At 39.3% G+C, this 124,404-nt stretch overlaps 1 protein-coding gene across 1 annotated transcript; it reads left to right on the forward strand.

Moving 5' to 3' along the window:
• The first annotated feature begins 31,017 nt into the window (after nucleotides 1-31,017).
• Nucleotides 31,018-120,351, forward strand: LOC110203729 (uncharacterized). Its single transcript, XM_078153633.1, has 6 exons — nucleotides 31,018-31,594; nucleotides 77,215-77,650; nucleotides 89,971-90,167; nucleotides 99,803-99,952; nucleotides 107,022-107,210; nucleotides 119,017-120,351. The coding sequence occupies exons 1-2, from the start codon at nucleotides 31,018-31,020 to the stop codon at nucleotides 77,253-77,255; spliced, it is 618 nt and encodes a 205-aa protein (XP_078009759.1). The 3' UTR covers nucleotides 77,256-77,650; nucleotides 89,971-90,167; nucleotides 99,803-99,952; nucleotides 107,022-107,210; nucleotides 119,017-120,351.
• Nucleotides 120,352-124,404: the final 4,053 nt, after the last annotated feature.

Raw genomic sequence — 124,404 nt, forward strand, 5'->3', positions numbered from 1 at the left:
TTTAACATGTGTTTTTAAAACTTTGGGTTACAAATTTTCTCCCTCCCTCCCCACGCACCCTCAATGAAAAGGCAGGCATCTCCACAGAGGTTATAGATGCGTAGTCACGTAACATAGTAGTCATGTTGTGAAACACTAGGTATATTTCCCTTCATCCTATCCTACCCTCCATTTACTCTATTCTCTCTTTTGACCCTGTCCCTCCTCAGAAGTGTTTGCTTCTGATTATCCCCTCCCCTCTATCAACCCCCTGCTCTCTTGTCCCCTTCCCCCCTTATTTTCCGGTAGGGTAAGACAGATTTCCATACCTTCCCCCATTTCCCCTCCCCTGTAAAAGCCTTTTCTTGTCTGTTTCATGTGAGATAATTTACCCCATTCTACTTCTCCCAGTATAATCCTCTCTCACCCCTTAATTTTATTTTCTAGACATCACCCCTTCATCTTCAACTAATCCTGTGCCATCCATCCATCCATCCATCCATCCATCTATCCATATAATTTTTTCCCCTCCCACTAACCTAATACTGACAAAGGACTCATGAGTTACAAATATCATCTTTCCCTGCAGGGATTTAAACAGTTCAACCTTGATAAGTCTCTTAAGATTTCTCTTTCCTGTTTAGATCTTCCATGTTTCACTTCAGTCTTGTATTTGAAACTCAGATTTTATATTCAACTCTGGTCTTTTCCTCAGGAATGCTTGAAAGTCCCCTATTTCATTGAATAACCATTTTTTACCCGGAAGGATGATACTCAGTTTTGCTGGGCAGCTGACTTTTGGTTGTAATCCTATCTCCTTTGCCCTCTGGAATATTATACTCCATGCCCTCTGGTCCCTTAATGTAAAAGCTGCTAAATCTTGTGTTATCCTGATTGGATTTCCACAATACCTGAATTGCTTCTTTCTGGCTGCTTGCAATATTTTCTCCTTGACCTGGGAATTCTGGAATTTGGCTATAATGTTCCTAGGAGTTTTCCTTTGTGAATTTCTTTCAGGAGGTGATCGATAGATTCTTTCAGTTTCTAATTTTGCCTTCTGGTTCTAAAATATCAGAGCAGTTTTCCTTGATAATTTCTTGAAAGATGATCTCTAGGCTCTTTTTTTGGTCATGGCTTTCAGATAATCCAATAATTTTTAAGTTCTCTCTCCTGGATCTATTTTCCAGGTCAGTTGTTTTTCCAATGAGATATTTCACATTCCCTTCTATTTTTTCATTCTTTTAGATCAGTTTTATGGTGCTGTGATTTATCAAATAGTCACTAGCTTCCAACTGCTCCATTCTAATTTTTAAGGAAATATTTTCTTCCATAAGTTTTTGGGCTTCCTTTTCCATTTGGCCAATTTTGCTTTTTAGGACCTTCTTCTCCTCATCAGCTTTTTGGACCTCTTTTGCCATTTGGGTTAGGCTATTTTTTAAGGTGTTATTTTCTTAAGCATTTTTGAGGGTTCTGTTTTTTCTTAAAAAAAAAAAGCTATTATCTTGCCTCAGATGATTCCTACCCAATTTCTTCCCCTTTATTTTTAAAGGTCAGCTGAAGCATAATAGATCTTATATTTTGACTGTATGAATCTTCATGTTTCAAGAATTGGTTGGATTTGGTCTATCTTGCTATCCTGTTTTATGGGTGCATTCATCCCATTCCCAATCATAATCAATGATGTATTTCCCTTTATTGTTTTCTTATGCTCCTTTATTTGTTCCCTTTTGCCCCTTTCTTCAGAAAAAAGTGGAAGGCCACAAAAGAGTATGCTCAGCACCAGTGCTCTGTATTTCATGTAACCTGCTTGTACACTACCGCCCCTCTTCTGTTTCCTCCACTAAGACTTTCACAGTCCCTCGTCCCCAACTTCTCTTGACTATCCACCCTTTTTGACAACCCTCCTCCCCAACCCCTACTCTGTTCTCTTCTGCTTGAGGTAAGTTAAATGTATTTCCACACTGAAGTGTGTATATGTGTGTATGTGTGTGTGTTTAACCCCCTTCTGACTGGTTTAAACGAGGTTCAAGTGACATCTGCTCCCTCCATCCTTTATTGTTTTGTCAATTTTTTCCTGCTTGTACATCCTGTTGTTTTAGCTCATAAGTTCTCCCATTCTTCTTGCCCATTTCTTCCCTAGTGTATTTCTTTTCCCTCTCTTTTCTTTTAAAGTCATGAAGGCAAACAAAAACAACTCTGAGGCTGCATGACATTAGGACTCTGAGAGGATGTGTGTATCATCTCCCTCTATAACAATGTAAACATTTTGTTCTTGAATAAAAATACCTGACCATTTTCTACTTATATATACCCCCCCTTTTAAAAATGTTTATCTCTACGCCTGTGTTTGTATCATTTATACTCAGCTCTGGCATTTTCATCAAGAATTCTTAGAAGTGCATAATCAAATTAAAGATGTTTTTCCTCCTTGTAGCATTTATTCTTAGTTTTGGATGAGTAAGTTAATCGTGGTTATAAGCCTATGCCTTTTGCCTTCTGAAATACTGTGTTTCATACTCTCTGCTCTTTGATGGTAGCAGCTACAAAATCTTGTATAAGCCTGACTGTGGTTCCTTGGTACTTGGATCTGATCAGTTTTCTGAGATCTGAGCAGTTTTCCTTCACAATTTCTTGAAATATGATATCCACAAACTTTTTTTGGATCATAAAGACCTTTGACTTTCAGAGACCAATTATTCTTAAATTAGTCAATCTTCAACATTCTTACTTTTGTGATTTTAAGCATTCCCATGATTTTACTAATTTATTAATAACCTAGTTTTTTCACTTTCACACTGGCAATCACACTCACTGGTGGCTACGTGCAGTAGAGAAAAACAATGAGAGGTTTCACGTGCAAGTTTATATGTACAAAAAGGAGGGAAGTATTTGTTGCTCCAGAAAGTATTAAAGTAACCTTTCAAGTGCCTGACGAGGGAACTGAAAGAATATAAAAGTGGTTAAGCTTGTTGGGTAAATGAGATGGTAGTCACCCACCCTTGCCAATAAGCATCTCAGTCCAGCCAGTAGAAGAGTTGTGGGGCCAATGAGTTCAGACTAGGAGTCCCCAGGCATGTGCTTTTCACTGGGCAAGAGTTCAACCATGATGCTGAAATTTACCTCAGGGTTCTTCCAATAGCGCACAGCCCCTAGTCCCTTCCAGCATTACCTTTCCTCCCTTGTGCATTTCATAGGTTATTTTTCATGGTTACTGTGTAAGTGCACGTTATCAGAATCAATGTTTTGTTATAAAGAGCTGTACTCAGGAAAGTATATTTTCAGCAATCTCTAGCAATTGGTGGCTGTGGGAACCTAACCCCCTATTTCCCATAAATTCGCTTTTGACTTTTGTGTCATTTTCTAGGAATGTTAACCCCATAAAAGCTGAGGATTAACTATCTCTTATTAGCTTGCTTTCTGGACTCTTAGTATATCTTTGGAAACTGTAGCTCTTCAAGTAGATACGACGTCTTAAGTATAATTTTAATTCTATTATTAGCATTGGTTTGGCATTTCTAGTGTTAAAACTACGAGAATGGAGAAAATAATCTTAGGACAGATAAAGATGACTTATATATGGCAGACTGTATCAACAAATGTCCTGGTGAGTTTTTTCTTTGGCTAACTTTTTACGTGGACAGAGTGACCTATATAAACTAAGACAGAAGCAGGATTCAATTTCACCCAAGCTTGCAAGTGAAAGAAAAGAAGATTTAAGTTTCCTGACTACTGGTTTCCTTGGTTCTGATCACTAGTCAATACTCAGTCTCCTAAACCATGCAACTACTCTTAAATTAACTTTTCTTTACAAATGTCACAAAAAGATATCAGTACTAACTCACTGGTTATGAAGACACTAATCAAATGTTCCATATTGACAAGAACAATTACACATTCTTTTTATAGAAGTAAAAGGGTTAATTTGAAAAAAGTCACTAATAAGTAAACAAAAAACCCCCATAAATAAATTACACAAAAGTCAAAATGAAGTTTTAATAAATTTCCAAAATAACCTGGGCTAGATCTATGAGTTTGATGAGCCTTTTCATCGTCTAGTGACTAAAGTATGATCTATAGCACCTGTATTATAATTCTTACAGGGCACAAGATCCTTTTGACATCTAGAGGAACTCTGAGAGTCAAGTACTGACAAGCATAATAAAAGAGGAGAAAGAGATCCTCAAAGGCAACTCAGATTCACTGTGCTTTTAATTTTCATTAGCCATCCTCCAACGTTAATGGAATGGTTGCAAGTTTTAGACAAACTAAGTGTAATTATGCCATTTCAGAGAGTGCTCCATACTAGACCACTAAACATTCTAAAACTATAACATTTCTGATTTCCATCTCCCTCATGCACAGCATAAATCCTTTACCTGATCAAGAATGCCTAAATGGTTTTGAAATATATGCTTCTGTCTCCGGAAAAAATGCTAGTCCAAGGACAAAGCACTGGTCAAGGAAAGGTTTGTAAAGCAACTTTCCCTGTTAGATTATGAAATCTTGCAGAGCAGTTACCTACCTTGTCTGAACCAGCAACTAGTAGAGATGATAAGAGAAATGTAGGTGTAAAAACAAGTAATAATAAAAATTCATTTCTAAGAAAACAGTACACAAATATTAGCTGTTATTATCAGCAAAGTGCCTAGCACATACAGGGTCTCAATAATTTGTTGGAAAGAGGATTTTTTTAAGCCTTTGTCAAAATCTTTTCTAGGACCAAAAGGGGCTTTGAAGAGGAATTTGACCCAGGAAGGCTGAAAGTAATGGGCACTTTTATTGTGCATAGTTAATGGAAGGCCATGGGGCTTAACTCAAGGAAGTAGGAGGCAAGGACAACAAGGGATGGGTCTAGGCCAACCCAGTAACTCTTTGGTTTTTACTGAGGCTAAGACTGACCCCTCCAGAGTGAGACTAGAGAGGTATCACAGGCTGCCGGCAAGAAGAAGGTGTTCATGATGCTCTCTGGATCAGCGCTTCAAAGCAGCACTCTTAAGACTCGGGGGTCTTGGCTTACCCAGATGAGCTGAAGGTGTGGAGGGAAGAGGGTCACAGTAGCTCTAATATTAGGGCTGTGAACGCGTTTTACAGGGAGTAAAAGAGTCCTAATTCTTAGGCAGACCCGTTTCTTCATCTCAGAGGTCGCAGTCTAAGAGGCACCAATCAAGTAGGAAAGGAAACCACAAACTTCGACCGCTAAAAGATTCTAGATGTGGGAGCCTTCCAGAAAAGAAACAGGGCAGGAACAAAGGACAGAGCTATGGAATGAAGGGCCTGCTCAACAGAGAAATACTAAGCCGGAAAAGCCAGAAGTTTCAAAAAAAAAAAAAGAATTCTCTGTAAGATATTATTGTTTTCCATTTCTCCCTCTCTTACATAAATGAATCATATTCAAACATTCCATTAATGAGCTATTTGCTGTGCTGTAAAGTTATATGAGACTCCCCTACCTATCTTGTCCATATTGAAAAGGGAGGCTAAAGTGTCGTTGTAGAGTGGGCAATGTGGAACCTCTGAAAGTTTTCAAGCAAGTTCAATAGCAAAGTTAGTTAGACATTTGCATGGATGTAAAATTGGAGAGAGTACAGACTGGAGGCAGGGACAGTTTATAATTGCCTGGGCAATAAAAGGTTAGGATCCAAATTAGGGTTGTTGAGGTGCTAGTGGAGAAGAGGACTAGATGCTGAGATAGAAAGGGCAAACTCCTGATTGAGCATGTGGAGGAAGGGAGGGTATAAAGTCAGAGACAATTTGAAGGGTATATGCTAGGATACTCAACTCAATTCAACTCAGAAAGCCTTAACTAAGTGCTTCCTAGGTGCCAAGCACCAATAGGCATCAGGGATGCAAAGATAAAAATGGAACTATTTCCATTTTTCCTTTCCCTCAAGGAGTCTGCATCTTATTGGAGGAAAGAACATGTACATGGAAAGCGAGATGCAAAATTATATATAATATAAAGGCAATGCCAGTAACAGACATGCATGATAAGTTAGGGAGAGGGGCAGGTTTAAAGGGGGAAATGGTAAATTTAGTTTTTGGCACATTGAAGCATCCTTAGAAATATCTCTGGCCATTTAAGTACCAGTTAAAAATGTAATTTTAAAGGGAACCTCTTGCTAATCAGTCAGTCAGTCAATCAATCAACCAGCTCTTTTTGCCAGGCATTGTGCTAAAGTGCTTTCCCCCAATAGAATGGAAGCTCCTTAAGGTAAAGGATTATTTTTCTTGTGTCTTTGTAATCCCAGTGCCCAGCATAACCTTTCCACGTGCTCTCTCACCCACAAAACAAAACAAAACAAAAAACCCATGATGACTTTTTATGTTCAAAATTGATACAGATATATAATACACATATACACATACATGTATATGTATATGTCTGTGTATGTGTATATGTCTATATGTACATATACTCTATGTATTTTTTTGCTTAGAACCTAAAAATTGCTATATATTTACCATGTAAATAGAAAGGTTTTGTATTTTATAAGCAAAATATTCTGCTTGACTGTGCTTGGTCCTGTTAGCATCTCGTACTCTGCCAGAGAACACAGTATCCTCTTAGACACAAAGAGTTGACTGATCCATATGTGAATACCTCATTTAATCCCTGAAATGTGGCTACTCCCTTCAGAAGTGCAGATCACAACTCGTCCTGAATGAATAAATGAACGGGAAAAAGAAATCATCTGTTAAACTTTACTATGTGCCAGGCACTATGCTAAGCACCGATCATTCAAATACAAAAATGAGGTGGTTCCAGCCCTTCCGCACTTTATAATCTAATGAAAGGAAACAGAATATATAGAGGGTTGGTGGCTAGGGAAGTAGGGGGAGGGCAGAAGGGCCCACTGAATACTGCAGGTCAGAAATGATCAGGTTAAAAGAACATGGTGAGTTCTAAAGTGTGCTAGATGTAGTGAGGTTTCATCAAATTAGGCCAGCCCAGGCCCAGGGTGGGCATTCCAAATCTCTCCAGGCCAACTTCTCTAAAGATCTGGTGGGGGGGGCAGTGGCTGTGTAATTCTTGTGCAGTCCTTTCATATATCATCTTTAGAAGATCTGTCCAAGATACTAGAATCAGTAAAGGACCTGCCTGACCAACCACTCTCTCTGGCTCTTGCTATGGAAACATTTCACTTTCTTTGCAACTCCCAATCACATATTTCCTAGATTTTTGTTTTTTTAAAAGCAAAAAAGAAAAAGGTGAGAAAACTATATTTCAATTTGCACTCAGAGTTCATCAGTTCTCTCTCTGGAGGTGGATAGCATTTTTTCATCATGAGTCCTTTGGAATTGACATGGATTATTGTATTGAGCAGAGTAGCCATATCTTTCACAGCTGATCACCATTACAACACTACTGTTACTGTGTACAATAATCTCCCAGTTCTCACTTCACTTTGCGTCAGTTCGTACAGGTTTGCCATGTTTTTCTGAAACCACCCCCTTCATCATTTCCCACAGCACAATAGTACTCGATCACAATCATATGCCACAACTTGTTCAGCCATTCCCCAATTAATGGACATCTTCTCATTTTCCAATTCTTTGCCATCACAAAAAGAACTCCTATAAATATTTTTGTACATGTAGGTCCTTTTCCCGTTTCTGTGATGTCTTTGGGGTACAGACCTAGTAGTGGCATTGCTGAGCCAAAGGGTATGCATAGTTTTATAGCCCTATGGGCATAATTCCAAATTGCTCTCTAGAATGGTTGGACCAGTTCACAACTTCACCAACATTGCCTTAGTGTACCTATTTTCTCACATCCCCTCCATTTGTCATTTTTCTTTTCTGCCATGTTAGCCAATCTGATGGATGTGAGATAGTACCTCAGAGTTGTTCTAACTTGTATTTCTCTAATCAATAGTGATTTAGAGCATTTTTTCATAAAACCATAGATAGCTTTGATTTCTTCTTCTGAAAACCGCCTCTTCATATCCTTTGAGCATTTATTTATCAATTGGGGAATGGCTCTTACTTTTATAAATGAAACTTACGGTAAGATTTTTTATATTATTTCATTATCTATGGTGCCTTTTAGCAAAATGTGGTTTCCCTGATTATCCCTTTTAATTAGGTCTATTTTTGATTTGTCTGAGATCATGATTACTACCCTTACCCTTTTTTTTTCTTAGTTCAGCTGAAGCTTAGATTCTGCTCCAGTTCCTTTTTTAAAAACTCTGTGTGCATCTTTCTGTTTCAAATGTGTCTCTTATAAGCAACATATTGTTGGATTCCAGTTTCTAATCCATTCTGCTATCTGCTTCCATTTTATGAGTGAGCTCATCCCATTCACATTCACAGTTATGATTACTAATTGTGTATTTCCCTGCATCCCATTTTCTTCTATTTCTTCTTCTCGCTACGTTTTTATACTGTCCCTCTTCAAAAGTTTATTTTGCTTCTAACCACTGCCTCCCTTAATCTTTCCTCCCTTTTATCATTCCATCTCTCTCTCTCATCCCCTTCCCCTCCTGTTTCCCTATCGGATAAGTTACATTTCTGTACACAACTACAATAACATAAATGGAAAGAACACCACCAAAACAAAGAAAACAACCTTGTAAAACCATAAAGCAGATTGTCCTGAAAGAAAAAAAAATATAAGAAGGTGCTTCCCCCTGCTCTTTTGGCAAGATGGAGTCCATGGATGTGGAACATTGTATATAACAATAAAGTTTTTTCAATGTATTGATCAGTTTTGCTGATTTTTATCTCTCTTTCCTTTAAAAAATGTATTTATTTTAAGGGATGGCTGGGAGGACAAAAAAGGAGATATACAGATAGCAATAAAATATTTTTAAAGAGTCATTTCTATGGTTCACTACAATAAACAGTTATGGAGAGGATAAAAAAACTAAGTCATCACCAGTCATTAATAGCTTAGCATGAATTAGTTTATCAAGTTAGCTAGCAGAGATTGTAACTATAAAGGAATAGGTTATAAGTTCTTTTGGATGAACCAAGAAAGAAAATAGTTTAGAGCATAAGGTGATGTCAGGAAGGTTAGACCCAGGGAAGTGTGACAGGAAAGCCCTGACTCAGCAAGTAGATAACTATGTGGCCACTGGGCACCAAGGGTGAAGTACAGAAAAATCAGAAGTGTACAGAACACAATGGAGAGGCACCGATAACATTTGCACAAGGGGCAGCCTAAGCAGGAAATGAAGGCTGGCTCTTATTCTGTTTTCACCTTATTTATTTTAGGGAACAGGCCATTTTTGCCCTGATTTTTGCTGTTCGTTGGGTAATGTTTGCCTATTCATTCAAGAATGCTTCATTTCCTTTCAATCAGTGTTTTTTTGCCTGCTTAGCATTTTTTTCCACCTCCTGCTTCATGTCTTACCAATCACAATTAATGGTTATCGACTAAGTGTGACAGCTTCCATGTCGGTATGGACTTAATGTCTAAGTCTATGTGGATTTATGTCAGCTTAGATCCGAGCCATAGTTTACCATAAATCTTTATGGTTTGATGTAAAGAACAATCATTCCTGCAAGAACTTGAACTTAAAATTTTAAACTTTTTAATATTTTAACATATCATAGTGTACTTCCAGAAGTTGGCTCACCAATTCCCCCACCCCACATCAATTGACACCAGATAAAGCCCCTCAAATATGCTCTGAGGACCAGATCCCCATGGGCTAGTTCCCTCTACTTTCTTCAAGGTAAATGGACACTAACTTGTCTGCATCATTGATAATCAGTGTTAGAAGGTAGCAAAATTGACTAGAAATCACCCATAAGTCACTTCTTAGTCACTAAGGAAATGTGAGATATAGAAATATTAATATTCCATGTGCAAATGCAATTTTGATTTAACTTTTTGACTACTTTTGACTTTTTAACTAATTTGACTAATTTTTACTAATTTAACTAATTTGAATTTCTTTATAATGTGACAGGTATTTTTAGCCAAATTTTTGTTATTGAGGAATGAGGGTACCACAGTTGGAAGTGGCCTTCAAGATTATCAAGCCCAGTTTCCTATATAATGAATAAATCTGCTGTATACCACCTCTGAGAGATTATAGAATCATAGATTTAGAGTTGTAAAACAATTTAGGGGATCACCAAGTCAGGCTCCCTCATGTTATATAGAAATTGAGACACAGAAATGTTAAGTCATTTGCCTAGGATAACACAGCTAATAAGTATCTCAGGTGGGATTTGAACTCGGGTTTTCCAACTCCAAATCGAGTGCTCTGTCCATTGTGCTGCTATCCAGAGGGTCACCCAAATTCTGACTGAATACTTACAATATGACGTAGGCAGTTTCTTTCACTGTTGAATAGCTTTTACTGCTAGAGAGTTCTTTTTATATTGAGAAAAAATATCCCTCGCTATGACTTTAACCACATCATTCCTATAGTTCTATATCCTGTGGCCCATAAAATAAAGCTGCTTCCCTTTGATAAGATTCTTCAATACTTCAATGAATCTATAGGAATTTCTTCCAAATATGTAGATTGTACCCTATTCATACCTACCCATCCTGAGCTATTTTCGTCCTTGTCTTCTCCTAAATTCATCACAGGAGGCCCCAGCATACTAGGGGGATTTCCTTGAGATCTCTTGGCACCAATGAAACATGCTAACTACCTTTCATATTTATTTTAAAATCATCATGTTCCCTCTAAGTTTCCTCTTCTATGTGTTAACCATCCCCAGCTCCAACTTTTTAACATAGAACTTTGCTTCCAAACCTCTGACCATTCTATTCATTTTCATCTGGACATACTTTATATTGTTAGAGTTCTTAAAATGTAGATCTAAAAAGCTCATACCAGATGTGGTAAAAAAGAAGTTTTGCTTCCCTTAATCTGAAAAAGCTACTTCTCTAAATGTAGCTGAAGATTGTGTTTCATAGATTTCATGTCATGAGATTGTCTTCTGTGCACTAGCAATTTCCATCCTAACATTATTTTGTGATATAAGCTTTTGTATTCTTTATTTCATTTTTCCCTAAGTGAAAGAGTGCCACACAGCCTTCTATTTACAATATATCTTGGGCAGGCTGTCCCTTCATTAACTCCATTTGCTTTCTAATGATGAAATAGTAAGTTGTTTGTAGATTATTCAAATGTGCAAAATATGTTTGCAAGTGCAAAATGAAATCAACACATATTTAAGAGTGTTAACAGGAGCATAAAAAATGAACCACAAAAGTGTACCATAGTAGGTTACTTTCTTCGATATTTGGGGCAATTAAGCAGCCTTCTCCCAGATTGGACTTCCTCCACATGCAATGCAAATCACAACCCATCCACTCCAAATTCTTTAAGATTCTTGTCCATATTTTTCTATAAAAGATCTATCTGATATGAGATAACATAACAAAAGGGCTAGAGGAACCTTAAACTGTTATATAAATGCTAGTAGTTACAATGACAATGACGATGGTGGTTGTAGTAGTGGTAGTGGTGATGATGATGATGATAGAGACCTTCTATTTCTTTGGTACTTTCCATGTGTTCTTCCTCACTTTTGTTGAATGGACAACCAACTCATCTCATATTCCATCATATGTGTCTTCTATACCACTTTATACATATAAATCATCTTAATTAATATGTGAAGACAACTTACACACCTCTCTTCCCATTCCATCTTTCCATTGCCCTTTGGTCAACCTATAAATTTATCACTTCTGAGATCATTATGTTCTATGACTTGGACACACACAGCGTTACCAATGAAATACTGTTTTTTATAAAGTGAGCTGCTTGGGATCATTGAATACAATAGGCAACTTCACAGATGTGATGCCAGCAGATTTCCTGTTCATTTGCAATTGTGGTCCCAGTTCACCGTTAGCTGTAGTATCTGTCAAAAGTAAAGCTGCAGAGAGAGAAAGGTGAAGATAGGTAGATAGAGATACAGCGATACATAGATAGATAGATAGATAGATAGATAGATAGATAGATAGATAGATAAGGATGTAAATGTAAATATAGTTGTAGATGTGGGTGTAACAATAACAACCACAATAATAATAGCTTGCATTTATAAAACACATTAAGTTTCACAATGTGTTTAAATTGTGTTATCTCATTCGACCCATACAACAATCCTAGGAGATAAATATTATTATTATTCCCATTTAGAGATGAAGAAACGGAGACTGAGTGATTTGCCCGGGGTCACAGAACTACAGTCATTATTATTATTACTATTATTATTATTACTATTTTGCTTTTTGGTAAGGCATTTGGGGATAAGTGACTTGCCCAGGGTCACACAGCTAGTGTCAAGTACCTGAGGCCGGATTTGAACTCAGGTCCTCCTGACTCCAAGGCTGGAGCTCTATCCACTGCACCACCTAGCTGCCTCAGCTATAGTTATTCCTTCCACATGACAACTTTCCCTATCTTGGTTTCGATATATTGCTGGTCGGCATAAGAAATTAAATAGGAATTTTTTGGGAGTTTTATGGAAGTCACAGATGACACATGAAGGTCAGCAGACAACAAAAAAAAGTGTAGAAACTCAGAAATGGACAAAATATATGTATAATATCAACCGAAATTTTATAATAAGTAAACACCCCCATAAAAGAAAAATAAAAAATTTAGTTTTCTTCTTTGGTACAAAAGGAGGGCCAAAAAATTTTACGCGGATTTTCCAGATTGTGGGGTGCTGTGCCCCTAACTCCCACAACATGTAAGAGATAACTGTAGTAAATATCTGAGGTGGGATTTGAACTTAGGTCTTATGATAGCTAATCTGTAACTCTACACACTGCATCACATCTATCTGCCTATCTATCTACCCATTTATCTAGTGATATCTCTCTCTCTCTCTCTCTTTCTCTTCCCTCTCCCATAGGTATTTGTGTACATAGAAATAGAGAAACTTAGATCTATGTCCATGTCTATATGAAGGGTGGGGAACTGTGGCCTCGAGGCTACATGTAGCCCTCTAGGTCCTCAAGTGCAGCCCTTTGACTGAAATCAAAGTGCCACACTTGAGGACCTAGAGGGCCCAGCCTCAAGGCCACAGTTCCCCACCCCTGGTCTATATCTATATCTATATCATCTATCTCTCATCATAGATGTGTACATAGAGTGAGATAGAGATAGATGATATAGATATGGATGATGTATAGTTATTGATATAAACGTATAGATGATACAGGTAAGATATTAATAGAGGTATAGATATGGATGTGGATATGGATAGATACTGAAGGAAGTATGTCATAGTGAATAGGGAGCGGGCCTTGCCAGTCCTGTATACTGTCTGTGTGACCCTGAGCAAGCCACTGAACTTCCCAGATCTCTTGACAACTCTCGAAGAAGCTAAGCTATAGATAAGGTGCTGATCTTCACTGAAAAAGAGTTTCCTCATTTAGTAGTTTCCTATGCTAATTTCTAGTTAATTCCCTATATAATGTATAGTTTCCTATGTTAATGTCTAGTTCCTATCTCTTAGATATAGCTATATTAGGGAATGTTCAATAAAGTTATAATTATATATTTATATATATATCATATATTTATATATATATATCATATATTTATATATAAAGGTATTATATATCACATATTATATGTAGTTATAATCATGTATTATGTATAAAGTTATAAGCATATATTATATATCATATACTTATATAATGGTATTATTATATGTCATATTATATATGAAATTATAATTATTTATAATATAATAAATAAATTAGGGAATATTCAATAAAGTAATAATAAGGATAAGAATAACAACAGCCATCAGCGTTTGTATGATGCTGTAAGATTTGCAAAGCACTATTTAGATGCTATCTTATTTGTTCGGGTATTTCAGAGAATTAGAGCAATAGGAGTTAGAGAAGAGAGACATTCTGGAGGCTTAGAGATCACATGCAGAGAAGGACTTCCAAAATTACTCTTTTAAGGAACATGAACTAGTCTTAAAAAACTTTTGGAAACTATGCCAAAGGTTTAAGAGGGTTAGTTAATCTAACACTCCGGAGAGTGTTAAATCAGGCAGATTTCTTGTTTAAGGGACATCTATGTTAGAGCTAGCAGATCTCCCGAATGTGAGGTATCTATTATACTTTCAAGGCTTTGTAAAGATTAAATAATAGCAATCTATGTTCATATTTATAATTATGTCTCCATCTATATTTTTCCATATCTCTATCTTTATGTTCATTTAGGCCTATGCCTATATCTTAATCTTTAGTTATGTCTGTGTACTAATGACTCAACCCAATTTAGCAGTGTGAAATGTACTTTTCATCTGCTTTGTTTTCCCCTGTGGATGGCTATGCCACCATCTTTTTCAAGCAAATATAGATCTCATTGAATGGACCTTATAGTCTTTCAGGGTTTGATGCAATCAACATAAGGTCATCCAGAAGCCCAGAAATCTAAATCTACAGAGAATCCATCTACTTGGCCTCTTGCTAGACATTCTCGATGACACCATTGAGAACCTTAGGCAAGATGGACTAAAGCCTTTATTGTTCAACAAGGTTATTATGTTTGAATCTGTTACAGAATCTTTTACAATGTCAACACATTTAAAAGATACTTCAAGGAGAGCCTAAAAGCCTATGTTTTGTTTGACCAAGTCAGTTTTTTTTAAATGAACAAACAATAGGTATGTCACATTAAAAAAAAAAGAATATATATGTATGTAGGTATGTATATATGTATGTGTATATGTATATATGGATGTATAAATATAGATATAATAGTGCTGGTAACCTGAGAATGTCTATAGTTTGAACTGAAAGTGAGATCTGATTAATTACAAATTACTTTTTTAAGGGACACCACATAGTCTAAAAAAGCTTTTAGAAACCAGTGTCTTACCTAGGCAAATTTCATGGAAATACTATGTCAGAGTTAGAAAGAGTATCTACTTTTTAATTGTAAATTAAGACTGTGAAAATGAAAGAAGAGCAGCAGTAATGACCGCAAGGACTTTGTTTCACAGGAGCTAGATTCTTTAATGATCTGTGATTGTTTTAAAAACTAAGTTTCCAGTCATTGAGCATCCTCTTTTTTCACATTCCTATAATCTAAATCATGATAGCTTTCACCACTTACTGCTGGAAAAAAAAAGTTTTTCTATTTTAGTGTTCAGATTTCTAGGTGTGAATTTTGAAGATAAGTTAGGAAGCTTAATTAGACAGAAAGTAAATGATAGCACATTGCATTATAATTTTAGTTAATCTCCCTTTACATACTCCAGTTGTTGGTTTTGAACTAATTTTAACTTACTAAACTTGGAATTGCCACATAACCAAGACGTAGTGCAAGAACCAACCAACATATTAGTGGCCTTCAACAAAGGTCCTTTAGGGTCCTCAGAAATAATTTTTCTGAAAGAATCGAAATTTCCTTTTGGAAGCATTCTCACAAGAGCAAATTTAATATTTTTAGTTATTAGTGTCATAATGATACAACCTCGTCATTTTTAGTTGGGAATTCATTGCCGAGTTTTTACATCTTTACAAGGAATCTCATAGACCTGGGTGTCTAACAAGCAGCTTATCCTGTATGTTAATTTTCAAGATGCTTCTCAAAAAACAAAAAGGCTGCCTACTTCTGATAAACCAGGACTTTAATAACATGTTCTCTGAATTAATTCTATAAATGTGGTACTAAAAGTTCAGCCTTGTGATCTGGGTTGTTTAATTAGCTAGTAGCTGCACTGCTTGGATACCATTCTTGTCCACAATGCGGCCTCTTTTTTGGGGGTGGGGGTAGGGATGGGGGCAGATTCTTTATTTGGGACCTACATATAAGTTCAATGGTCACTTTAAATTCTTAAGAAAATGCCCTCCTAGGTGTTTTTAAGAATGTGCACATATCTTACTGGTTGGCCATTTCTCCAATGCAAATGATAGATTTGCTGTCTTGTCCGGGAAATGGACTGAAATGGTTATAACATGAACAGCCAGGTGTTTTCAATGATCTTCAGGACTGTGCATGTTGTGCTTGTGTAGACAGATCATGTAGCCATCCTATTGGGTCACTGTGATGGACAAAATAACCAGATCAACTGTGCCATTGTGCAGTTACTTAGATTATCTGGACTTGGCTACAGTCCCAGCTTCTTCACTGTTTCAGAACAGAATAGATCCCTTAAGTATTTCAAGTGCCCACTTCATCAGTGAACATAATTAAGAGTTATCTGTATATAACAAGTTCCTTCTGAACTGTGTTAATTTTAAACTTCTTTTCTATATTGTCATAGTAAATTAAATTTCAAATACACCAGATAATGCAATGACTTCTACATAGTCATGATGGAACACAAGGAAAAATTTTTGGAAATATGACAACTTCTAAACAGACATAGTTAATCTAATTAAAGTCAATTTAATAAAAATTTATTAAGCATTTAACATGTGTAAGGCTAGGCATTAGAGATACAAGAATTAAAAAAAAAAGGCTGTTCTTGGCTTTAGTTTGGGATCTCTAAGGATTGGGCATCTAGAGATGGAAAGAACCTCAGTGGCTATCTATTTCAATCCCTTTCTCTCACAGATGAGGAAACTGAGGCCCAAGGAAATGAAGTGATTTGACCAAGGTCATCTGGGTAATAAGTATCAGAGAGGGAGGGATTTAAACTCAAATCTCTGATTCCAGAGCCATTCCACACCCTGGGGATATGTATAATCCAGAGAACTGCTTTGTTAAACTTTATTAGAGAGCCAGGTCAAGTCTCAATATCTCCAGGAAGACTTTCTGAAGTAACTATATCCCATGGTGATATTTCACTTTGTTTAAATTTCCCCCATGCTAACTTATTACAGTCTACATTACACTTACACGTTTGCTTGGGATGCATCTTTAGTCTTTTTCTGTCTTAAGGTCTTAATTTCTCAACTCTATCTGCAAACTTTTTGAGAGCCTAGATCCGTGTCTTCTGCTTCCTTTATATTCCCAGAGCAACACTGTGAAATTAGTAAGATTAAACTTCTGACAGTCTTCCTACTGCATATCCCACACGCTAAGTTTGTCTCTCCAGACTTTAAATTATGCTGTCCTGAGATGAAATACTTTCTTTTCTCCTCTCCTTTATAAATGCTGTCCACTTTTCCACTGCCAACCTAAACTCTGCCTCCTCTATGAAGCCTTCCCCAGAGACTCCAAAGTCATATGGATCTTTTTCTTCTCTAACCTTTATTTCACTTATCCACTGTACCACAAGATTAGGATTTTATTGTATATTGCCATTCTTTAATTGTCTGAACTGTGAAATCACTTTACCATGTACAATAGCCCCCAATTCTTTTCCTTAACTGATTCGTGTGTGTATATTTTCTTTCCCTAATCACTTTTCAAGCTCCTTGTGGTCAGGAATGTATTCTAAATTACTTATTTCTTTCCTTCTTTTAATTTCTCTCTCTTCTTCCTCCTCCTTCTCCTCCTCCTCTTCTTCTTCTCCTCCTCCTCCTCCTCACTTTATTCGTCCTCCTCCTTCTAACACTAGGCAATAAGGATTGACCAATAAAGTGCTTGTTGATTGATTTCAGTAAACGTGTTTCTAAATGAATGAATGGCAATGCCATATAACTATGACCTCTAACCCAAGAGAGTAGAGAATATTTGAGATGCTGTCAAGGATCCACTTTTTTAACTTTTATGAAATTAAGAACTATTTGTTTCTCTTCCTTTAACCTCCCTTCCCCATTGGTGAAAAAAAAGAAATCAAAACCCTTAGGCAGTCAAGCAAAACAAATCTCTCCATTGGCCATGTCCAAAAATGAATGACACATTCTATATCTTGAATCCATCACCTCTCTGATAGAAAATGGGTGACATTCTTCTTTTTCATCAATCCTCTGTAACCCTTGGTTGGTCATTGCATTGATTAGAGTTCTTAAGTCTTTCAAAAGTGTTTGTTTTGACAATATTGTTGTTATTGTATAAATAGTTCTGATTCTATTCACTTCACTCTGCATCAATTCTCGCAAGTTTTCCGAGGTTTCTCTGAAACAATCCCTTTCATTTTTTCTTACAGCACAAAAGTTCATAAGCTTTATGTTCATAAACCATGATCTTTTCATCCATTATACATCCCAATAATCATTCATCCCTCATATATTCCAAAAGTAATCAGAATATCGCATAGAATGCTGGACTTGGAAGTCAGGTAGATGTGCCCACCACTTAGTAGCTGTGCAAAGTCACAGCCCTCCCTCACTTAAACCCAATTAATTTGCATGTCATGGCATCACCTCCTTGATGTCATGGTCCTCTTCCAGAACAAAGGACAAACAGCAACCTCTGTGCATAGAGAATTTCCACTTGGGCAACATGGCTTCTTTCTTTCTTTCTTCCTACCTTTCTCTCTTCCTCTCTCTCTCTCTCTCTCTCTCTCTCTCTCTCTCTCTCTCTCTCTCTCTCTCTCTCTCTCTTTCTTTTCTCTCTCTCCACATAGGGTATTACACCCTTACCTGCTGGTGCTCACCAAAGGGAATGTAAATTTTAATCTCTGAAACTTTTTTTTGTTTGTCCTGGTTTTTCCTCTTAATGATCAGTCTTAACTCCAAATCACTCTGGTTCCAGACCAAGCCCTACTTGGTCACTGTTTGGGCCCTGAATGACTCAGAATGAATGTAAATAAAATTGTTTCTGTTTTGATCAGAAACATGGAGAGTCTACCCCTCCCAAAACTAATTTTTTTTTAAGAGGCCATTCTTTGCCTCACTTTTTATTAAGCCTTAATTACTGAGTGGGTGTTGCCTCAGCCAGCCTGAGATGTGTTAAATGCCTTATCTTAAAAAGGTCAAGGTCCCCACTTCAGTTGTCCTGATCCATATCTGGCTACTGGATCCAGATGGCTCAGGAGGAGAAAGTGAGGCTGGTGAATTTGCACAGCCCTCTGTCACTTAAATCCAACTCACTTGCATGTCATGGCATCACCTCTCTGATGTCATGGTCCTCTTCCAGAACAAAAGACAAACAGTGTAGATTCAACTGTGTGGTGAGGCTAAGACATAGCTAACCAGCTGCTACCAAGCAGAGCCACAGCACACACAATGCACATGGGCATGGAAAACATGGTCATAACACACATTTTCCTTGGCTGTTTTTCCATGGGCCAACATACTGGGAGAGACCCACAGGGGAACACCCATATTAGGAAAATATCCTGGGCATCCCAAAGAACACAATCACATGCTTCTTGAGCCCTGAAGGCATCTCTGAATCTGAATTTCTCTGCCAACAACTGAATCTGCTAAAAAGTTCCATAGTTAAGTCTTCCTGCTATGCAGACTTACAATGGCGATACAACTCAGCCCAGCTTTGGCCACTGTTAACCATAGCACTGATCAAGCTAGCTGCAACCAGCTCTATCACTACACCTGAACATAAGGCTGACACTATTAACCTGGGATACTTAGACACTTTCAAAACCCCTTCACTAAAGTGGTCTTATCTTTTGTTATTGTTGACCTGGTAGCACAGATTCATTATGGCCAAATCCTCTTGTGCCAAAAACCTAGGAAAATTTATAGCATGGTCCAAAACACAATATTCTCCCAGGGCTACATACAACAAAAAGGAAAGCTCATATGCCCCCAATCATAAGATTTTTAAAAAATTATTATTTACTATTATTGTGCTAATTTTCTGGGACATCACTTTGGCAAATCTATAATTAAACATAATAAAACATAAAATAACTTGAATTTTCCTCAACTTATAATGATGCTCAATGAATGAATGAATGAAAAAATAATATTAAGTACTTACTATGTGCCAAGCATTGTGCTAAGCTCTGGGGATACATTAGAAAAAAGCAAGATAATACTTGCTTTTAAGGACCTCAAAACCTAATTGAGAGAGACACCATAGAAAAGAAAGCTCATCTGTAGAGCCAATGGAAAGGCTCAGAAAGTCCCAAGAGTTCAGTGGCAGAGTAGATGGCAAGGGGAATGGTAATTAATTTGTGTGAAAACATATTTTTATAGTATATTCCCTAAAGTGAAATATTGGCAATGCTTAAATAGTTCTAGCAGACTACAGCAAATTCTGCAAATTATTGATAACAAATCAAGAACACAGAACATGAGACAAGGTAAAGAAAGTAAATGTACTGCCTACGGGTTATGGAGAAAATTTGTGAGCCAGTAGTTTAGAAATACATATACAATATAAATTAAAATCATCTTATGTCTATCTCATTACTTAACTATTGAACAGAATAGAGGTTTTAAATAGCATATATGTTATATTGTGAAGCATGTTGAATTAACTTAGGTTTTTAAATGAAATTTATAAAAATCCTCCACTGAGTACAAATACTAATAGTAAAACAAAGAAGACATGTTAACAATCTCCAATTGCAAACAGTCATACGGAATCAGTGTAGGTTTTCCTTTGTGTTAGTGGAAGGTGTCAATAGTAAGGAAGATGATTTCTCTGACTCAAAGGAACCCTCATGGTGAGAGGGTAACTCCAGGCTTGGTTATGTAGAATTTACCTGATTAGTGTCTAATGAGGTGATTCTTTTGCTCATCTTGAGGGTACAAGAATGGAAATAATAGAAGAGTGTTGATACGTAAGCAGCCATCATAGGTTGATGTCCATAGCAAGAAAGCACAATTAACAAAGTAATGAATTATACTTCTGTTTATACTTTTTTCCTCCTTCAGAGCTATTTAAGCTAACTGCTTTATGTTATGATCAACTTTTGGCACATGAAAATGTTAGATGATCTTAGTTTCCTTGTATAAATGATTTACCAAAGTCCAATATCCTTATCAAGTCCAAAGACAATTTAATTTATTCATGGCCATTATTAGCCTCTAATCAATATAATTCTTAGTTATACACTTGTAAAGGATGAGGGCCCAGTCCATAGAACATGTACAGGTATGTCCTTCCTGTTGGGGAAGGCATAATATTCTCTGCTTGCGACCAGTCCAACACTCAGGATTTTGGAAGCCAATTTCTGGCCATGAGTGATTGAGGGATCTTGAGTGGCTATGTGATGAGTAAAAATATTCTTGCTGACCAAACAGACAAAAGAACTAATAACTCAATAGAAATGAGCATGCATAAAAATGGTGGGAGAAGATGATCTCTCACTATCTTCCCAGGCAACTTTAGAGTGTGGAGGAGAGGCAGGTACCATGTATGGGAGGGAGGCCCTATCTTGTGCTTGGCCATGTGTCCATGAATGCATGGCACCTCTTTCTTTTGACCTTTGTGTTTATTCTTTACTAATCACGTAAGTGACTGAGTTTTCAAAGACAGAAATTTTGAAGAGATATCAGACATTCAGCAATTGGAGCTGATAACAGAATCTTCTGGTAGTCATAGCACCCAAGCCCTGTAAAAAGTCCAGTGCAGAACCACTCCTGAGGAGGCTGTCAAAGATCTAGAAGTGAACTTGGTAGGGACTCCTTGATGGGAGAAAAATACTTCAAGGGTCAGAAGTATGTACGCGCCTGTGTTCCCTATATGTGCACTTCCAATTTGAGTCCATTTTTCTCAGGGATCTTACGTGTGTGTAAGACAGTGTGACCCCAGGATAGAGGGGCAAGTTTTGTCAACCACTTTAAATGTGTGTGCACTTTCCCCAGGTGAATGTGCATCTTTAATTTGGGGGTAAGGGATATGTTTTGTATTTCTGTCCTTTTTCTACTATCTGAGTAAAAACTCCATTGCCAAAGTTAACTGATAACAACAGATTAAGTAATATTAGGGGAACACACAGGATGGGAGCTCATGAGTGATACTGTAGGAAACCACATCCCTCGGGCTTACCCCTAAGATTCTTGTAGGGGAATAGCCAATCACCCTCTAGGGATCCAATGTGCCAGTTCAAGTTGGAGGCTGATAGAGTAATTCAGAAAGGAGGAAGAGAAGGGAATATTGCTAGGCAGAGAAAGATAATTAATTTGACTTCTCTTTCATAAATGGTCATTTTACTTAAGAGAAGGAGCATGGTGTTGTGATTAGAGAGCAGATCTCATAGCCAAGGAGACCTCCAGTCAAGGTCTGTTTCTGAAAGATAAAGACCGTGATCCTGGGTAAAATATTTTACTTGTAGAATACTCCAAGCTAGTCATGTCAAACTCAAATAGAAACAGATTCCTGTGGGCTGCATATTGACTTAGAAAATCACAAATGAACATTATCTATGTTCTTTTATACTTTTATTTATTTTGTTAAACATTTCCCAATTACATTTTAATCTGTTTGGGGTGAGAGTTTGACACTTCTGCTCTAGGCACTTCTCTAAGATGAGAAAGTACTTCCTCACCCAAATTTCCTCTACCAGTCTCCATCCCTACTTCATCTAATAAATGTTGGTTAATTGACAAATAGCAACTGGAAATATACCATTTTGCCTAATTATACCAAATGATTAAAAAGATGAAAAGTGAGTTCTCTTCATTATAGACCTATTGAGCCTATTCTCTCCTCCATGTATACAAAATAGGCTAGCACAAGGTAAAGCAAAGAGAATGATTAAGATGTTGGGTAGGGGACAGAGTATAAGCAACATCGCTATTATATGATGTAAAATAAAAGTCATGGGGGGAACAGACAATTTTTTAAGTCAGGTATGCAGAAATAAACATTTAAAAATACTCATCCCAATTCCCTCATATCTTTTCCCAGTGCTACCTATATACTGTGAATGACAAGGAGTTACTAACTGCCCTCTGAAGAAAGCCAAGGGTCTGGAGGAGGTAAAATGCATGTTGACACCTACTGTAGGGCAAATGGAGCAAGCAGGGGCAGCTAGGTGGCGCAGTGGATGGAGCATTGGCCCTGGATTCAGGAGGACCTGAGTTCAGATCCGGTCTCAGACACATAACACGAGCTGTGTGACCCTGGGCAAGTCTCTTAACCCCATTGCCTAGCGCCCCCCCCCCAAAATGGAGCAAGCAAAGTGCCTTACACACACAAAACACAATATTTGTTGAATGAATAAATGAATAGAAGGCTATTCTTACTCCTCTAAGGAAAGCCGTTTAAACAGTCAAAGAAGAGACTAGGGCAAACAGAACAAAAATAGGATATGAGGCCAATGAAACAGCCAACAGGTATCATTATATTGATAGCAAACACAAAGAAACTGCCAACAGGAGAGATAGAATAGGTAGGAGTTAGGAAGAAAGAAAAAAAATGTTAACAAAAGCAAATTCATAAAAATATTGAAAGGAAAGAAAGAGGAAAGAGAGGGAATCTACATAATCAACAAAAGAAGCAAAATGAAGACCCATGAATATGTACAAAATAATCCAGTTGGAATAGAAGGAACACCAAAATCTTGTTTATAGAATCTGGAAAGCCACAAAGATGTACAATTAAATTACTTAGAACAATGATAGGTGAGCAAGAAGTAAGCTTGGCCAAAGAAATGTAATCATTATGCCCCCCAAAACACTTGAAAAGGTTTATGTAGTGTTTTGTGGTAACAATAGAAACAAAGTACTATTATGGTCCATCACTTAGAACTTTGAAAATATTTTTGTTGTAGTGAACTTTTCATTTGTAGACAATGAGCTGGAGAGAGGATTGACATAAAAATTTGGTGAGCAGTGAGTAAGAAACTAGGGGAGACAAGGTAAAGCAAGAAGCATTTCCTAAATGCTTACTATGTACCTCCTTCTCCCTGAGAAATAAAGGGAGAGCCCTCCTTGGTCAAGCAATCAACTTGTTCCTATTACGTGCCAGGCACTACACTAGGTTCTAGGAATACAGAGAGAAAAATGAAAGTACCTTCCTTTAAGAAAGTGTAGTGTAGAGGGGTAAAAACAAGATGTACATGTATTAGGGATTGCACAGAGTATGTATGGGAATGGTCCATTAGGGGCCATGCTGGGGAGCATGCTCTGAAGCATCCTTGGAAACTTTCAGGGACTATAGGGATATTTGACTCAATGCTGCAGAACCTTATGCTTTGAGATGTCTAAATAAGCCCCTTTCAGCTACTGAGCAGGAAGAGCCCCTGATTCAGTGGATCTCTAAAAGGAAATAACTCACCTTCTATTCTCTATTCTCTTCCTAGCTGCAGTTAATGACAAAGTTATTTGAGCCTTTCCCATGAGAAGTGGAAAAAGGAGGTACTCTTCTTCCCAACCCTGGCCACATGGTAGCTATGAAGATGTGGTAGTAATACTAAGATGTATGTCTCCAGCATTGGAGATCATCTTGTGAGTTTGAGAGGTTCCAAGGTCCTGGGTCTCTTGGTCAGAGCTGATTGGCAGCAGGGGGAGTTTCTGCCTCACCAAAATATATGGACCTGTAAGGAATTTTTAGGCAGTACAGAGCCAAGGTGAAATGTAAAACACTGATTTCTGCAGTGCTACCAATACTTTGCTATGATGGTTTTAAGTCTCAGCCTCCCAGGAAAGTAGAACAGTAATCACAAATCAGTGAATCATGTTTTAAGTCTTTCTGTCAATGTGTACTCATCCTTATTATGTATGTTAAACATTTCTTTTGTGGAGAGGAAATAAATAGCTGTCCCATTTCTGATTCATAGTACACAATGAGTTACTGCTCTCTCTTTTTTAAGTTGTATATAGTGTTTTACTCTTGGCATAAAGTCAATAAAAACAGTAAAGTTCATAATAAAACATCATATGGTTGTATAGCCATAGCTTCTCCCAGACCCAGGCAGTTTCCAGATAGTACATAGGCCACTCTAATCCCAGGAATTCTAAGAAATGTACACTTCAGTTTGCTTAGCATATAGGGTCACTCCTCTAATAAGCAGGTAAAGAAACACAGACGATAAAAATAGTTTGCAATAGATGTTCAACTCACACATCCAGCAGGACAGTCTTTAAATGAAGAATCAGAAACTCTGGACCCAGGATGCCAACTTTTCCTTAGAGCAAGGACATGTAGCTAGTACTTTTGTGCTCCTTGCCCTGTCACTGGCAGGGGGGCTCTGACTGCTACTCACTGTGGCTAGCTCATCACCCGTAGATCAGGGAGAATGGATTGTAAAAAGAAGTCTGCCCCTACCATACATTCTTGACATCTCCAGTTCTTTCTTCCATTTACCAGAAGATATGGCAAATGGACGAAGGAATTGAAGATGTCAAGAATCTACACTGGTGGAGGGATTTCCACACCAGATGCCATCCTTCTAAGTCCTATCAACATACCCGAGGTATCTCTCCTTTCTTGTCGTTTATCGTAATTATTTTTGCATACTAACTCTTGGCTTCCCAGTTCCAGTCAATGGCAAGAAGGGGGTCACATTAATATCAAAGATATTTCCTACACTGTAGCATCTGAGTCATAGCAGAACGTTGTTCCTTTTGAGGACCACTGTGGTGTCAAAGAAAAACTTAGATTGGAAAGACTGGGTTTCAAGTACTCTATCTGCTACTTATAATCTTTGTGACCTTGAGTAAGTCACTGCTTGTCCAAGAGACCTGGGTCTCAGTTTCCTTTTCAGAAAAGAGAGAAAGTTGGATTAGATCATATTGAATGGTCCCCACTCTCTCTCTTTTTGAGAAGATTCCAGACAAGAGTGAAATGTAAGCTTTAAGTAAGTTTTCCCAAGATCTCCCGTGTGGTTATATAATAATCTAAAGAGTACAAAAAAAGAAGACTGACCTTTCTTTTAGGTGGGTGGGCTTTTTCAGGATTGAACCCAGTTGGGCAGCATATGAGAATCAAGAATTAAAGAGGCCCTGACTTATGAGGTAAAGGGCAAGATTTCCTAGCCCCATATCTATCTATCTATCTATCTATCTATCTATCTATCTATCTATCTATCTATCTATCTATCCATCTATCTACTCATCTATGTATCCATCATCTATCTACTCATCTATGTATCCATCCATCCGTCTATCCACCCATCATCTTATTCATCTATGTATCCATCTATCTGTCTATCTATCTATCTGAGTGTGTGTGTGTGTGTGTGTGTGTGTGTGTGTGTGTGTGTATATAGCCATATAGCTATAGATACAAATTATTGTACAAAATAGATATAAGATAATTTTGGGGGAAAGGCATTAGCAGCTGGGGGGGATTGTAAAACGCTGAGCTCAGCACTGATGGATGCTAAGGATTTTAAGATTGCAGAGGTAAGGAAAGAGTATTTTTAGGCATCAGGGACAGCTAATGCAAAGGCAGGGAGATTGGAGATGGATCAATTTGCCTATGCATGGTTCTTCCTATGTCTTCGTGTGCATTCCTCAGTTTTCTGTGGAAGAATACAGAAAAGGATATATCTATCTAAAAGTGAGGATGGGACTTGCCAATCATACAAAATGGTTGAGTGGGCACATTATTGGTAACTTTCTAGATGCAAAGAGGAAAATGCTTCTAAATTATATCTTCTCTTCATAAAATACATAAAGGGTATTAAACAATGGTTCTTCTCCACAAGGAAAATATGGCCTAGTTGGGGAGTTAAGACAAATACAGGAAGCAGCTATGAAAAACTAAAAATAATTAACATAAAATTAGGCACTCAGTTGTGTCCACTAGGTACAAATGTAGTAGTTTACAGAATTAAGGTCACAGGATCTCAGAATTGGAAGGGACTTCAGAAATCATCTAGCCCAACCTGTACCTGAAGACAAATCTATTTTACAACATTCCCAGTAAGTGATCACCCAGTTTTTGCTTGAAAAGCACCAGATGAGTAGCAACCCTCTACCCATTTTACTTTTAAGCATCTCTGATGGTTAAGAACTTTTTCTTTATATAGATAAGCCTTATCTCTGCCTCTACAACTACCACCCATTATTCCTAGCCCTCTTTAGCTTGCCGGGTTCATGATCATTGTTTAGCTTCACTAATATAATCTTGCCATCTCAAGAGTAGAAACCAAGCATAAAATTTCAACCAATTGTGATGTACTTCAGTGATGAGTTCCCACAAAAGGAAGCAATAACTATTAACAAGAAGGAAGGATGATTAATGCAGTGGAAAGAGAACTAGTTCTAGAGTCTTGGTTTCAACTTCTGCCTGACATTTACACTCTTGTAGTGTGACTTTGTGCAAATCACCTAGACCTTAATTCCTTCATCCCTAAAATAAGGAAGTTGAATGAGAAACTTTCCATGCTCCCTCAGATCACAAGTGTCTAATCTACCCAAGTGGGACTGGGGTACCAGCTGGACTGGTGCTTTTCACATTGTGTGTGCATTTTAAGGGCACCTCCACATGGAATGTGAACATGCCCGCTGGTGCCTTTTCAACAAAGTTTTAAGTCTAGAACTGCCTCTAAAATGACTGATGGGCTGAGATCCAGTAGGATGCATTCTTCACAGACATTACTCCTCTCTGTGGTCTAGAAAGACTACAGCAAGGTAGTCCGCATCAAATTTGAAATCTGCTATCTTTCACTGTACTAGGGGAACCAAGGTCATGGACTCAGTTTTGGGTTGGGCCAGATAACTTCCTTCAGAGGGAAAAAAACAAGTATCAGTATCAGACTATCCCCAGAATAGCAGCCCACCACTTAAAACTGTCTTCTCCTACTTGAAAATGCATACTCTTGATAATAAAGGGTATAGAATAAAAGTTGGGAATTATTTCAATGTCTTTGCATCCCTAGCACTTAGCAAAGTTGTAGTTGTCATTGTCTTCTTTACTGATGGGCCTGAAGTGGATCTGGGTCTATAATTGTATAGAAACTTCTCTGGTGTGGAAATCCCTCCACCAATGTAGTTTAGCAAATGGTCCATAATTTACAGCCTTGGAAAGTTGCCTGTTACACTGAGAGGTTGTGACTTATATCGCTAATATATGTCAGAGTAGGACTTGAATCTAGGTCTTCCTGATTCCAAGGCCAGTTCCCTATTCACTGTTATACTGGCTCTTAAAACTCCCTTGTATCTAGTAGGCACTTAGAGAATGTTTGTTGAAATGGAAGATACAACCCAAGTTACCGCTACTGCTGGGGGGAGAACTTTAAGTGAAAGTCTCACTTATGGAAAGACAGTAGTCACAATCTTATATATTCAAAATGGGTAAATGTTATACATTCATATTATATATATGTATACATGCGATACTTTTCAAATATGAATACATATGTGTATGTATACATACACACATATATACATACGTATATGTGTGTATATATACACACACAAATTATTACTACTGTCATACTGTGAAAAATAAGAGAGAAAAGAATGGGAAAATGCCATATTTATTATCCTAAATACTATATTTTAACTCATTCTCTTCCTCTTTCATTTCTCCTCCTCCAGTGCCAGCATGTCTTCCCTTTTCCTGATTGTTTAAATCCTACTCACTCTTCAAGATCCACTTCTTCCATGTTATATTCTCCAAGCACTATAACCACAATTATATCTCCAAATGGTTGAACATTTATTTGTTCTCTGTTAGATGAATGTTGGTTGTTTTGGGTTTTTTTCCCTCTTTGGCTACATTACCAGCTCTTTGTGTGTGAATATGTGGACTTGAGGGGGGGGGGATTGGTGTGTGGAGGAGTTCTTAGACTTCTTTTCATGTCCTAATGTGAATAAATACTTAGGAACTCAATTTTTTTTTGAATGAATAGTGAAAACATATTTGCCTTTTGAATTTTAATTCTATAAAACCTTTGGACTACCTGATATTAAATTCATTGAAAAAATGTTTTTCCATGCAATGACGCATAGTGATCATCATTTCTATCTTATTTTTAGCAAAGTATTGCTTCTGCCATCTCACCCAAGGGATGTGGGCCAGTGGAACTTTCTGTAATTGGGTGGCATCTTCTTCTGAAGAACTGCATTCCCCTCTCTTTCCCTCTAATACATTGTCACTTGTCTTCAGCATTTTCTAAAATAACCTGACCTCTCTAAAATAAAATGACCTGTTTATAGGGAATGGCAGTCATCAAAAGAGTATGAAAATATGGTCCAAGAGTTTACTGGTATATTGAATGAATTTTTACTGATGTTCTTTTGATTCTTCACCCTTTGCCAGATTCAGGTTGGCAGAACATGGCAAACAGAGGGAAGTCTATATGTGTCAGGTGCCTAATGCGGCAACCCTTTAGCCTCAACCACATTTAGAATATTAGGGAACTTTCTTCAGTGACTAAGAGTATACGAGTATGCTTGGTCTCAAACTGATAGGATTTACAGCAATGATGCTAAAATGTTAGGTTCTTCCCCACTTTTTAACCAAACACACTCAAAAAATTTGAATATATGATTTGCTGCACGTGGCCTTGCTTTACATTTCTGTTCTGATAGTCACGTTATAAGAACTTAATTAAAATCAAGTCTGTTAAAATATTAGTTGATTTGATACTTAAGGACCCAATTACTTTTATGAATATGTAGCTTCTCAGTATGTATTAAGATTACCAGATAACACTAAATAATAAGAAAGCAACCTAACTTCAAGATCATGAAGATACACATATTTATATATTTGTGATATTTTGTATGTATATATGGCATTTTTTAACTCAGCTTGTTCAAATCGCTGCTATGTTGCATTAATGTTCAAAGGGAAAATTTAAGCCAAAGAATACTTTCTTGATATATGGTAGAGAAAACGTGTTGCTCAGTCATGTCTAATTCTCCATGACTGCATTTTGGGGTTTTCTTGGGAAAGATGCTGAGTGGTTTACCATTTTTTTCTCCAGATCATTTTACAGATGAGAAACTGAGGCCAACAGGGTTAGGTGACTTGCCTAGGGTCACACAGTTAGTTTGAGGCCGGATTTGAACTTAGGAAGATGAGTCTTCCTGATTCCAAGCCCAGTACTCTAGCCTCTTCACCACCAAATACCACTAATCTTGTGTTAATCCTTTGGGAAAAATACCAAGAGTAATAACTAACACTTATGTGGCATTAAAAATTTTGCATCTCTAAGTGAATCCTATGATTATTCTAATATGTTCTTTAGAACTGCATTTTCAGTGTTGTCTGAAGAAACTGTTAAAAACAACTTGGATGAAAAAAAATAACTTGGATGAAAAGTACAGTAGCTTCTGAGGCATACAATTATTTTGCTGATATACACGAAATGTAATGGACTTAAATGATTACCAGTAAAAAGAGGCTCTATGTAAAGCATGTTCTAAAATTAGAACTTTGGGTCATTTTCATGACCACAGAACTTCAAGTGCATGTAATAAATAAATTTGGACTGCAACAGACCAACAAAATGAACAGATCCTAGTTTACTCATTATCCATTTTGCTAGTGTACTGTAACGATGATTCAGACATAACTTTAATGTCAAATACTTGATTAAAGTAAAACGTATAATTGAATTTTCTTCAGAGACTTCCTTGGAGAAAAGCAGGAGGAAAGCCAAAGATTCTTAAATATCTCTGAATCCTTTTGAAAAATTTTCAGAGGATGAAAATCCTCAAGTTTACTAAAGCAGCAATGTACTTAACTAATCTATTTTCCTGCCACGAAGCTTTGAAATAGCATTATGAGAGGGTAGTAATGTATTGGACTATACAAAACAATTTCCTCAAGGTGATCAAAGAGAAGGGGGGAGCTATATTATTCTGGCCAATGCTAATTTTCGACAGTCACGGGCAAAACTCCGGAGACTGGTGCTGTCCTGGGAGAATACCTGGTGAGACAGGAAAACTGCATTGAAAATACAACATGCATTATTCCAAAAGAATAAACCTAAGGAGCACGAGCAAATTCTAAAGTTGCTGGGCGTTTTTTTAAACCTATCTCCGCTAACCTGGCACAGCTGCTTAAAAAAAAAAAGTCTTTTGTGTAGATCAGGATAATACAGTACTTTATGTCTGCAGCTTTTTAGAAGGTGTTGCCAACATCAATTTTGTCTGCCCTGCAGCTAAGGGGAAAAAAAAAAGGAGGAAACTCTGCAGAACTCATCTTCAGGCTCTCATAAAGCGGGGTTGTGTATCACACCCGTACACGATTTTTGCTGCTGCTGAGAGTCCCGAAGACAAGGTCTGGGCAATGATGCTTTAAGTACAAGCAAAGGTAATGAACCGGAGACAAAATGCAGTTATCTTGGGGGGGTGGTGGTGGAGGGGGAGGTTTTATAGAAAACTTATATATGTATAGATTTTATAGAAAACCATATATGGATGGATGGATGGATAGATTTATGGATATACGCCCCACCCTCGGCGGTCCGAGCGGCGCTAGCGAGCGGAGCGCGGGCGCCCCCGTCCCCTCTCCCCTCCCCCGCCCGGACCGCGGGGCCCGTCACGTGACCGCGCCCAGCCGAGGCAGCGGCGGCGGCGGCCAGAGCCGGAGCGGCAGTGGCCCGCGTGGAGCGCGTGCGTGTGCCGAGAGCCGAGAAGGAGCGCCGGGCCGGCAGCCGGGTGAGCGTCCGTCCCCTCGGGCCGGGTGGGCGACCGGGCCGCGCTCCGGCCGCCCCCCCGGCTTCCCGGCCTTGCTTCCCAGTCCCGCTTCTCCGTCCTCCTCGGAGTCCTGGGGCCGCGGCCCCGCCCCGCGCCTGGAGAGCTCCGAGGCGGCCCCGGCTGCAGCGGCGGCGCGCTCCGGGACGGCCGCCTCGCGGGGCTGCGTGCGCGCTCCGGCCTGGGCCGCACTGCCCCTTCCGCGGGCTCGGCTCGGGCGGCCAGTGAGCTCCCCTCCTGTTGCCCACGCCGGCCCGCGGGCGGTCTTCGGAGTGGCCTCCCGCGGCCGTGGGGCCAGGGGCGGGACAGGTGAGCGCCCCCCGACCGTGACCTTGAGGGCGCTCCGGGACCCCCGGACTCCCTTACCCTTCCTTCCCGACGTGTATTCGAGGATCCCCCCCATCCCCCTTGTCACGCGCGCCCTTGGCTTTGGTGGGCACGAAGGAAGGCTCCATCATTCCGGGGTGGCAGCCCTCCCGGTCCCCGCTGCTGGGCTGGGGAGAACCTGTAGCTTGAGCCCGCCCCGACCGACGCGTCCGTGCCGGGTTTAGTGGCGAGGATTCGGCGCGGGGGCTGCGGGAGCACCCGCCTGCCCGGCCCCGCGGATCCGCAGGACCAGGGACGCGGGGATGGCCGGGGGGCCGGCGCGGGCGGGGGTCCCCGCGGCCAGGCAGGGCAGCAGCCCCCGCCTGCCGCGGACACTGCTTCCCCAGTCCCCTGTTTTCCCCTCCTCGCTCTCTCCGTGACATGTGTGACTTGTGCTCGTGTCACTCGCTGTTAGGATAAACTCGCTGGCGGAGGGCGGACTCGCCCTGTGCTTGCCGCGGAGGCCATTGTGGAATCGATCCCCTCCGAGGGCTCTGTGGGCAATCTTGCTGGATCCCTTCCTTTGTGTGCGAGGATTCCGGAGCCCCGCCGCGGCCTGGCGACGGCGAAATTGTCATCTGCCCGCCGGGCTCCGAGCGGGGCCGGCCGGGCCACGTGAGGGCTCGAGGGGCCTGGGCCCTGGCGAGATGCGGGCAGCGGCCCGGACTGAGTGGGGCCGGCCGAGGGAGGGCTCCCGCTGGCCCCCGCACGGGGCCGGGGTGCGGGCTGGGGAAGCCTGCGTCTCCGCCTGCCTTATGTGAGTGCTGATAGCTGGGAGATGCCAGGGGTTTACGGGAACATGATTAGTTCGGGACCTTGCGGATGTTTAACCTTGCTTTGGATGATTCCGAGATCTAGACATAATTCTGGGTGCATTTCTGCTGTGATTTTGTTTTGGGTGTTAACTGCAAGGATCCTTGAACAGTCACTGTTATTTCTTACCATATACTCTGCAAAAATGAGTCACAGACGGGTGAGTTAAGGACAGAGCTCCACCTTTTAACTGAAAATTCCTTGACTTCAGAGTATTATCCTTGACAATGTAATTCCCCTTTAACTAGAATGTTAATTTCAGAGTATGATCTTTTGCCTATCTGTGTTTTGTGGTTGCAGATATTGAGCTTCAGTTTGAGTGTGTGGTATTGAGCTTTTTCACTTAAAAAAACTTTGGCTACTGAAATTTCATTGTGAGTATACATAAGACATAAGTGGTTACAAAGGGAAGTAATTCTTCCTTAGTTTCATAGGTGCTAAAATATGTGTTCCTATTTTTATTCCCTGTTCTTTCCATTGGGGGGAGGTGCGGTTCAGACCTGTAGGAATGTGGCAAATCCTAATTAAGCCAGGTTTTTAACTGGAGTATAGAAACGGGTTCTAGGCTGCAGTGTGTTCGGTTTGTTCAGTTATGTGCATATATGTGCAAATATATTACGTATATACATATATATATATATGTAATTTTAATCTGAGGCAATGAGTGTACTAGTTTTGGGGGGAAGAAAAAAAGGAAATTAGCTGCATCAGAAAGGTGATATACTTTAGAAGTAGTCTTTATCAGCATTGTTACTGGTGCCAAGTTGATTTTTGTAATTGTTTGGTATGCGTATGGGCAAAATGACAAATTTTGCAAGATTTCCACTGAAATTTTCATTTAAAAAATTGACTTTTGTTGACAAGAGAAACATCTAGTTAGGGGCAGTTTTATTTAAAAGTGCATCCTAAGTTATTCTTTCCATATACAGTATATATGAAGTATTTAGGGTTACAGACTGAAATACTCAAGTTTTAGAAATTGTTAGTTTTATTACAGTTGAACTTCATGGGTAGGTAGGGAGGGGCTCCCCATTAAAAATCCCAGATGAGAGCAAGGTCTGGAGTTAGAATTTGCACGGTCAGTCTCACTATTTTAAAATAACAGATCACGGTATGTAGAGTACAGAAAACATTTTTCTCCCTACAGACTTGTGAAGGTTAATAGGACAAGAAATGTTTTTGTCCCCGTTTTACAGGGGAAGGAAATTGAGGCTCAGAAAAGGTTAAATGACGCGTCCTTGGTCTCACGGTCAGAAATCTTCCAAGACCAGCTCTTTTCCCTGTTGCTCACTGCTTCTGGAATGTTGTGAACTGGTAACTTAGCACTTGTTTACTCATGTTGTATGTACAGTTCTTAAATATTCTGTGTATTCTAGTGTTGATGAAGCAGCAGTCTCGTGTTCATGTTTTTATGTTTTCTTACCAGCGTATTTACATTTTAACCCTATTCATTGGCTTTCAAGGCCACAGTTACCTATTCAATTGTGTCTTTATCTCATGGATAAAATTGTACTCTTGTCATTTGATAAATGTGAAAGATTAGTCTCATCTGCCTCATGCATTATGGGGAGCATTATATTATAATATGCAGTATAGAGTATGACCTTCCCGCTCAGATCTCACATAACACTGTTTTACAACACTTTAGTACACTGAAGTAAAATCACAATTAAGTTATGTTCATTTCTATCTTCACCCCCTATTCGATTTTAAGCTTCATGAGGCCAAGTGTCTTGTCTTACCTAAAATTTGTAATCTTGCTCATAGCCTTGCTATAGCCCAGGGCTCTTGAAAGAAGCACCTAATAGATGTTTGTTGAATGCAAAATCTATGTCATATGAAGATAGCAATAGAGATAGAATTAGCTTTATTAAGGCTGAGGGCATGAATAAAAACTTTAGCTATGTGTACTATCTTGCTTAAAATTGTATCTGAATATGTCTATATGCATCCATGTTCTACTGATTCACATGTTACAACATTTTGGATAAGAATAATTTCAAAAACCTTTTCCTAAACATGTTTTACTGTTACATTGTAGTTTTCTAGTAGTCTTTGCATTTTTACAAATATACAGGCAGGCTTGGTTGTTTGAAGTTTCTTCTCAGTTTAAGATATTGAAATACATTTTTTTAAACAAAGGAACTAAGTAAGGATGCAGAAAGACTAAAGCATGACTGAAATCTGAATAAAAGTGTATTCTGGGGGGAGAGTTAGAAGAAATATTCGTTCGCAAGTATTTAAGGTACAGATACAGATTGTATTAAATGGTAGTTTTCTTCTGTATATGAGAGATTTAGACTTGTATTGAGTTAATTTATTATAATTGTAGGTGTAATTCATGTTAAAAAGATGTAACTTTTAAAGGAAGGTAACTGATTAAGTCTTCAGAATGGGCAGAAGAATACACTATTGGAATATATAGCTGCTAGGACAGAGACATAAACATGATAATTTAATAAATAGATTTCCATTCAGTGTTTCTCTTCTTGATTTTGATATGCATATACATATGCTTATACACTTGATTTAGGTGTCTAATTTTTAAGGCTTTTAAAGAATGAACTTCTGTTTAATTAGGATGAATATTTTTTTACTTGATAATTTATTTTGTGGAACCAGTCTCTTTACATGGTACAGATGCTACTTGTAATTAAAATACCTCAAAGGATATGTTCCTTTAATTTCTGTTGAGGCTTAATGAAAATCAGTTTCTGACATGAGCAAATTGAATAGTGTAATACAGGTTTGTTTAGCTGCAAGCATATAAGTGACCATTTAGGACAAATGCATGCATTTTTATATTTGTTTTATTTAAAGCAACTGGTAAATTGTTTCCTTAAATTTGAAGTACTGCTTAAATTAAGATTGAACATCCTTGCGATATTAAACTACTTTTGATCTTTTGGATTGGATTTTCAAACACAAGAGTTTTCTGTTTTCTTGTAATTGCCCATTAGTACACGAAGTAACTAGGAGGTGCACAATCTTGTCATTAGTCTGTATTAGAAATGAAGTCTTCTCTCTATTTTCCCCTTTAAGCACCTCTGTCATTTTGTTTCAGAGGCACTTATTTTCACTTTGGTGATAGAGGATGCTAAATATGCTGGAGCCTCACTAAAATCTGTGATGTAATCATGTTTATTGTAAAGCAGATCCATTTTTAACATGGGCCCATCCAAGAGATGTTAGTTATTGATACTCCAGAATGACCTTCAGCCTCACTCAGAAGGTAGTTTCATGACACTGCCCAAGGACAACATTATGTGAAGACTGCAGATTAGAGAGAAACATTAATGTGTCAAATCACAACTGGCTTAGAACAGAATTGATTTATGCTTGCAGACAATGTAGTCATTCTGATAGGCTACGTGTTGATTTTGGGAGACAGCTCCCGTGGCTCTCTAATCTTGGTCATTGTTGATCATATAGAAATATTTCTGTAAAATCTGTTCTATACATTCTCTTTCTAAAGACCTGCCTATTTGTGCTTATTGAGCATTGTTAAAATGTGTCATAATTCAGCGAGTTCAAAATTTAATGTGGAACTTCTTTATTGTTTGTTTTAAAATGTAATATTTAAAGGCAAATTCTGCTCTGAGCTTATTATGGTGATTACTAATCTTTTCTTCCGTGTTAGAAGAGAATAAAAATCTCAGAGTTGGAAGTTACCTCAAAGGCCATCTTTTCTAACCTCTTCCTTGAGAAGAAAACCTACTTCCACAGACTGAATGATTAGTTATCCGATCTTTGCCAGAGACCCTGGCGTGAGGGGGAAATCTAGATTCAGAGGTAGCCTGTTTGTTCTAGTTTGGATATTTCTAATTGTTAACCCTTTCATCAGGCCTCAGTTTGCCTGTTCATAGCTTCCTATTCCTCCTGATTCTACCCTTTGAAGCCAAGCTGAACAAGTCCTTTCCTTCCACAGAAAAGCTTTTTTCTGCTTGAAGATAGCTATTGTGTTGCCCCTGAGGCTGAATTTACCATGTTTAAACATCCCCAGTTCCCTCACCCAGTCTTCATATGACGTGAACTTGAGACCTGTTACCATTCCTGGTTGCCTTCTACTGGATGCTGTTTAACTTATGTCAGTGTCCTTCCTGAAATATGGGGTACTTGGAACGGATCACCACAGTCCAGATGTGATCTGATTAAGGTTGAGCATAGAAGGGATGCCTTTTCTCTAGAAGGCTAATTCACAAGCACATTGGATAACAGGGCCTAAGACAAGCTTGACAGATTAGTTTTAATCTTAACAAGATGGAATTTAATAGAAATAACTGTAAAGCCTTATATTGGGACTAAAAAAAATTAACAGTTCCCTTGAAAAACATCTTAGGGTTTTGGTTGGACTGCAGATTTAATGAGTCAGTAGTGTAAAAAAAAAAAAAAAAGGCAACACTGTCTTAAGATTGATGCATGTTGTCCAGAACTAGGAGGTAATGGGCATGATCAGCATGTCTGCTACTTCCTCTAGAAAATCAGGTTTAATTGTAAATAATAACCTTTGTTTTTGTGAAGCATTAATGATCTTACACTTATGGTATTGATCTTTCATCCTTGGAATTACAAACAGAAGTTATTGGGGCTTTGTTTTGAAGGAGGAATTAGTCACTATGTAAATACTAAATAAATGTTATTCTTTGGCATGGTTGAGGTAAGGTAATTATAGTCTATAAAAAATATCTTGTCTAATGGTTATCGTATAAAATATGTGTATTAGCTATTTTCAGTGAATTAGAACAAAATAACATTTTAATATTTAATTTTAAAACTACTGAACAAAAGCTTTCATTTATAGTAATAGTAGCTTGACGAAACACCAAGCTTTAGGTACATTCTCCTTTTTCATAAGATGTACTTCAACATTATTACTAGGAACTGTTGGTTATAAATTGATGGTTATGGAAGTTCAGCTAATGGGATAATTGTGGTTGACACAATGCCAGATGAGGCCTCTTTTACTGTAGTAGGTGAGATGGGAACCTTTTCATAGCCATATGCCATCCCCCTTGACAAAGAGTCAACCAGAGGAAAAAACTTTGAGCAAAACTAACCAAGAGCTTGATCGCGTATCATAGAGTTCTACCCCAGTGGGCCCCCCTGTCCTCCTGCAAAGAAGAGGGAGAAGACAGGGAAGAGGCAGATGCTCACTGCTCAATGGTGGCCCCAGTTTGGGTTGTTCTCTCCATTTCCATGGAATGTATTTTGTGTTGTTTCTCTGGTTCTTCTTCCTTTACTTTGCATCAGTGCATCTGAGTCCTCTCATGCTGCTTCTGTATTTAGCATAATTATTATATATAAGCACAGTGATGTTCTATCACATTCATGTGCCACAGTTTGCTTAGCTATTCCCTAATTAGTAGACACCTCTTTTCTGTCTAGTTCTTGGCCACTCCCAGAAATGAAGCTCTTAACATTTAGTGTGCTGGGAACCTTAGCTTTTGTCATGAAGCTCCCTGGGGTGGGTGTGGGAAGATGGGATGTTATGCCTAGTTTGTAAAGTCACAGATGAAGCATTTGGTCCCTTTCTGTACACAATTCCATTATTCTTTCAGAATTGTTACATCAGTTGACTGCTCCGCAACTGTGCATTAGTGTACATGCCATTATTTCTATAACGTGTCCAACAATCACTTCCTTTTTTTTTTAAATCATCCTTGCCAGTTTTTACTGGATGTGAGATGAAACTTCAGGGTTGTTTTAATTCTTTTGAGAACTCTTTATGTCCCTTGATTTAACCTGTTGCAAAATGTAGGCATGGAGGTGTTCTAGGCCTGGAGTCAGGAATAGCAGCCTCAGACATAAGACCTTGAGCAAGTCACTTAACCTCTGTTTGCCTTATTTCCTTATCTGTAAAATGGAAGTAATGGTAGCATCTACCTCCCAAGATGGTTGTGAGGATCAAATGAGATAATATTTGTAAACCACTTAGCACAGTATATGTTTGGCACATGGTAGGCACTATATAAATGCCATTATTATTGCTATTAAATGGCTTTTGGTTGGGGAATATGTTAGTTGTCTGTATATTTTGGATATCATCCCTTCTCAGAAATATCTTATGTAGATTTATTTCCCCAGTGAAATCACTTGCCTTATCTTATTTGTATTAATTTTGTACATTCAAACCTTCTTCAATTTCATGTTATCAACATTGTCCAGTCTGTCTTTAGTGATTACCTCTATCCTGTTTGGTTAAGAATGCTGACCACTAGTACAGTTGTGAAAAGTACCATGACCTGGTTCTCTTCTGATTTTTTTTAATGGGATGAGCTTTAACACTCTGGTCACATTTCTGTTTTGAATTTACTGTGATTTGTGTGTAAGATGTTGCTCTCACTTGCCCAGAGTCAAAGAGCTTATATTTGTCTGGAGCAGCATTTGAGCCTCGGTCTTCCCAACTCCCAAGTCCTACACTCTGCCCAGCAGGCCAGGCTGCCTTTAAAAAATATAGATTAAAAACAACACGGAGAGGCGGTGGAACTCGGATCAGTGGCAGAACTGCTGGGACCTGTTTTGGTTCCAGATACAAGGCAATCCACTTGCCTCCTTTCAGTTGAGAAATGGGTTACCACAGCCAAGGAGTGGTAGATGCGCTTGGTTCAGCAGGCTGTTTGGGACTGTGGCCTTTGTCTTAAGGGAGGGTTTAATGGAGGTGGGCAGCAGTCAAACTTCATGTTTAAATAAAGACAGTGGTTTAAGCCGAGTTTTTCCCAGGCTACTTTCCCGTTTCCCCCAGCAATTCTTGCCAAATAGGGACTACTTTCCTAGGTAATTTGTGTGTTAAGGGTTATCAAGCACGAGGTAATGGAATTGAGTTGACTTGTTTGATTGTGGCTTGCTTATTAGTATGTTTCATTGATAGACATTTCTGTATTTTAACTCCTGTGCCAAATAGTTTTTATGATTATGTTATGATTGCTTTACAGTATAGTTTGAGGTCTGAATGTGCTGTTTCTCTTTATTTATCTACTTTTTAATTTTTCCCTTAATATTCTTTAATTTTGGATTATTTTGTTTGGTTCTGTAAAATGTCCCCTTAGTAGTAGTTTGGTATAGCATTAAGCATATTAATTAATTTTGGTCATGCTCATATCTTTTCTTTATATTGGCACGGCCTAACCATGAGCACAACCTGGCTCCTGTTATAAGTCGTTCTTTATTGCTTTAACTACCATTTTATCATTAACTGTAGAGATATTGAGGGTACTTCAATGGATTGGCTCCCAGATATTTTCTGCATTTTGTAGTTATTTTGAGTGTAACTTCCTTTTCTATTATTACTTGTTATTTCTGCATAAAAATACTAGTAATTTTTTAGTATGAGTGCTTTTTAATATAACCTTATGGTTAGAATATTATTTTAAAACTTTCTAAGAATTTAATTTTGAATACTATATTTCCTCAGATTTGGGGGCATTTGTTTTCTGTTAAATATATCTTATCATCATCCTAGACTTTGCAAAATCTGAAATTGCACAGCTCAGATTTACATAAATAACATAAAGACTTGATGAATTTGGAAATAATGATACATATGGTTTCCAAAATTAAGTGACTTAAAAATGTTTGCTTACCTGTGATGCTAACAATAGCTTGGTTCCAAATGGTATAAGGATGTTTTATTTAATTTGATAACCAGATCAGCTTAAGTCAGAACAGCTCCCAAAGAATTTTCTCTTATACTTTGTTGAGTTGGATTTATTTGGCCTCTCTCGCTCTGGCCCTGACCTCCAGGGCCTTTCAGTATAATAATAGATACCTTATAGCTAAAACCCTTGCTTGACTTTTCGAGGCTCTCCATGATCCAACCTTACCCCTCACTCCCTTTAAGATCGATCACAAGACTTAGAGATCTTAGACATCATCTTAATAATAGAATTTATATAGCACTTGAAGTTTGCAAAAGGGCTTTTACTTATCTTATTTGATCTTCACAACAACCCTGGAAGGTAGGTGCTGTGATCATCTCCATTTTACAATAAAGAAACTGAGGCAAAAGTACACCTGCCCAGGGTCGCATAGCTAGGAAGTGTTGGAGGCCAAATTAGAGTTCTAATTCCCAAATCCAGCACTCTATGCACTGTGCTATCTAACTTCTCCATTTAATGTAGGAATAAAGAAACAGCCTTGAGTTAAGTGAGCTGTGTAAGGCCTTATAGGTAATCTGAAGAATATATTTGGGACTTATATTCCCTAGAGCAGTGCTTCCCAAACTGTTCTCTTTTGTAACGTGAGTAGGTAGGTGTTCCTTGCTATTTCTCTTCACAGGGCACTCCTGCACCTCCTCCTCATGTTTGCCTTGGCTTCCCTGGCTTCCTTCAGGGCCCAGCTAAAATCCCACCTTCTATAGCAGACCTTTCCTGATCCCCCCTTAATACCTCTGGATTATTTTCTGTTTATCCTATATAGATCTCGTTTGTCCATAGCTGTTTGTAGGTTGTCTTTCCCCCATCAAGCTGTGAGCTTCTCAAGAACGGGGACTTTTACCTTTCTTTTTATTTCCAGCACTTAGCACAGTGACTGACATATAGTAAATAATGTTTACTATCTGATTGGTTAGTCATAGATCTAGGATTGAGACCCATTTTCTTTGATTCCAAATACTACACTCTCATATTAGCCACCCCTCTCCCCAATTGCTATCACATTTCTTACTCAGCATAGCTGTCCTAATTATCTCAGTCTGCTCCTTGTCTCACAAACATTGCATACCCATTTCCACCATTATAACTTTGTTAAACCTGTTCATTTTATGTGTAATGCTCTGTTTTTTCTTGGCAACCTGGCCCATTCAGAGGGGGGTTAGAAATCCACTAGTCTAATCCACCCCTTTTATACTTGGGGAAATTCAAATCCTGTTCATCCCTTAACTCCTACCTTGTCCACAAAATTTTCCTTAATACTAAACCCTTCTCATTGCTGTCCTGTAACTAAATTTTAAAAACATTTATAACTTGTGCCACACAATTTAGCATTTAACTTCATATCTTTTTTTGTGTGTGTCTTAGGCAGCTTCTGTGTCTTCCACATTATTTAGCATAGTACTAAACAACTCTAAAAACTTTTTGGTTAATTGATGAGTGACCTTAATTATATGGATTACAGTAAAAAGCTGACATGTTTTTAAAACATCCTTCTTAAACACTGACCTTAAAAACCAAAGTTTACTTTTAAATCTGCCCTGGACAGGTTCATATGAAAGGCAATTTCACTTCTGAATTTAATTCTTTTTAAAGAACATTACTGAGACCATGGAGCTGACTTTGCATCTGATAGATTACCTTCCTTTTTCTTCTAAAAGTTTCAGCGAAGTTATTGATTAAGCTACCCTAAAAATCTAATTCTAGTAAAGAACAGTGTTGTCAGTTAGAATTTATTTCAAAAAAGTCTAATCCATTGTTGTCATATTTTGTAGAGAGATAGATGGATAGATTTATATCTGTATCCTACCTCTATGCCTTACACATCTTCACTCAGTAAAATTCTTTTTCATTCAAGGTCAGTCTTAGACCCTGCCTCTTCTCTGAAATTTACTCTCATCCTGTCATCTGAAAACAGGGCATATAGAACTGTCCTTTGGATTTCTCCTTTAACTTGTTACAGTAGTTCATATTTATTCATATATCTGCATACCTCTCCTTCCCCTTCTCCACCCTCCTCCAGCTGTAAGTTCTTTGAGGGCAGGTATTATTTTATCTTCCTGTCTCCTGTGCCTGGCACAAGATGTATGTGGTTGGCACTTAGATGTTTAGGTAAATGAATTTACATTGTATTTCAGAGATGTGCCTAGTGGATACTTAAATCAGTGCTAACTGCTTGCTATATTCTGGCCTTAGGAGTATGCTTTTTAAGGGCAAATAGTATGCTTCAATCTGCATTCAAACTCCATAGTTCTTTCTCTGGATTCGGATAGCATTTTCCATCATGAGCCTGTCTTCCACTTTTGAATCCCAGATTTCTTTCAGTGCTCAGCTTAGGCACCACCTCCTACATCAGGCTTTTCCAGATCCTCCCAACTACTAGTACCTTCATCTTGTATTCCTTTTGTACATATTTTGCGTATATTTAGAATGATGTATTTTGTTCCCACCACCACCACCACCACCACCATCCATAGAATGTGAATTCCTTGAGGACAGGGTCTGCTTCATTTTTGTGTTTGTATTCCAGGGCTTACCACGGTATCTGACACATAGAAAAGCACTTAATAATGTTTGTTAACTGTTTAGTCAGTTAATAGTAAGAACTTAATAAATATTTGTTGAATTTGAGAGTAAAAAAAAAGTATGCTTTTTAGTACTTAATCCCTAGAGTTGTTTTTCCTGAACTCTTCTGTTCAGTGTGTATATGTGTTACTGTGAGAAATTCTTTATCATAGCAGTATTTTCCCCTTTAGAATATTGAATATGAAAATTTATACCCATGTCGGAAATACTTAATGTACCATTTAAAAAAATGAAAAGAGGGTTAATTTCTTCAGTTTTGCTGTGAACTTGGCCTGATCTCTCTCTAAGCCTGAAAGATAGACCCTTGTATTCCCCTTTCCCTACTTTACTCCTCAGAGAAACGTTTTAGGGTTCCATCAGTGGCTTTTTTGCTCGCAAGTTTTCTGTGGTAAAATTTGGAAAACCATGTTAGAAGGTCTTTTTTATGAACTGACAGAAAGCGTATGTCCCTATGCAAGATCCCAGAGGCAGCAGGAGAGGACTGATTATTGATTAGGCATAATCTCTAGCGGTTATAAGAAATTAGTCTAGTAATTTAGAACCTAGGGATTATACAACGTAAACCTTATAAACCCGCTTTTCATTCCATGATCCTCTGTGAATGAATAAATAAGCATTTATTGGATTCTTACTCTGTGCCAGGCACTATGCTAAGTGCTGGTGCTACAGTTAGAAAAATTGAGAATGTCTCTACTCTCTAGAGCTCACACTCTAATTGGAGGAGGCAACATATATGTAAAGAAAGTTTAGCTGCAGGGCTGATGGCTGGCCCATGGGTCCTTAGGTTGCGTCAGGTCAGATAACATTGTCCACAGTCCTTCTTCTTGACTTCTGGGCAGCATTTGAAACTTAATCACCTTCTCCTCATGAATACCATCTCCTCACTAGGTTTTCATAATACTGCTGTCCCCTGATTCTTCTTTCTTTCCAGCTGCTCATTCATCTTTGCTGATCCTTGTTGTTCCATGGGTGTTACTCCCCTCACCTCTGTCGTGGGCCCTCTTCTCATCTCCCTCTATAGTATTTCACTTGATGATATCATCAGCTCCCATAGATTCAGTGATCTCTGTGCAGATTATTCCCAGATGTATATGTCCAATCCTTGTCTCTCCTGAGCTCTAGTCTCACATCACCAGTTGCCTTTTGTTTTTAGTCATTTCAGTTGTGTCTGACTCTTTGTTCCCCCATTTGGGGTTTTTTGGGCAAAGATACTGGAGTGTTTTGCCATTTCCTCCTCCAGCCTATTTTACAGATTAGGAAACTGAGACAAACAGGGTGAAGTGACTTGCCCGGGGTCACACAGCTTGTAGGTGTCTGAGGCTGGATTTGACCTTGGATCGTCCTGGTGCTTTGTACACTTGCCTAGCTGCCTAATTGCCTTTTACCCACCTTGAATTGGAGGTCCTATTATAGGCATCTCAAGCTCAACAAATCCAGTACAGAACTCATCCCCTCTGCCTTGCTACCTCATTCCTGTCTAGTATACCACCATCTTCTCAGTCACCTAAGCTCCTAACCTCATTGTTATCCTCAACTCCTCACTCTCACTCCTCATATCCACTTAGTTGCCCAAGCTACCTTCTTAACATCTCTGTCCCCCTTTTTCCGCTCACACAATACAACTCTAGTTCAGGGCCTCATCATGACCTTTTGCCTGGACTGTTGCAGTAACCGTCTAACTGATCCCTCCACCACAAGTCATTTTAATCCATTCTCCGCTCATCTTCCAGGGTGCTTTTTCTAAAGCAAACGTCCGTCCTGCTCAGTGCACTTTCCTGGCTTCCTGTTATCTAAAGGATCAAATGTGAATTCTTTTGTTTGGCATTTCAAGCTCTTCATAACCTGTCCTCCTCAGTCTGACACGTTACTTTTCTTCACACACTCTACATTCCAGCAACATTGGCCTGCTTGTAGTGTGTAGTCCCTCAGACCAGATACGCTGTCTCCCATGTCTGTCTTATCCACACAGGACAAGCCGTCCCACCTTCCTGGAATGCTCTGCCCCCTCATCGTTTTCTGGACTTCCTTTAAGACTCAGCTTAATAAATCCCCTCTGCCTCCAGGAGGTCTTTTCCATTTCCCCCAGCTGCTAATTTTCCCTCTCAGATTCTCTTGGGTCTACCTTGTATATCTTGTCCTTGCCTAGTTAATTATGTGTTGTTTCTCCATTAGAATGTGAGCTCGTGGAGGGCAGAGTCTATGTTTTTGCCTTTCTTCGGTTCGACAGCCTTTTGCACTGCAGGGAGAGCATACTGAGTACTTGATATGCTTGTTGAGTTGCTGCTGATTTACAGGGCACAGAAGGGGTTAACTTGGTAAGGCCTGGAGTATCAGGCCACATGGTAAGGGCTGGCAGTCCTCCATTTCATCGGAAGAAATAGAGTTAGTCATGTCTGGGTACTGGTTGTTGAGGGAAGGGGAACAGAAGAGCGAGCCAGTTCTTCTTTTGGCCTGGAAGAGAATGAATTTGTTTGTATGTTATGTATGTAACTTGTACCAAGAGGTTATGAGGTGAGTGGAAAGACTTCTAGATTTGGAGGATGAGGAGCTGGGTTTGTATCCTGGCTCTGTAACTTACTGTGTGTCACCTTGGGCAAGATACTCTCCTCCCCTCTCTTGGCCTCAGTTCCCTCATCTGTAAAATGGGGGTGTTGGACTAGATGATCCCAAAGTTCTCTTCATTTCTAAATGTTTAATCCTATGGTCTAGATTCATGAATGTAATCAAAGTGATAGGCTTTCAGAAAATGATCCTGGACTTCATTAAGGATAATCCCACATCCCACAGTTTGGATAGGGTTAATGTCATTTGGTGGGGTAATCAAACATCTCTAACAAATTCTAATGAAGTAAAAATTGCTGGTAAATACCTCTTTGGCAATATAGGTAAAAGCCAAAATTTCATTAATTGTACTGTTAAAAAGGTTATGTTTCATCTTATTTCAGAAATGTCGTCACCAGAGGTGGAAATAATACAGGACACAGAATGATTAATATTCTAACATGTTAAACTTTTCCTTACTATGCTTTGGTAGAGTGTTCCACACTGTTTCCCAGTTAGTCATGGTAGGATGTCTCTCCCTTTCTTCAATTAAAAAAAAAAGGCAACAAAGAACATCTTATTTCTGCCTTTTGTCTTTCCATCATAATCATTTGCCACCCCTAGATAGAACCCAGCCTTGTGACAAAAAAACCAATTAAGCAAAAACATCTGATAGACAAAATATATATCCTGAGTCTGACTAGAGGCAGCTTTCCTGTCCTACTAGTCCCTTACTTTGTGCCCTGGGAAGAGCTCAGTTTTCATTATCTTTTCTCTGGGACTTTCATGGGTTTCTGTTACTCAGATTTCAATTTCTTTTTAGTGATCTGTTCATTTACTTGTTGTAATTTTGTGTATTTGCAACAGTCAGTCAACAAGCGTCTCAGAGGGAAGTGGGGACAGGCTGGGGATCTGGGAAATAATGCCTCTTGCAGGGGGTGGGAAGACTCTTGAAGGAGTCAGGAGGCATTCCAGGCCTGTAGGACATGGAGCTGGAAGATAGGATGTCAGGGCCAGTGTCTGAGGGTGGTAGAGTCCTAAGAAGGGAGTAAAGTGTGAGACGACTTGGAAAGGAAGGCAGTAGCCAGTCTGTGAAGGCCTTTCAAAGCCTAACAAGATTTTGTTTGATCCTTGAGGTGATAAGGAGCATGGAGTGTGCAATGAGGTCATGCCTGTACTTAAGTACTTTGGGCAGCTGAGTGGAGGATGGACTGGAGCAGACCAAGCAAAGGGGATTTCAGTAGTGCAGGCGGGGAATGAGCGGGTATACCAGGACTGCACCAAGAAGGCAAGCAGAAGAGAAATTCTTCTTGGTTCTGCTTAATTCCACATCTGCTCATGTTTCCCTGTGACTTCCTCATCTGTTGTTTCTTACTACAGAATAGGATGCATTGTGTGCTAAGTGCTGAAGATACAAAGGAAAAGTCAGTGTTTGCGAGAAACTCCCAGTAATGGGGAAACCACATTCAAACTACTCTCTATAGACAAGGATCAATCAGATGATCAGCAGAAGGAAGGCACTAGGATTAAAAGGGGATGGGAAGCAGCTTCTTCTGGAAGGTGGGATTTTATGTTTATATTCACCTACTATAGCTTTTTCAGCCATTCCTCAATCAGTGGACACACACTTTTTTCAATTTTTTGGTATCTAAAAGAATGATAATCTGGACATTTGGGTCACATTGGACCTTTGTTTCTGGCTTTGACTTGCTTGGGGTATATGTCCTTCGGTAGGATTGTTAAATGGTATGCCTAGTTGAGTCATTAACCTTTAATTAAAATGTAGACTGTGTTGAGCACTTCACATCACCAGTAGTACATTGGTTTCCTGTTTTTCCACAATCCTTCCGACATTGACTGTTTCCGTCTTCTGCATCTTTGCCCATTTGCACAAAGCAAAGTAAAATTTCAGTTATTTTAATTTTCATGTCTCTGCCTATTAGTGATTTGGAGTCCCTTTCTTTGTCTGTCTCTTTGTGTGTGTCTCTGTCTCTGTCTCTCTCTCTGTTGTTGTTCTTGTCCATCTTTCTCTCTCTTTCACTGGTGCACAATAGAGAGAATGCTGGGCCTGGAGTTAGGAAGTTCAGATCCTGCCTCAGGCATATGTTAGCCTAGTCTCTTAACCTTTGTCTGCCTCAGTTTCCTCATCTGCAAAATGGGGATCATAATAGCACCTACCTAGAAGGGTTGTAGTGAGGATCAGATATTTGTCAAGCACATGGCATAGTACCTAGCGCATGGTAGATGCTTGATAAAGAATGCTTGTTCCCTTCCTTTACCTTTGTCTTTCTCCCCCTTACTTCTTTTCTTCACTTCCACATTTAATGAAATATCATAGTAACATATTAGCTATATTATATTTCCCCCATAAAACTGGAGCGCCATCTCTCACAAATAATACACAGCATTAGTTAGAAGAGACACATGTAAGAATCGAACACAAGGCGCATGTGTAGGGAACATGTTGGAGCACACACATATGGTGGGGCAGATAATGATTTCAGTGCTCCAGATCTGCCAGTGTTTTCAGGTGATATCTTTGAAGCGTATTTTCAGTGTGGTCATTTATAGTTTGTATTTCTTCTTTTGAAAATTGTTCATATCCTTTCTCCCCTTATTTTTATATCAATTCCCTGTATATTTTGGATATCAGACTCATTCATATTTGATGGCAATATGACCTTGACTATATAATTTTATCTTTGTTGATTTTATTTGTGTAAAAGCTTTTAATTTGATGTAACGAAAACGATTTTATGAACCCTATCCTTTGGTTAAGAATCCTCCTCCCTCCCCCATGGTAGACCACCTTGCAGTACACGTAATGAAACATTAGTGTCTTGTAAGAAATGATGAATGTAAGGGATATAGAAAAACATAAGAAGATTATTTTTTGAATTTGCTGCCAAGTGAAGTAAATAGAACTAGGAAGACTGCATACACAATGACGTCCACAATGTAAATGAAAAGAACAATAGCTGAGAAATTGTAGTGAGCAGACTTGTCCCCATCCCATCCATGGTGGTTGTTTATGGTGCTTCAGCATTGCATATGATGTCAGATTTCTTTTGATGTGTTGGTTTTCCTAGACTGTTTTTCACCTCTTTTTTTATTCTTGTTATAGGAGATGGCTCATGGGAGAGAAGGAAAAAGGGACCTATTGGGAAATAGGTGATATGAAACAAAAGAATAAAAATTTATTTTTAAAAAATGTTTCCTTGCCATAGTGAGAGGTTACCTGTTCTTGTTCTCTTTAAATACAAGCAGTGTATTCATTTTGCGCTTATTGTGGTATATAATGTAAGATGTTGCTCTAAACCTAATTTTTGCCGAACTGCTTTCCATTTTCCTAGCAGTTCTTGTGAAAAAGCAGTCCTTTCCTCAGTGATTTATGTATTTGAGTTTATCAAACACTGGGCTACTGTTCTCAGTTGTTTATGGTCTGTTCCAATGATACACTTCTTTTTTAGCTAGTTTTAAATCGTTTTAATGATTACTACTTTGTAGTGTAGTTTTGAGTTGAATTGTCCTCTTCATACATTTTCTCGTTATTTTCTTTGAGATTTTAAGCCTTATTTTTAAAAATTAATTTATTTTGAATTATCAGCAATCACTTCCATAAGCTTTTGAGTTTTAAATTTTTCTTCCCCCTCCCTCCCCACCTCTCTTCCTAAGACTGCATGCAATCTGATATGGGCTATACGTATGCATTCCTATTAAACATATTTTCACATTAATGATGTTGTAAGTAGAAATTAGAACCAATAGGAGGAACCACCAGAAAGAGGAAACAAAAGACAACAGAAGAAAAAAAAATAGCAAATAGTATGTTTCGATCTGCATTCAAACTCCATAGTTCTTTCTTCTTGTGTGGATAGCATTTTCCATCACGAGGCCTTTGGAGATGTCTTAGATTCTTGTATTGCTGAGAAGGGTTAAGTCTGTCAATATTAGTCCTTGCACAGTGGTGGCTGTTATTGTGTACAACATTCTCCTGGTTCTGCTCACTTCACTCAGCATCAGATCATATAAGTCTTTCCAGGTTTTTCTGAAGTCTGCCTGCTCATCGTTTCTTATAGCACAGTAGTATTCCATTACATTCATATAATACAACTTGTTAGCCACTCCCCAATGGATGGGTACCCTCTCAATTTCCAATTCTTTGCCACCACAAAAAGAGCTGCTATAAATATTTTTGTACATATGGGTCCTTTTCCCATTTGTATGATCTCTCTGAATATAGCCCTAGAAGTGCTGTTACTGGGTTAGAGGGTATGCACATTTTTATAGTCCTTTGGGCATAGTTCCAAATTGATCTCCAAATGACTGGATCGTTTCACAACTCCAGCAACAACGCATCAGTGTTCTAATTTTCCCACATCTTCTCCACATTTATCACTTTCCTGTTTTGTCACGTTGGCAAATCTGTAGGTGTGATGTGGTACCTCAGAGTTGTTTTGGTTTGCGTTTCTCTAATCAATAGTGATTTAGAGCATTTTTCCATATGACTATAGATTGTTAAGCCTTATTTGTCTTGCAAGTAAATTTTGTTATTTTGTCTAGTTCAGAAATATATCACCTTGATCATTTGGCATCGTACTAAATTTGTAAATTAATTTAGGTGGTTTTGTCATTTTAATTTTATTTGTATAACCCAAACTTGAGTTTGCAAAATGGCTCTGATTATCTCTCTCTGTTTTTGTAGTGTTTTCTAGTTATTTATCTGAATCTTAGATGTGTCTTGGTAGGATAATTCCCAGCTAGGCATGCATCATTTCCCTCCCTCATTTCTCTTTCCTTCCACTATGTTGTGAGCTTTTATAAAGTATTGAATTATCAGCATTTCTATCCTCTCTTAAACTATGTTCAGTTTACCATAGGGTAAACAGAACCATGAAACGTTAATTTGTGATCTATTGTTTTAAACGGTAAAATTAAAAGACATTTCTAATTAATTTCTCAGGAACAGCTTGCTACTCTGAAAAGTACTTCAAATGGTCAGTAGTAAAATGGTGCTCCACAATTAAAGTTATCCCTTCCATATCCTGACTCTCCCCATCATGGTTTCTATGTATTGTGGGTCAGCATAAGAAATTAAATGGGAATTTGGGGGACTTTAAAGAAGCTGCAGACAACACAGGAAGGCCAGCCTATGACCAAATACTTAACTCATATTTTACAATAACATGCTGTATATACTCCATAAAAGAAAAAGAAAACTTCAGGTTTCTTCTCTGGTACAAAGGGAAGGCCAAAAATTTCTACTCGGATTTTCCAGATTGAGGGGTGGTGTGCTTCCAACCCTCATGATGTGGAAGAGAGAACTGTATTAACCACTGACAAGTGGGTTGGAAAAAAATAAAGAAAAGGAAAATGTTTTCCTTTACTGACTCATTTAGTCAAAGGTGTCTTTGTTTTCATGTATGCATTTCCAGTGGTGCATATTGCAGTTCCCTCATGCCTGCTTATCCTATGCTTTTTTTCAGGGTTATGCTGGAGCCAGCTCTGTTGTCTTAAGCAGATTGTTAGATTTTCAGTATGAATATTTACACCGCAGAAATCAGCAAACTACAAATCCGGACTTGATTTCTTGTTTTGTCGATTGTCTACTCCGGACTTAAAGTGATGGAGAAAATTCTGACAATGCAGATGAAACTTTAAAAGTACCATGCACGAATTCTTCCCTCCCCTTCCCCAGAGCCAGTTGTTAAAACATTTACCAATAAATCAATAAACAGTAAGCACCTACTGTGTACTAGGCAGTGTGTTAATAAGAAGCAGTGGAGATACAAAAAGAGGCAAAAGCTCGTTCTTGCTCTTGAGCTTACACTCTAAAGAGGGAGACAACGTATAAACAACTGTATAAGTTATGTACAGGATATATGGGAAATAGTTAACAAAGGGAAAGAACTAGAATTGAGAGAGGCTGAGAAAGGCTTCCTATAAAAGATAAGATTTTAGTTGGGACTTGAAGGAAGCTAGGGAAGATGGTAGGTGGCGTGGAGGGACAGCATCTATAGAAGGAGTTTCCACTCGGGAGTTCTTCATACTTGAAAAAATCATGGGTCCAGATTAAATATGCCTCCTGCCTCCCACACATAAAAGTTTGTAAACCGCTTTTTGAAAAACAACCCTTTGAGGTAGGTAGTACAAGTCTTAATTAGTATCATCACCCCTCTCTTTAAAGGTAGGTACCTGAAGCATGGTGGAGTTATGTGAGTTGCCCAGCAAGGTTCTGATTTGGAATTGACACTTCCTCTTTCCTGACTCAGGTCAGTGTTCTTTCTCCAGACCCTCCCATTCCCACTACCAGAAGTCCTCTCAGTGTGCTGTGAGTGTGACACCAACATGGTGCACAGCTGACAGTTCTCCATCCCTGCTTTTTGTCATATAACCAGTCTCTTAGGCCATTTTTTCCCACTCATACATTATTTTGGATGTTGAATAATTGAAAGAAGAAAAATCAAGGAAAATGTTTTCTAAATGTGTATTTCTTCCTCATCTCGGCACAGGTTTACATGTATTCAGGGAGCATGAAAATTATAGATTCTTAGTTGTAGATCTGGATGAGACTTTTGTGTGGTCTAACCCCTTATTTTAAAAGGCTCAGAAAAGTTAAGTCACACACAGGTAAGTGGGAAATCTGGAAATTGAACTCAGATCCCTGACTCCCAAATCTAGCATTATTTCTTCTATACTAGATTTGTAATCATATTTTCAGCTGTATTTGTTCTTCTGTTGCCTTCAACAGAACCTTACAGAAGGGGAATTAACTTATATTTCCCCATGCTGATTTCTTAAATGTTTTTTTTTTTTGAGGAATCTTATTTCTGAAGTGAATTTTATGATTAGTGTTCCAAAAAATAAAAAACATAATAATGAAACAATTTTGACACAAACTCTTAGAAACAGTTTAAGGTAAGGCATGTTCTCTGGACTTGCTGAAGAATCCACAAATTTTCTATTTTTTTCCTATATTGCCAATCCTCAGCTTACTAGATTGTTGGTCATTCTCACCTGGAAAATTTTCAGTGGCTCCATGTTTTCCTGTAGACTAAATTCCTTACCTTGGCATCTGAAGGCCTCTGTATGTTGGTTCCAGCCAATTCTGTGTCTGTGTCTCACTCCCCATCTAATTTCTTCCAGCCAAACTCATCTGCTTTCTGCGGTCTAACCTCAGCATTCCATCTCCTACCTTGTGCCTTTGTAGAAGCTGTGATCCATGCCTCACATGCACTCTTTCACCTACATTTCTTAGAATATACTCAATTTCCCTCATGGCTGAGCTCAGATGCTGCCTCCCAGGGAGTTTCTCCCTGACCTCCCTAGTCAGATTAGCTTTCATTTACTTTATCTGTTTCCATGTTATATTTCCATGGCAGGCAGCACTTAGGCCTGTGACTCCTACAGAGTGGGTGCTTAATAATATTTGTTGAATTTGAATTGAAACACATTTTGGAATAGGAAAGGGATGAAGAAGTTTGAAAAATTCTCTAACTTCAGCAGTCCTTTTGTCTGGCTGTAGTGGTGTCTTGTGGGTAGTTGCTGGGAAAATAAAGATGGAAAAACAACTCATCTGTTTTCAAGGAATTAACTTTACAACATTAATAGTCTAGTTGAGAGAGAAAACCACCCAAGGAGCTGTAAGTTAGAGTGATAAGTTACAGGAAGAATCAAGTGTGGTATGAGAGATGTAACTGGTGGAATCAAGAAAGACCTCTGACATGAAGTGGAGCTTCAAGGAAAAAGCAAGACCTCTGTAGAAGAAGCAGAAGGAATGTGTGGCAGTCTTCCTATTCCTAGTAAAATGATTTGATCTTTGATGAAAATTTTTTGTTCTTGATCAGTCTATTCAAAAAACCAATTCATTTAGAGCAAGACGAGAGGCATTGACCAAGCTTTCCAAGGGTCCCGATGCAAGGGACACCCCATGTCATCTCTGGTCAGTCACTGCCACCAACCAAATGAATTAGAAAGGGAGTGTTCTGAACAATGGGCAGTTTGGGGGATATGCGTTATTGACACATCCTTTGCTAGTGAGTTCCTCAGAGTCGAAAGCTTCTTTCCCACAGTGTAAGGGAATGTATTGGATTTAGCAGCCCTGGGTTCATGTCCTAGCTGCCCCCACTCACTAGCTGTGTAACTTGGAGCAGACAGGTCGCCGGAAGCTCCTTATGTGGAAAAGGAAGGGCTTGGACTGATGACCTGCCTTCTTTCTAGCTCGAAAATTCTGTGCAGGTTGATAAGTTACAAATTCATGGCTCACTTAATTCCTTTGGAATAGCTAACACATCTGTTTTTGTCTGTTTTAACATTTTTCTCTCAGGCGTGGCAACTTACTGTGAACCCTCAGGGATACTTCATTTGTTTATTTTTTGTTTTTGCCTCCAGGTTCAACCCTTCCTTTCAAATAAAAACTGGCCCTGGAAGTCATCGAAAGGGCAGACTGTTGACCCCCCCCCTTCACTGCTTCCCCAGTGTCTCCTGAGAGAGTTTCTCTCCTTGGGGCCCATCAGTGCTTGTGACTTGCAGCTCATTCGGTCTTTGCTTTCTTCCAGAGCATGCACTTAAATAATAACCTGCAGTCATCCTCTTTCTGATGGTCTAATGCAGCCATCCAGTACAGACTGAATGGTTCTGCGGGGCTTTGGTACTTTGCTCTTTGCTCTCCTCTTGCTGTCTTCCTTAACTGATGTTCTGTTGTGTTCTGTCAGTTCACCCTTGTCTATTGAGGCAGTTCTCTGCCATTATGACATTCATCCCTAAAACATGCTTGGGATTCAGCATCTGTAAAACGTTTTTTGGTCTTCAGGAATCATATGAACAGCTCATGTGTATGTGGTGTTTTTTGTTTATTCTGGAGGTAGTAAGGATTAGGTGACTTGCCCAGGGTCACACAGCTAGTAAGTGTTGGAGATTGGATTTGAAGACACATCCTCTGGACTCCAGGGTTGGTGCTCTATCCACTGGGCCACCTAGCTGCCGTGTGTGTGTGTGTGTGTGTGTGTGTGTGTGTGTGTGTGTGTGTGTGTGTGTGGTGTTTTAGGATTTACAGAACATTTTACTCACAGTAGCATTTCACAAATGCAAAAAGGTCCAGAGACATAAAGTGACTTAACAGCTAACTAGTGTGTCTGGGACTAGAATTCAGTTTCTCCTGACTGCCAAGTGTAGTGGTTCTTTCTTATACTGACATTGCCCCATGTTTAGGATGAAGCAGTTTACCACATAGGTCAGTATTTATAGCCCCACAGGGTTTAGAGTTAGGGATCTTATTTTACAAATGAGGAAACTTAGGTCCCAAGATGACAGGTGATTTGGCCAGGATCACAAAAACTCCAAACCATATCTTCTGCCTTCATGTACTTTTTACTACACCACCAATGTTTGTTTTTGGCAGCTGCACTGATATTGTTGGAATATAGGCATATTTTGATAAAATATGCCATATAAATTTAAACTCTTGGCCAACAAATTACTGCTTTAGATGTTTTCCAAAGATATCAGAGAGTTTGCCAAACATGAAAGTAGGGTTGATAACAGTTGATAAAGATACAAGGTATGAAGGGCAGTTACTGTTTATAAGGTTCTGAAAAATATGACTGTTGAGCCTATTTTAAATTTCATTCATTGGACAGGTTCACTTTTTTTAATATGAAAGGGAAAACTTCACATCAATTTAACACCTGAATTATTTTAAAATATATAGCTTAAAGTATCCATGAGTCTTAATCAGTTTAACTTTCCTGGTGAAGTAGTAATAAAGTACTGTACAAAGGGGAGTTGCGTTTATAGCTTAGTACGTGCAGTGCAAATATCGTCCATACTTGGAGATAGGGGAGACTGAAGCTCATTGGGGTTGGGGCTTGCCCATGGTCAGATAGCTAACAGATATTAGAAGTGGGACTTGAACTCAATCGTTCTTTCTTCAAGGATTTATTGATTTCATCAGAACCCTCTACCAGTACAGACCATAATCATTCCCTTGTATATGATCTTCATTAATTGCTATAGCCAAAAAAAAAGGTCATAGTGTGAACCTTTCCAAATGGAGCTATGCTAATTCTCCCAGGACAGACACAATCTGTCATCAGATTACCTGCCAGAGTTTGTGCCTCTACTTTTCCTTAAACCCTGTTGGAGATAGCCCAAGGCTCTTGGGAATAGTAGTGGCCTCCAGACAACTGGTTTTGTTTCACCCTTAGCTTTGTAGCCAGCAGTCATTGAGGGGAGAAGTCACTGTGCAGAAGAGCCCCCCCTTTAAGGGGCAGCTAGGTGGCCTGATGGATAGAGCTCTGGCCTTGGAGTCAGGATGACCTAAGTTCAAGTCACTTAACCTCAACTGCCTCACCAAAAAGGAAAAAGAATTGATTGTAGTTCTTAGGGGCGGCTAGGTGGCACAGTGGATAGAGCACTGGCCCTGGAGTTAAGAGGACCTGAGTTGAAATCCGGCCTCATGCTTGACACTTCCTAGCTGTGTGACCCTGGGCAAGTCACTTAACCCTGATTGCCTCACCAAAGAAAAAGAGAGAGAGAGAGGGAGAGAAGAGCCCCACTTCCTTGCCACCGTTAATGCCAGTTGCTGACCAGTGGTTAGCAAAGGACATGTAGCCTGGGAGTGGCAATAGTAAGCAGACTGTTGGTCCTACTGTCAACCCAGCCCCTGCAGCCATCATCCTGGGAAGCAGCCCGAGTGGAAATGCACCCTGGCAGCTGCCTTGGCGGTAGCCACAGCCACTGAAGACTCAGAAAGGAAGCTCTTGCCACCCTGAAATGGTTCCTTTTTAGAAACTGTTGTTTTATAAATGGAGATTCCGTTAAAGAGGATACATTACCATCTGCTTTGCCACTGCTCCCTAAGGACTACGGAACCTTCCCATCAGAATTGGCAATCAAGATCTCTGATTACATGGTAGCTCCACCATTAGCATGTGAGCTGTTTGTACCCCCAGAGGTTGGCATAATACTTTGTCATTTCTTCATTCACCAGCCTTAGAGACCTGGGGTCACTTCCATAACATGAAGGAGGTTTGGGTGTAGGACTTATGGAGCTTTTAGTGAAGTGATGTTTTTTGACAGGTTTCATTAAATTGTTGGTATCTTTGACCCTTGCTGATATTTTAAAAGACAACCTTCTTTTGAAAAAAAGACCTTCCGACTTTAGTTTTGAAGTTGGGTGATTTGAAATTGGCAAAACTTGTAAGAAATTAACAAAAAACAAATGACTAAGAAGCTGACCCACAGTAACATATGATAATCTTAGTGTAAGTTTGCTAATGATGTTCCTTTTTAAGCTTATTCAGGTGTATAGCAACAGTTGCTTTGGGCACGTGAACTAGCCAGTGGTGCTGTTAGAAGTAACCATGCTGTTACCCGTCTACTTTCCCCATCTGTACACTCAGATAAATTGTTCCCAGCTATTTTTACAAAGACATTATTTTTAAAAGTTGGAAATATATTCTGCAGTTGGCATTCAGTTCTTTGTTAAATGGGAAAAAAACTTTTTTAAAGAATTCTCTACTCTAATCCATTCACAAGAGCATAAGCATAAGAAATCCCCAGAAGTGGCTGTACATCATGGGCAGCAAAGGAGATGAGAGATCTGATGAGATTTGAAGGGTCAAAATGTAGTCATTTTTTCTTCAGAATATTAAGAATTGCTGGTCAGTCCTGGAAGAAGCATTAATAGCAGAAAATAGTTGGTGGTGGCAGCATTTTACTTTGCAGATGAGACAGCAGCAAGTCCGGAAGAAATAGGGAAATGAGAGATGAGAATAGGTGGGAAGATTATGTAATTACATGGAACTTTTTTGTAGTCATTAATTACAAAAGTTTTGAATTCTCTAGAGAAAGTTTCCATGCGTGAATGAGTAACTATTGAAGTTTAATGGCAGCTAGAAATAACAGCAGACATTTGTTACTTTTTGAGGTTTTTCAAGTGTTATATTTAAAGGATAGTGCTTGAAGGGGGAGTTAAGGCCAGTTAAACTAATGGTAACAGCTCTAGTGAGAAGTGCATCTTGTTTTGTGGCATCATAAAAATGACCATTTTTACATCTTTAAGGAAAGAGTATAAAGTGTTGAGCATAAAAATTAATAAAAAAGTGAATCACTTGACCATTTTCAAGTTTCTACAAGCAAATGTGGTGAAGTGGGTTTTTTAACACTTTGTAACACTTTATAACACTTTTAAGGAAGGTAGGAATGATGTTTACATAATTCATGAAGCAGGGGTCCCATCACCTAAAACACTGATTAGAAAATCAATTTAGCTTTTTATTATTATTAGATGATAAGCTAAAACGATGGCTGAAGAGTATAATTTTGAGACAGATTCATCTGAAAGGAAATATGAACATGGAGATTTGTGTTCCAGATTGCATGTTTAACATGAATAGAAGCAAGGTCTTTCAAGGAAAGTTGAAGGGGTGGAGGGGGGCAGGGCAGTACCATCAGGAAGAGACAAATTTAAGTATTACTTGGAAACACATCCAGTCTGAAGTGAAGAATTCTAAATATTCTTGTGACAAGTGAAAGTACTAGTGTTGTCATGAATGAAGAGAATGGTTGTTATGTTTATTTATTATCTGTAGCTTTTATTCATCCAGAATTCCTTTTACAAGGACAGCATTCAGTCAGGCTTAAAATACATTGTTGGGCCAAACATAGGCTGTATGCCCTGGAAAATCTGACTTGTTTAAAAACCAAGTTTGGCCTATAATTGTTTTCATAGTATCATATGTAGAGGGTGTGTGATTTCAGATGTGACTTTTGGAACTTTTATATACTTCAGAACTTAGAATTGTGTGGGAAAGACTATCTCTTGAATGTGTCTCCAAGATTTCAAAAAATGCTGCCTTTCCGTCTAAAATATTGGACAGTAATGAAGATGACATTGTAGGAAGAGCAGGGAAAAGAGAATGACTAGGAACATGATGCAGGAGAGTAGTAATGATGTCAGTGAATATAACATCTTTACCTGAAGGAAATTTTAAAAAAAAAAACAGTGCCAAAAATTTAATGTCATTTTGTATGGAGAGAAGGGATGACTTAGTGGATAGAGATTCTACCCTGAGGTCAGAAAGAAAAACCTGGGTTCCAGTGCTGCCTCTGATTCTGCTCTTGATGCCCAAGTAACTTTCTGAGACTTAAACTTACCAAGGGAGTAAGAGTGGTCTTGGTAGGAATTTCAGTACCATAGACATATGTGAAAGCACAAGAGTTGACCCCTCAAAAAAAATTGTACTATATATTTGAAATCTCATTTTAGGTAGTAATTTGTATATCTTAGAGTCCCTCTTTTATTCTCTATGATCTTTCAAAAGTTAACTGACGGTAGGTCAGCAATGTTAAATGCCATTCTCCCCCCCCCCCCCCGAGTACCTCAAGATATAATTTAATGGATTCAGCTCTGGTGATTTGAACTCAGTTGAGTTGGTACTCCATCTCTCTATATTTATCTTGTCTTTGGACTCTTAGCCTTTTTATTTTGTTCTTTCCAACCTTTCATTGTAGTGTTCATGCAAACCAAGGAAGCTTGTATTAGCAGTCAGAAGAGCTTCCTGTTGGTTTTTGTATTGGCCTTCCTGCCATATGTAGAGACTGTAGTTTGTCAAGAGATCCTTGTTTGCAAATGTTTTAAAGGTAGGAATGCAGGAAAGACATTTTTAAAAATCTTCAGCGTGTAGATAATTACTTTATACTGTGTAATTAACTGAAAAGATAGGGAGTTGCTTGGTAAGGAATAAAGGAATGATTTAGGAAAGGCCAGAAAGTGATCATTTCCACAGATGGGAGCAGAGAGTGCCTATCTTTCAAGGGGTTAGAAAGCCCGGGCGGGCAGAGGTAGAAATTTGAATTAGGTTTCCTTAGATATTTAAAGTCTGAATTCATGGAGAAGGCAATAAAGGACTGTATGGACCTTTGGGTAACATCACCATAAAAGTGAAGTACAGGCAATGTGTAATTTACAAATGTTTGTAAATGAAATTAAAAATAAGTTTACAGATGGGAATTTGCTGGTGGAAAATGTAGTGGAGCGCATTTTTCTGTTTACACTGCTGTTTTGATTCCTAGACTAGACCAAAGACTCCGGAACCCTGGGGGTTGAGGTAGGAAGAGCGACACAAATTGGGTACTTTGAAATGCCCTTCCTGCCCCAACTTTCTGCTAACGCTCTTTCTCTCTTTCCCCCTTCCTGGATAACTACTGCCCCTTTTTGCTACTCCCCTCCCCACCTCTCTCAACCTGGAACATGGCTTCATACACCATTTGAATGAGCAGGAAATCACCAACTCTGATCTTTCTGATTAGATGGAGGACCACTGGGCCTTGGCATTTGCCCTGCCACTGAATCTGCCTGTATATGTTGTTTTCTCTCCCTGTTTTCTTAAATCATATTTTACTTTTCCCTCCAGTTACATAAAAACATTTTTTAACATTCATTGTTTTGTTTTGTTTTTTAAAATTTTAAGTTCCAAATTCTATCCCCCTTCTCTGAGAGAGTAAGCAATTTGATATAGGTTATACATGTGCAGTCATGTAAAACATTTCCCTATGAGTTGTTTTTGTGCAAGGAAAACAAGAAAGCAAGCTTCAGTCTGTATTCAGGCAATATTACTTCTTTCTCTGGAGGCAGATAACATTTTTCATCATGAGTCCTTTGGGATTATCTTCATTGTATTGCTGAGAAGAGCTAAGTCATTCGCAGTTATTCATCATACAGTATTGCTGTTACTGTGTACAATGTTCTCTTGGTTCTCACTTCACTCTGCATCAGTTCATGTAAGTCTTTCCAGGTTTTTCTGAAATCATCCTACTTGTCATTTCTTATAGCACAGTAACATTCTGTTACACTCATACAACAACTTAATTCAGCCATTCCCCAATTGATGGGCATCCCTTCAGTTTCCAGTTCTTAACCACCACAAAAAGAGCTGCTGCTATAAACTTTTTTGTACAATTAGATCTTCTCCCTCACCTTTTCTTAAAAATCTCTTTGAGATACAGACCTAGCAGTGATAATCCCGGATCAAAGTATATGCACTGTTTTAGTCCTTTGGGCATCGTTCCAAATTGATTCTTGGAAGATTGGGTCAGTGTTGTTTGCTCTTTTGATCAATCAGTTTATTATGTCAGTCATTTATTATGCATCTACTATGTGCCAGGCACTTTGTTAAGCACTGGAATATAAAAAGAGGCAAAAGACAGTCCCTGCCCTCAAGGAGCTTACAGTCTAATGGGGGAGACAACATGCAATCAGATACATAGAAAGCAAACTACATAGGATGAGGAGGAAATAATTAAAAGAGGGAAAGCACTGGGATTAAAAAGAGGAGTTATAGAAACTTTCTTGTAAAAGGTGGGCTTTTAGTTGATTTTTTTTAAGGCAGTTGGGGTGAAGTGACTTGCCCATGGTCACACAGCTAGTAAGTGTCAAGTTTTTGGTCTGAGACCGGATTTGAACTCAGGTACGCCTGACTTAGGGTCGGTGCTCTATCTACTGTGCCATCTAGCTGCCCCTGATTTTAGTTTATTCTTAAAAGAAGCCAGGGGTGGTCAGTAGTTGGAGCAGAGGAAGGAGAGCCTTCCAGGCATTGGTGACAACCAGAGGAGTTACCTGGAGCCAAGAGGGAAGTCTCTCCATGGAATAAACAGGAGGCCAGTGTCACTGGATGAAAGAGTGTATGTCAGGGAGTAAGTTGTAGAGGTGACATGATCAGAGCTGTGCTTCAGAAAGATCACTTTTACAGTTGAATGGAGGATGGACTGGAGGAGAGAGAACTTTGAGCAGACAGACCCACCAGCAAGCTATGGCACTCATCCAGGTAGAAGGTGATGAGGGCTTGCACCCTCATTACATATAATTTTTACTATGTATGTGTGAGTATATAAAAGAGTGGTGACCGTGTCAGAGGAGAGAAAGGAGCATATTTGAGAGATGTTGCAAAGGTGAAATCAGTAGTCCTTTGCAACAGATTGGATCTGGAAGCATAGTTCAGGATGGCGCCTAGCTTGTGAGCCTGAGGAACTAGCCTGTACTCTGGTCTATGATAACAGGGAAGATAGGAGGAGTTAGGGAGAGTTTAAGGGTAATAATATCTGTTTAGAACATATGCTTGACATCTAGTTCAAGATGTCTGAAAGGCATTTGGAGGTGCAGGATTGGAGGTTAGCAGAGAGTTTGGGGCAGAATTTGTAGGTTTGAGAAGCATAGAGTTGATAATTAGATCCATGGGAATTGATGAGATCACCAACTGAATACAGAGGGAGAAGAGAAGAGGGTCCAGGACAGAACCCTGAGCAGGGGCTGTTTCACTCTTTTGTTTGTATCCTCAGTGCTCCAAACAGTGCTTGACACATAGTAAGGGCTTAATAAATAACGTTTCTTTCATAATGGAGATGAACTTCTAATAGTAACGACCTGAGTTGTGGAAAAAGAGTGGGGAAGAAATAAATGAGTTTCCGAGAACCCTTTTCCTGGGCTAACCCGAGGCATGATTTTGAATGAGTTCTCCTTTGTCTTTGACTTTAGTACCTCTTTCCAGGCACCCATTGCTTTGATCATGCCCCGGCCCACCCTCAACTCTGGCCTTTCCTGCTCCTCACCATCCCCCCCCCAATCCCCAAAGAGTTTTCTTTGGAATCTGAAACTTAAGAGATAAGTAGGAGATAGTCTCGGTCTCTCTATCTCTGATAAAGGTCTGTTTTATTAGGGCAAAGTTCTTCTTGACTGAGAAGCTGTCAAGGTTACAGCTTTCACTGATTTTACATGCTTCACAACCAGTTCTTAGTAGGTAGTTCTTTATGCCCAAAGCCCTTACATCTATGAGTTGAGCACACCTGACTTAATTCAACAGATATTTATTAGAGGCAGGTTACTAGTGGATGAAAAGAGAAAAAAGGAGCTTTTGCCCTTAGTTTGCTGGAGGATGTTCAACATGTATACAGATAAGTGAATACAAGGTAATTTGAGGAGATATGAACACTTAGAACAGCCAGAAATGAACAGCAAAGAAGGGTTTTCTAGGAAGGGGTGGCATTTGACCTTGATCTTTGAAGGAATATTCAGAGAGGCTGAGGTGGGGACCAAGTGCATGCCAGGTGTGGTGTGGGAGGTGTGAAGCAAATAAATGGAGGCAGGTAAGGCAATATCAAGTAATAGTTCAAGGCATAATAATCCAGTTGGCTTGTATATAGAGACTGCCTGAAAGGGACTGACTTCAAATAAGGCGGGATAGTTAGTTTGGAGCCTGAGTGTGAATGGCCTTAAATGGCAGACTTCGGAGTTTGTATGTATTTATTCTAGAGGCAGCAAAGACCCATGAAAGAAAGGAGTATTGAAGTTAGACATACGTTTTAGGAATATTGTTTTAAGCACATGTGTGGGTGATGGGGTGGAGAGGCTGTTGTTACAGAGAGCCAAGTAAGAGGTGATAGCCTCAAGTACAGTGGTGACATTTATGAGTGGATGGTAAGGGAACAAATCTGAATCATCTAGGACTTGGCAATTGATGAGGCCTCTGAGCTTGCAGGGAGAAGGGTCAGAATAGCTTTGAGGTTATAAACTTGGGTGACTAGGAGAATGGTTAGTACCTAGCCCTCAATACAGGGCATTTAAGAGAAAGGGTGAGGGGTTTCTGTTTTGTTTTGTTTTGTTTTGTTTTTGAGGGGAGATAAGCTGAGCTTCTAACATGCTGGCTTTGAGCTGCAAGAAAGTTGGATGGATAGGTCTAGCTTTCTGGCAAGATATTACTGTTGGATATATAGACTCTGGAGTAATCTATGTGGAGGTGAATGACCCTGTGGGAGGACAAGATAAGATAATTGAGAGTAGTGCAGGAAGTGGGTTGCCCAGAACAGAGCCTTGGGAGAGACCAGGAGTTGGGGGCAGGAAATGGCTGATGATCCATCAAAGGAGGCAGAAGGAGGACTCAGCCAGGAAGGAAGAGAACCAGAGGAGAACAGGGTCCTTGGATCCATAGAAGAAAGTATATGTAGGCTGGGAAAAGTCGTTGAGAAAGGTGTTAAGTTCTGAGGATAGAATGGTAGACTCAGAAGTAAATGGATTGTGAAGAAATGGAGCTGACAAATGTTCAAAACTTTCTAGGAATTTGTCTGTGAAAAAGAAAAATAGGGTAGCTTAAGGGGAAGGAGAAGGCTTCTGCGTGGCACGACCCAGACACAGGAGGAAAAAGACGTTTGAATGCTTAGTTTGCTGTGACCCTCTCTGGCATCCTGGTCTCCCCAGTTCCTTATCTCCCTTCCAGACTGTTGCAAAACTGTTCCAAACGGTTGCTTAGTCTGCAACTCGACAGAATTGCCTGACTAGATTTAAGATCAAAGGGATTCAAATAGTTGCATCTCTGTTAAATGGCTTGCATTGTAAGCTGATTATTGTCCCAGGGCTCCAGGGACACTGTGCAGATGGCTGTACCTGTTCCTTCCCCATCTCTGCCTTTAAGCTGTTTGTTTTTTCTTTAGTAATACACAAATGTTGAGCAATTTGACCACGACAAGCATCTCCCAAGACCTTTCTTTTCTGGGCCTTTAGTAGCTGTAGCTGCTGAGAAAACAGCAGCCCTGGCAGAAAACAGTTGCCAGGTCTTAGTCCCGTAAGGGTTGCTTCCCTGGATGATGCCTGGGGAAGCCTGGACAAGAAACAGGGTCTGGGGGTGTGCTCCTGGGGTGTGGTCCTGGACACGGGCTGTGGTCTTTAGGCCTCTTAGTTTGGTTGAAGCCTAATGATGATAGAGGGTTAGTATGGAAAACTTAAGATATTCTCTTGAGTACTTTTTCTAGGTGGGGGGGAAGTAAGGTCAGAACCCTCCAGAAGTCAAATCTTGGACCATGGTCCAATGTGAAGTGAAGAGAATTGTTGTTTATATACAGTGATACTTAGTATCAAGGAAATTACTTTTGCCTGTTTGGAATTAGCCACTCCTTGATTCTTATGCCTCTTCTCCATTTCTCTTTTCTTGTGACTATATCTGGATTGTTGCAGTCTCATAAATTTGGAGGATTTTAGAGCTAGAAGGGACCTTAGGAGATAGTCCAACTTCATTTTATAGACTAAGAAATAGAGTCAAAGAAGTTGTGTTTTTGTCTAATAAATGATGGTTGAGACCACGTTTACCGAGCTAGTTAGTGGCAGAAATAAAACCAGACCTTTTGCTGTGATTTATTTCCATCCCCTTTTCCATCTGTAATATTGCCTGCTTTTATTTTTGTTAATGATGGCGTAACAATGTTATTGCTATAGGGTGGGATGGAGAGGAGGCAGCGAACGTGTCTCCAGCAAAATTATGATCTGTAGGTGCTTATGGTCTGGGACCCTAACATCTGATTCATAAAAGAGATTGAGTCCAACAGTTTCTTTTGCACCATTTTTTCTTATACTTTCCTTGATTTGTCCCCTCTAAAACTTTTTTTTAAAGAAAAGCATTCAAATAAATTTAAAACAAAACAAAAATAAAACTAGAAGTTAATTTGAACATCTAGAAGATGAATAAATACTACTGAACATTTGATATAGTCCTTTTAAGGTTTACAGAGCCCCTTACATGAATTATTACATTCGATCTTCATCAAAGGCACTCAGTGAAGCTATGGGAATGCATGATATTGCCAAGGTAGAGACAGTATCTAGAGAGGAGAGGATTGGAACCCCAGCCCTGCCATTTGCCACTTAACCTCTTGATTTCTGTATCCTTGCCTATAAAATGAAGAGGCTGGGCTAGATGTTCTGTTGAGTTCCCTCTAAAGCCTTTCCTAACTTGAAATGTGTGATGTCAAATTCTTATGACTACCCCATCTCATTCAGAAAGGTTTAGACCTATGAATGTAAGCTCCTTGAGGGCAGGGGCTGTCACTTCTGCCTTTTTTTGTCTCAGTGCTTAGCATAGTGCCAGTTTACCTAGTAGGAACTTATTAAATGTTTATTTAATTATTGATTGATTTCTCTACAAACCCTCTTCCTTCCAAACTTCCCTAATACTATCTAGGACACCATTATCCTCCCGGTCCCTCAGCGTCACAACTATCTCTCACCACTGCCTTCCCTCCCATCTGTTCAGGTCAGTCTCCCAGTTGTACCTTTGTAACATCCTGAGTAAGTCTACTCTGATACTGCAAGTACAGGCTCTCATCTCTTCGCTCCTGGACTGTCATAATTGCCTGCTGTTTGGTCTGCCTGCCCCAAGTCCCTTCCTACTCCCCTTCATCCTCCAATCATTTATTTGTTATGGTGGGTTTTCTTAAAGTGCAGATCCAACTGTGTCACTCTAATATTTAGTAAATCCAGTGGCTTCTTATGACCTCCAGGATCAAATATAAAACCCTCACTTTGGCATTCTGAGTCCTTAATAACCTAATCCTTCCCCTCCCCACCTTTTTAGCCTTCTTACTTATACTGTATACTCCCCATTGTACACGGACTCTTTAATTCTCTCCCTGACTCTGCATTTTTCACTGGGTGTCCCCCAAAGCATGGAATGCTTTCCCTGCTTCTCTCCTCCTCTTGGCTTCCCTGACTTAGTTCAAGTTCAAGCTAAAATTCCACCTTGTACAGGAAGCCTTTTCCAGTCCTTCATTCTAGTGCCTTCTTTTAATTAGTTTCTCTTTATTCTGTATATTGCTTGTTTGTACCTAGTTGTTTACATGTTGTCTCTGTCATTAGATTAGAGAGCTTCTCGAGGACCTTTCTTTGTATCCTCAGCGATAAGCACAGTACCTGGCATATATAGCAGGTACTTAATGAATGTTTATTGACTGACTAACTAATAACTCGAGTGTAGACTTGTGACTCCTTTATGTTATTTGGTTTGCATTTTAAACCTCTGTGGTATACCTGTCTGGGTTAGGAGTTTATTAGCCATATGCCAGGTCTAGAGAAACATGAAAATAACCTGTAATAAGCAGACTTCTCATCTTATCCTTTATTGTGAAAAGTCATTTCATTGCCACATCCAGCGACAATTGTCCAGACGTGAATAGATGAGGTGTGTTTGAAAGGTGTTTTATATCTTAAACAAGCTAGATTATAATCTATTTGAGAAGATGTTTTCTCATTCCTCAGCACATATCGTGGTAGGTACAAGACTTAGTAAATGAACAGTACAGAAAGAGCATTAGTTCTACTACCAGCTTTCTGAATAGTTTAGTCACTTTGAACAAGCTGCTTAACACTTCCCAGTTTATTATTTATAAAGTCAGGGAGTTGCATTAGATTGAGAGCGCAGAACCTAAGGGTCCCGCAGACCCTAGGGGATCTTTGAACTTGGTTGAGAGATTCCATCTTTTATTCATAAGCCTCCCAATGAAATTTAACATTCCTTCAATTATAAATGTAGGTAACAAACTTTCTGAAGAGGAGTCCTTTGGCGTCACCAGACTGCCAGAGCAGACCGAGGCATAAAAAGGTTTAGAACTCTGATCTGTAAGAGTCCTTCCAGGTCCAAAATTAAATGACAACTCGTTTCATTGTAATAATGGCCAGATTGCTTTAAAAATGATTGAGGCATTTATCCGTGGGATTAATTGCATTATAGGCAGTATGGAGGAGGCCGCAGCAACAATGATTATTTAGAAGATACTCATTGTTGGGAAAACAAGAGACTTGATTCCTGCTGTTAAAGAGCGCTCCCATCTTGTTGCCAAAGTAAAACAAGTACATCTAATATCATTAGAAAACCATGGAGTCAAACTTCATGGTCCTGACCAAGTACCGTGGAAGCTTCAGAGAAGGGGAGAGATCTAATATATTAGTTGGAAGAAATATTTTGGAGAAAATAAGTCTTGAAGTAGGCCTTGAAGGATGGTTTGCATAAATAGCTAAGAGAAAAACACTCTAGTATTTAGTGTAGTGGAAATCAGGGTTATAAAAATTCCTTGTAGAAGCGCCTTTAAAAAAATCCAAACCATTCAGTTTTTTCTTCAGTTTATATTAGCTTTGTTTTTACATTGTATGTTTAAAAGATTTCTTTTTAATAATTTTGAATTCATAACATAGTTTCTGGAATTGCATCATTTTGGTAACTTAAGTGAACGTAACAATTATTCTAAGATACTGAGTGGTGTGGCACATAAATTTATATTTGTATGAAGTTGAATTTTCATTTTTATGAGTTTTAAAGTTAAGTTCAATAAATATCAAGTATTACTTTGTGTAAGACATTGTGCCAGGCACTAAGTAATCTGATTTTTAAAACAATATACAGTTCTCCTCTTATTTAAAATGTCCAATATGTAAACCAAGTCATTCTGTTTATAGTGGGAGGAAGGAAACTTGAGGTCTAGTTCTAGTGCTGCCACCACCCTCTAGTTCTGTGACTTTGGGCCTTAATTTCATCATATGAGGTAAGGCAGTTGAACTATATCTTCCAAGGTCCTTTCCCAATGTAGAATTCTAGATGCAGGAGTAAGATTCCTCAAACAACATTTTCATTGTTATTGCTTTATTATGTACATCTGTAGTGACTCCCTGATGTCCATTCTGTTAGACCTAAAACTCCCTTGCTTATCCCTTCAGCGTCTTCTACTAGTTGACCTTCAGTTTCAACCTTATTTTTTCATTGTTGTCCTACTTGCATTTTCTCCATTTAAGCCAAGTAAATCTACTTATCACCTCCTAGCTAGCTTATTTTATCTTGTCCTTTTTCTGTGTTCAGTTCCTCTCATACTTGGAATACTCCTTTGCTATGCTGCCCTTACAACTTCCCAAGGACCGTGATTAGTCCCACTTGACAGATCGTGTCTCTGCTTTGGTTCCTCTCAACACTTCAACACTCATTTTTTTGTAAGTGCTCTTCAGTTTGTTCCTTTTGCAGCCAAACTGTAAGCCAAATAAAGTCTTACATGCCTTCTGTTTCTTTTGTATCCCACCACAGGTCGGCAAGTGCTCTGTGTATCACAGAGGCTCAAGTTGTTTACTGAACATTTTGTAATTTACCAAGATGAGCTTCTCTAACTCAAAAGTGGTAGTAACAATTTTCTTACTTTAAGGTTATTTTACTTCTTGTATTTTGAGGTCCCCAGAACAAAATAAAGAAAAAAGTCTCATGGTGAGTCAATGATTTTTTTTATAGCATTTTTTTTAAAATACAATTTTTATGGGTATCTTTTGTTTTTACATCATTTGGATTTCCCCTGTATTCCTCTTCCTCTCAGAGAACCATCCCTTGTAACAAATGTTTTCTGCCATTGTGCTTTAATCAACATTGTATATCTTATTTCTGTTTAGTATATAAAGAATCTATGCCCCCCCCAAAAAAGAATCTGTGCTCTTTAAAATCCAAAATTTTAGTACCAGTTTGTTTTTTAACACCACCGTGGTTCCTTAATAATTCTCTCCTCCTCCTGCCCTCCTATGTGGGATTGCTGGATCAAAGGATAACAATTGAGTAACTTTTCTTAATTCCAAGCCCCCCCCCCCAGAATTGTACTAAATCAAAATGTACTGCCATTGTGTTAGTGTGCTTGTCTTCTCATAGTGCCCTCTAAACCCCCAACAATGACTGTTTTCATCTTTCAATTTTATAAGTATAAGCTTCACTCTGAGTTGTTTCATTTAACATTTTCCGTATTAGTGGTTTAAAATATTTTTTCACATGGTTGTTGGCAGTTTACTTTTCTTCTTTTTGAAAACTTTGAAAATTGACTGTTTTAGGGAATTAATTTTAGATATAAAGTCATAGATTTAGAACTGGAATGGACTTTAGAAATTTTACAGTCCGATCTCATTTTATAGGTGCAGAAAAGAAAACAAAAGACCCAGGAGGTTGAGTGCCTTGATCCTGGTGATGTGGGTAATATGAGACAGAGCTCAGATGCGCATTTAGCGTACTTTCTACCTTTTCAAAACTAAAACATACATCAAGTCACAATAGCTGGTCCACTTTAAAGTATTGCCATAGTTGCCTAACAATCAGTATGGTTTTATTGATGTCTCTTGTACACTAAAGCCATTCCCTGTTCCTTCACTCTGATATTGGTCTTTGCAGTTCATATGAATTAGATGTCTTTTAGTGTCATGTAGTTATTTAAGGTGGTTTTTCTAGCTGCTTTTTCTGTGTCAGTTTAAATATGTTTTTCCTGTGTTTCTCTGAATTCCTCATTCATCATTTCTTATGATAATCTATTACTTTGAAGTACCTCCATTTGTTTAGTCAACCATTTTTGGATAGCCATTTAGTTTCCAGTTTTTTGTTAGTTAGTGGATTTTTTTCCCTACCACACAATGCTGCTGTAAATAAGCATGTTTATATAGTGTGACCAGTATTTCAGGCTGTATTTGGTTGCTTCACATTTCTGTGGAATACTATGCACTAGACTATAGGTATAGGTTAATTTTTTTCCCTCCTCAATTAGCATGAAATAGTGGAATGATCCTTAAATTGGATTTAGGAGACCTGTTTTCAAAACCCACTCTGTTACCTACTACCTGTGTGACCTTGTTGGGCCTCTCTTTCCTAATCTCTAATCTTGAGGGGTTTGGACTCTAGTATCTCTTAAGGGCCCTTCCACCTCTAAATCCTGGGGACAGGGACTTTTCTGTAGTCTCACGCTAGATTGGTAATTGATAAGTAGTACATAGTAAACCATGTTATTTCTATAAAAAATTGACCAAGATAATTTTTAGTGTCAGATACCACAAAGGCAGAGTTAAGTGTTGGAAATAATTTTTACCTCACCAGAATTTATTTTTCCTGTTGGCTGTTTAAAGGCTTTCATCGTAGCACCTTGGCTAGACCCTCCTGCCCTCCGCAATCTATCCTACGCTCCAATTACCTTGAGCACTCCCAATTCACTTATATAAACAATTTACCTCACAGGGTATTAGAATTAATCTTCCATAGATGTGTATGTCTTCCCTTAAAAAAAAGAAAAAAAAAGAAAAGAAAAATAGATTTGGTAACCCAAATTAATTTGTGGCTGTGGATTGTATGTAGAACATGCTGTCTCTCTCACAAGTTTCCTCCTTGGATCTTATTTTTCATTGGGGAAGATTTGTTCCTTTTTGGTTTCTAGGTAGAATGGAGTTCTGTAGGGCCAGGTCGAAGGAGACAGAAGGAAGGAAATCTTTGGTATACCTCTCTCACCTACAGTATCCCATCTTCTGGCTTGGTCAGAAGTTTATTGAAAGTCCAAGAAAGGGGTCCGCCTTAGGAATTATGGCCTCAGATCCTAATGCAGGGATGCCAATTTCATAGACATCAATGAAACTTTTTTCTATTCCTTAGGGAAACACATCCCAGAAGGGATAGAATGTAGCTTCAAATAATTCTGACCCGAAAATGAGAGATTTTCCCAAAGAGAATAACGTAGTTGTATAGAGAATTCATAGGTGGGCTTCCATAAAGACAGAGAAAATGTAAGCAAGGACAGATGATGCAAGGATCAGTACAAAAAGGTGGCACATAGAACAGAACATCTAAAGGGGGCACTGTAAGAAGAGTGTCAGGAATGCTGAAACTCAGGATAACAAAAAGAGTTTTGTTTTTAAAAGCTCTGTTGGGGAAAAGAAGAAAAAAGAGGAACAGAAGACCACTGTTGAAGAGAGAGAGGAAAGAGCTCCCCAACTTCTGGTTTTGTTTCTGTGGTCTCTGCCAAGGAAAACGATTCTTAACTGGAAAGTATAAAGCGCAAATGGTGGCCAAACCCCGTGATACATCGGTAGCAAACTATGAGGAGGAAGGGAGGTTTTCCATCCATCACTTTTTGGATTCTGGAAGAGCCAGCTGCCATTTCCTGGTCTGACCCAGTCCTGATGGATTTCCAGGTGACTAGTTATTATCATTGCTGCTGGTGAGTTAGAAGGGGATGACAGGATATGTTAGTTTTTTCCCTTTCCCTTCAGCAGTCCGTAGACCTTTAGGATGGTGAGGTGCCTGTCTTTGAATTCTGACTAGAAAGAGATTCTGGCCAATTATCTGGAAAAAGACTGAGTCAAAAGACCTGGCTTTGAGTACCAGTTCTGAAATTCTTTGGGTGTTCTTGGGGGAGTCACTTTTTTGAGCCTCAGTTTCCTTATGAGTGAAATATAGTGGAGCGTGTAGATCCCCAGATATAAAAGTAGTGGTAAAATTTGGTTGCTGGCCTACTATCAGGGGATGGAAAAATCATACAAAAAGGAAGGGTAAATATCTCAGTTATCCAAAAACAAAGAAACAAACAAAACACCCATGAAAATAGAACCTACGTGCTCTGTACCAATGAGCTTAACTTTAATTGCTGGCAAAATTCCGTAACACATTGTTGAAGGGATGATTAGTGAACATCTGGAAAGGGAAGTGGTGATCACAAAGGAGCTGGCAAGGCTGTCTCGAGCAAAGTATTCTAGATTAACCTCATTTCTTTTTTGAGTGGGTTACTACTCTTACAAATCAAGGATATAGTTTACTTGGGCAGTTAGGTGGTACAGTGGACAGAATGCTCTGCCTGGGGTCAGGAAGACCAAACCTTGTCTGGCCTTTGACACTCAATCACTGTGTGACCCTGAGCACATCACTTAACCTCGGTCTGCCTCAGTTTCCTCATCTGTAAAATGAGAATAACAACAGCACCTCCTTACCCCCCCTTCCGAAAGGTTATTGTGAGGATCACATGAACAGGTCTTAGCACAGTGCCTGGCACATAGTAAGTGCTATATAAATGTTACCTATTTTATTATCATTACTAGTAGTAGTAGTAGTAGTAGTAGTAGTAGTAGTAGTATTTACCATGGGGTAAGCTATGGTCATGATTTGCCAGTCTATATAGTGGTCATGTTGCCAAAGCTCAAGGAGTCCAGAGCATGATGGGTGGGCTGGTTGAAAGAGAGTGGTTTTATTTTATTTTATCCCTAGCACCTTTTTAGGATGACCTGTCTGGAACTGGAAAAGACCTAAGAAGCCATCTAATCCGGTCCAGTCTTCTCATTGTAAAGATGAGGAAACTGAGGCTGAGGGAAATTAAGTGACTTGCCTGAGGTCACACAGGTGGAAAGCACCAGTTAGGATGTGAATTGGGCTACTTGTACTCTGACTGTAGTGGCAGTGCTCTGCCCTCTTGGTAGACAATTAATGCTTGGTGAATAGATACACAGAAGAAATATGTTCTCCTCCCCAAGGACGTAACCGGGAGCAATGGGTGCACAGTGCAGAGAAGTAAATTTAAACTCTGATAGAAAGAGGAAAGGCTCACTGGGTGCCAGGCACTGTGATAAGTAGTGCTATCCTAAACAGGAAGGGGCTGCTTTTGGAAGGTACTGCTTCTCTCAGCAGAAGGCTTGAAACATCTGTCCTTTATTTTTGTGTTTAAATATCATTCTTTGTGAAATACGGTCAAAACCTGATTGTTCATTCTCTCGTTTCTGCAGACGGTGCTTCTGAGGTACGATGGTGTTTTTCAATCCTGTATTTCCCTCTTGTAAGAATGTGTGTTAGACCCTTGACTGTCTCCCTGAAGAGAGAAAGCTTCTTTCAGAGGTTTCTCCCGTAGAGGAATTTGTGGTTCAAAATCATCTGGTGATCAGATTAGCGTATTATTAAGGAAGTGTTTCTAGTACACTCAGATAAATATTGTGGCTTGGACTAGACAATACAAGCCCTGGGGAAAATGAAACTTGTTTATATGTTAGGATGGTTGTCAGAGATAGTCAAGTTTTCCTTAATGGCACATACTGGCAGCTACTTAACTTAATATCTTGGACCAAGTTTATGATTTCATCTGTGTGAAGAAGACTCCCTTCAAAGTTTTAATTAGCCAAGTCACCTAGCCAATATATAGCAGAGGCTTCATTTGAACTCATTTTATTGACTCAGAGGTTAGCCCTTTAGTCATTACGCCACAGCTGCAAACTTGATGTTGACAAAGTAAAGCTGTAATAGCCGAAGAGGTGATAAAATATGGTATTCACTCTAGGGTCTTGCAGAGAGACAGTCTCCTAACTGAATACTGGAACATTCATTATTTGAACCCTGAACGGAACCTGGCCATCAAATGTTCTTTTTGAAACAATTCATCCAAAACCTCAAAAGAGAGCATTTGAGTGCTTTCTAGGCTACCAGATGTTTTGCTAGGCACACTGACGCTGGGCAGTCCTGGTCCCTAAAGTCAAGATGCTTATAACGTGATTGGCAAGAAAGGAGTGCAGGAGTGAATATGTTCACATATGAATGTAAAGTAGGCATTTTAAAAACGTTGACTATGCACATATACATCCACATATTCTCTCACGTGCGCGCGCGCACACACACACACACACACACACACACACGCACGTGCTCTGTGCGTTCAAGTTGATGTGGACGTGCTGAAGACTCAAAGACACGAATGCCAGTAGCCATTGCCTTCTAAGAGCTTATGTTCTCCTGGGGTCAGATCCAATGCACAAATGAGTAAAAGCAAGCTAATTCGAAAAAGGAAAGAGCACCCATAACTAGGACGGTCTAAAAGGCCTCACAGCAGAGGCGACGTTTGGATTGAGCTTTGACAGTCTGCAATTCTAAGAGACCCACATGAGAAGGCTTGACATGAATGAAGGCAGGATGACAAGAAATGGATTACTAAGGTTAAGAAACAGTCTGGAGGTCAGTTTGACAGTGCCTAATGATGGGGAATGATATGAAGTCAGCTTGGAAACATGTAAGAGCCAAAAAATAGAGAACTTGAAATGCCAGACTAAGTTTGTGATTTAGGGGAATTGGCGAATCACTAAAGGCCAAAGGAAGACGTGCCACACCAATTAAAATCACCATCCCCTTGAAGACCCTGATAGAGACAGCTCAGGACCCTGTGCCTTGGGAATGGCAGTGTCTCCCAAATGACCAGATAGACTTTCTTCCAGCCCAGCCCCCACTGACCTCATTGTGGATAGAGGCCCTGCCTTTCTCATAACCGGCAGCAACTGCTGACCAACTGCCACTTCTGACCAACTGCCACTAACAGTCAGAGAGGGCACAGGAGATCTGGAAGTGGCAGCACCCCTAGATCACTGGGCTTGCTTCCAGCCCAGCCCTCAAAGCTGTTATCTGGGGAAGCAACTTCTGTGGAGAAGAGACCAGCTGCCGACCAACTGCCACACACAGGGCGGGCAGGATGAAGCAGCAGTTCATCCTGAGGGAAGAAAGGGCATGGCTGGTATTGGGCAGGTCAAACCTCCCCCAGCCCCCCGCCACCAGCACCTTGGCCAGACCCTGATGGAGATAGCCAGGACTCCCAAATCAAGAGCCTTTGGAACAGTAAGGCCTCTCCAAGTGCCCTTGGCCATCGTCCCGGGAAGTAAGTCCTATGGAGATGCAAGCCTCATGGCTGCTCGTGTGGGTACTACAGCCACAGCTATTGACTGTCTGGGAAGGAAAGTCCTTGGCATTGTCAGATTGTTCAGCATCAGAAACTGAGAACATGTTATCAGTGGAAATGACACTGAAGAAGAGGCATTATCATCTGTTTTTGCCTCTGCACCCTAAGGACCAGCAGACCTTTCCTTGTTATTTGCAGCTGAAACCTTCCTTCTATATCATCTCTCCCATTAGAATGTGAGCTCTTGGAGAGCAAGTACTGTCTTTTCTCTTTATATCCCCAACACATTGCACATAGAAGGTGTTAACGGGGGCATGACATGTTCATAGTATGTTTAATTTTTATATATGATGTATGTGCAGACATACATATTTAAAATGCTCCAAAATATGAAAATTCAACTTCTGATTTTCCCTGTATAGCCAGTCCCTGTCTTGAAGCCCTCACTGTGGCAAACAAACTTTCTTGAGCTGATAGCACCTGATAATTTTAAACTTTTGTGTAATGTCTCTTTGCCTGGGGTGAGCACTGTTGTGTATTTGATTTTATTTTTTCATTACTTTAAGAAATTGCCCAACTCTGCATCTCTTCTCCACGATCTAACTTCTTATCCCTGTCATTGCTTGTTTTACCAAGTGTACAAACACTTGACACTTACTAGCTATGTGACCCTGGGCAGGTCACTTAACCCCAATTGCCTAAAAAAAAAAGTGTTTTACCAAGTGTGGTGCTCTTTCTTTCTCCTCTGCTGTTTGCATATATCATATCTGATAAGCATGAGAGTAGTGCTAGTGATGTACCTGCATCAACCTGTATGCTTTGAAATCAAAGAAATACAGTTGCTATCAACCTTTACAAGTTGTATCCAAAAGTCCCCACCAGAATCTCTGCAGATGTTTTGATTTGCCTCATCCTCCTCAAATTAAATCCTTTTCCCCATTGACAACACTAAAAATATGGATACAGATGATTTAATTGTATTCTTCTGCATTATTTGTAGTTTTGAATTCATTGTATATATATTTTTTTCCATTGCAAGCATACAGCATTTCAGTTACATGTTTTTTGGTTTTAATAGACATTGGTGTGCTAACTTCAGAATCTAGTCCTCATTCATAACATTGTTTCTATAGAAAAATCCGTTACTCTTTCCAAATAACCTACATACCAATGTCCTTTTTGAATGCTATTCGTTTTGAAGTTGAGAATTTACTGTACACATAAAAATGTAACTGATTGTACAAGCCAGTATGTAATGAGTGCCAAGTCAAGGGAACACTTGAGGGCTGTTAAAAGTTCAGAGAAGCTAGAAAATCGCTTTGTTTGGGGGAGGTCAGAAGGGTTTTCAGGAGTAAATGAGATTCAAACCAGGCTTTGAAAACAAGTTAGTTAAGCAAAGAGGAGAATGTGTAACATGGGGAGAAATGGTATGAACAAAAGCATGGAGGAAGAATGAATGAGAAATGATTGAAAATAAGGAATTCTTCATGACGATATTGGACAGTCATAGAAGGTTTACTGAACAGGGAAGTGACGTGATGAAAGTGACGCTTTTAGAATAAGCAGTCTTGTGGTGGGAAGCAGCAGGTTGGTGGGACTGGAACTTGGATAGAAGTAGAGAGGCCCTTTAGAAGGCTGCTGCTGTAAGTAGTGCCAATCTGAAGTGATGGGGCCTGAGCTAGAGTGGTGGAATGAAAATGTTCAGGAGAGAACATTAAGGTAGAGTTGACAGAGTTTGGGGACTGATGAGGATGTGGGGGAGAAGAGTTTGAAGGCCTCTGAGATCTTTGAGATTGGATGATTATTTGTACCATGGTGTGGGTTTGAGAGTCTGTGTCTAAAGTACTTCGCCCCAAGTTGTAAATAGGTAAAAGAGCTCCAGACACAATGAGGATAGCCAGCTTTCCAGCCACTGGGCACTCAATCATGTTGGAGGCCTGTCTGCCTTAGAAACTTGTACCTGGAATGAGTGGTTTCACTTGATGAACTCGGGGTCTTGTCCAACTATACATCTGTGAACCTGTCATTTTATTGGTATAGGCTACTGATGAGGAAACACCCTCAACCAATGCAGAACTGAAGGCTCAGACAGTTGGTTTCTTACTGAAATGTTGCTTGCCCAAGGTCACACAGTATGTGTTGGAAGCAGGACTGGAACCTGGCTGTAAGCCAGGCTCTTTACTACAACAGTCAGTCACTCATTTCTGTATCAGAACTTGATATTAGCATTAGTTATGGGGATCTTTTGGTGAAAACATTTGAATCGGTTGTCGGTTGACATGAAATGTGGCTGTAGTTGAAAGAACCTTGGTATGAGAGTCAGAGGACTTCCTCTGCCCCTTATCAGCTGCGTGTGTAATGGTAGACACTTCCCTTTACCCCTCTGGGCCTTAGTTTCCTCATCTGAAAAATTAAGAGTTGCACTAGATAATACCTAAGTGTGTTACAGCCGCCTAGGAGAGATGACTCCTAGGAGAGCATGACAAACAAATCTACTAAACACTAAAAATGAAGAAGCCCAAACATTGTTCTTTCTCTGTCCAATAGTTGGGTCCAGTGAGTAACTTGGCCCATTGTGTATAGCCTTCTGCCATTTTTGGTCTTGAGCTCCTTCTGATTGATGGTCCAGGTGTTTTCTGACAGACAGGGGCTCCCCATTTTACTTTTGTTAATGATTTCACATCTTTTCTTTTTCAGATTGCACATCTCTTATGATTAATGTGGAGAAAAGAAACTAGCCATGGGCCAAAGTTCAAGAGAACTCCATGGAAAATGTTGCTGCTGATGCTACTTTACAGATTCACATGATAAGTGTGTATTTTGAGGATGATTGTCGTATTTAAACGATTTTCATCTTGGAAGTATATCAAGTGAAAGAAATTTGTTCCTTTTGGAAAGAATTTCCTCATAATAAACATTACACTTGTAACGGGCGATATGGCCAACAGCTCTGTGTATAGTGTTATGAAAAACTCTCTGAAGGAAGCTAATAATGATGGAGATTTTGGAATAACACTTGCTGAACTGCGGGCTCTCATGGAGCTCAGGTCCACAGATGCATTACGTAAAATACAAGAATGCTATGGAGATGTCTATGGAATTTCTGCAAAGTTGAAAACATCTCCCAATGAAGGTAATTTTTATTTTGACTTCTTTTGATTAGTCTTTTCTACAGAGGGAATATTTTGTCTTTGGTTCACTAAATTTAAAATGTTTTTTTTCCCCATGTATTAGAAGGATTGTGGTTCTGTAAAAATTTTAGTGACTAAAAAGATGTTTGTGTAACCCATGGAATAATGTAACCATTCACCAAGATTAGGATCACTTGATTATTGTTTTAATATATCTTAAATCCTTTTTTTTTTTTTGGTGTATTCCATATACATAAGATTATTCCCACACATATTATTTATTATATTTTGTTGTCATTTTCCGTGTGTTTTTAATGTAGCTAGGTACAATGGAGAGAGTGCTAGACCTGTACTCAGGAAAACCTGAGTTCAAATCTAGCCCCCAGAAACTTTCTAGGTATATGACCTTGGGCAAGTCACTTAACCTCCATTTGCCACAATTTTCCTCATTTGTAAAATGGGGGTAATAATAGCACCTACCTGCCAGGGTTCTTGTGAGGATCGAGTGAGATTTTGCAGACTTTTTAAAGCAGCTACAATGATTATTGTTGTTATTATTGTTGGCTTAGACTTTTTTTATTAATGCCTCTTGTTAATTTACATTTGTTCTTAATTTCAAAACTATTTTATGAGTTTGTTTTTTGGCTAGCTACCAGTCGTCAAGGCAGCCGATGGTTCCTAAAGGTTTCTTTAGAAATCAACCACACCCCCCCCTTAGGTTTTCTTTTATTTGATGCCTGAAAATATCAAATAGTGTTAATGTGGTCAGCAGCTGGATAAGTTACTTTTAGCCATGGGGTTAGACTAAGCTTAACCTAGGCTTTGAGACTAAAACCCGGTCATTTCTGAAGGAAATTAAATGGGGTGTATGACAGTGACTTAACTTACAGCCCTCGCAGCTGTTTCTGTAGGTTTGTAAAAGCATTTCAGGTCTTAAATAGCCACATATCCTTGAATCCTCTCTATGCGCATAGGGCATCTTTTGATTTTATAATGCTTTAGTATTAATTTAGTATTTCATAATGGGAGGGCTAAGAAAAAGGTAAATCATTACTGTAGTAGTCTTTGAAATGGTTTCAGAAGTAAGGTCCTCTCTGGCTATTATAAAATGTTTGGGTCCAAAAGTATAGAATCAGAATTTGGGGTATTTGAAAATAGCAAAATTATCACATCAAAGTAGGAGAAATAATAATTTTTAATTAACAATATCAGTCATGAAAAATGGATACTTGTTAATCATAACTTACTGTAATAGAGAATATGAGACTGTTTTAATAAAAACCACTGGAACAATGATAGTTCACAATTTTTAAAGTTTACAAAGTAATTTCCTTACAAAAACCTGATATGCTGTGGCTTTGGGAAATATAGTATGTGTATTTACAAATGAAGATTTATTAGTTTCTTCACCAGTTTTATAGAAATTAACCTCCAAAGCAGTATTTGCACTCAATTTACTTGCTAGGTATCACTACGTATCACTTTTACTAATAGTAAAACAGAAAGTGGTAGCCAGATTTTAGAATAAATTGTTGTAAAGTTAATTCCGCCAATATGTTTATTAAAAGCTTACTTTAGGAAAAGCATGGTTGGATAAATCACACAGGAAGACCTTTGACAGACTTCTCTGGGTACACTATAGAATTGTTGCTTATAGTTATTTTCTTAAGCATTGTTTTATATGGAAGAATTATTTTTTCCAAAATTATATCAGAATCACCCATTATTTGTTGTTGTATCAGGAACTATTTCTCAGTCCTTAGTATTTCTTCTACTTTGATTTCATTGTTTTCTATCTCTTTGACAATGATTCTTTCTCACATATGTCATCAGTCTGCAGCAGGGGTGGGGAACCTGTGGTCTCAAGGCCACATGTGGCCCTTTGACTGAATCCAAACTTCACAGAACAAATCGCCAAAATAAAAGGATTTGTTCTGTAAAACTTGGACTCAGTCAAAAGGTTGCTCCCCCTATCATCTATTTATAATTATGTTCAGTCCTTCCTTCTCCTTGATATGTTGAATTATTCTGTAAAAGAAAAAGCCTTCTTTTAGATTTCTGTCTCACCTACCTAATCTCATCTCACCCCTCTCCTTCATGACCAAATTAAATGGAAAAAGTTGTCTCTACCTACCCCCTCCTTTCCTCATCACTTTGCAACCTACCATCTATCTGCATCATTCTTCTTGAAGCTTCTCTGAGGTCCCTAGTACATATGAGTTTTTAAATGTCTTCTTTCTTTCGGCTTCCTAGGACCATCAGAATCATCCAACCCAACCTTTTCCTTCTACAAATGAAGGAGCTGAGTTGCAGGAGCATTAAGTGACTTGTGCAAGTTCATGTAACTAAGATATTACAGAGCTAGAGATCATACTCATACTCCATGTCCAGTGTCATGGCTCAGTGGAAATCATGCTTTAAATGAATGATCCTAGAATATCCTGCTTTTCTCAGAGCTCACCAGTGCTCATCTTACAATTAGCACAGCCTTTTGGGAAGAGCATTAGATTCTGTGTCAGAATATCTGGGTTTCAGTCCTGAATGACTTCTAGTGCTACACCTGTGATCCTGTGAACTCTAAGTCGAGGTTTTGGGGGGCAGGGTTAATAAGCCTTCATCCTTATTGAGCTTTTTAGTATTTGAAAAAGACCTACAGCTTCTCAGATATTCTTTCTCCGCTCTTTACTCTTATATGCCATGCTGCCTAGTTTCTTTTCCTACCTCTAAAACTGGGTATTTTTTGAGTTTACACTACTTTTCTTCTTAAATCCTTAAGGTCTAAATTCCCTCAAAAGTTCTTTTCTCATTTTCTCTTTGTATATTCTTTTCCTTGGCAGTCTCCTTCACTTCCATGGCTTCAGATTAATCTGTTAGTACAAATGACTGAAAGATCTCTCTCTTCCAAGAGCTTAGTCAGTACTTAACCATACTGTCTCTTGTACCCAACTAAAAAGATCTCAACTTGGATGTTTCACTAGCAGCTCAAACTCACCATGCCCCTGAGTAAGCTTATTTCTTTCCCCAAATCTCCTCTGTGTTTTCGATAGCCTTATTTATGTATTAACCACTATTCACCCTTAAGTGAATGGGAGAAGAGGCAGAGATGAGCTCAAGGGTATGAACGTGGAAGAGAAGAGTGAATGGTAGTACTGGATACAATTTTCCCTCTTTATAACCGTAACGTCTTCTTTGCCTCTTTCCCTTTGTCTCTCCCCCCATTCAGCTGATTCAACAAGCATTTATCAAGCAGCGACTCCCACAGTTTGGTACAAGGAGTACATGGCCTTTTCTAGTAGCTTATGTTCTACAGAGGGAAAACCTATATGTATATCAGATGATACAAAATACATGCAATTAAAAATCCATAGGAATCCCAGGGATCTGGGAGAGAGCAGTTTTGGGGAATCAAGATAGACCTTAGTTAAAAGCTGAAAATGGAATGAAATGGAGTTTTAAGTGAAATAAAGGACTGGATAAAGTAGAGAAGTAAAAAGAGCATTCCAGTCATAGGGGAGAGCCTTCCCTTGAGCGGAGATGAGTTCACGGATCTGAGTCCAGTTTCATTGGAGTATAGAATGTGTGAAAACAGTCTAGAAAGAAAAGGTGGAGCAAGGTTGCAAAGGGCTTTAAATGCCAAACCAAGGAATCTGTCTATCCATCCATCTCTCTCTTTTTGTCCTATAGGCAGTAGGGAACCACTCTGTTTTTTCGAGCAGGACAATAATACAGCCAGACCTATACTTTATGAATATCAGTTTGGCAGTTTGGTCCATAGGAGAGGTGATAAGGGTCTGAACTAGGGTAATAGCTATGTGAGTAAAGACACAGAAGGGTACAGGTGGAATAGTTATAAAAGAAGTAGAGCTGAAAATATTTGGCAGTATATGGGATGAGGATAACTCCAAGGTCCTGAAACCAAGAGATAGAAAGATGATGAGGCCCTCAACCAGAGTTCTTTGGATATGTGTTGAGTTTGAGATGCTTGTGAAACAGCCAGGTAGAGATCTATAGAAGGCAGTTTTCAATGGAGAAGTGGAGCTTGGCAGAGAAATAAGATGCCACCTCTTAATGAGAGGCTTTGCCCCGTCCCCATCCCCATCCCCATCTTTGAGTTACAGTGAAACTACTATCACATTTCTTTATTCAGAGAGGAGTTTTTCCATTTTGGTCCCAAAATCGTTTTCTAGAATAATTTTGATTGTCAAGCAAGCATGTGGAATTTTCATCTGGTTTGTTACTATACATTATTTATATACATATATACACATACACATATACACATACATATATGTATGTGTGTCTGTATAGTTAACACTAGAATTTCAACAAAGATTAAAGCATACTACTCATTTTAAAAATCTACCTATTTAAACAACTGACTTGCTTCTCTGTGAATCCTGAGATTCAATCTCTTGTGGTGTAAATAGGCCCCAAATAGCTCTACTATAAATCACTTGCTCCATTTCTTCCTTTTTGTCCTCAAGAAAAGTACCTTTATGTTAAACTGAAAATAATTTTTTTTTCTTTATCCAGTACCCTTTTAAAGCAGGTCTACTTGGTTGTGTTACTGTAACGGAAAGTGGTATTGGCTTTCTTAAAGGGCTACTTGGTCTTTTGATTACTAGCAATGCTTGACTTAGTGTTCTCTTCCCTTTCAGTTTCTGCAATTTAAAATTTAAAATAAAAATTATCAGAAGCACCAATTTTGTCATCATGATAGGGCATCAATTATCTTTAAGAATAGAATCCAAAATGAATAGTTTTTGCTTGCTTCCAAAGGTAATGGCCACCTTAGGTCATTAATGAATAGAGTTTAAGCGTTAATGTTCATAGTTACCCTTGTTGAGGTAGAGTTCAAATCTGTTCCTGTTGATTTGCTGTAGTTCATAGAATTTTAATGTCTGAAAAATCCTGACCTTGTTTATGTATGAATCATTTTCTGTTGTGAAATGTTCTTTTGTAAAGAATCTGAAACATGTTGTCTTACACGTTATCTTAGCAATTACTGTTGTCATTAGACATATAAATAACTCTCCATCCCACCCCCACAGGAAGCTGTGTTATCACCCAAAGACTCTGCACAAGTTCAGGCTGACTTTCAAATAACTGATGTAAAATAAATAGCAAGGGAGATGTTGTTTCTCCATAATAAGCTATACAAGAAAACAGAGGGATGTGGTCAGGGACATGCCACCAGCCGGTTGCAGATCCAGGAAGACTTAGCCAGAGAGCAAGGGGATCTCAAAGTATGGGAAGACACTAAGCAGTGTACAAAGAAAATGAGATTTAAGATGGCAGTTAGCTTTGTTCAAAGCACTTGAGCTCTGATTAGCTAAACGATAAGCCTTCAACTGCCGCTTTGGTTTAGAATTTGGTGAGAACATTTCTTGGAAGACTTTGGCTTGAAAGAATTTGACCCTTCTTCTGCTTGTATTCCTCAGTATTGGTATGAATGTCTCTCAGTATATCCTCCTGTAGCTATATTGACAGAATATGGATGCGCTGTCTGTATTTTAGGCTCAGGCCAGTCTTGGTACAAAAAAAAAATTAATAAAATAATAAAACTAATAATAATAATAATAAAGTCAAGAATTTCCATCTCCCCATATTCCTCATTTTGCTTTTGCTTTTTTATTGTGAATAGCAATCCTATGGTCTGCTAACAAAATAGAAGACTTGAATTTTTTTAATGAACATTCACAAGGTTCAGTGTGCAACATGAAATTTTAAAAGCCCTTTAACCACAAACTGGAAAGAGAGCGGATATAGCTTTTCATTCAGCCATACTCAGAAATATATATTTATGTCTGAAAGGGACTTTGGAAATCATCTAGTTATATGTCGATTTTACTTCAGATCTGATTTTCAGTAGCCCAATGCTAAATCAAATGGCATTATTTTTGACTCTATGCTTTGATTGGAGCAAGACATATTCCTAAAATATTAGAACTTTTAAAAAGCCTTTGTGAATCTATTTACCTAGAGTAAGATTTTGAAATAGCACATGCTTTTTTCTTTTGAATTGAAGCATAGTGTTTAGAGGTCATGATTGTAGTTATTTGTTTAACAAGTATTGTTTGGTTTGGTTTGGTTTGGGTCCCTTCCCCCCCTCCCAGTTTGAAGGTGATACAAAGAAATAAACTACGCTTCCTGCCGAAAAAGAGAGCTTAAAAGGTCCTGGGGGAAATAAAGACACAAGAATGGGCGTGTGTAACATACTGTGAGATGAGTGAGAAATCACTTGTAGCTTTTGTGGAGGGTACTTCTGCTGGAGCTTAAAGAATCTCCAGAGTCGGAGAAGGGGGAAGTGTGAGCAGTGGAAGCCTGCATCCTGTTTGGAGAATGGTGCGGAAGTGTGGGTGTGGTGCCTGGTGAGGAGCAGTGTGAGAAGACTGGAGCTGGTGGTATGAAGAGGCTTGGGAAAAACTGTTGGGTAAAGGTACTTTTTACTCAGTTGTTAGAAGCATACTCAGAAGTTTACATTATCCAAAGACTTTCCTGCTTAGTAGAAACTCTAAAAGTTATATGGTCCAACATGTACATAAATAAAAATTCTACAGCATCCTTACCTGGGTCTCACTAGTCTTGCTGTTTCTCCCTTCCCGTGCTCTTCATTCCAGTACTCACCAGCCACACTGGGACAGGCCTTCATACCCTCCAGGTACCTCCCTGCGTCTTGTCCTAAAGTGCAGCTCTGGTCTGATCATATCACCCCTCCTAAACTCCTGTGGCTCCCTATCACCTTTAGTATTGACTATAAAATCCTTGGTTGGACAATTAAAACCCTTCAGTACACAGCCACTTGTTACACTTCACTCCCTCCTAGGCTACCCTGGCATACTTGGGGTCCTTGCACAGGATTCCACCTCCTGACTTCACTGGTTGTTCTCCCTGTACAGAATGCTTTTCTCTTTTTACCTGACTTCCTTCAGGACTGCCACATCCACTTTGTGCCTGAGACCCCTTGCCATGTTCTGACCCTCCTCCACAACCCACCCTGATGCCTTCCCTCTGGCATTAGCTTACATTGACTCTGTATGTATATTATATATACACATTTGTGGCGTTTTGTGGACATGAGGGGCTGATGTTGCTGTTCTTTATGTCCCCATGTGCACAGTGCCTGGTACAGCCATAAAAATGTTTAATAAATGCTGACTGACTGACCCTTATTGGCATATTCTGGATTTTAATCAAAGGTCACAGTCATGTTCATCACGTTCACTGACTTGTTTGAGAATCCCATTCTCCTCTGTCGGGGAGGGGGGAAGGCTGAGAGGGTAGTCAGAACAGCTGGCCCTCCCCAGTCATCTCTGCCTCTCCTAGTTGCCTCTCCTAGTTGGCCTTGAACTTCCAAGGACCACTGGTGGCTCAAGAGTCCCCATCTGCCAGGCCTTCAAATGCCTCACTTTGGAGCAAGCCACTTAACCTCTCCTCACCTCAGTTTCCCCATCTTTAAAGTGGAGACATTACCTACCTCACAGGGTTATTGGGGGAAAGTCAGATAAGTTAACATATGACGTGCTTCACAGACCCTTAAAGCTCTCTGTAAATGCTAACTATCAGAAATCATGGACCCTGACCATCATTATAGCTTAGGATTTTTAATCAGAGAAGGCATAGGGCATAGCCTAACAAGAACTCATGATGTTGGAAGAGCAGGTTTCAGAATTAAGAGAAAAACTTTTTTAGTTGATACTGGTTTCCCCAGGTTTCCCAGAAAGTGTTCCTTTTTTTTTTTGCAGTACATTTCATGTATTCATAATTTATTCAGCCATCCCCCGACAGATAGACACACCCTCTTAGTTTTTCATTTTTGCTGCTACAAAAAGAGTTTCTGTAAATATTTTTGTGAAAATAGAGCCTTTTCTTCTTTCCTTGATCTCTTTGGGATATACACTGTCAGTCAATAAACATTTATTAAGCACCCAGTATATGCCAGGCATTGTGCTTAGCATTGGTGGTACAAAGAAAGGCAAACAACAGTGCCTGCCCTCCAGGAGCTCACAGTCTCATGGGGGAGACCACAAATATGTACAGACATTAACCCATACATAGGATAAATAGGAAGTAATTACGAGAAAGGTAGATCGAGAATTCAGAACGGTTGGGAAAGGCTTCTTGTAGAAGATAGAACTTTAGTTGGGACTTCAAGGAAGCCTGGTGAACCAGTAGTGGGAGCTTTCCAAGCACTGGGCGGCTGGGGGCAGGGAGCAGTTAGAGAAAATGCCTGGAGCTGAGAGATGGAGTGTCTTGTTTGTGGAATAACCAGCAGGCCAGTGTCACGGGATTGAAGATGTGCCCAGAAATAAGGTGTTAAGAAGACTGGAAAGGTAGGAGGCTTCTAGGTTTTGAAGAGCTTTGAATGGCCAAACAAAGTATATTGTATTTGATCTTGGAGACAAGAGGGAGCCACTGGAGTTGAGTAAAGAGGTGGCAATCACTTTGGAGGCTGAATGGAGGAATGACTGCAGTGGGTAGAGCCTTGAGGCAGGTACAGCCACCTGCCCCACTCCCCCCACCCCACCCCACCCAAAAAGCAGGCTGTTGCAGTTACCAAGGCGTGAGGTGATAAAGGTCTGCACTAGAGTGGTAGTAGTGTCAGAGGAGAGAAGAGGGCATATTGGAGTGAGTGATGTTGTGAAATCAGCAGACCTTAGCAACAGATGGGATGAAAGACAGTGAGGAGTCCAGGATGGCTTCTAGGTTGTAAGCCTGAAGGACTGAGAGCATGGTGTTGCCCTCTACAGTAATAGGGAAGATAGGAAATGGGGAAGGATTGAGGGAAAGATAATGAATTCTGTTTTGGACAAGTTAAGTTGAAAGTATCTGTCTACTGGATATCCAGTTCAAGATGTCTGAAAGGCAGTTGGAGATGTGAGATTAGAGGTCAGCTGAGAGTTTAGAGTAGAATAGACAGATTTGAGAATCATGGGAGCTGATGAGATCACCTAATATTTGTCATCAGTCAGTCAAAGGGTATGCAGAGTTTTCTGACTCCAGGAGTCAAAGTTGATGTAGAAATTCACACCAACAGTTCTTACCCACTTCCCTGAAGCCCTTCCAACAATATTCATTTTCCCTTAAATTTTTTTTTTTGCCACTGTGTTGTAAGGTGGAACCTCACCAATTGCTTTAATTAGCATTCCTGTAATTATTAGTGATTTGCATATTTTTTCCCCCACATTGTTTTTTAGCTTGGATTTCTTTTCCTAAACAGCATGTATTCTTTGATCAGTTACTCCAGTTGGGGAATGATTCTTGTTCTAAGAAGTATGAATCAGTGGTTGGTTTGTTTTTTTCAGATTCTTATGTATGCATGTGTGCATACATACCTATCTTAGAAATGAAATCTTTATCAAAGAGGTTTACTACAAAGTTTCCCCCCCAATTTTCTTTTTTCCTTCTAATTTAAACTGCATTGGTTTTGTGTAACCTTTTAAATTTTATGTAATTAGAATTGTCTACTTTATCTTCTGAGATCCACTCTATCCATTATTTGGCATGAACTCTTGTAGTGGCAAAAGTTATTTTTCTATTGCCCCCTCTATGTGTATTTTGTATTCTTTTGTATTTAATTTATGTATCCATTTGGAATTGATTTTGTTGTGAGATTTTGATCTAGATCTAATTTATGTTAAACTGCTTTCCAGTTTTCCCAGCAATTGTCAAATGATAATAAAAGTACTAATTGCTAGCATTTATATAGTTGCAAAGCATTTTACATAGGTTACCTCATTTGATCCTCATAAAAACACTACGAGGTAGGTGCTGTTATTTTCCCCATTTTACAGAGGAAATGGAGACCAAGAGAGCTCACTAAGAGTGACTTGCCCAGGATCACACAGCTAGTAAGGGTCTAAGGAAGCATTTTCACTTGGGTATTCTGGACTTTGTATTCTGTCCACTATGTAGCTGCCTCTGAATAGGTGTTTACCCCCAGTAGGGTTATCTTTGGGTTTATTAAAAATTATGCTACTGTTTTTTCTTTTAGCTTTTTAATAGTGTGTATCAATTCAGCTGATCTATTTGTTTTTTGACTAGTGTCAAATAGTTTTGTAATATTGTTTGAGATCTGGTTCCCCTAGATCTCTTTCTTTCCTACCTTTCCCCCCTATATTCCTTGATATTCTTAATCTTTTGTTCCTATAGTTGAATCTTGTTATTTTTGCTAGCCCTCTAACAAAATCCTTTGGCAATTAGATTGGTATGGCATAAATAAGTTAATTTAGTTAGAATTGTCTTTGTCACATTGGCATAGCCTAGCAGTTACTATTTCTCCCATTACTTAATTCTGTTTTTATACTCTGAGCTCCTGGGTGTATCTTAGTAGAAGGACCTCTCCCCCCTCCAAAAAATAACATATATATTTTATGCATTCTGTAGTTATTTTGAATGGAATTTCTCTTTTTATTTCTTCTTGCTGGGTTTCAGTCCTTCATTTTATAGATAGCCAACCACCTACCTAACAGTGAGCACCATTTTTTATGTTTTGTACATATTACCAGTAGTCAGTTTTGTAGTCTTAATTCTATTAATACAAACATTAGCATTGCTAATCACTTGTTCACGCAGTATTTAACATGCTTTATTCTATTAACTCAATGTGGGAGAATTTGGCTCTTAAAATTACTGGCTTTGTGAAGTTCAGACCCTAGCTTGGTCTAGCTCTTTGTAAGTAACCTCTGCTCCATGAATTTTTAACACTTTTCTGTAGCTACTCGAATTCTTTCCCTATAACCATGCCTATTCCTTCCAGGCTTTGCCAGTGGTTTCACGTTTTTAGGACCTAAAGTACGCTGAAGATTTCCTCACTCAAATAATTTTAGGAGCCCTTGAATCCTTCTTTTTAGTGCCATTCAGCTGTAGCTGTTTGTTTGGTAGTAACTATTCCTTTTTACTCTCTTGTACAATTTACAGTTAGTTTAATTTTCTTAGAATTTTCTTTAATACAACAGTTTCCCTTTGGGTTAAGTCCCTCAACTATCATGTACCTTCATGTTAGCTTAATTGCCCTTGCTTTTTAAAGAGTAAACTGCCAACTCTTGCCTCTGTATGTTTCCAGCCTGGTGGTATCTGATCCCTTCTTTCTTCTTTCACTCCTCTGGCATAAATTCTTGCTCACAGGTCTGTGTCTCCATGTATCTTTTTCCTAGTTTACTGTATCCACAAATGCCTTTCAGTAAGTAATCAAGAAAGACATAATTCTCTACCTTTGTGATTATTATTTATTTATACAGGTTATTATACTGATTATTAATGTTATACGCATTATACCATATTAATACCATGCTAATTAATCATTACTGCTCATAATAACGAGATCAAAAAACAATAATAATACAGAAACCATGTGGTCAGCACAGACTCCTTTAAGAGGAATGCTCATTTTCCTTGTTAAGTCAGACTGTGTGCTAAATCAGAGAGAGCTGCTTGTTTGCCACAGGTTCATGAAGAACAAGGCTGCATTCTAAGCTTCAACCTTGGACTCTCACATCTTTCCTTAGATTTTTGTCTGCCTCGTAATTGCCTGTAAGTGAATGATTGCCTGGTTGTCTAGTGCTCCTCCAGCCCCTAGACTAAGCAGCAGGGAGCCAAACTGCAGTGGCTGACAGGCAGAAAGCACCTATTAGGTTGATGTAGAGAATAAGTCCTAGGGAGTTCCTGGGGCGCTGAGGTTTAGTCATGTGCCCAGGGCCACGTAGCCAGTGTCAGAGGATTTGAACATAGGTATTCTTGACTCCAGACCTGGCACTTTATCCACTATATGTTATGTTATTTTACTGGGATCATTTCTTTTTCTTTCTGTTTTTGGTACAGACATGTGATTCCAGTGGTGTGGACCACTACTGGTGGGGTAACTCCCTTCATTAATACAGATCTGTAATTCATCTGTAACTTAGTTGCGATGGTCTTAGTTGCTTTAGTAACCTGAGAAGTTAACTAGCTTGTCTCCTATAACATAGCTAGTGTGAGAGAGAAGATTTAAATAAAGGTCTTCCTGACTCCAAGGCCACCATTTATCCACTAGACTCCACTACTTGTAGTAGAGGCAAATATAGAGAGTAAAAAAGAAAATAATACTGAAAAGCTCATTCTAAACTAAAAGCTCATATTTAGTTTTCTTAAATCATATAGTCAAAATTTTCCTTACAGGTATTGATATGTCTGTTGCTTTGGTCTGTTATTAATAGGTAATTTTAATAAAGCCTTATAAATTTGAATTTGAAGAAGTACAGGTGGTAGAAATGAAAGCAATTTTTTTTAATTAGCAGATACCACAACTGTTGACATATATGTTTGCTTTTTTTTTTTTTAACAGGTTTAAGCGGAAATCCTGCAGATATAGAGAGGAGGGAAGCAGTGTTTGGAAAGCACTTTATACCTCCTAAAAAGCCAAAACATTTCTTCAATTAGTATGGGAAGTATTACAAGATGTTACATTAATTATATTAGAAATTGCAGCCATAGTATCATTGGGCCTTTCTTTTTACCGGCCTCCAGGAGGGAATGATGCACGTAAGTGAACTGACCCCCAAAATTATTTAAAATGTAGTGTTACCTTTAATAAGTAATTATTACGTGGATACTGAGTGTTTTGCTAAAGAATATGAAGGAGAAGGACAGTGGGAAAAGGGCACATTTCTATTCTCCAGTTTTGAATCTTTTGAATACCAGTATTTTGACAAGAACTTAGCCACTTTGCAAGTGTTTTGTCAAATAGTTTGTTTTTCCTTTTCTACTTGCTTTTATAAATATTTTAGTGTGTATGAGTGTTGGTCTTCTTTATTTGATCTTTTAGGGGAATAGTAATGGTGTCAGTATGTGGCAAAGGATATGCATCTTAGTCATTTTAGGGACATAGTTCTAATTGCTTTCCAGAATGGGTGGACTAGTTCACCAACAGTGTCTTAATGTACATATTTTCCCACAACCCTTCCAACATTTTTGTTTTTGTCAACTTTGCCCATCTGATGGGTGTAACACGGAACCTTAGAGTTACTTTAATTTCCATTTCTCTACTTATTAATGATTTTGGACCATTTTAAAAATATGGCTATTGTCAGCTTAGAAAACTTCCTCTTTATGTCCTTTGTTTATCACTCAGTGATTCTTGTTTCCTTTAAGAAATAAACTATTAGCTGTTTAAGACATTGCTTAATTTCATCATTTCAAAAAATAATTTTGTTGAAGAGATTATATTATTGATTATTTTCATGCATTATTTTATTGTGTCCCTGAATGAATACTATTACATTCCCCACAGTATTTGTCCCAAACATTCTCTTCTCTCCTCAAATCATCTGAAACTACTCCCTCTCTGGTTTATAATTTACCAAATAAACTGAGGCTCTCTGTTACTAACACCCTCTTTTCTCCTATTCTGCACCTCAGATTGGCTCAGCAATCTGCCTCTGTTCTTTTGCTGCAGTTTCTGAGGAAAACATGCTTTTTCTCTCTGCCAGGACCAACCCCAATACTTGTGCACTGAACCTAACTACTTCATCTTCTTTGGGAAATTGCCCCTTCAGTATCATCTTTCTCTTCCTAATCTGAAGTCTTTATCCTCTGGCTTCTTCCTTAGGGCCCACAAACATGGTCAGATCTCCTCGATGCTTAAAAATAAACCTTCACTTTACTTTACTCTGACATCTCCTCAACCTATTGTTTGATATCATTCCTATCTTTCACTTAAAAAATCCTAGAAAATCTTCCTCTTCCTCACATACTTCCTAGCCTCTTGCAATCTTAACTCAGCAAGTTTACAAACTGTTCTCTCCAAAATTACCATTAACCTCTTTCATTGCTAAATCCAGCGGCCTTTTCTCAGGCCTCTTTCTAGACTTCACATTTGACACTGTTGACCACCCCCTCCTTGGATACTCATTCTCCAGTGAGTTTTCAAAATAATGCTCACCTACACATCTAAGTGTTCCTCTGTTGTCAGTTTCTTTTGTTGCATTGACTTCTATGTTCTATCCTCTTGGGGGGAGAGGGGTCTAGCCTAGGACTTGTGTCTCTCTAGATTATATTAAACTCCAGTGAAATTCAGTTGTCATCTTAGGTGTAAATCCACATTTCTAGCCTCATGTCCTTCATTCCTGTCCCACATCACCACCTACCTCCTAAATATCACTCTCTAGATATCCCATAGACATTTCAAACTCCACGTGTCCAAAATAAGACTTTATTATCTTCCCAATGAACCCCACTCGGTTGACTGTATTGGTCACTCAGGCTCACAAACTTGGAGTCATCCTTGACTTCACTCTCTCTCACTCCCCATTCACGTCCAGTCAGTTACCCAGTGCTGTTGATTTTATGTCCACAACACTTCTCACATTTTTGCCCTTCTCTCTGTTCAAACAGCCACCATCCTGATTAACTTGGATCATTGTAGCAGCCTACTTACTGAGTCCCTGGTTTCTTCCCTAAGCAATGTGTCTTCAACACTTCTATTTAGAGACCAGCCTGACCGTGTCATTCCCTTACTCAAGAATCTTAGATCACTGATGGTGTCTCTACATGGTTCAGTCCCTTCACAATTCAGGTTGAAACTGTATTTTCAGACTGATTTCACATGATCCCTCTCCTTTGCTGATGGTTCCAGACAAACTTGCTGTACCCCATATACCTCATTCCGTTTTCCACCTTTGCCTCTGCCCGCATGTCTAAAATGTATTCCCGTCTCACCTCCACCTAGCTTTTTTCACTCGGCATTAGCTTCTATTGTCTTTTCTGATCTTCTTCAAGGTTGTTTGTTTTCTTTGTCTTTATTCCATCTGTTTTCTTATATGTGTTGTTTTCCTTATAGCAAAATATCCCTCTTGGAGTACAGGGACACATTTCTTTTTTCATCTTTTATCTCAGTACTCAAGCACAGTGCCTGGAACGTAGTAGGTGCTTAATAAATGATTGCTGAATGATTTCTGGAAAAAGTTGGCACAGTACAACTTCACCTTCCTTTCACCCTTCTTCTGTCAACCGTGCTCTCTTTCCTGCTTTAGCCTTCATTGGGATGTTTCTACTTACTCAGAGTGTACAAAAGCAGAAGAAAAGCTCATCATCTGGAAAGGAACAAGTGACCTAAAATGAATACTTCTAACAGATTAAAATGTAAGAAGATAACTGGCTTTGTTGACTACAGTCATGTTATTATGTTTAGTGAAAAAACAATCTTATCAAAGGTTCTATTCATCATGTCAGTTAAGTTGTACACTATCTCTTCCCCATTTCTTCCTATATGCTACTGCCAGGTTAAAGCCAAGGCAGTGTCATTACTAGAAAATTACAAAGAAATTGGGCAGGAATGAGTCTTTTGAAGCAGGAATGCTCTACCTCTCCCATTTTCTTTTTAAGCATTGTGTTCTCAAGTTATATTAGTCCCAAATAACTGACTTATAGCCTTCCTTGCCATATTCTTCAGATCTTGGAAGCATACTAGAAGCCTAGTCAAGAGGGTGCTCAGAAATAACGGAATCATAGGGTTAAGGCATGAAGGGACCTTAGGAGACATCTCATTGATGCCTAACTTGAGGTTGGGCTGAGAAGTGGGAAACTTGAAACAGAGTTGGTATTTGAAGTCAGAAAATATGGTACTTTCCCCAGGCAGATTGCATTCTATTTGAGGATTACTTTGTTACGAACTTGTTCCTTTACATTAATCTGTAATTTTAACTGTGTGTTGGACCCACGCAACTGGTCCTCTTTCTGCTCTTTGTGGTCAGAATGATCCTCATGACAAACCTGCTGGTATTTGAAAACTGTGGTCATGACCCCTCTGTGTCTTCTCAGCTCTGGGTTGAACATCTCCGATTCCTTTAACCAGTGCTCATGGCATGGTTTTAAGTGCTTTTACCATCTTGACTGTCCTCTTCTGGATGTGTTCTAGGTTGTTAATGTCCCATCTGAAATATGATATATCAAACCTGACACTTTGAGATAACATCTGAACTGGGTCAGTTATAGTAGACACTTCCCCTTTCCTCATTATGATCACTGCTTTGATTAATGCAGCCTAAATCACTTTTAACTGTCATTACATATTTAATTGACATACTGTCTGTCTTCAAGTCTTGGATAAAAATATTAATCCTACTCTTTGAATCAGGCAACCAGCTAGTTCCATATCCTGTTAGTTGAATCTCTCTGTCTTGTCCACAGGGATCTCAGAGGAGTCTTTGTCATGTGCCTTGCTACTGTCTAACTAGACTGTGTCTGGGGCATGTGGTCTACTAGTAACCCTGTCAGAAAAGGAATTTGGGTTGGCCTGGAGTCACTTTATTGACAAACCCACACTTGCTAATGTTCCTCTTTCTGAGTGCTCACAAATCATCCTTTTAATAGCCCTTCCTAGGATTTTGACTAGAATGTCAGGTTCACTGGCCTGACATTTCTCAGGAATCCATGTTTTGAAAAACCACATGAAATTCTTCAGTCCTGGCACCCTTCTCCTGTTCTCCATGGCTTGGCAAAAGATTGTTATCAGTGCTGCAACGGTTCTATGCATAAGCTCTGTTTCAAGGATCCTGGTGTGCAAATGTTAGGAACAGGTGATTAGAACTCATAGAAGAGGGCTAGGAGTTACCTTACTGTTGTTTCTTCACTTAGCTTGATTTTCATTTGTCTCTCACCTCTCTTCTGTTCTGTCCTGCCAAATTTTAGGATACTTCTCTTTGATAGAGATGACAGAAGCCAAGTAACAGTTCAGTAGTTCTCCATGTTCATGATCCATTACCATTTTCCCATCCCATCCAAACCTCCATCGTCACAAAACTTTAAAAAATCCGCATTATTGTCCATACCATTATTCACAAGCCTTGGTTCCTGCCCAGCGTTAATCTTCTTGATGGAATACTTACAGGATTTCTCTCATTCTTGATGTTGTTCCCCCTTACCATCTGAAAAATTTTTTTTCTAGCCTCTGCCCCGCAGATTTTCACCATGCAGTCACCTTGGTTTCATTAGCCACTTCCTCTGCTCCAGGCCCTACTCTTCCAACTCTCAGTCACTTTCATTATCAAAATGATTCTTGAGAATCTCTTGTCTGTCTCGTGAGCTGGATTAAATACAGCATATATAGGAAGCAAGAGGTTAAGAGCTCTAGGCAGCCCTAATAAATATGAAGTGTAGACAGCACCTGGTCACTGACTTCTGGAGGGATGACACAACCACAGATAACTTTGTTAATACGTTGGCAAAATACAAAGCACAGTTCTTACCAGCTAGGGGATAGTATTATGAAGACTTTGTTTAGAAGCTAGATGGGGATTTTAATGGACATTTAGGGATTTATCAGGCAATGATCAAAATAGAGGGAGGACATTGCAGGCAGTGACATTTAATTCCCTTTTAGATCTTCAGATAATTGGGTGATCTCCCAGCTTTTTGAAAATCTGCTTTCTTCAAGTAGATACGAACTTACCCCAGCACTGTCCTCCAAATCCTCTGTGCTCTAACAACACAATCACTTTCACCAAGTGGGTGTATATTTTCTCCTTTACCAATTCAGTTCTTTCTTGGTCCAAACTAGTTTCTTTGCTTTTCAAAACTAGTATTAGCAGGCCAATCCAGGAATACCTTTAGCAGAGACTTGGACTTGATGCTTGGGGTGTTGAAATGCCCTATCAACATAACATTCAGTTTCTATGCCAGCTTTCTGATCTGTATCAAGAGGTCATCATTTTTTCTCTGCCTAGGCATTCTGATAAAGTGTCATCACATCTCATTTCATCCTCTTACCCAGATTCCCTCCAGCATACTTCCTTCTCAGGAGGCAGCAGGCTACAGATTTCAGATTTGACCCCAACCCTGAAGTGACCATGGCTTTTTAACTTCAGAGCTTCAGTTTCCTCATCTTTAAAATGGAGATAATAGCTTGCCTACCTAATGAGTTTGTCATGAGAGTCAGATGAGATTATCTAAAAGTGTTTTCTAACCTCCAGTGCTATTTTATAATTCTGAGGCCCTCCTTTCTTTCTTCAGTGTGTTGAAAACTATGAATTGAAAAAGTATACGTGATGAAGTAGTTTGAAGTAAGCATCAACAGAACTCCTTCAAAGTCTCAGACTTGTGCAGCTGCTGGAGTGAAACTATCGCATCTTGAGCACCACAGAATAGAAATGAATTTCAAATGAAACAACATCATGCCTTCTGAGGGGCCTTGCAGAGATTGAGACCAATTTTTAAAATATTTTTAGAAAAAGAATAAAAACATCATTATAATTAAATGTTAATTCTTTGGAGCAGTTAGGTGGCGCAGTGAATAGAGAGCTCTTGGAGTGAGGAGGACCTGAGTTCAAATCCAGCCTCAGACACTTCACACTTACTAGCTGTGTGACAGTGGGCAAATCACTTAACCCTGATTGCCTAAGCCAAAAAGAAAAGTTTAATTCTTTAAAATGCAGATACTTCTGTGGCACATGTTATCAAATAATCTCTTATTATCAGCTTTCATCATTTTTTGAAGGCTCTTCCATTTTTGTTGACATAGTAGGGAGCCACTGGATTTTATTGGATTTGAAAACCCTTCTCTTGGCATTGTGGAGGACTGACTGAACTGGTGAGAAACTCAAGGCAGAGAGACCAATTCAAGGAAAGTTTTTGCAGTCGTTTAGGTGAGAGGTGATGAAGGCATGAACACCATCATAGGATGTGGGGCAGAAGTGGTAATATTGGGAAACAATTAAATGTGCAAAGCAAAGGAGACTTTAGAGTGGAAGATAATGCTTAGGTTAGAAACCTGGGAAACTGGAAGAATAGTGGACCTTTTCACAGAAATGGAGAAGTTTGAAAGGAGTAGATAATGAGTTCTGTTTTGGACATATTGTGCTTGAGATGTCTATGGGACATCCCTTTTGAAATATCCAGTTGGCAGTCGGTAGCAGTAGACTGAATCTCTTGGAGACACTGATGGATATATAAATCTGTGAGCAATCTGCAGAGGGATGATAATTGGATCCATGGGAGCCGATAGTATAGATATGATAGAAATAGTATAGAGAGAAGAATATGTAGATCAGAGCCTTGGGAAACAGCTACAATTAGAGACCAATGGTATGGATTATGAACCAACAAAGGAGACTGAGAAGGAGCTGTCCCAGAGGTAGGAGAACCAGCAGAGAGTAAAGAGGATCCAGGAGACAAGGGGTCAGTAATGTCAGCTGTAGCAGAGGTCCAAAAGGTTGGGCTAGGAAAAGACCATCAGATGTGACAATTAAGGTGGCTGGTGACATGAGAGCATTTTCTGTTGAGTAATAGGTTAGAAAGGTGACTAGAGGGTCAGTGAATGAGAGAAGTGGAGGCAGCAAGCATGAGTTTTTTTGGAGTTTGGCTGAGAAAGGGAGGAGAAAAATAGGGGAAGTTTTGAGGGAGAGATAGTATTCAGTTGGGCCTTTGTTTTGTTTAAGATAGAGAAGATTTGGGCGTGTTTGAAGGCGGTAGGAAAGGAGCCAGTAGATAAGCAGAGGTTGAAGGTTAGAAAGATGGGATAGTTGGGGTGGTAATCTGCTGGAGAGAATGGGAAGAGAAGACATCAAGGGCGCAGATAGAGGAGTTGACTTTGGCAAGGAGGAAGGCCATTTCATTTCAAAGGCTAGGGAAAAGGAAAAGAATGGGTGATAATGTTAAGAGGTTTGGAAAAATGGGGAAAGAGGGAGCTCAGGTGGAATGGACTCAGTTTTCTCTGTAAAGTGTGAGATCCTGGGAGAGGGGCGAGCCATTTGAGAAGGAAAGTTTGGAATAGCTTCTGTTGGAGAGTCACCAAATACATTTTTTGTTGTTCAGTCATTTCTGTCATTTCTATCTAACTCTTTGTGACCCCATTTAGGATTTTCTTGGCAGAGATACTGGAGTGGTTTGCCATTTCCTTCTCCAGCTCCCTTTACAGATGAGGAAACAGGCAAACTTGCCCAGGGTCACACAACTAGTAAGTGTCTTGATGCTGGATTTCAACTGAGAAAGATGAATCTTCCTGACTCCAAGCCTGGCACTGCACCGCCTAGCTGCCCGTAAGAGAATAAATTAGATGGGAATAAAAGGATTGCTTTGCTGCAGGGAGAGCTCAATTGAAGTTGGATCACCTGAAGAAGTTAGGCTGCTTCCATATTACTTGACATGCATCTAATTTGATTTTCATAAGAAGACTGTGTGTTTGGTAGTAAACTGTTGTTCGCTTCATAAAGTTGAGGACCTTAAAGCCAGAGACTTCACTGATTTCCCCAAGGTTACACAGCCAGGTCAGTGGGGCCTAGGGTTTAGATCCAGATCATCTAATTCAATGTCCAGTAAAAATTGTCTTCAGCATCAGTTAACAGGAGCGTACTCTTTTGACATTCAGTTAGTCCAGTTGTATGATCTGAGTTGCATATGTGAATATGTAGATTGAAAGCCTGATTTAGTGTGTGTTTCTGAGTAGCTAGGTGCTGCTAGAGGAAATTACCCCAAAAAAGCAGTGTTTGAGCCCAGGGTGGACTTCTTCTGTCAACCTTCTACTGGTCCCTCACTCTGCTGTTGGACAATACTTATATTCAACTTGTAATGATTCTCCTGTTGCCCACAGAGGTTATTTATAGATTGTCATCTTTCTTTTAGCTCTTATCCTTCATTTCAGCAGAGATTTTACTTTATACTTATTGAGATGGAATCTGGTCCAAAATAAATTCCCTCAGTGCTCTTCAGTTTTGTTTTTTTTGTTTGTTTTTTTGCCTTCCCTTCAAATCTCCCATTGGATCAATTAAACCTTGTTGCTAAAGCTAACCACTCACCTGTGCACTTTATCATCTTTCTCATGACTTTTCACTACTCCTTCTTGACTGTTCAAACAAAAACCACCCCATCTCTTGACCTCTCTCTGCCCCTCTCCTCCCTGCATTACTTCTCTCCCCTCACTCACTCTTCAGACATCTACAGTTTGGCTTCTGTCACTACACTCTACAAGGACAGCTCTTCTCATCAAATCCCACTGGCGTTCATACTTCCTGACTAGTCTATAGCACCCAGTGCTGACCTCAACCATCTTGGTCCTCTGCTGAAAGGACCTGCTATCTCTAAAGTAACATATAGTCTGTATTGCACTTTCTTTAGTTTTTGGAGGCATTACGAATTTGTGGACAGAGAGCCACCGTCCAGTCAGGAAAGACCAGGTTGAAATCCCATCTCACACATATACCTGGCCCTTCAAGTAAACACTAGGCAGCTCTGTGACTGTACATTAGAAAAGAAGATGCCAGCCTGCTTGGCTAAAAGGAGTTTTCTCAGCTAAGAGTTCTGTATATCATGGAAATCCCGGGTCTAGACCCTTTTCTTTTTAGCTCTTTAATATGGGTGAGCAGAGCTAAGTGGAGTTTCTTATGCCATGGCCTAGTCCTGTTACTATTAACTATGTGCACACATTTGGGCTGGGCTTGGACAGCCGGGCTTCAAGCCTTGCTCTGACATAGGCAAGCCCTGTGACCCTCAGTTTTGCTGAACCAAGGAAATGAAGGGTGATTATTTTTAAGGTGCTTATTAAATTACTTTGGGCAACTACAAGTAATATTTTAAACTTTTGGCTGAGGTGGCATTAAGGAATTTTCTGTGGCCATATTCTCAAATAGTCTCAGACTAATAGTCTCTTCTAGTAAATTGGGCCAACAAAGAGAAAGAGTACTCCTTTGCTTCATACCAACATTGTAGGAGTACTAGGTGCTAAGGAAAATGCTGAGAGGATCTGGCATTGTTCTTGTCCTGGGAGCTTTACCTTTTTGTTGCACAGATAATAAATGTCCAGGAATTAGCATTATGCAAATTACAGCGTGATAAATAGTTAGGATACGGACACACTAATACTCAGGCAGAGGGGGAATTACAGATAAGGAATATATCTGAGATCCCTTAAACCACTGTTCCCAGGGCCCACAGGTAAGGGCAGAGTTGTATCCTTGAGCTTCTACTAAATTCCCACTATTTGTAGGTTATTACTTACTGTGCCTAAAGTCAATAATCTGGCCTCCCAAATTAACAAGGCTCTTAACCTTTGTCAAAGGCCTCAGTGGATATGGGTCCCCCACTTGTACAGGAAATGTCCTACCTACCTAATCTGCCATATATTACTCAAACTCCTTCCCTAGGCTTAACAAAACACCTAAATTGTGTGTGTGTTTTTCTCTTTCTAGGTCTAACAACTATCTGAAGATAAAAAATAAAATAAACTTAAGTAATATGTGGACAGCAAGCTGTGTGGATGAAGTGAGTGAAGGGAAGACCAATACTGGGAAGTCATTTGTTTTAGGATGGCCCATTGTCAACTTCCTTGCCACTTTCAGGTAGGAACTAAAATGTGACACTGATGATTGTGTTATTTCTCTTCTTTTTCCTTTAGGGACTTGCTGTTCACTGCTCCGCTATAGCATTCACAAAGGGTTCACAGAGCAGAGAAGTAATGCTTGCTCTATTTGGCTTCAGAAGAGAAAATCAGAGTAGAGTTTGTGGGGTGGCAAATTTTGGCTATAATGTAGGAAAATAATAACTTCCTAACAACTAGAACTGTCCAAAGAGGAATGAGCTGCCATTGGAGAGAGTGAGGCCCCTGCTCAGTTACTCACAGGTTTAGAGGCTATCTACTCCGCCCTTCTCATTTTACACATGAGGAAATGAGACCTGTGGAGGTGAAGTGACTTGTTCAAGCTCACATAGGCAACAAGCAGCAGAAGTGGGATTTGAACCCAGGTCTTCTGCCTACAAGGGTAGTACTCTCTCTGCTGTACCATGTTATCCATCTCCATGTCCTCTTTGTCAAGAATAGTGTCTTTCTGGGGGCAGCTAGGTGGCACAGTGGATAGAGTATTGGCCCTGGAGTCAGGAGGACCTGAGTTCAAATCCGGCCTCAGACCAAACACTTGACACTAGCTGTGTTACCCTGGGCAAGTCACTTAACCCCAATTGCCTAAAAAAAAGAAAAAAGATTCCCTAAAAATTAGAATTGAACAAGTGAAAGCTAATGGCTTTATAAGATATCAAGAATAAAACAAAATCAAAAATGTAACAAAAAAAATTAAGACAATGCCAAATTTCTCAATAGAAAAACAAATGACCTAGAAAACAGATCCAGAAGAGACGATATAAGAATTACTGGGCTACCTGAAAGGCATGATAAAAAAAAAAGTCTGCACAACATATTTCAAGAAATTATCAAAGAAAATTGCCCTGATATATTAGAACCAGAGGGCAAAATAGAATCAAAAGAATCCACCCATTACTACCTGAAAGAGATCCCTAAATAAAAAATTCTCAAACATCATAGCCAAATTCCTGAGCTCACAGATGAAGGAGAAAGTACTGCAAGCAACCAAAAAGGAACAATTCAAATATCATGGAACTACAGTGAGGATTACAAAGGTTTGGCAGCTTACATATTAAAGAATGGCAGGGAATGTGATATACTGGAAGGCAAAGGAGTTAGCATTACAACCAAGAATCACCTACTCAGACAAACTGAATATAATCTTTGAAGGAAACAATTTGGATATTTAATGAAATAGAGGACTTTCAAGCTTTCCTAATTAATAGATCAGAGCTGCATAAAAAATTGAACCTCCAGGGGCAGCTAGATGGTGCAGAGGATAGAGCACTGGCCCTGGAGTCAGGAGGACCTGAGTTCAAGTCTGGCCTCAGACACAGAACACTTACCAGCTGTGTGACCCTGGGCAAGTCACTTAACCCATTGCCTAGCCCCCCACCAAAAAAAAATTGAACCTCCAATACAAGATTGAAGGGAAACATAAAAAGGTTAAAAAAAAATCAAGACAGGGAAACCATAAGACATTCAGTAAGGTTAAACTGTTTATATTTCTATATGGCAAGATAATATTTGGAACTCTTAAGAACTTTATTAATATAAGAGCAATTAGACAGAATATATGTAGAGAGGGGTTGTGGATATACAATGACATTAATGGGATGATACCTCCAAAAAAACAAAATAAAGGGGTGAGAATGAAAATTACACTGAAGGAAGAAGGGGGGAAATTGAAGGGGGTAAATGATACCACAGAAAAGAGGCATGAAAGAGTTATTGTAATGAAGGGAAAGATTGGGGAAGTGGGTTGGCAGGCAAAACTTAAACATTTCTCTCATCAAAATTGGCTCAAAGAGGGAATAACATACACATTCAGTTGGATACAGAAATCTATCTTACTCTATAAGGAAATAAAAAGGGATGAAGATAATAGAAGGGGAAGGGGGGACTGATAAAAGGGAGAGTAGATTGGGGAAGGCAGTGATCAGAAAGAAGTAAAGCACTTGTGAGGAGGGAAAGGGTAGGGGAGTATAAGACAGAAACGGGGTAAACAAATGAAAAACAGCATGGAGGGAAATGCACAGTTAGTTATCATAACTATAAATGTGAATGGGATGAGCTCATAAGATGGAAATGGATAGCAGAATGGATTAAAAATCAGAATCCTACAATATGTTGTTTAGCAGAAACACATTTGAAGCAGGGAGATATACACAGGGTAAAGATAAGGGGCTGGAGCTGAAGCAAAGAAAGCAGGAGTACTAATCATGATCTCAGAGAAAGTAAATGCAAAACTAGATCTAATGAAGTCCTATCAATATTAAACATATATGCACCAAATGATATAGCATCTAAATTTCTGATGAAGAAGTTGAATGAGTTACAGGAGGAAGGAGATAATAAAACTATATTAGTAGGGGACCTCAACTTTCCCTTCTCAGAACTCGATAAATCACACCAAAAAATAAACAAGAAAGAAGTTAAGGAGATGAAAAAAATTCTGGAAAAATTATCTTGGATAGATCTCTGGAGAAAACTGAATGGGAAGAGAAAGGAATAGGCCTTTTTTCTCAGCTGTACATGGCACCTACACAAAAATTGACCATGTATTCAGAGGTAAAAATCTCACAACCAAATGCAGAAAAGTAGAAATAGTCAATGCATCCTTTTCAGATCATAATGCAATAAAAGTTACATTCAATAATGGACAATGGAAAGAGAGATTACAAATGAACTGGAAAGTAAATAATCTCACCCTAAAAAATAAGGGGGTCAAAAAACAAATCATAGAAACAATAATTTCATTAAAGAAAATGATGACAATGATACAATATACCAGAAAGTATGGGATGAAACCAAAGTGGTACTTATGGGAAAATTTAGCCTACATCAATAAAATAGAGAAAAAACAGATGCATAAACTGGGCATGCAACTAACAAAACTAGAAGAACAAATTAAAAATGTCCAATTAACCACCAAATTGGAATCCTAAAAATCAAATGAGAGATCAATAAAATGAAAAGTGAGAAAACCACTGGACTAATAAATAAAACTAGAAACTGTTTTAATGAAAAAAAAAACAACAGTAGAATAGATAAACCATTGGTTAATTTTATCTTAAAAAGGAAAGAAGGAAACCAAATTACTAGTATTAAAAATGAAAGGGGTGAATTCATCACCAATGAAGAGGAAATTAAGACAACTGTTAGGAGGTATTTTGCCCAATTGTATGCCAATAAATTCGACAATCTAAATGAAATGAATGAATACCTAATAAAACTATAAATTACCCAGATTGAGAGAAGAAATAAAGTACTTAAATAACCTAGTCTTATGAAAAGAAATTGAATCAATCAACAATGAACTTTCTAAGAACAAAACCCCAGGCCAGATGAATTCACAAGCAATTTCTACCAAACATTGAAAGAACAATTAATCCAAATACTATGTAAACTATTTGGAAAAATAGGCAGAGTCTTACCAAATTCCTTTTATGACACAAATACGGTTCTGATAGCTATACAAGGAAGAGCCAAAACAGAGAAGGAAAATTACAGACCAATTTTCCCTAATGAATGTTGATGCACAAATTTTCAATAAAATACTAGCAAAGAGATTACAGCAATATATCACAAGGATCATACACTATGACCAGCTGGGATTTATGTCACGAATGCAGGGCTGGTTTAGTATTAGCAAAACTATGAGCATAATTGACCATATTCATAACAAAACCAACAGAAATCATATGATTATCTCAATAGTTGCAGAAAAAGCCTTTGACAAAATACAACACCCATTCCTATTAAACAAAAAAAACATCAGGGAACATAAGAATAAATGGAGCTCACCTTAAAATGATAAGTAATATTTAACGAAACCCATCAGCAAGTATTAACTATAATGGAGATAAGCTACAAGCCTTCCCAATACAATCAAAGTGGAAGTATGGGATACTTCATTAGTATGGGCATTCTTAGCCCATTATCACCTCTATTATTTCATATTGTACTAGGAATGTTAGCTATAGCAAAAAGAGAAGAAAAAGAAAAAAAGGAATTAGGATAGGCAATGAAGAGACAAAACTATCACTCTCTCAAGATGATATGATGTTATACTTAGACAATCCTATCGAATCAACTGAAAAACAAAGTACTTGAAATTATTAACAACTTTAGCAAAGTTTCAGGATACAAAATAAAGCCACATAAATCATCAGCACTTCAGTATATTACCAGCAAAGTCCAGCAGCAAGAGACAGGAAGAAAAATTCCAAAAGATTGGTTATCCATCTTCATTAGTGCAGGTAGTTTCCATGCTAGGAGTTGCCTACACCAATGAAATCATGATGATGCACAGATATCTATAACGTGCAGCATTCAGTGTTAAGTATATTAGAGCAAGATCAACAGACTGTAATAGGAGATCCAAGGGGAAAGAGCATTGTTGGCAAGGTGGGACTAGAGAAGACATTGATCCATGTGTCCCTAGGCCATGACAAAATAAATTGTTAACTTTGTGCACTTAATTTAGTCCCTATGTAACTGTTGATAATTTTTGTTTTGTTTTGTTTTTAAAGGGGGCCAAGAGGTTGAATCAGGATGCCCAGCTTCAGAGGAGCTTTGGGCACTTGCTCATTTGCTCACAAATCTTCAAGTTGGTTCCCCTTGGCATCTTTGAGGGAAATCCTATGGGTAGCAGCAGCCTTTAGGCTCTTAACTGCATCAGGGGCATTATGGGTGCTTGAAAGAAAATGGCACAGCCCCTGACAGTTACTCCACATCAATTCCATATTTTCTGTGTCCTGATGGCTTTGCAACCCTGAACTATTGACTAGCCATGTGTCCTTCACACACATTTCTTTCATTCGGACCCACCTTTTTTTTTGGCTAACTAGGTAGAAGGTGCTGTAATAATTTATGACAGCTGGAGCTTCATCAGTGTGTTGGGATCTCTGTCAGAAGAACATGGAAAGGACAGCATGGGGGGCTTAAGTTTAGTGAGACCAAGTAGGACTGGGATGAAGGGCACCATTGCTGCTCCCTTAAAATATCTGCATTACAGCAAAATTTGGAACACAGAGGCCTTTGGAGATAGGATGGGATGAGAGCTATTACCCTCAGCCCATGAGGGAGTGGCCCACCAACAGGTACTCCATTCTTAAACCCCAGGAATCTATTTATCCAGTCTGTGAAGGGTTTCTGCTGCTCACTGATTCCTACAGCCTTGCTTTCATCCCCTTCCTATGACGGTTTTCCCATTGCCCATTCCTGACAGAAGACAATGGCAGAAGAGAAGACGGAGAGTGGACAGAGTTGTTCCCAGCAAATGTTGTCAATTCTTAACTGTCCAGGGTCACATCCAGTATGTGAATGATCTGGCCAGCTCGATCCCCAGCTGTCTCTCTTGTCAGTGTAGAACATTTTCCAGCCTAACTAGACTATTCCATCCTTCAGACATTCCCTGAGCTTTCCTATCTCTGTGTCCAATACCTAAAATGCCTTTCTTCCTCCTCTTCACCTGCTAACCTTCCTTTATTTTTTCTAATTTGTTTTGCTGTCCCTTGTTTGTCCATCAAGTACATTGCAAAAGAAAAAAAAAAGCAGTTAAGTACAACTAACCCATACATCAAAAAAATCTGACAGGATATTCACTGCTCCATATCCATAACCCCCAGCCCACACACACACTCTGCAAAGGCTCAGAGGAGGTGCCTTCTCATCTTTCTTCTTTTGGGGTTGACCTTAGGCACTATAAATTCACAGCATTCAGTTTTGCTTGCTTTTGGTTGTGCACTCCATTTACATTGCTGTAGTCCCTGTATCTATTGTTTTCCTGGTTGTGTTTACTTCACTTTGAATCAGCTGAAATAAGTCTTCCCGTAGGTCACTGAATAAATAATAACCCATTACGTTCACAAACCACATCATGTTTAGCCATTTCCCAATCGATGGGTACAAATTGTGTTTGCTTGTTGTGTGTTGTTGTTCAGTCATGTCCAACTCTTCGTGGCCCCATTTGGGGTTTTCTTGGCAAAGATACTGGAATGGTTCGCCATTTCCTTCTCCAGCTCATTTGTATTGATGAGGCCACTGAGGCCAACGAGGTTAAACGACTTGCCATGTTCACACAGATAGTAAGTGTCTTGAGGCCAGATTTGAACTCAGGACGATGAGTCTTCCTGACTCCAGGTCTGGAGCTCTACCCACTGCACCATGCAGTCAGGATAACTCATCATCTCGAGTGTACCTTGTAGTAGAGTTTTTGCCTTAGCTTCCCTAAGATTAGACGTTATGTCTTCCCAAAATATCATTTCTCTCCTGGTGCCAAGCAGAGAGTTTTGTGCCCAGCAGACACTTAATAAATTATGGATAAATGGAGACATGAGTGGTTGGATCATTGAATCAGGAAAGTGCAGAGCTTGCAACCACTATCTGACTATAATTGCATTAGAACTGATTTGCCATATCTCTCCCTGTTCCTCTGTTCTTCCTTTTTTGTAAGGAATTAGCAGAATAAGAGAGATATGCTCAGATGTCAGCACAGGACCTTTAAGCTGTATAAAATGTTGAAGTTTTCTTCTTTTGTCTTCCTCAAGGAAGGACAAAATAAGAAAACATGTGCTCCTTGCTACTCTGAGAATAGAGAACTCAGTTTCTACTACAGAATATTCCTCTGGACCTGTGAATGATGATTATTGCCCAACAAAGTTTATATGCACTTTTTAATGCATGGGGCAGATAGGAGGCTCGGCAGATAGAGTGCCAGGTCTGGAGTCAGGAAAACATGAGTTCAAATCTGGCCTCAGCCACTGCTGTATGACCATGCACAAGTCACTTATCCCTGTTTGTCTCACTTTTCTCATTTGTAAAATGAGCTGGAGAAGGAAGTGGCAAGCCACGTCAGCATCTTTGCCAAGAGAAACCCAAATGGGGTCACCAAGAGTCAGACATGCCTGAAACAACTCAACAACATCTCCCAGACAGAAACTGATCGCCATTCCAGTACACTGCACACACTTTCACGACAAGGTAGCTACGGTATAACTTTGTGACCAAGCTATTCAAAGTCCATTATTTGGACCTTTCTCTTCTAGGTCATGAGTATCCTTATGGAATCAAAATGAGCCACCTTCGAGACACTTCATTCCTGACACAGGGATCAAAGGACTCACCATCCCCTTTGGACTTCCAGGAATCCTTCCTCATGGAGCAGCTGCCCCGGGAGATGCAGTGCCAGTTTATACTGAAGCCCAGCCGCCTGGCCAGGAGCCAACCACTGACCGGTGAGTGGCTTCCCCTCACAGGGGTGTGTTCAGCACTAAGTGTGCATACCTGAAAACTGCTGTTATTCCAGGATGAATTATTTGAGGCAAGAGATGAGGGGGAACAAATTCTAGCCAGATAAGGAGCTTTTTCTGTCAGATTACTCTCTATTTACACATTTACACTTAACTGAGAAAAGGTGAGACTTCTCAGAAAGGGTCATGTTAGTTAGCAGTATACATCAGTGGACAGATAGCAACAGTATTTTCTATTGTTCCTTTTCGACATTTCCCTTTTTACTTTAAGCCTCTGCTCACTAGAAAGACTGAAACCAGGTGACATTATCGGTACTTCCTCAGCCCCTCTTTTTGCAAACCTTCTTCTCCTGTCATCACACACACTACTGCATCAGTATTTAAGTACACAAGATGCGGAATCAGGGATACCTGAGTTCAAATCCTGCCTCAGATAATTACTAGATGTGTGACTTTGGGCAGGTCACTTAACCTCTTTTTGCCTCAGTTTCTTCATCTATTAAATGGAGATAATGATAACACCTACTTCACAAGTTTGTTGTGAGGATCATATGAGATGATATTTGTAAAGTGCATGGTAAACCTTAAAACATTTCTAAGTATTGTTGTTATTGTCCCCTAATGGATAAATCATGGGAATTAGGGCATGAGGAAGGTGTGTGTCAGTAGGCTGAGGTACCCTGCTTGGTGGCTGATATTTATGAAAATAAAGCTAGATGGAAGCAGAATATTCCAGTGATGCTGGGGAAATCTCTGCCTGGCTTTCTGAACCATGTGAGTTCACATATGCCCATTTTCATCACGTTGTCATATTCTAGACTGTACAGTTTTCTTCCACCTCACAATCATAGAAGACAATATGAAAGGATTGGAGCTGGGGGTAACCTTAGAGATCATCTAAGCTAGCCCCATCATTGTACAAATAAGGAAATGAAGATTCAGAGGGTGACCTGCCCAAAGTCACACAGCTAACAGGCAGCAGACTTGGGATGCCTGAAGCTTAGGTGTCCTAAGGACAAATCCTGGACTCTTTCTACTGCCCAGGCTGCTTTCTCTCTTAGACTCTGGATTCAAAAGAATACAACATAATTAAATTGGTAATTACCGTGCTACTAATTTGAGCTTCAAGTTAAAAGCCTTAAGAAATTAGGAAGCATCTTGAAAACCACATACTAATCATCTTCGTATCCTTTCCCATTTTCTCTTCCTTCTCCCTTCCCAATACAAACCACACACATCTAACACAAAGTTACAGCATCAACTTTTCTCGACACTTCAGATTTCAAGGAAAGTATGTTTAGATAGAGCTTTGAAAAAGGAAAACAATATCCCAATTTTTGGCCCAGAGAACGTAATATATACTCAGTCAAGTTAGATAATGTCGCACAATATACCTTCCTTGTTGTTGTTAGATCCCCCCTCATATACTTGAAGCATCTGGAAGCCAAGGCCCATAGAGTAGCTAAGTTTTGTATAGCTCCTGCCACTGTACAGAGTCAGCACCTAATGAATGTCACATGTATATACACACACACATGGTTTTCAATAACTGCTTCTTCAATTGAAGAGCCCTGATTCCAAAGATTGAGTTGTAGGTAAAACTGGAGAAAACGGATTCCAGAGCACCATACAATGAAAACAAATTGAAAACTATTTTCATCCAGTTAGTTTGAAAAATGGCTTTTTCACCATAGTATTTTCATACTGGTTGAGAGCTCATATTACATACTCTACTGCCTACATGAGGAGAGAGTAAAAGTACATAAGAAGTGTGAACTAAAATGAATGTTCAGAGGAGAGAGGGATGTCTTTTAGATGGGGCTACAGGACAGGAATGGATCAGAGAATGCTAAGAGAATGAGCAAGGTAGGGTTTTTCTTGGGAGTGCAGGGGTGAGGCTGAAGACAAAGAGAGGCAACTAGGTTTGGAGCAGTCCCTCTGAAAACTTCTTAGTTCCCTTTGGCTAAAAATGGGCTTAAACAGTAGCATTCAGACATGAGCTCATTTTAATCCATTTAATTCAGCACACAGTTTTTTAAAGTACAACTGAACACTAAGCATTGAGGTTATAGAAACAAAAAATAATCCCTATCCTCCAGTGCTTGAATTCTTTGGCGAGACATAACTTGTAAAAAAGATAAACAAATGTTAGACTGGGGAAAGACTGGTACTGTGGAGAGAACAGGGGCCCTGGGGTCAGAAGATGTGGGTTCAAATCCTGTCTCTGATGCTTGCTACTTGACTGTCTCTGGGCAAATTGCTTAACCTCTCTGGTCCTCAGTTTCCTCATCTGTAAAGTGAAAGGGTGAACTAGGTGGCTTCTTCTCAGCCCTAAATCTGTGACCTTATGACAGTTTAAAAATTCAGGAAAGGAGATGGCATTTGAGATGACCCTGAAGGAAGCAAGATTATTCTAAGAGGAAGGAATATATGTTCAATTATGGGACACAGAAGCAGAAAGGCAAGAGATAGAATGCCAAATCTTGGGAGGAACAAGTGGGTCACTTTGGCTGGAATTTCAAGTATTGGGGAGATAGTAATGTGAGATAACCCTGGAAAATCAAATGCGAAACCATGGAGTTTCTATTTGATCCTCCAAATAATAATATAATAGCGGGCCACTGAAGTTTCTTGAACTGAGGAATGACATATCAGACTTGTGGATTAGAAATACTATTTTGGCATCCATGTGGAGGATGTATCAGTGGGGGAGGGGACTAAAATCAGAGAAACAAGGAGGCTAGTGCAATAATGTAAGCAAAAAGTGATAAGAGCCGGAACTAGGACATAACAAAATGCAGTTTAAGTAAGGGAAATGGAAGATCAAGAAAGGATGCTTAACTTCCCAGCTAACCTGTAGACTCTTCTAGGACTCACTTCTGTGCTGCTTTAGATGTTTATTATTATTTCAATGTTTCATTTACATATCTTCCCAACGAGATTCTAGATTCTTCAGAGCACTTTGATATGTCCCAAGCTGTCTAGCACAGTAGGCATTCCCCAAAAAAAATCCTTACTGAATTAACCTAGTCAATTCAATTCAATTCAATTCATTCTAACTCAATTAATGTAGTTAATTCAATTCCAAGACTCACTGGTGCTCCTCATTAATGTTGTTGTTAGCAGAAGACAGAGTCCTCCCTCTCACAGAGTTCATAATTTATCAGGGTAGTAGGGGCACAGGATATGATGTGTGTACGTGAAAAGTGGAATATACAGGCAATAGTATATGTTCAAATACCAAGTAAGGGGTGCAGATAGCAAAAACTGTAAGAATTTCAAAGTTAAAATAAGGGGGGAACCTAGCTGGTGCAATGGATAGAATACCAGTCCTAGAGTCAGGAGGACCTGAGTTCAAATTTCACCATTTAACACTTACTAACTGAAAGGAGGAGAAGAAGGCAAAGAAATCATCTTTGGCATGAAGTAAGTTGGGAACGCTTCATGTAAGGATTTGAAGCTGGCCTTTGAAGAAAGAGTATGGATAATCAGGGAAGAACAGGGAGGGCATTCCAGTTAAGAAGCACAGCAGAAGCAAAGCTATAGAGATAGGACCGTGTGAGCTCTGTTTAGGGTAGCTAGAGTGAGTGGAGCAATCTGGCTGCACAAGAATATTTATAGTAGGAAATATAGGGAGATAACTTTAGGAAGGTAGGTTGGGGTCAGATTGAGACACACCTTCCTAGAGGAAAGGGGAGGATCAAAACACAGATGGAGGCATAACTTTGGAAAGTGGAAAACATGTCTTCCTCGGAGAGGGAAGGAAAGCATATTAATACTAGCAAATACCTGTAGCACTTTGGGATTTACAAAGTACTTGATACTTATCATTTCATGTTACCTTCACAACTCCCTTCTGAAGGAGGTCATCATAGAAATGTTATCACACCAATTTTACAGAAGACAAGAAAAACACAGAGAGGCTAACTGAGGTGAAAAGAAGAATGAAAGGTCCTTGAGGGCAGAGGCTGTTTTTATTTTTGTCTTCTTATCCATGGAGCTTTGTTCAACTCTGTGTTTGTTGGATTGGATTGAATGAAAGAATGAGAATGAATGAAAGCACTGCTAGCAACAATGGGGGCCAAGGGAAGTTACATATGATGGAAATGTAATGAGCCCTGTCTGCAGAATTCTATGACTTTCTCTATCGGTTCAGTACTTTATACTTGAGATTAGGAGTGGACAAGTGATCCTTACAAGGCAAGATGTCAAGTTTCATGTTTGAGAGACAATGTTTTCAGTGGAAGAACAGCTATGGGTCTGTATTTCTGTGCTTCTAATCAACTACTGGGATACACTCGAGGCTCTAACTCAAAATAATGTCATATACCCATTTTACAAGTATGTTGACTGAGGCAGGCCATAAGTAATCAAACCTCAGACCAATTTAGGTCAGTCATTAGGAATTCATAAATTTGAAGGTTTTATACCAATGAGGCCATCTTTATGCCTTCTGTTATGGGATCCCAGACTGACAGATAAAAGAGGTCCTCAAGGTCACCTAACCTTACTTTCTCATTTGAGAGTTAGAGAAATTTAGATCCAGAGAGGTTAAGTTATATGCACATATTCACACAGGTAGGGAGTAACAGAGCCAGGGTTCTCACATTGCAAATACAGAATGTTTTTCTACTCTGCCACATTGATTCCCCAAATCCTCCTAACTGCACCAGATATCAGTTATCCTCCAAAATGGTTGGCATCATCACCGGCCAGTCAATGTAGTACTTTGTTGTAGTTTTATGTAGACACTAATGGGAAAGCAGTGACATTATAGGTGTGCCCTGCCTTAAAAAAATTTAATTTCCAAATAGCTAGATTTAAAAACTAGACAAGGGAAAGGGTTTATTAATTCATATTATGAAAGTTCTCCTTACTTTCTCAACTGAGAATTCTCAACTCAGAATTCAGTCTAGGGTTCCTTGAAATAGAAGCCTCCGGTTGCATTTGAAAAGACGTCATTTTTCATCTCATTTGTACACAGTTCCAGAAACATCTGGTGTGTTAAGTGAGCTACAGCTGTGCCTGCCTCACCCACCCCTCTGTGTTAGCATTTTCATAGCCTGGACACAGTTATGAAACAAACAGGATTATTACAGCACTCACCCCTTGATGCTCATTCCCTGTCTCCATGCATTGGAGTCTTCTGATCCTCCTACCTAGTCTAGGGATAGAAGACTCAGAAATCCAGACCTGGGAGGGACATCAAAGGCTATCAAGGCCAGCCCCTCATTTTACAGATGAGGAAACTGAGACCCAGGAGGTGGAATGACTTGCTGGAGGTCAGAGGCAGTATCAAGCAGCATTTTGACTGAAACCTTCTGACACTGGGCTCTTCTTTTCACTTTACTCAGTTTGTGCACAGTTTTCTTCACTAATTACAAAATTCCTGAGATGTATATAGTACTTTAAGGGCTATAAAACACTTTGCAAACATTGTCACAGTTGAAACTCACAAAAAGCACATGGAGTTACTGTTTCAGGAGGCTAAGTGATGAGGATATGGATGTGTGTAGTAGGAGAGGACAAGGTAGATGGGAAGAAAAGAGGAAGGAGGAAGGAAGGGAGAAAGAAAAGGGAGAGAAGAAAGGAGGAAGGAAGGAAGGCAGGAAGAAAGGAAGGAAAGAAAGAAGGATTAAGCATCAAACATCTACTATGTGCCCCAGCTAAACTGGGGAAGATGAAATAGCAACAGAATCATAAGATTTGGAGACTTTGGACATAGAGCTGAATGGAGGTGGTTGGGAGAAGGGTTGTGTATCATCTACAGAAGCAGGGAAGTTGGGAGGAGTGGGCCAAGGTTAAGGAGAATAAGCTTTTCTAGACAGTTGGGAGAAAAGTAAAGATAATAAAAAATGGCCCCTCATCTATCCTAGCATACCTGGTTCTTTTCTTTCTTTCTCACATGTCTAAATCTTCCCTCTCCAACTAAACTATTGGTTAGTGCTTAATGTGTGGCAAGAGCTCAATAAATTCGCAATTGAATTAAACCCTTAAATATCCAAATGCATTTCTGACACATGAGGAGAATAGGACTTTTCAGAAAGTTAGATGTTATGAAATAAGTTTTTCTTCCATCTTACCTAATTTCTAGTTCAGTGATTGACTTTTCTTAGAAGAAATCAGACTGGCTAGAACAATTCAGTTCTTGGCAAAAGTGTTTTTCCTCAGAGTCATTATGTCTGCAGTATTTGCAGGATTGAGGTTCAGAAGTTTACAAGCCTTGATAACCTGTGGCCAGCTTCTAACTTAGTCCTCAAGGGGGTGGGGGATGGGGTGGGAGTGTCTGTATAGAGTCTTTACAGCCTTAGTGGGTTAGGGGGAAGAAGGGGAGGGCAGAGTGAAGGCCAATTGGGGAAAAGACTAGAAACAGTCCTTGGCTTGCTTTGGTTTTCACTCTCCACCAGTGGAGGGTAATTTCTGAGCTTGGGCAGGTTAGGAAGAAACTTGAAAGTAGGTAGACTTTGGTCATCCAGGGATGGATACATGAGTGAAGGGGTCATAACTTGGAAACGTCTCAGTAGTTCTATCTATAATCCTCAAGTCTCTTTGTCACTTGGGTTGTTATAAGAAGGCCAAGGTCTCCTACTACATCCAGGGCCATCTCCAGTCATCCCGAGCTATATCTGGAGGCTGGACCCAGGTGGCTCTGGAGGAGAAAGTGAGGCTGGTGACTTTGCACAGCCCTGACTCCCTTACATCCCATTCACTTGCCACTCAGGACATCATCTCCCTCCTTCATGGTCCTCTTGGAGAACACAGGACAAACAACAACAAGAAGACAGTTTTCCTAGGTGCACAACTTTCTGGACGCCCACCTGGCCATATAAGGGCCTGGACCCAGGGAATCTTTTGACATGTTTCCCATATTTCCTCTACTCCCCCATGCCAAAAAAGAGTATGGCAGAATGAGATCCTGATTATAAAGCCCCAAGGTAAAAGAATATTTCAGAGAAAAGATGCAAGCCCTAGTCAGACAAGAATGGAGTGAACAGAAGGTCTAGTGGTGTGTCAATAGTAGGAGTGATATAAGGGAGGGACTCTTAATAGACGCTAAGCACAGGACTCTACGGGGGAGTCTTTCCTCTCTTCCCTTCCCTCTCCCCTTTTGCAGCTTCTGTTTTGTATGTTGCCTTCCCCTATTAGACTGTGAGGGTCTGTGAGGGCAAGGACCTTGCCTGCCTTTGTCTTCCCAGTACTTAGCACTCACATAATAGGTTCTTGATAAATGTGTCTTTGAGTGACTGACTGACCATAGAATTGAATTCTAAGCTACCTCATGTCCTCATTTTACCAGCCCAAGAGACGTTCAAGATCTTACCCAAAGACACACAGAATATTGACTTTCTAATCAGTGTTCCTTACTGAGAGCCAAGGAATAAAAAATGAACTGGTCAGGAAAGGGTAGCCCCAGATTTCTGCAGGGAGAACTGCAGAATTAGAGCAGGATTCTGTGATCCTAAGGCACCTCCAGAGGTCACTGTAGTACATTTTCTTGCCTTCTGGAATGAGCCTGGTATTATCATGTCTTTAATGAAGAGCCTGAGGCACAACAAAGTTAAAGTACCACACCTTTAATTAGTTGAGGTGGGAAGTGGCAGTGGAAAATCTGCCTTGTCAGAGGGAAAGGATGAGCATCCACTGGTAAGAAGTGACATTCACTGAGTATTTTGAAGATTTGCAAAGTCTTTCACAGATAGCAAGCATCTCATATGATCCTCACAAATAACCCTGGAAGGCAAATGCTACTATCCCCATTTTAGAGATGAAGAAGCTGGAGCAGACAGAGGTTAAGGGACCTACCCAAGGCCACAGAGTTAGCAAGTGTCTGAAGCAGAATTCAAACTTAGGTCTTCTTGACTCTAAGCCAGCACTCCTTCAGCCACCCCACCTAGCTGATTGAAAAATGCAAGAATTTCTGAAAGGCTGATTGGGAACTGGGCAATGTAGTAAGACGTCAGGATACAAATTAAAAAGCAACATAGTCCCTGCCCTCAAGAATCTTATATTCAAACAGAAAGATACAACTAATAATGAAGAGGAGGAGGAGAAGAGAACTTTTTAATATAGTACTTTGCAAATATTATTTTATCCTCACGACAACTCTGGGAAGCAGTTGCTATAATTATCCTCATTTTACTGATGAGGAAACTGAGGCAAACAGATGAACTGACTTGCCTAGGGTCATACAGCTGTAAGCATCTAGGGCCAGATTTGAACTAAGGAAGGTTTGCCTGACTTCTACTGACTGTCTACGGTGCCATCTGATTGCCTTTTATGTTAGTGGCAGCAGAGAAAGAAGTTTTGGTCAGGAGATGATGATTGGTCATGAGTAGAGCCAACAGACACACCCGACACAGCCTTTCCAGAAGTAAGGAGAGCCTTGTTTTAATTACTGAGGCCAAAGAAGGTGACAGAAGGGAGGGGATGAAGGGAGAAGAGAACTGGCCTGGGAGGGAGAGGGGGCTCATCACTGACTTGTGTAAGCTTGACCAGACCACAACTTTCACAATTGCTCTGTCTGCTTATTTTACTAGTCAAGGAAACTCCAGAATTAAGAATTATTATCTGAGTAATCCAAGGCAACCTGCTAGGTTGACTAATCCAGACTGTGGCCTCATCCTTTCTGTTGCCATGAGAACCCTCAGCCTTCCAGGCACTCACATTTACTACCTTAGAGTCATCCTCTACCCTTTACTCTTCCTCACCTTGATTATCCCCTGCCCTCAAACTGCTTATATTGTATCAGAGGCTACACCATGTCTTTATCCAGGTGTAGCCTGCAGCCCACTTTAAGAGGTCATGATTCTTAAACCTTCCCTAAAATGAACGTAGTTGCATAATAATTACTCACATTTCTGTGGCACTCACACTTTGTCCATGACAACCCTGTCAGTTTGGAAGTACAATTCAATTCAATCTGACAAACATTAAGTTCCTACTGTGTCTAAGGCACTGCAATTAATATCCCCAGTCTCCAGATGAGAAAACTTAGGTTATGAGAGAAAAAGTAATTTTACTTAATTAGCTGTTAGTCGTTCAGCCAGCAAATAGTCATCGCTATGAGAACCCAGCTCATTTTGACTCTTCTTCTTTATTCTGGTGCTCTTAGCAATGCTCAGAATTGTACTTTCAAATATTTCCCCTCCTAATAATTGCATTCCATGAAATTGGTTTGGTTTGTGTTGACATCATCCTCATATTGTTCATGGCAACAGCATTTTCCCCCAATAAGCACCTGACATGCAGAAAGTTCAAGTTATGCATTCAAAGCACTACAGGAAAGGAAACTTTAATGAAAGTTTTTTCCATCCAATCCCAGAGGAAACATGAGCACTCACAACTGAATGATGCATGTAACAAAAGTCACAACGAAGGCTGAAAGCACCGATGATGAAGTACAGGCTAGAACTTCCACTTTGTCCTCTGTCTACACCCTTAGACTAGCTGGATTTCTAAGTTTAGAGCAGATCAGTAGAGCTTTTCTCCTCAAAGGTATGGAGGGGCTAAGTCATTGAATAAATCTGGGTGGCTTTAGAAACGGGAGTGCTAGGGAGGATGTCTTGAGCAGCTCAGCATTTTCTTTACACATATTTCTCTGAGTGTGTGTGTGTCTGTGTGTGATGTATTTAAACATTTGCACACACTGGCATGGTGAAAGGGACCAGAATTTCCTCCAACATTTAAGAATGTGTTTGGTTTCCTTCTTTGCCTTTTACAGTTTGGGAAGTGTGGAGAGGATGAAGCTTTTGGGCCGTAGAGAAATAGCTTCAGCCAAGAAGAGTATTTGGCATTTCCCTCATAACCACATACCTCCTGAAAGCTATTAAAGTGATTCAGAATAATTCAGCCTGGGGATGTGTAGGCTGCCTTAGGCTTTGCAAGCTGGACATTCCCAATGGAAGAACTGGGCCCTGCTGGGATTGGGTTTTATATGAAAAAAACCTGAGTGTATAGAAAGATGATGCACTTACACTATTATTGAATAGAGGAGAATAGCTTTCTATGAGTGTTTATTTCTTTTGGCAAAGTGTTAACTGATCCCACACTCCTCCCCACCCCCTTAATTTCACTTATCCATAGGGTTTTTATTTTATTTATTTTGTTTTGGTATGCAGTAGAAACAAGCACTCAGAACACTGTCTTCCTTCATATTTGGATTAACATCCTCTTAAAATCTTGACCAGGAAGCAAATTTCCATACCTTGGGGTTATAAGAGCTTTTGAGATTATTTCATCCAAACAATAACCAAACATATTCTATCCAGAAATGCTTGACAAGTGGTCATTCAGCTTTCAAATGCACATCTCTAGACTTGGAGGCTCAGACCCGTCTAGCACTCTGCTCATTCTGTACTCGTACACTTGGTTATTCTGAGCCCAAATATAGAACTGGACATGATGTCTGAATTGCATCTCATTTGATTTACTGCATCTTTTCAATGTATTGGGATTTCACTGGATTCTAATTCTTTCTTCTAGCATTAGTATCTATACTTTCCCACCTGACAGTATCTACAAATTTGATGCTTTCATCTAACCCATATATAGAAAGTTGTACTTGTGGTAAGCAGAGTCCAAAGTTAAAAATTCTGAGCCTTCCATATAATCTGCGTGACCTTCAGCAAATCAAGTGAACACTGAATCTCAGTTTCCATTTGTAAAACGGGGATGATCATAAAGTATCTATTTTGCAAGATTGGGATGAAAGTACTTTGGAAACCCAAAGAAGCAGATCAATGTGAATGGCAGCGGGGCAGCAGTGTGGTGTAATGGGGTAGATCCCGGAATCCTGCCTCAGGTGTCTAGTAGCTCTGTGATTCTGACAAAGTCCCTTAAGCTCTCAGTTTCCCTATATGTACTGGACTTTATGACTTCTAAGGAAGGCCTCTTCCAGCTCTAAATCTGTGATTCTATAATTAAGCAGATCAAATCTAAAAGCAAAGAGCCCCACGGTACTATACCTGCTTCTGCTTTCATCTTTATAGAATATCAGCTTCATTGAAAATTGGTCGGAAATAACTATCAGTGTTTATTGTTTTACTGTAAGTTGTAATAAAATCACAGGTAAATATGCAACATCCTTTTAAAAATCTCCTATTTGAAGGGAAAAGCAAATCTTGAATTCAGATCTGGTAGGGAAAGAAGCAATCACAGAATTTCTAACACACCCTGTGACTTGTGCCCTTTCTTATTCTGAATCTGTTATCCTAGTGGAGCCCATTGGAGGGAAGAACGAAGATTTGTTCTGGACATCTCATTGAAAAATAATTTTAAAACCTTATTGTTTCCCTGGAAATCATTGATCAAGCTGTTTAACTCTTTTCGGTGCCCATTTTCTTCTATAGTGTGGGGGAACAGATGTTCATTAGACTAGAAAGCCTTCTGACAAGTTATTTCAATCATGTAAATAAGCTTTCTTCCTCTTCCCCTTGACTCTCTTCCCATCTTTGGAAATCTCAACCTCTTAAGGAGATATCCCAGAACACACATTTCCTTCGTGGCTCAATACAGCTGAAAAAAGACCTCAAAATGGTTGTGAAGAGATCCTGAAGTTCTGTTAGAATGAATTATGAGATGGCATGTTTAAATCTGCTCCTGAATTTGTAACCTCAGTTGCAGGGGTGTTCTAGACATTCAGATGCTGTATAACAAAGTATAGCTGATCACATTAAAATGTGTTGGGGGTTTTTTTCCTGCTCAAGCCGTAACAACCAAACCAAAACCTAGCAATGGCAATAGAATCTATGTGAAATTAATTTATTCTACTAATCATCTTATCATTCCTCAGATCCCAGCCAGAAGATGCTCAAAAGATCTAAAATAAATTGGCCCTTTTGGCGAGGCTCCAGTACTCACTGTGACAACATACCAACACCTTCACCATCCTCCATGCCACAGCAGCTCTTTGGGGTTTCGCTGTCTGAAATCTGTGAGAATGACAACCTGCCTAAACCTCTTTTGGTGAGTCTCCCTTCATTCTGCCCAGCTCCATACCACAAAAGGTAAAAGTGTTTTTGGAAGGAAGAACATGACAGCCTAGCAATTTACTTTGAAATTGGTGTTCAGTGTCTGGTGAGTAGGGAGGTCATTCCAGGAAGGGGAAAACAAGGGAATGAGCCAGAGAAGAGTGTAGAACAATGCCCAAACTCTCATCTTCACCTTATCTTTCCCCTCTGTGCAAGAAAGGGGCAAAACATCAAGAACAAAATGCAAGTGATGCTTCCTTTACCACATCCTAGTTCCCCTGGAATGAGGGTGAGCAGAGAATGGGTGAACCAGATCCCAGGATGGCTTTTATATGGCCAGTTCAAGAGACAGATGGCCACAAAGAAAGGAGTCAGAGAGATTCTTGGAAGTTGCTTTGAAGTTGAGGTTTTAAAATATGCCTCAAGTATGGACTTAGACACTTGCTATTTAACTCAGATGAAGTCTCTTCATCTCTCTGGGCCTCCACTTCCCCAAATGTAAAGTGAAAAGACTGGGCTTGATGACCTTATGTCCCTTCCAGCTCCAAATCTATGATCCTGTAATCGAACCAAACAGAACAGGCTAACTAGCCTGATCTTAAGACTCTAAGGAATGAGCTAAGGGAGCCTGAGAACTAGGGATCTGGGAGGGAGTCACAAGCAACTTGAAGCTAAGTGGTACAATGCATAGAGCACTGGACCTGGAGTCAGGAAGACGTGAGTTCAGATCCAGATGTAAGTGCCATAACCCCTTTTACTACAAAAGCTCTCGATCTCATCTGCTTCTCTACTATAATTCCTGCCCTGAACAAAAAGTTGGACCATTTGACCTTTAAGGACACTTCTATGATTCTGAATGATCTCTCTTGCTGAAATCTCTCAGAACACCCGAGGTCTCTCTTCCCCATTTACTGTCTTACAACTGGTATTACTATAGATGAACGTGCCATGGAAGGGGGTGAGGTTCTATTATGAAGGTCTTTGCAAAGGGGCAGGAACTGTCTTCTAAATGACTCTTAGTAAATTCATGTGTCTGTGCTGGGTTTCTGTACAGATGTCTCTCAGACCTGCTCTTCTACCCTGGAGCTAACTTCCTGTTCAATACTTTGTTCACAAAGCTACTTGAACTAGAATATCCACTGTGTACTCCCATTGCCCATGCCCCAGACACTGATCCTACCCTTTTATGGTGATGGAGAAGGTAGGGCAACAACATTGCCCTTGGCTCTTCAAGCAACTTGGTCAGCCTTTGAGGTTGGTGGTGGGGGGGTAGTTTTCATCGTCATCATGTCACTCACAGTGGCTCTTTGGAGCCTTCCCTTTTCCAAATTCTTTCCAATGACTTTGTCTGACCATTGCCCTGAGTAGCCTGTCACCTGATCCCCTTTATTAAAGCCCAGGAGTTTTAAAGCAGAACAAGTCAGAGATTTTCAAATTCCATTACTAAGCCCTGGGAATAGAAAGATAAAAATCTTGGGATCAAGTCCTGTTTCTGGCTCAAACTAAGTGCGTGACTGAGCAACTCACCAAATCTCTCAGCATTCTCAGCATCTTTTTCTAAGACTATAAGTTCAATCTTCCTTCTTTCTCTTTCTTTGTTTCTTTCTTTTCTTTGTTTCTTTCTTTCTTTCTTTCTTTCTCCTTTCCTTCCTCTCTTCCTCTCCTCCTTCCTTCCTCCCTCCCTTCCTTCCTTTCTTTTTCTTTGAGTCTTCTGGTACAAAATGACTCATATGGAAATGTTTTCCATAATTGCTCACATATAACCTATTTCAAAATGCTTCCCATCTTGGGAAGGGAGGGAAGGATACAATTTGGAACTCAAAACTAAAAAAAAAATGAAATTGTTTTTATATGTAATTGGGGAAAAATAAAATATTATTTTAAAAAAGACTGTAAGTTTCAGAAGTTTCAGAGAAGGTGCTCTCCTACCTTAGCTGAATGTCCTTACCAGGAATTCCCTATATCAATGAAAGCACAGGTTCAGGTCTTATCTCTGTCCCCTCAGAAAGTGGGGGCCCCCCACCTGACTAGTGGTACTAGAAAATCAATCTTAATCAAAGAGTATTAGCCAACATTTCCCAAGCCCCCACTTATGTCCTCAACACTACAGACAGAAAGCAATAAGATTCCTTACGCAGCAATATGCAGTTAGTGCCAATTAATACACTGGTGATGTTGAATCTGTTAAGTGCTGAGGGAATATAAAACTGATTTTTCTTTTTGGCTTTGGATACCATTCATTCAACAAAGATTTATTAAGTACGTCTCGTGTGTCCAGTACTGTGTCGAGTTCTGGTTGTGTATAGGCGAGAGTTAGTTAATCACTAAGCATTTATGAAATACTTACCATGTATCAGACACTGTGCTGAATGTTGGGGATTCAAAGGAATACAAAAAACATGGTCCCTGCCCTCAAGGAGATCACATTCTAATGAAAGAGATACAATATGTAAAGAGTTCATGGAAGGTAATCTCAAAGGGTTGGCATTAGCAATGGGAGTGGGGAATTATGACGGGAGACTAGGAGAGGTCTCCCGCAGAAGACAGGATCTGACTGTCTTGAAGGAATCCAGGAAAGCCAGTAGGCAGAGGTGAGGATGCAGAGCATTCTAGGTATAAGACACAGCCATTGAAAAAGTAGAGAGTTGGGGGATGGAATGTCTTGTGCTAAGAAGGAAAAAAAAGTCAAGCGTTACTAGATTATAAAGTACTAAGAGGGAAGTGAACTATGAGAAGACTGGAAAGATAGGAAGGTACAGAGTTGTTTCTTTTTTAAAAACAACCTGCAGTATTAATTATATAGGTTTTGTTGAAATGCAAATTTATTGTTTGATATTGAATCCTCTCTTACGTTTTGATGTGTACCTGGCAGTTTTTTTCTTTTCTTAGTTTGTATTTAAGTTTAAAATAAAGGTTAAAACTTACCAAAAAAATGAATTACTGGGATAGGGGGACATGGGGACAGCTAGGTGGTGCAGTGGATACAGTCAAGAAGACTCATCTTCCTGAGTTAAAATCTGGCCTCAACTTTTCCCTTTTGTTCTGTTTCTTCTTTCATAACATGACTAATCTGGAAATGTGTTAAATATGATTGTACATGTATAGCCTATATCATATTGCATGCTGTCTTGGGGAGGGGAAAGGGGGTGGAAATTTTTTTTAAATATAAATTTACTTATTTGTAGTTTTCAACATTCATTTCCACACGTTTTTGAGTTCCAAATTTTCACCCTGTCTCCCCCCTCCCCCACCCCAAGATGGCATGTGCTCTGAATATCCCTTCCCCTAGTCTGTCCTCTTTTCTTTCTCTCTCCCCTTCCCCTTCTATTTTCCTGTACAGCAGGATAGACCTCTGTACCCCATTTCCTCTATTTCTTATTTCCCAGTAGCATGTGAAAACATTTTTTTTAAACATATGTTTTTAAAACTTTAGGTTTCAAATTTTCTCTCTTCCTCCCTCCCCACCCACCTCATTCAAAAGGCAAGCAACTCAATTATAGGTTGTACATGCACAGTTATGCAAAACACTACCATAGTAGACATGTTGTGAAAAACTAACTCTATTTCCCTTAATCCTATTCTGCCCTCCCATTTATTCTCTTCTTTCTTTTGACCCTGTTCCTCCTCAGAAGTATTTACTTCTGATTACACCCTTTTCCAATCTGCCCTCCTCTCTATCATCCCCCTGCTCTCTTGTCCCCTTCTCCCCCTATTTTCTTGTAGGGTAACACAAATTTCCATACCCAATTGAATGTGTATGTTATTCCCTCCTTAAGCCAAATCCTATGAGAATAAGATTCACTCATTTCCTCTCACTTTCCCCCATTTCCCCTCCACTATAACAGACTTTTCTTTTTTTTTTTTTTGAGATAATTTACCCCATTCTACCTCTCCCTTTCTTCTCCAAGTATAGTCCTCCCTCATCCCTTAATTTTATTCTCCAGATATGACCCCTTTATCTTCAACTCACCCTGTGCCATCTATCTATCTATCTATATTTATATATACATATAATTTGTTTCACCCAACTACCCTAATACTGACAAAGGTCACATGACTTATAAATATCATCTTTCCATGCAGGAATGTAAACAGTTCAATCTTAATCAGTCTCTTATGATTTCTCTTTCCTCTTTACCTCTTCATGTTCCACTTGAGTCCTGTATTTGAAAGTCAAATTTTCTATTCAGCTCTGGTCTTTTCATCAGGAATGCTTGAAAGTCCTCTATTTCATTGAATGACCATTTTTGTCCCCTGAAGGATTCTACTCAGTTTTGCTGGGTAGGTGATTCTTGGTTGTAATCCTATCTCCTTTGCCCTCCGGAATATTATATTCCATGCCCTGTGGTCCTTTCATGTAGAAACCGCTAAACCTTGTGTTATCCTGATTGTGTTTCCACAGTACTTGAATTGTTTCCTTCTGGCAGCTTGTAATATTTTCTCCTTGACCTGGGAACTCTGGAATTTGGCTATAATATTTCTAGGAGTTTTCCTTTGGGGATCTCTTTCAGGAGGTGATCAGTGCATTCTTTCCATTTCTATTTTGCCCTCTGGTTCTACTGTAACAGGGCAGTGATATTTTCTTGAAAGATGATGTCTAGCCTCTTTTTTGGATCATGGCTTTCAGACAGTCCAATAATTTTTAAATTCTCTCTCCTGGATCTATTTTCCAGGTCAGTTGTTTTTCCAATGAGATATTTCACATTGTTTTCTAATTTTTCATTCTTTTGGATTCATTTTACAGTGTCTTGATTTCTCATAAAGTCACTAGCTTTCAATTGCTCTATTCTAATTTTTAAGGAAGTATTTTCTTCAGTAGTCTTTTGGACTTCCTTTTCCATTTGGCCAATTTTTCTTTTTAGGGCATTTTTCTCCTCACTGGCTTTGTGGACCTCTTTTGCCATTTTGGTTAGGCTATTTTTTAAGGTGTTAATTCCTTCAGTATTTTTGGGGGTCTCCTTTAGCAAGCTGTTGACTTGTTTTTCATAATTTTCTTACATCGCTCTCATTTCTCTTTCCAGTTTTTCCTCTGCTTCCCTTACTTGCTTCTCAAAATCCCCTTTGAGCTCTTCCAAGGCCCGGGACTGATTCATTTTTTTCTTGGAGGCTTTGGATGTAGGAGCTTTGACTTTGTTGTCTTCTTCTGGTTGTATATTTTGATCTTCTTTTTCACCAAAGTAAGATAATATAGTCTGACTCTTTTTGCGCTT

Source organism: Phascolarctos cinereus, unplaced genomic scaffold (assembly GCF_003287225.1).
Source record: "Phascolarctos cinereus isolate Bilbo 61053 unplaced genomic scaffold, phaCin_HiC Scaffold_1;HRSCAF=81, whole genome shotgun sequence".
Lineage (NCBI taxonomy): Eukaryota > Metazoa > Chordata > Mammalia > Diprotodontia > Phascolarctidae > Phascolarctos > Phascolarctos cinereus.

Bases quoted from the DNA above. Each gene is read 5' to 3' on its own strand.
- LOC110203729 (XM_078153633.1), top strand. From the start codon at position 31,018: ATGGATAGATTTATGGATATACGCCCCACCCTCGGCGGTCCGAGCGGC. The intron at 31,595-77,214 runs GTGAGCGCCCCC...TTTCTTTTTCAG, and splicing joins TGGGGCCAGGGGCGGGACAG to ATTGCACATCTCTTATGATT.